The sequence below is a fragment of the Trifolium pratense genome, linkage group LG7, assembly GCF_020283565.1.
Source record: "Trifolium pratense cultivar HEN17-A07 linkage group LG7, ARS_RC_1.1, whole genome shotgun sequence".
Classification (NCBI taxonomy): Eukaryota; Viridiplantae; Streptophyta; class Magnoliopsida; order Fabales; family Fabaceae; genus Trifolium; species Trifolium pratense.
The window spans coordinates 25,671,097-25,815,275 of NC_060065.1; the positions used below are offsets into that span (position 1 = coordinate 25,671,097).

Here is a 144,179-nt window from a genome sequence, read left to right on the forward strand (position 1 = left end):
GCAGCCTTCCTACTTGACAGCCTAGCCAAATTCACCAAAGACCAAACTCGCCGCATAGGTACTGGTGGTTTTGTCACCATCATAGCTAGGGCCCTAGACCTGTATACCCCACTATCACAGATCACCCTCTCTGTAGGAGTAGAACTTATGGGTATTCAGTTCTGTTTTAACAATCACCTAATCGGAAACCTTGGCCCTGATACCTTCCAACTGTTGGTTAACCTTGAGCCTGTTCATGAGTTTACCTTGCCTTATTATGACAAAACTAGTGTCCACGATAAAAAGAACTGGCTCTACAACTTGGAAGGACAAGATGAAACAGACCCTGAGACACCACCATACTACCACATTATTAATGACCCAAAACCCCCCACCCCACTTTTCATTTATTCACCTGCCCCTCCATCACCTGCCCAAACAGCTGCTTCTACCTCAGTGCCACCACCTAACTACGGAGCGGCCATCACCGACATTCAGTATGAACTTGAAACTCTTCGTGCAGATCTCGCTACTCTAAAGGGAGACTTCCATAGATTCATGGACCTGGTCATAGGACAGTTCGATCAATGCTCGAACCAGATACGCGCCATTCAACTGCCTCCCGCTGCGCCACAACCAAGTGGCTGACGACAAGCATCTGTCTATTTTCTTCTTTCGCGCCGAAACACCTCTTTGAATAAATTTGCGCGAAAGAAAATATTTATTTCCCGCTTTCAGTATTTTATTTTTTATGCATCCAAACTATTTAATTTTCCTGCATAAATTTCTCAATTAGATACAATTATTTTATTCTGGTATTAATAAATTATGCAAGTATTTTCATGTTAGATTTCCTTTTTCTGCATGTTTCATCTATATATATATACTTTTCAACTTAGTTAAATTTTTTCTTACAATACTGCTTTGCTGCTACTACTATGGTCAACAAGCTACACTTAATTTTCTGCAAAAGTATCATCTCCTTTACACTGTTTTGGATAACTTGGTAAAAATAACCGGTATTTATTTATTCCTATATGTTTTAAAAAAATTTATCTTGATCAAAAATATAATTATTATGAACATGCAAACTCATGTGACCTGCAAGGCTATAAAGAGATTCCTTCATTGTTTCACTGCTACACGCCATGCATTCCCCTATATAATTTAATACTATTTGAGTCACATGCACAACAACACACTATAAGCCACCCAATATAAAGACAAAACCAAAAATTGTGTCAGGTAACACATATGGCCGGCGCCACACACAGATGCCAATAAGCATGTGGCGTGCGCCACACAACATATGGCTGGCGCCATGCCTTATGCCAAGCTTTCCTTAAATTTCATTTCATTCAGTACTTCTCCTAATTAATTCACCCGGCCCTCCAGTATCATCTCTTTTTGCAACACTTTTGTTCAATATAGTCCTCACAAGTACACACTTGCACGAAGCTTACAAAGAAAAATACAATTATAATGGCTCAACCAGACTATGAAGTCATCTTTAGGAAAGGCAGAAATGAAAAGCAAGCTAGTCTTTACCAAGAGTTAAGCACTAGAGAAATTGTATCAACCAGGTATTGTGATGAATCTTGTTTAAAAATGTTAGGTTTGTATGATAGTGTCAATTTTATGCTTGATTCTCTCCATCTCAATTATTTCCTATCACAAGCTAACCCAGTTTATGTTCAATTGACACTTGAATTCCTAAGTTCACTCAAAATTTCCACTGTCCCTGATTCAAACAGTACTAGTGGGACTATAAATTTTAGAATGTTTAATCACGATTATGCTTTTAGTTTCCACGATATGGCTGATCTTTTACACTTTCCTCACACACATGTGGTATGTGAAGTCACTGATGATGAGTTATGGTCAAAAACTTTTGTTTATATGTGGAAAGCTCTCACCGGTAAAAATACTACTAGCTTTGAGGGTAACCGCGCTTCGGCAATTCATAATCCGGCCGTTCGATATTTTCGCCAGTTACTAGCTGGCACTATTTTTGGTCGGGCAAATTCTAACAAAGTAAATTCAAAAGAGCTTTATTATTTGTTTGCTTTTGTTAAGAAAATAAAAATTAATTCTGTTCCCTTTATGTTTAATCATATGCGCTCAATCGTTACTTCTCAACGCGGAACTATCACTTTTGGTGGATTGATCACCACAATTGCTAAAGCCATAGGATTAGAACACCGACTCAGAAATCTTACTTCACTGCCTATAAGCTCAATTGACTTTGATATGGTAAAGAGCATGAAATTAGTAAAGGAAGCAAAGGATGGACATTTATATTTAATGATTAATAATAGTGTTTTCCGTGAATTTGTTTTTCCTAACCCAGAAAGGACTGACGTTCGTGGTTTCAATAATTTTTTGTATTTTCCACCTGAAGATGAAACCCCCACGAACAATTCTGATAATGTTGCTGCTGATGGGGGCCACACTTTTGTTCCACCTGCACACGACACACCTCTTTCTAACCCTTTTGCAGGTCCTTCTTCCTCATCTCGCCAGAGCACCATCGATGATGTACTTAATGAGTTGCGCGCCCAAAATGCTTTGAATGAAGAGCGTGATGGCCTCTTTTATGCAATTCACCAACAACAAGAGGGGATGTTGGAACAAATGAACTCAATGCAAACACAACAAACTCTTATTCTCCGCAATCAACACCAGTTGGAGGCTGCCAATGCACGACAACAGCAGCAACTCGATCGCGTCATTTATGACATAAGCGATTTGAGATTGCAATTTGACAACTATCAGAGATACCCGCAGCCTCCTCCATGATTCACCATTTTTCAGGTTACACGTTCCTTTCCTTTCTTTAAGTCACAACATTGGGGACAATGTTGGATTTAAGTTTAGGGGAGGACTTTACTGTTTTTATTTTCTACTTTTCAGTCTAATTTTATTTTAGTCTAATTTTCCTTTTTTGCAAATAAATTTTTTCGGGTTATTTTAAATTTTTTCCAAAATCTTGAGCCATAACAAAAATTTTGAGAAGTAATACAATTTTGATTTTCCAAAAGTCACTGACAAAATTAAGTTGTGAGCATATTTTCATACTAGCTATATCATTTCAACACCATAAATTTCTTAATTATGTAGATCAATTTTGATATTTGCCTTACCCGAGCTTAAATTTCTTGACTTTACTAATCCTTGAGTAAACCATTAGGTAGTCGGCACCATCTAAGATCACTATCTAAGTGGTAGAGTCGACGAATATAAGTGAATGATTTCGAAAAAAAAAAAAATGATGATAAATAATAACAAAGGTAGTATAAATCTGAAAAGGGGGACTACGCATTCTAAGTCAGGTGACCCTCACCCGGTCATTTAGCCCAACTGCGAATCACCTCTAAGATATAAAGCTATCCTATGTCAAAAAGGACAATAAATAATATGAAAAAGAATCGGATCATAATCACTAACAGACTCACTACCATGTGTGTGTGAATAGATAACGGGCTTAATGTGATTACCAAAGGTTTAAAAGGGATGAAGAAAGATGAGATTAAAGTTAAGTTCGGGAATGGCAAAATAGTTCGGAACGGTCTATATAAGGAAGAAATTCATGATCGTATGTGATTTGTGTTTTTATGATATCTTTAGTGTGATGAATGAACTTACTTGTTTTATTTGGTCAAGATTAAAATAGGTGACTAAAGGGACGTCTTATGTCATGTTTTCTCTATCACTAAACGATATATCTTTTTGCTTGAGGACAAGCAATGGTTCAAGTTTAGGGGAATTTGATAACACTGAAAAATATAGTATTTATTTTATAATATTAGTTTAATATTTTATTATTTTCTTTGCATTTTAGTAGTATTATTATCATTTTTTATTGTGTATTACAGGTATTTCCGGAACTTCTCGAAATAAAAAAAATCACAAAATTAATGTCAAAGTGGATCAAAAAGACATTGGATCAGATGGAAGAGAGGCCCAAAAGAAATTGGACGAACAAGGCTAGCCCACAAGCACTTGGCATGTGCCAGGCACATGTGGTCCACACAACAACACATGGCGTTGGCCATGCTTGTGGCACTCGCCACACCTATAAGCCATGGCGCCGGCCATGTGCCTTGTGGCACCCGCCACAGGCTTTGTACACATGGCGCCCGCCATGTGCTTATGGCACCCGCCACGTAGTGCTTCCTTCCTACTTTCACGGACACGTTTCACACGGCTTTATCCTCAACTCAACTGCTCCTCAGATTTCGGTGCTCCTCAGATTTCGGTGGAAGCAACTAAGATATGCACGTTTCTTATAACGGAACAACGATTTAGAAGGAGATATTTCTATTTCATGAAGGCTATAAATAGAGAACACTAGTCAGTGTTTTAGGGACATTATTCTACGCAGACTTAAGAGAAAAATTCAGTTTAAAATTTTAGTTGTTAAGTGTTTTAGTTTACGGAGCAAAAAGGTGTGGTGTTGCTGCTTACACTTCCAGTTCCAGTGTCAATCAGTCTTTGATTTCCTTTGTTCCGGTGTACCTGTACTAGTTTCACTAGTATTTGTAAGTTTTAATAACAGTACTTTTATTTTATTCAGTTTGAATATTCAGATTTATGCTTTGATATAATTACCAATTCAAGTTTAATTTTGTTATATTCCAGTTTGATATTCGTATGCTCTGTTTGATTTACTGTTACTCTGTTTAAATGTTTCGTTTAACTAAGAATTATTTAATCAGTATCTTGTCAAATAAAATCATGCGCAGCTAAATCTATTTAACTGGATGTGAATTAGGAAGCTAATCTGGATTTGGTAATTAATCTGTGACTTAAGTTTTTTTTTTTCAATCTAGTTTTCTGTTCAGTTTTTAATAATTAAATTAAAGATTTTGCACGAGAGTGAAAATTAACTAAGGTATAAATTAATAGCACGACAGTGTGAGATTTGTACCGGATAGTAAAAACTGAACATTAATTTTAAACACCGCGACAGCTCTTTAAAATTAATTAAACTATATTAGTTTTCAAAAAGTATTTTATAAATAGATGTGAGAACGAGAGTGAAGCATTCACTTATATTATATAGTATCAGTTCAATAGCGCGACCGCGTGAGACTATATTTTTAAACTAATGTTGTTTTGAGAAAACTAGATCTTTTTAATTAAATTGAATTGATTTTCAAAAAGTATTTTTATAAGTAAGTGCGAGAGCGAAAGTGAAACATTTATTTTATATCTATACGATATTACTCAATAGCGCGAGAGTGTGAGACGCGTATCTTTTAATCAATTTCAGTTTATTAAAAAGTATCATTATTTCAAAACGCAGTTTAATTACCGAATCCATTGAAGCAGTTTTATTCACATTCCAGTTAGTTTAATAATATTTTATTTAATACAGTTTAATTAATTATCTAAAACGCCTTCTTTAATTAATATCTAGCCTTAACCTTACGATATATTAAAAACATAAGCGAAATATTACAAATAGTCCCTGTGGGATCGATAATCTTTTATAACTACACGATATACCTGTGCACTTGCAGAGTTATCGCATCACATATCTTATTTAATCATTATATATCTTACAACTAATCAGACCCGTGCACCGCACGGGTCGATGTTCTAGTAATAATATAAGCTTGTATATACAAGCAAACCCTAAACCTATTTTTTTTCCTCCATTTTTATATTGGAGTTTTTTATTAAAAAAAAAAATACAATTTTGTCTTGACTAGGATTCAAACCCACATCTCTTTATTAGAATAAAACATTTCAACCACTATGGCAAGTAAACCAATTGTGATTAAAATTATGTCCACAATGTGTTAAATCTGATTCACGTTATGAATCAATTATATTTCTTGCGGAATTAATTTACATCCATATTGAGAAATCAATTATCATCAATCAAATAGGAAATATTTCATAGGATAATTAAGTACCATCAATTTTATTTTATTTTTTGCTAAAGAAGAGGGGACTAAGCCCAAAGAGAATTACAGAGCAACAATTCGGGGAGTAGTGACTCTCAATCTATCATCTAAACATAACTGGTCTATCCCTACCGGAGGGATATCAAACATAATGCATCCAACTGACTGACATCCTATCGAAGCCAACGCATCAGCCACTTTATTTGCCTCACGATATACATGTCGAACGCGAACATTCACGTTATGAAATCTGATTCTCATAACGTGAATGTTCGCAAAGTAAACCAATTGTGATTAAAATTATGTCCACAAAGTGTTAAATCTGATTCACGTTATGAATCAATTATATTTCTTGCGGAATTAATTTACATCCATATTGAGAAATCAATTATCATCAATCAAATAGGAAATATTTCATAGGATAATTAAGTACCATCAATTTATTTTATTTTTTGCTAAAGAAGAGGGGACTAAGCCCAAAGAGAATTACAGAGCAACAATTCGGGGAGTAGTGACTCTCAATCTATCATCTAAACATAACTGGTCTATCCCTACCGGAGGGATATCAAACATAATGCATCCAACTGACTGACATCCTATCGAAGCCAACGCATCAGCCACTTTATTTGCCTCACGATATACATGTCGAACGCGAACATTCCACCCTTGTAACAAGCATTGAATTCTTCTAATCAAACTTCTTCCTCCATTACTTCCTATGCTCTTTCCTTCAAGATTTTTCACAACCGCTAGAGAGTCGATTTGTAATTCAACATTCATCAATCCTCTTTGTCGAGCTAGACACAACCCTTCATATACCCCCCATAACTCAGTAATGAAGACATTCGTGGTACCGATATTTTTTGCATAACCTCCAATCCAAGCTCCTTGATGCTCGTAAAACTCCTCCGCACCCAGCGACACCATGTTACACTGCTCCATATGTATTAATGCAGTGCCAAGATGCTAATGGTGTTTCCCATCGGACATTAATAGTAATACGGGGATATTCCATTATCACTGCTATGATGCGCTGTGCTTTATAATAATTATTCACATAATTATGAATGTACCTATGTGAATAACATGGCCTTACAAACTCAGAATCAAATTTCTCTTTATTCCTCCATAGCCAAATATGAAAACACGTGGTAGCCCAAATAACCCTCCAACCAATACCCCATTCTAATGATTCATCAGATTCCATGTTCCTTTGAAACCAAACATGATAATTGCAAGTAAAGAATTCCAAGCGGTATTTAATGGGGACTAAATTCTTCCAAGTATTGTGTGCCAAAGGGCAATCTCGTATTGCATGAATGACAGTCTCCTCTTCACCAACACAATTATCACAATATGGTGTACCATATCCCCATCTATTACACACCTTGTTGGTGGGAATTCTACCATATCTCAACCTCCATATAAAACATCTTATTCTTTCTGGGACTTCTAGCCTCCATATATGTTTCCATATTGCATCACTTTCCAGCTCATGATAACCACATACAAGTTTATATGCACTTGAAATGGTAAATCTTCCCATACGGTCTCCCGGCCAACCTCGCTCATCCGCACCATCAGCCTCCATTGGATGAGGTAAAGCTGTTATCTTACTAATTATCTCAGGAGGTAACAGAGGAGATAATGTATGTGTTTTCCAATTACCTTCATCGTCCACCATATCCGCGACCTTCCACTGATCAATCTCTGCCGGTATATGATCCATATATTGAGCTAATGTGATGCCACCCTCTAACCACTTATCCCTCCAAGCTTATACGGATTTGCCGCTTCCAATCGACCATTCCTCAAACTTACTAAGGTTATTGCATGATTGCACTAATCCTTTCCAAATAAAGGAGTCAGATGTCTTAGCTATAAAATTCTCATTAACACCTCTATATCTACTATATTTTCCTTTCAAAACTTTGCACTATAAGTTGTTTCCCTCTCTCAAATTCCATCCAAATTTCATAAGGCAGGCCTGGTTCATAATAGGCAAGTTTCGAACCTCTAGCCCTCCACTCTCCTTAGGCAACAACATCGTGTCCCATTTGATCATATGGATCTTCCTTTGGCCTTCATCATGTCCCCAAATAAAATTTCTCTGTAAGCGTTGTATGTCCATCAAAATGCCTTCGGGATAGGAGTAGTCATCATAGAATAAATTGGAATGGCTTGAATGACATACTTTGCAAGTGTCACTCTCCCTGCAAAAGATAGATTGGTTGCCTTCCATCCTGAAAGCTTCAGTTTGACCTTGTTTACTAGATGCTCAAAATCACTCCGACGAGGAGCCCTGCCCACTAATGGAATACCCAAGTATTTGCCGAGAGATGAAGCTTCTCTAAATCCCGACTGATTTAAAAGTACACCACGAGTATCATGTGGCACATTTCTTGAAAAAAGAACAGATGTCTTCTCCACACTCACAAGTTGGCCTGACAATTCACAAAATCTATCCAGAGTGTCTGTAATAGCTTTCATGTTCATTTCTGTAGCTTTTCCAAACAAGAGCAAATCATCCGCAAACATTAAATGTGATATTGGAGGCCCTGACCTACTAGCTTTTAAGGGATGCCAATTTCCGTTATCCACTGATTCAGCAATAAGATGAGTAAGTTTATCCATGCAGAGAACAAAGATATAGGGCGACATAGGGTCCCCTTGTCGAATTCCTCGACCTGGAGTGAAGAAATCAGACCGACTCCCATGCCACATAACATTAGTTTTCACACTCGTGATGCAATTCATGATGATATTACGTAATCCTTGTGGAATGTTCACTTCTTCTAAAACAGTTGAAATGAAGGACCAACGAAGTCTATCATACGCTTTTGCCAAATCAACTTTTACAGCAACAAAACCAGTACGCCCACGTATTTTATACATAGTATGTACCATTTCCTGCGCTACTACAATATTTTCATGAATACTTCTTGTAGGAACAAATCCTGTTTGATAAGGAGAGATAATTGTTGGCATCAAAGGCTTAAGACGATTCACTATAATTTTGGTGAGTACCTTGTAACTGACATTGCATAACGAAATTGGACGAAATTGACTAACAAATTCAGGCTTGTCAATCTTGGGAATGAGACAAATATCGGTAGTATTAACAAGTGCAATAGCCTCTAGATTTTTCCAAAGATGTAATAAGCCTCCAATTTTTCCGGTAAAATCCGGCAGGATAACCATCAGGCCCCGGAGCCTTCCACGCCTCCATATTGAATAAAGCTTCTTTAACTTCTTCATTCTCAACCTCTCTATTAATGTTATAGGCCATCTCTTCCTCCAAAGGTTTAAAGCCATACTTCATATCTAATTCAGTCAATCCAACATTTGTTTTGGTGAACAACTCCTTGTAAAAGTTAGATACTAACTCTCTAAGTGAACCATCTTCTTCCACCCACTGTCCATCATTATTTCGAAGCATTATAATCCTATTCTTACGCTTTCTATTCACAGCCTTAAGATTATAATATTTAGTATTCCTATCTCCATCATAAAGCCATCTAGCCCGAGATCTCTGGTGCCACATTAGTTCTTCTTGTTTCAACACTTCTGCCAGCTCTATTTGTAGTGATCGCTCCAGCCAATCCATATGACAGTTCATGGCTCGAGCTTCACGTTTACGTTGGATGCCACCTAGACGAGCTAGCATCTCCCTTTTCTTTTTTTTTTCACGCTCCCAAACATATTAATTCTCCATTCCTTCAGAGCATCTTCAACCTTACTCAAATTATCAGTGAAGTTTAATTCTTGCCGCCACCATGAGCTAAGATCTGTTTGGAAAGAATCATGTGTCTGCCAGGCACTTTCAAATCTGAACGGTCTCTCGTTATTAATAGAGATCATGTCATCCAGAAGTACTAACAATGGGTGATGATCAGAGAAATCAACCCTTGGAAGAGTTCGAACTATGGCATTTGGAAATTGAACACGCCATCCATCGTTACAAAGGGCCCTGTCTAACCGTTCAAAAATGTGCACTCCATCTTCATAAATAGGTCCTCGCCAAGTGAATTTTGAACCGACAGCACCAAGGTCAAGGAGTTTACAGTCATTAACACGTTCCTGGAACAACCTGCATCTTCGAAAATTTACTAACGCCCCACCTTGCTTTTCGTCTTGACTCATTATGTCGTTGAAATCACCGGCTAATAGCCATGGTTCCTGTACAGCGACTGCTATATTTCTGATTTTGTCCCACATATCATGTCTATTGTCCTCCATTGGACTTGCATATATAGCTGTGAAAAGAAACTGATTCTTTCCATTAATCACCAATCTGGTGTGAATAAACTGGAAATCAATGTGAACGTAAGTAATATTCACTACATTTTTCTTCCAAGCAATTACAATTCCCCAGAGAAGCCTCTATTTTCGGAGAAAATATAGCCATCAAAACCCATCATCTCAATTGAATTCTTGATCTTAAGAGGGTGTGTGCGTAACTCCATAATAACAAAAATATCTGGATGGTGAATATCAATATATTGTTTGCAATTTTGGTAAAAACTGGTGTTCGCAGCGCCTCGCACATTCCACACAAAGAATTTAAATGGATGACAATTCATAACAAACTATTGATCCAGTGTCTTACTAACCTCTATAGCATCCTCACCTTGTGCAGAAATCGGAGTTTCATTCACTATTTCCATAGTTGCATCAATAAAATCTCTATTTACACCCAAAGCGTTGCTCCCGGGTGCATCAACTTCATCTATTCTTTGTAGTGCATGTCTGGACTCTAGTGAAGTAATGATATTTGGCGGCCTATTGTAATGTCTAGGGCCCATATTAGGTTGGCTTAATCTTCCTTCTATTCGTAGCACCTCTGCTTGATTATTAACATCCCTGTTTGTTACTCATCTGTTAGTGTCGCTTGTTATCATCTGGCTAGTATCTACCTCCATATATTCATTATTATTATCTCTCATGTTTTTGGAACCATTATTAATACTAGTGTTAGTCTTGTTCTTCACAAGTTCAACTTTGTAGTCCCCGCCTATATTGCTTTTCACAGATTCCATTCCTTTTTTAAGACCAGAATTTTTTGCATGATTTTGTGTATCTTTCGGTGTTACTATAACCATATTATCATTATGTAAGTCGCCAATAACCTCTTCCTCCGACTCCAGGGTATTTTCCTGTAAAATAGCATATCGAGATCCTGTGTTTTTGGGTATTTCGTTCATCATAGTTCCATCAAATTTGCCACCATCAACCTTTTTCCGGGGCGTCTAGTCTTCTGTACTACTTTCCAAGGCCCTTCTTGGACCGATGTTGTGTTCCCGGGACCTTCTTTCCTAGCATTCTCAGTAGCTTGTTCTCCATTCCATGCCGTGTTGTTGACTTTTGCCACACATCCCTCTTTGTAGTGACCCAAGGTACCACACGCCAGACACAACATGTGTAAACCTTCATATTCCACTTTATAGTGTCTATCCTTGATCTGGAACATTGCAAGCAAAGGTTTTGTGAGGTCAACTTCCACACATAGTCTAGCATATTTCCCTCGTGCTTGAGACTGCGTAGTTCGGTCTACCTTGACAGTTCTTCCAATTCTATTACCGATGAAATGCAGCATCTTGTTATCATAGTATTCAATCGGTAGTCCTGAGAACCTTACCCACACTGCCACCTTCTCTATGACTTCTCCAGAAGGATGAAAGTTTGGACTCCACTCTCTCACCACCAGATAGTTATCATAAATCATCCAGGGGCCATCAATCAACGCACGATAATGGTCTTCTCTACTAGTGAAAGTGACATCAACAATGTTAATGATGTCGTTCCGAACCCACATCTGCTTCAACCTTGTTTCCAAGGCCTTGTAACCAATCTTCCTTCCTAATAACTTCACTATCACTCCATTCCTCCATTGTTTTTGCAGCCTTGCCTCCTCTTCTTCTGTAAGAACAAAGTCAGGACATGCATGCTCCCCTCTCTGTCTCTCCACCACTCTCATCCCGGTAAATTTGTTCCCCTCATCTGGTCTCCACTCCCTATCCTCGTCCCCCTCAGAAAACTCCTTCTCCTCCTCTTCATCATATATCTCTTCCTCTTCCACTCCCAACACTGAGTTTTCATAGGACTTGACTCTTTGTGTATCTCTTACCTTTGGTGGGCCGTCAATATCTGCATAGGAAATTGGCTGCGATGAACCAGGTTCAAAGGGTTTCTCACCGCCTTTGATTTTTTTCAAGCTACGTTCCATGAGATCGTCTTCCTATGTGGTTGTTTCATGAGACTCTGAGTTAAACCCTAGCAGAGCGCTAGAATTCGCCATAATCAAATTTGATTTCTTCCAAACAATTCATAGTACCATCAATTTTCATTGCAAAGTTTATACAATTAAAAACCGAGAATTAGAAATATAACAAATTATCAAATCATACATTTTCTTTGTGTTTTTTATTTTACGAAAAAACTTACATTTTCTTATCCTGAATCATTTGGCTAGCTAAGATTAAAAAGGTCATAAATAGATGGAAAAAAAAGGCATGTCATTGACAAACAACATCTTTTATCTCTTCTCTTATATTCTAAGTTTGTTCCAAAAAGCTATCTTTACGCTAATTTCATTTTCGCTCTCTTTTTCTATGTGCCCCCCTTACTCTTCTTCTAATATCAACCGATTAATTTCATTCATTTTTTATGTGGTCCCCTTAATCTTCTTATAATCTCAACCATTTAACGAAACACATCATTCTGAAAAAATATATAATATAAATCTTTTATTATCTTTTTTTTTTACAACAAATACTAGCTCAAAAATATATAATAAAAATCTAAGTTTAATTTTTTTTTATTACCTCCACCATTATTTGATTTTTACAACACATCATTATTAAAAAATATATAATAAAAATCTAGAATGAACACTATTGTCACGTTAGCGAAAAATATAATAAAATAATTTGTAATGTTCACATTATTGTCGCATCATTGGAGAACGAGAACAACAACCTGAAGATGCAAATGTTCACATAATTCAAAATAACTAGTCCCACACCCGTGCGATGCACGGGTGTTATGCGGTATTTTATATTATAATGTTGAAAAATCATTCGTATAAATTGAAACAATAACTATTATGAAAATTATAATAATAACATCAATAAAAACAAAATAATAATAATAATAATAAAGTGATGTTCCTTAAAAAAAATATAATAAAGTGATGTAAATAAAAGATAGATATTAAAGATGTGTTTATACATTTCGAAAAGATTACAATGGATCCTATTGCATCTACCAAAATAAGTTGGTAATCCATAAATTGTCATGTCACTATGAAAACGGTTTATGGTCATACTCATACACTGTGGTTAGATTAGTGGTTGCACAACTATCTACGAATTATATATATCGATGCTTATACATTTAAAAAACTTATTTATACATCAGATTTGAAGTTACTTTGGTATCTTCTTCATTAACATTGATTAGCAATATCTTTAACTCATTCTTCAAAATAACTATGGAAATGACAACATATAATTGACCATGGAAAACAATCGATGTTGAAACATAAGTTTTTATTTATATTATAAATCTTATTGGAGGATTCTGAGTTGGATAAACTACTTTATTATCTCTTACAAAAAAACTACTGTATTATCGAATTTGACATTTATATTAATTTGAAACTTATTGGAGCAAAAATAAACCAACTTAACTCATACTCAAATATCGAATATGATAAAAATCATACAGGACATAACAACCATTAGTAAACTTTATTTTATCTATTTTTTTTACTAACATTAGAAAGTAGTCCTGACAATCGACCAACTCCTTATATTTACAAAGATTGGACAAAAGATTATTAGCAAAAACATTAACCTTTTTGAAAAAAAAAAACAATAAAATACAAAAAATAATAAAATGAACAAAAAAATGTAAATGAATAATAACCCAAAATAATATTAATAATAATAATAATAATAATAATAATAATAATAATTACAATTAGTACCCCACATTAAATGAATGTAAGTGGATGATATGGCTAAATGAAAAGTTTTCATTGGTTTGTGGATTAGGGTTTAGATAGACAATTCCACAACTATCTAGGATTTATATATATAGATTTAGAATTGTTCAAAATATTAGCAAAACATTTAGAATGAAAAATATGAAACGAATACGTTAAGGTATAATATAGAATGAATATTGTATTCAAAATAATTTAAACTATTCCAACTAATTTTTGAATTGTTCGCTACAAAAATGTTATTGTCATATTTCAATTAATATCTTTTTATTATTGACATATTTGTATTTCCTTATTTCTTACATTGGAAATTAATTAATATATTTAATGCCGTTTATTTTAAACGCCAATTATTGTCACGTTTCAATTAATATCTTTCTATTATTGACACATTTGCATTTTAAATTAATAACAAGTTGTCTTTTAATTTCAATTAGGATCTTTCTATTATTGACACATTTGTATTTTAAATTGATACGCCAGTTGTCTTTTAATATGTCAGACCCTAGACTTTTTTAACCAAACGAGTCAGGTAAAAAAAATCATAAAAAAATTAATTTAAACAAAATTTTCGTAAAAAAAATGTATTAATTTTAAAAAAAAATGATGGTTTTGTTTTTTCCCGTAAAATAATAATAATTATACTACTAGATATTGAAGCGAATAAGAGCATTGTCATACTATTATATTTGTCTTTATAAGTTATTCTTTCTCCTTCACCAATAGGTTTCAATTTAGTCATTTTCGTTAGTTTTGTCACTAACACCATTTGAACTATACATGTGTTAGTGTGTCCAAGTGTCTCTCCACATATGCAAATTAGCTGTCACGTGTGACAAAATTGACAGAAATGAATAACTAATTCAAACGGTAAAAACGTAAGAGATCAAATTGATACTTTTTAAACGTAATGGACCAAATTAAAACCTAAAATAAACGTAAGGGGTCAATTATGTAGTTAAGCCCAGATATTATTACATATTAGGCTAATTAGACCCGTACACCGTAGTCAAAGTTCTAGTTATAATGCAAATAAGAATCATGTATGTCAAAAAACAAACTTTATTATTGATAGATAGTGAGAATCATTGAAAGTTATATGGTTGTTATTATTATTATTTTGGTAAGTAATTTAAAATATAAAAATACAAATTTAATGAAAAAATTCGGAGAAAATACAAAACTTGGGATTTAACCCAGACCAAGAAGACAAGTTTACAGGACCATAAACACTAAGTTATTGCATGTCATGACAACATTTTTGAACTAGATGTATATATTATAAAATTTTGAGGCCTTTATAAAAGTCCTTGGGCCTAAAGCCCTAGCTACACTTGCTTTAGGTTTGGGTCAGACCTAACCGTAAACAAGATGTTTTCTCTCCCCACCCCCCGTGATTCTTTTATACCCCCCAATATTCTGATTTTGCCCTTGCAAAAAACTTCGGTTCGCAGAAACCGAATTTTTTCTAGTACAAATTCAAAGTAAATTTCGGTTTTCAAGGCAAAAAAAAACTTCGGTTTCTATAAACCGAAGTTTTTTGCAAGGGTAAAATTGGAAATTCAGGGGGTATAAAAGAATCACGGGGGGTGGGGAGAGAAAACATCCATAAACAAACCTAAGGGCACACTTTATATAAATATTTGGTCCTCCTTTGCTTATAGGTTAGATTCATGAGCAATTTACACATTACATTCATAAGGTTCAACCATTTTGAGGTTTTTGCTCATTTGATGCATTTGGTTGCCTTTTATTCATTCATTACACATTTTAAGTCGTCTAGGGATCAACCATCTTTTCGGATGAATAACCTACGGGCCGGGTTACCCCTTCTTAGTTCTAGTAGTTCCCATTTACCGATGTTTCATTCACATACATTAATATTTTTGCTCAAGAATCATCACCACACAAGTTTTGGATAGTAGGACTTATTGATGAAAGAGTGTCGATAACTTCAGTTTGTGCTTCATAAGTTAAAAGATTTTAAATAAGGTTCAAGAATTTTAAGTTTTTAGATTTTCCAACCATAGAAAAGAATTTTAAAGTTTTTAGTTTTTAGTACTTAACTAGTAATAGACCCGTGCGTTACACGATATTTTTAGAAGTTACACTTTGCTATTAAAATTGAAAAAAAAAATTATTTAATCATGAGTAGTATAATTTGTCTCATGTATGATTTATTTAATATATATTATAGCTATTCTTTTAAGAGAGCTATTTTGAAATTGTTATAAGTTCTATCAATCAGTAACATAATTTATCCCATATAAGATTTATTTAGTATATATCATAGTTATTTTGAGATTGTTATAAGTTTCATGAATCAGTAGCTTAATTTGTCCAATGTATGATTTATTTAATACATATGATTGTTATTTTGAGATTGTTATGAGTTCTATGAATGAGTAGTATAATTTGTCTCATGTATGATTTATTTAATATATATTATAACTATTTTGAAATTGTTATAAGTTCTATGAATGAGTAGTATAATTTGTCTCATGTATAATTTATTTAATATATATGATTGTTATTTTGAGATTGTTATGAGTTCTATGATTAAGTAGTATAATTTGTCTCATGTATGATTTATTTAATATATTATAGCTATTTTGAAATTGTTGTGAGTTCTATCAATCAGTAGCATAATTTGTCCAATGTATGATTTATTTAATATATATGATTGTTATTTTGAGATTGTTATGAGTTCTATGAATGAGTAGTATAATTTGTCTCATGTATGATTTATTTAATATATATATATATATATATATATATATATATATATATATATATATATATATATATATATATATATATATATATATATATATATATATATATATATATATATATATATAATTGTTATTTTGAGATTGTTATGAGTTCTATTAATGAGTAGTACAATTTGTCTCATGTATGATTTATCTAATATATTATTGCTATTTTGAAATTGTTATGAGTTCTATGAATCAGTAGTATAATTTGTCTCATGTATGATTTATTTAATATATATGATTGTTATTTTGAGATTGTTATTTAATCTTTGAAGTTAGATTTATTTAATCAGTATTATGAAACAATAGAATAATTTGCCCCATATAAGTTTTGAGCAATTTGTTCTCCGTAAATATTTTTTTTCTCTGTAAATATTTTATTAACATCAATTTCTTTTCTGGATTATTTAATTTTCTTATCAGCATCCCGCGTACAATTGTTAATTAAAGGTTTTGAGCAAAAACTTGTTCTTGGTGTATACTATTTTATTACAAAAAATTCATCAGCAATAATTGTTCTCCGTATAATTTAATTTATTTCGAACTTATTCGTGTATAAGAGTTAATTAAAAAATGTCATCAACAACAATTTGTTTTTCGTATATAATGGTTAATTTAATTTTTTTATGAACAACTTGTTCCTCGAATCATTTAAAATTTTCATGAGCAACAATTTATTCCCCATATATAATAGGTAATTAAAAAATTTCATCAACAATAACTTGTTCTTCACTTCTTTGTATATAATGGTTAATAATTTTTCACCAACAACAACTTGTTCCCCGTATATTATAGTTAATTTAAGTTTTTCATCGGCAAATACATTGTTCCCCATATAATAGTTGATTTAAATTTTTCATCACCAACAATTTGTTCCCGTATAAATTAGTGTAGTATATTTTATAAAAAGTTATATATTGCACGAGTCGTAACGTTACGTCTATATTTTTTAGAAATTATATTTTGCTAATTAAAAAAAAAATTAAATAAGATTCAAGAATTTTAAGTTTTTAGATTTTCCAACCATAAAAAAGAATTTTTAAGTTTTTAGTACTTAATAACTTTATTAGAGGACGTCCTCTATCTTTAGAACGAGATTCTGGAAAACTACTCATATTTCCCACATAAAGTACATAATTCCTTCAAGACTAATTCTAATATGGTGCTTCAATCATTGAAGGACTGAATTTTCGAAAAAAAATTAACAGTCCAAGCAAGGTGATTTAATCCGGACCGTTGAAATTTGAAAATGTGACGCGTCGCGCATCTGTTAAAGGAAAGAAAATAAGAAAAGCAAAAAGTCGTGTAACAAAAGAACAAAACCGAAAAAATGGTGTCAACGCGAGAGTGATCCTCATCATCATCATTTCGTATTGTATTCTTTCTTCGCCTCTTCACTTCGATTCCTCTACGTGGCTTTATAAATCAAATCTACATCTACATATATACCCTTCTTTCCACTTCCACAACTCAACCATGGCAGGCAGAGAAATCCTCCATAAGATGAAGGTATCTTTTAAATTTAATCACACTGTTGTTGCCTACCATTCTCTTATTTTCACGTCCTATTTTGTTTTTAATTACTTACAAAATGATGATGATGATCCTTGATACTTCTCAAATATTCTGTTGTGGATAAATACGCCCAATCATCGTGGTTTTCAATTGATTTTGTGATTGAGACAAAAACGCCAAGCATCGTTCCATGAACAATCATATTAGAAATATATTAAATTGTTTAACTAGTGGCATGAAAGAAAATTGGGAATTAAAAAATATCAACTTTTTTTTTTTTTTGAGTCTTAAGGAGCTTAAAATGGATGCTTTGTATTGGAAAAAACAAAATTTTCACTCACAACTTTTAGCCTTTAGGTCACTCTTGGTAATCTAAGGTTCGGCCACGAGATAACCTGATTAAGAATTATTTCCACCAGAAATTGAACTTGGTTCTCCACAACAATTTCTCCTAAGGAGAGCTCATTCTGGTTAGAAAATATCAATTGTTGTGTGGCCAGCAGCCTTCAGTATTAAATGCGTGATCACGAGAGACAGCATCATGGGCTCAATACCCATTTTCTTAACCGTGTCTTATGAAATACTATCTTACAAGTTAACAATGACAAATCTTGAGCAAATTCAACATGGATAGATAAATTGCGCAAGTTTCATTTGTTTGTCCAGCATGAGTTTTTTCTCATTTTTAAACTTAAGTATGTTGCTGCAGGAAAAAGTTATGGGACCATCTGATCCAGACTCAGGGAAAGGAAAGAGCAATATGTCAAAGCATGTAACTCATGGCTTTCACTTGGTAAAGGGAAGATCAAATCATGCCATGGAAGACTACGTGGTTGCTGAATTCAAGCATGTTGATGACAATGAGTTGGGTTTATTTGCAATATTTGATGGTCACGCAGGTCATAGTGTACCTGATTACTTGCGGTCTCATTTGTTTGATAGTATCTTAAAAGAGGTAATGAGGATTCCCATTACTTGGTGTCTGTTTGTTTTTGCGGTCCATCCGCATAACATGCACGTGAAATTCAAAGCTACAGTTTGCATTGGGATGCGGTGCATAACTATATCCTAACACATGCTTAATCTATGATTGACTTTCTGAAAAATTACCAGTGTCAATTTAAGTTGAATGAATTTGGCTTGTGGATATCATGTTTGTCTTTAACTCTACTCTTGCCTTTTAATGTAGCCTGATTTCTGGACTGAACCCGCGGAGAGTGTGAAGAGAGCTTATAGTGAAACTGATTCTACTATTTTAGAGAAATCAGGTGATTTGGGTAGAGGAGGTTCAACTGCAGTTACAGCAATACTCATTAATTGTCAAAAGTTAGTAGTGGCCAATATTGGAGATTCCCGTGCTGTCTTATCTGAGAATGGCGTTGCAATACCACTGTCAGTGGATCATGAACCAACAACAGAAAGCGATGATATAAAAAACAGAGGTGGTTTTGTATCTAATTTCCCAGGTATAATATACAACGTTTTTCAAGAATATATAGTTGGAATAACTGCTGCTTCATAGAATATGTTATTCTTTATTTATCAAGAATAGTTGTATTGATTTACCAGATACCTTTCATACCTATGCATCATTGAGTGTTTCACATGATAAAATCTAGTATGACTTTTCAGTATCTGATTGATATATAAATAAGGTATATTCGGTGTCCAACACCTATCAGAGTGGGATACATTTAATCACTTTCATGTTCTCAAGTGTCTGTGTAATTATCAAGTGTGTGTCCTATGTTTGTGTTTGTATCTATGTCTGTGTTTCATTGTTTGATATTATTCTTGATTATGGCTAAGGATACAATTTATTTCAAAGGATACTGATTTTGTTGTCAATTCAGGGGATGTTCCACGGGTTGATGGGCAATTAGCAGTGTCAAGGGCATTTGGCGACAAAAGCCTAAAGATACACATGACCTCAGAACCACATGTGACAGTGAAGGTGATAGATGATGGTGGAGAGTTTGTTATATTAGCCAGTGATGGGTTATGGAAGGTATAAGATTTGATAAAATGATGAAAGCATCACATGATTGATTCATTCAATTGTACAAATCTTGTGGATAGTTTTTCTTCACCCTTTCTGAAAAACATGTGTTTGATTTTATACTCATGTCTTTTATTACAGGTTGTGTCAAATCAAGAAGCAGTTGATACTATCAGAGATATTAAGGATGCTCGGGCAGCAGCAAAGCGTCTTACCGAAGAAGCGCTCAACAGGAAAAGCTCAGATGATATCTCTTGCATTGTTGTGAGGTTTCACTGATTGCAAAATTCACATTGTAGATTCTGATCTACAAACTTTAGTGTGTATATACTATATAGATAAACGTTGATATCCATTGAGGTGGTTATTCTGCTCAAACTTTAGTGATCTCTTTTATTACCTGCTTTCATCCAAACCAACTTGGATAGTGTGTTATTAGATGTAACAATGTAAGAAAGGTTTAGTGTTGGAATATTAATGGCCAACTAATTTCTATGAATGCAAGGATATTTGATAAAAAAAAAAATACATTAGCCAATTACTGTCTAGCTGTTTAAATTTTAGATACCTACTAAAGCACTTCAGCAATGAATGAAGCTGGGAATAACCCTTGCCATTTTATAAGTTATAATGTTTTCAATTATAATAAACATAAGTTCCTACTTTTGATTAAATTGTTGAGATTTATTCTGTTTGTTTGAAATAAAGTTTAGATGAGTTTTGTTACTTGTTAGGGTAAGAGAAAGTTTGTGACAGATTTAATGGTCTCTAAATGCAACTTTTCATGTTTATGTTTACTTGCTTTGTAGAAACCTTAGTACAGAAAGGCAAGCTGCCATAACAGTTGTCACTAGCACCCTTAGAATTATTGTAATCTCTGGATCCCTTATATAGTCATTGTGGCTGAATAAATGAGTAAGCAAAAACATTACAATCAATTTAACTCCATTTTAATGAATTCCATTCTTTCATTGGAGATTTTGAGTAGATTTAAGATTACCACGATTTTCTAATAATCCAAAGTGACAAATCTATGGTAATGTTTTCAAGTGTTTATCGACGCATTGAACAAACCTTTGGTGGCATAGTTTGGAGATATTTTTATGATAAAATGTAAATAAAAATGTATACATACGCCAAATGGAATATAGCAGCTACTGTGAAAGTTTATATATTATAGAGCCTAGATAAAGTGTTGAAATTATATATAAATAAATTACCCAAAAGAAGGAAAATCTTTTTATTCTATTGGAGTTGAAGAGTTATAGCATTGAAGGGTGCTTTAATATATAAGGATACTTACTTATTACGATAAAGACAAACAGAAGAAATAAAAGGCATTCACACATGACCTTTAGATGTTGGACATTTTAGGTTCTTGTTGTGGTGAACATACAAAGGATCTTTATTCTATGCCTTGGACTGTAAGAAACCAGAGAAGGTGACAGAAGAGAGGGAGCTTCCTGAACTCAACACTTTATCTTCACCTAATATTGAATGACTTGTAGCCAGAACTCCCTGGTAAGTTCATCTGAATTCTGCACTGTGTTTCCTTAGGTTGATGTTGTTGTCCTTTGCTGTGGCTGCTGCCCTCATTGGCAGTTTCAGGGTTGGTTTTCCTGCGCCTTTCATTGTGTCCAGCCAACCGCCTGCGACAGCTTCTTTTAGATTCATCGAACTCTGCTAGGTCATGGAACCTGCACAACATGACTCATTGTTTGATTTGCAAAACATTAGGGTCAGAGAATGATTCTCTGGTCCAAGGTGTTTAATGCTGCTAGTTTTACACTTACAAAAATATAACTGTTAGTTTCTAAGCAATGTTTTAAAAGTTGGATTGAACGGTTCAACTAATTGGAATTTGGAACTGACCAATTTGCTTGTTGATTATTCCAGTACTTTAGTTTGTTGAACTGGTTGAATGGTTGGTTCAACCAGTTTTTATTTTATTTATATCTCTTATTTACATCAATTCAATTAACCAGTTGGATCTTCGATCCGGTTTTTAAAAGTTGATTTTAAATGCAAACGAGCTAAAAAAAACAGATCATAGGAAAACAATACCATCTCTACCACCTATAGTAAAACATGTCAAATGAAAACACAAATTGATGAGTGTTAGAGAAAATGGTGTAGATAGAGGATTGAAGACCTGCTACATTGTTGGCAAAACCTCTGCCTCAGCCCAGAAACCACCACAACAGGTGCCTTAGAATGAAACTCACACACCTTATGGCGACGATGGTATCTCTTTGCATCGGTCAAATCAGCTCCACACCTCTCTGCTTGGCAGGAAGGTGGAGAAACACCACCGCCGCCAGAACCTCCTCTTCTTCCGCCACCGGCCCCTTTCTTCTTCTCTTCTTCAGTCAGACTGAAATCACCATCCTCTTCTTCTACTTCATTTTCCACTTCTTCTTCCACTGTGTTGTTCCTTCTCACCTTTTCCATCATCAATGTTCTCTTCCTCTCAATACTCCTAGCTTCCATTGTGTGGTGAGAGCTGAGCTTACAAAGGTTATAAGGGAGGAGCTAGCAAGTAATGTTGTAGAATAGAAGAAGCTAGAATTTTGGGAGCAATGAAGTGAAAGAGGGAGTATATATGAAGCAGAAAGGCAAAAAGAAGGTGCAAAGTGTGTGTGGACCACAACCTTCATTTCCTTTTAATTATGTTCTTTTATTTTTAGTAGTATACTGTAGCATCTAAGTTCAAGTCTCTTCTAACCTAATCAGAGGTCTTGAATTCATTTTGAGAATGAAGCAGCGTTAAAACTCTTGAGGGAGGAAATTTTTATCGTTCGTTGTGTTTCAAGGAATTAATATCCGGTTTTTTAGAAGAAAAAAAATACTACAGCGGTATGGCGGCTGAATGCAAATAGTGCATTAAGTAGGGTTTTGAAGATGGGTTTTGTCTTTAATAGTAAGCTAATAATTAATGGAAAGTTAAATCCTAATTGTTGTAGTAAAGTAAGGAGCGGGTAATACGTATACCATTGATCCATCCATGTTGAATGAAGCGCGTGACTCATAAACGCTTAACTATTGGTAATCAAGGAATTACTAATGAGGAGAAAAGGATTTTACATTTTTTTGTTGTTATTTTGTTCATGTTGTAGGTTTCTGTTGCCACTCAGATAAAGGACCAATATCACATGCATACCCAACAAACTCTTGCATTCAATCATCCTTTCGCATAAAAGTAAATAGTGAAGTTGCATCTATAACATGATTAACCATTTGAGGCATACAACTGGTTGTCTATATCTTAATTTTAGCTGACTTGTATTTAATTATTTTAGTGGTATGTATGTATGTATGTATGTTTGTAATTATGAATAATCTTCGATTTAGATATATATGGATATGGATGGTCCATTGCATTTTAATTCTCAACCCTGCAAAGTACTCATAGCACTGGACAAAGCTAGATTCTAGATTGTTGAGTTGAGAGAGACACATCAAAATTTTCATTTTGAAGCTTAATATATACTACTAGGTAACAGCAGGAACAAAGTTCATCACTTTAACATAAATCATAAATAAATGTATAGTAACAAAGTTCATCACATGTCACAGTCATTCATTTCAAATTGATAGACTCATTATATCTTAATAAAATCAATACAAAATAATTTCAATCATTAATTTCAGATTTGATGGTCCTGATTAAAAACCTTTGTGGATTTTTATGGCAGGAAATCAGTCTAATTGACCATCATGTATGTATGTATGTATGTGTACGCGTGTGATTAATTAACAAGTTAAATACTGTAGAATGATGGAATCTTTTATTTTATTTTTCTGGTATAAAAATGAAATGATGTCAATTAAGTTGCATAGTACTACTATGGCCACAACACGTGGTGCTGATGACATAACCTGGCATGCTAGTACTTACTACTGCCCATGATTTCACAAGATGCCATCGTACCCAGTACTTGATGCCAGTTTTCACCATGGATTGGATTGGACGGTATCCACAAAAAACAAACGATTCAACCTTGTCTATGTTTAATTTAATCATTGAGGATAATTTTGCTTTCTTAAACAACAATAAATATTCAAGCCATGACCAGCATATTTCGGCCGGAGAATGAAAAATTTTAGTGGTTTCAAATGGCCTCCCATCAGAATGAATCGTTTAAAAGAATATAAGTTCAGTTTCTGGTGGAAACAAATTTTACTTATATACGGCCGAATTTTAGATTATCGGCACTTTTTTCCCTTAAAAACTAATGGGATTAACACCAAAAATTTGTAAAATAGTCACACATATGCATTCGCCTATTTCGTATGCCACTTGTATCATAATCACTAGCACCGCTCATCTTTGAATTCACTTTTGTGAAAAACAAAAGTGATGTTTAAAGTATAAAAATGATTTTGACAAGTTTAAATATTTTTTTACTAATTGCTTTTATGTCAAGAATTGATTTTAATTTGAAATTGAGATGTGCAAATATAAATGAAGTTTTACTTATTGCTTTTCCTAATTGCTATTATTCAACATACTTTTACACGGATGTATTTAATTTAAATATGAATGAAGTTTGGAATCGCCTCTAAGACATTCTACCATGGAAGATAAGAGCTTTGTATATAGTTGTGAGTTAGATGCCTTCTTATCATGGTATCAATATCAAACGTACACTAAATTATTTAACATCCAACCAACCTATTGAATCAGATGATGGTCAAGGTGAGAAGTGGGAACAAACAAGTCATCATTGATGAAAACATGAATGATGCAAATCAATCCATTTTTATTGGCATCAATTAAATTTCAGTGTTTCACCATATATGCATATCCTACCTCCACCTAAATTTGGTATATATTTTTGTTTTTCCTTCTCTATTTCCTTTATGGCTATGAGCATAAGAATTTCACACCTCACACATACTTCACCAAAAAATCATGCATATCACTCTCATATTATTATTGACTTGTGTTTGGTCCCCCCCCCCCCCCCCCCCCCCTTCTGTTCTTCCATTTAATTATTCTTCCCTTGTTAATTTGTTATGAAAACCAATTAACACTAACAAATATATATGATGATATATATACCATTTCAAAAGGGCCTTTATTCAAAATGTGTAAGACAGTTGTGAAAGAATTTTGATATGAATAGACAAAAAGTTATATTGTAATGCTGGAAAATTCTTGTTGCTTGTCTTTGTAAACAAAGGATATTAATTAGTGCAAACAGCTGCACGGTGTATAAGATAAGAGGAATATATATTTATATATATATAATAAATCATCCTCTGATAATTCAATACAAGAGCATAGAAATTTTATGTTGGTCCCCAAAGATTTGGCAAACCATGAATAAATGCGTTAAATCATGGACTTGTTTTCACAGGCACACTTTTTTTTTTTTTTTTTAGCATAATGTTCAAGTTTCATCACTGGATGGCTCTTTTTCTGATCTGCTTTTCATTGAGTTATGGTTTGTCGTTTTTGTTACAACTTTATCAGATGATTTATACCAGTCAGAAACAGACGTAGGTATCTGATTCTGTTGTAATGTCAGATATAAGTTCACTAGCTACAAAAATCATAATTGTCCTGTTTTGGTTAGGATACCATTCTTTTATATCACGGTGGGTATGTCTATAGAATTATAATGATATATATATCACTATTGTGATTTTAATGTGATACTAAACATAAACATTGACTAATATCTATTCTCAAACTAACTATAACTTGTTTTTGAAAATCAATAATCTCATTTTATTTTATTTCCGAAAATCTCAACATCGCCATATATACATATAAAACATGAAATATGATAATTTTTTATTTTTAATCCAAATAACTTTTTTTCCCATATATCTATATATACTATATATATATATATAAAAAGGTACATTATTTTTGGTGTGAACTTTTCGTAATACTCATAATACCCTAAATTTTTTTTAGAAGCAACAAAAAAATTTTATTAACAAACACACTATAATAAGAATTTTTTTTTTGACATAAGTTAGATAAAGGCATGCGCGAAACGCGCTTGCCTGGCCCGCTAGTAGTCTATAATTTATTTTCCATCAAATGCTATCGGTCATCAGATTAAATGACCTTTGTCATTGCATGACACCATGGTTGGCAACCTCCCAAACCTTATCATAGGCCTATTATAGGTTATGCGGTGTCCACGTCATTCTCCACATGTATAATATTTTGGAATAATCTATCTTCTATACAATATAAAAACAAAAATATTATATTTGCTCCGAAGAAGCCGTTGATTCCGATAGTGAGACTTCAAGTACGTTGACGCGGATGGCTGGAAAATAATTAACTGGAGGCATGTAATCTAACTAAGGAATTATTCATAAATATTGTGCAACTTCCCCAGAATACAACCGGTTTTTCTCGACGATAAACATACCGAGGCTATCAAGACACAAAAATATCAACGAAGTAGGTAACTCAGGCATTACAAAAAAAATGGAAAAACTAAACAAAACTCAATAGCATACTCTGATACTTGGATGCACCTTCTCATATAATATCTATATAAAAACGGTTACTTAATAGTAATAATTAAGATTTTACACAGCAAAATTTTTTGTCTAAAACAAAACCGTAAGCGATTAACTAAAGGTGTATCTGAACTCCTCAAGTAAATAGCAAAATTAATTTGGAGTTTAATATAGGAAAGGAAAACGTGAGAGAAATAATAGGTACAAGTGGGTATCCTATATATGTATAGACTAATTCAAAGTTTTTTCATTTAGATAAATAAGACTAAATGAATATAACCACAAATAAAATAATTTCCTTGATAAAATATATTTCTACTTTTCTCATTTAAAAATTAGTAGACACAATATAATATAAACTTTTGAAATATACCCAAAATTTCCAACAATCCCCCACATATTTCAAAAGTTTTAAAATCAAAAGGTAAACAAAAATTGTTTCGAAAACATTGCCTGAGTCACTTTTGAGTACGATGCATCAAACTGGTATAGCAAGCTATATGAACTAGTGCTAGAATGATATACTTAACACACAATGAATTTGGTGTAACAAGCTATATGAACCAAAGGCATTTGGCGTATGTTAGCAGTATAACATCCACATCACTCCCCCACAATTCTCGTGTTACGCGGTGTTGCGCATTTAGGCCGTGCGCGTGTCTGGTTTTCATGAGTGCTCTAGAAACCCGCCACAGTCTCATGCAAGCGGCCCCACTTGACACTCATATAGGTGATTCCATCTAGTGTATGCTACAACCATACACCACCTACAAGGGCTTATGGTAATCATTAAAAGCCTTAAGCTTGCCCCTCAAATTAATTTTAATTTAGCACTTCTCATAGCCATTATCATAACAAATAGGAAATGGACAAAATTTTAGTGCTAACTTAACTAACAAGTAACTTGTTTTTACCCATACGAACCTTCTTCATGGGATCTCCAATCACAAAGGTTGGGTTCCTATTACTTGTCGTTTTTCAGTGGCATAGTCCATTCCTATCAATTTTCTTCCCATGGGTTAAGTCAACGGATCCGATCAATTCACTAATATTGACTAAGACGTCTCAAAGTCAATTCATCTCACAATTTCTTGAGTCTATAAAGTAAACTCGATTTTTACAATAAGTTTATACAAGTCTACTTAGATGGCCACTAAGCGACAACTTATTCATCAACAAAATAAATCTACTTATAGATTCTCATTGGCTAACATCCAATTATAAATTTGTTATACAAGTCTACTTAAAATATTTCCAAGCGACAAAACTTCACATCGAATAAATATAACTCTATGTAGAGATTTATCGCACAAGTCTACTTGGATAATATTCAAGTGACCACACTCTACATTGGGTAAATTAAATCAACTTAAATATTTAATTTCATATAACCAAATTTATAAAAACATCATTGTATTATTTTAATACAATGATTAATTCACAATATACCATATAATATTTTATGATATCTCTCAAATATCTTTAGTCAAGTATAGCATTATGATCATAAGGGATACTCAATATTTTAATTCCAAAATATTTAAACTTCCTAAAAAATTCTCAAGTATTATACTATATATCACACATCCTTATGATCTTATACCATAATTCACACTTGATTATCTCATTTCTTATACAAATTTTCTTTGAATAAGAATTGGTATCACAATGAACTCCATTATTTAGCTCAAAATGTATTACGTACATATTATAGACTTCTAGCTATAACATTATACTGCTAGCTCCTCTTAACAAATGAAGTTAATTTTACTTCAAAATTCATTCGCAAGATGTGCGGGAATCCAAATTTTTGGTATGATAACTTTGCATATGTGCAGATCAGGCCTGAGCTAAACTAACCACTAAGAAGACTCAAAGTTTAAGTGCAAGCTTATTAATTAATAACAAAGTAGAAATCAATAACCACTTCATCATATATTTGTAGCAACCACAATATCATACACCTCATATTTAACTCTCAAGTTATTGCACACTATCAATCTTTCAAAATTACAAGGAGCTAGAACATTTTACATTAAAGTAAAATTTATCAAATCATCAACTCATACATGTTAAAGTGGTCTCAAAATATTAATGAGTATGTGACTAGCAAACATATCAATCATTAAAGAAGAAGTCAACAATTACTCACAAATCTCAATCACCATACGTAATTTCATGCTTCCATTGCTAACACATCACTTGCATACAAATACAATCACTATTTAAATCACAAACTATAACACATATATGCATGACTAGAAATTCACTCGAGAGTATCATAGGAAGGATGAAACTTATCAAACAGATTCTCAAAACACTCAACTTTGGTGAATGACAATTATCCTAATAGTCATAACTTCTTAAGATAAAGACCAACATATATATTGCAAAAAACATTCTACTAATTATCAAATTAAACTGTTCACTTTTATGAGAAAATTCTTATTTGTTCAATTCAAACACCAGGTTTTTTATATTATGTTACAATCCTTCAATATATATATATGTCAACTCATTTGATAAACACCCTTTTAATTTTAAAATTAACAATAATAATTTTTCATAATCCATTAATTAAATTGAAGCAAGTAGAACACTCTTCAGAGATGCAGGAGCATGCAATACGGTAGCTCATATTTTCATCCAAAACAAATATTTCTCAAAACAATGAATACATGATAACTCATCTTAATAAAAAAATTAATCGCAAGGATGTACACAGTATTCTCATCATAACAAAAAATTAAGATTATCATTTTCATTAAACTATATTATATAATCACTAAATTTTTAGGTAAATTCAACACCGTCAATCAATCACAAATTCAACATAAAATTAAGAAGTTGTGAGATTATAATTAGAACTTAGAATATGTACCTGATTCCTTGTGGATGATTTTAAGAGGAGTAATAATATTACGCTTACAATTGTACATGCTCCGGTTCCTTTCGTTGACAAAGAGGGCAAACCCCCACATTTTGACGTTAACCAAAATAGAGTGAAAATAAAATCAACACCGTCGGAGTTTCGTTAAATGCAGACCCGGAGGCCATCAACCTCAATCTTGTTGCCATTGTCGTGACCATATCCAGCCATAATTCCTTAGATTATTGGCACTGAACTAAGAAATTATCCGCGAATATTGCGCAACTCCCCTAGAATACAACCGGTTCTTCTCGACGATAAACATGCCGAAGATATCAAGACACGAAAATATCAACGAGGTAGGTAACTCAAGCATTACAAAAAAAAAATGGAAAAACTAAACAAAACTCAATAGCATCCTCTGATACTTGGATGCACCTTCTCATATAATATCTATATAACTGTTACTTAATAGTAATAATTAAGATTTTACACGGCAAAACTTTTTGTCTAAAACAAAACCGTAGTCCCTATTCATTAGCAATTAACTAAAGGTGTATCTCAAGTAAATAGCAAAATTAATTTAGAGTTAATATAGGAAAGGAAAACGTGACAGAAATAATAGGAACAAGTGGGTATCCTATGTATAGACTAATTCAAAGTTTTTTCATTTAGATAAATAAGACTAAATGAATATAACCACAAATAAAATAATTTCCTTGATAAAATATATTTCTACTTTTCTCATTTAAAAATTATTAGACACAATATAATATAAACTTTTGAAATATACCCAAAATTTCCAACACTTATGGTGGTTAGAGTTTTTGGAGTAATGAATCACGGTGAGGAATCTACCTGCAAAATAAGTTAGCACTATGACGTTCAAATTAGTATGAGATCATCAAGGTGAGGTGAAAGTAGAAAGTGATTAAATCCTACTTTAGCTTGAACTGCATTTGTGCTTGAATAGAAAAGGCATTGTGATACGTTCGCAAATGCACGAGTATATCGTTGTAATAAAAAGAATATCGAATCCACATGGACTAATGAGCAATGGAGTAATCGTTTTCAAGGAAATTTCTATAAAAATATATGTGATAATAGTGATGATGATGATGATATTGGATTTTACGAATTGTGATCAAAGCAAGCATATTGTGATGTTTATTCTTTTTATATTTTAAAGACCATAAGATCATTGATTTCATAAATAGCATATATTCATAATGGGTTTTTTTTATGTTGGGTTCATTTTTTTTAATTTTTTTTAACAATGTTCTAGCAAGATGTTAGACTAGATGTCGTAACATGTGAGTACACCATCGCAGTGTGCTCTATTTCGCATTTTATTTACGCGTGAGATCTTTTGAAGATTTATTTTGAAAATAAACTCACGTATACTTGTGCGCCAAGACGCAGTTTTTCTAGAACCTAAAGAAAGGCGGCCAGTGTCGTGCTCACTTCTGAAGATGTTCAAACATTTAAGGAAACAATATATTTGGTTCTAATAATTGTGTCCTGGATATTTCATGGACCAGCAGTCTTTGAAGCCCAATATGTTCATCAACCTCGTGCTTACTCAAGGTATATAATGAAAGATGTAAAACCTAATTTGACTACTGAAGTCATCGTTGAGAAATAGAGTCTTTAGGGTTTGAGTCTTTGCATTGTTAATTGTGAGCCTCTCTTGTATCACCTTGATGCTAGAGTAGGATTGTGTTAGTTGAGTTATAACTTGTGAACCACTCATAAACTTTTTAGCACAGAGTTTGGCTTGTGTTTTTGGAGTTATCTCTTATCTGGTTGTTATTGATTGTATACACATGTTGTGTGATTGGGGCGAAGTGAGATGGGATCTCATATCTAAAAGTTCCTAGGTAGAAGTTAGCACGAGTAGTGATTAAGTGAGAAGTCGTGAACTGAGGGCTTGCTGAGGGCTTCAAACTAACACTATTATAATGGATTTCCTTCCTGGCTTGGTAGCCCCCAAAGTAGGTGACATTGCACAGAACTAGGTTAACAATATCACGTGTTTTTTACTTTCCTGTCATTTATATTTATCTTGTTCATTATGTTCTGTGTTGGTACGATGTTGCAATATAAGATTCAACATTCAATCATTATCCTGGTGTTGAAACATATACACAACATCTGTTACAAGCGTGCCAGAATTTCAATTGGTACCAGAGTAGACACCCTATTCTGTTTTTGGGTGAGCTCCAAGGAATATACTTTTTGGTACTGTGGACAAGGAAGGAGGATTTGTTAACAGACCACCTCTTTTGGATGGTTCCAACTGTGACTATTGTAAATGACACATGGTGGCTTTCCTAAAATCAATAGATAGTAAGACTTAGAAAGCAGTTGTAAAAGGTTTGGAACATCATGTGGTAACTGATATGGACTTGGAAAGCCTTGAATGCCTTGTTCAATAGGGTTGAAAAGAATATGTTCAGGTTAATCAAACAATGTATTATGGCCAAATATGCTTAGGAGATTCTTAAGACTACTCATGAAGGGACATCCAAGGTGAAAATGTCAAGACTTTAGTTACTCACCACCAAGTTTGAGAATATTGTGAAACCCAGCATTGATGAACCTAATGTTGTTGTTAACACCACCAAATATTTTTTTACATCTAAAAAGTATAAGGTGCGAGATCAGTTGATCGATTGGTGTCAGTCTAAGACTGCAAAAGCTGGGTTTACTATTGTGATTGAGAAATTGGATAACGGCTCTTACAGAAGGAAAAAATATTTTGTAATGTGTTATGAAAGAGGCGGTGTGTACAAAGAAATGACAAAGAAATTAAAGAAAGAAGACACAACTACGAGAAAATGTAAGTGACTTCCGAATTTGCGCGTTTTCTTGGTTTTTGCCAAATTCGAACCGATGTTGTAGCGATAAAACTCTACTTCGAAACTGATGTGATCCTAAAATTCTATCCCTTAACAAGAAGAATTATTTCGGTCATGGAATAAAAAGAACCAAAGTTGAAGACTATCATCCAAGCATGTGATAGTAGAAAATGAAGAGCTCCTCCACTAAGTATATGAAAGTGGTGCACCAAGCAATAAAAGAGCACCACTATCTCTTCTTTTTTATTTTGCATTTTCCTTGTAATAATTCAGGCCCACTATTATCATGATAATTAGTGGCTGAAATCCTTTTATTTTCTTAGGAGTTACTTTTTGCTTATTACATCATCATAAGCTATTCCTATATATAGGAGGCATGTAACTCTTGCTAAAAAAAGATATATTGGATTGAGTAAAAATATGAGATTTATTCTGTTTGGTTCTCTGAACCTCATTTTTAGCTTATCGGCTTGCCGTGACGCTAATCTTTCACTTATCAACCGGAGCCTCCATAGCCGGTTGTGGCGTCCTCACGACTTATCAATCGGATTTTTCCATCCCGATTGTGGCGTCTTTCCACCACCTCTATCTTCACAACTCTTGTTTTGTTTCAACCGCTCCGCGATTCTCATCAGAAACTTAAGAAACGAAAGACATTGTTTTTGGAACGTAGGATGCGAAACAAATTGAGTTTCGGATTGTGTGAACCAAACTAAACTAGGACAAAAATTATGGGTATTTTGGGATTTTTGGGAGCAAATAAGGGGGCCTAAAAAGCAAAATTCAAATGATATTTTCTTCATCCTCCTTCCTAGAAGCTTCCTTCTTCAATTTTCTTTCTTCTCTCCGACCTAAAATCTTATAATTTTTTTTTTACTAAAAAATAAACGATATTCATTCATTCAAATTTAAAGAGTTCGATGCAATACAAATTCAAATTCGCTAAAAACAAAAAGGATGAATCTGTGAACAAACTCGCAGCATCCATGTTAATAGCATAAAACGGCAAATTACATAAGCCTACGAATATGACTATATTGAAGTGTCTGGAATGTCCATGCCTCCAGATCTGTAGCGTTGATGACACAAAAGTCGACATTGAAATATGGATTTGCACTTGATCGAAACTAATCCTTCAACCTGGAACAAATGAACACCGCACAAAGACGGGATAACAAAATACACCGCACAAAGACAGGAAAACAAAATACACAAAAACAAACAAATATGTGAGAATCACACTTATTTATTTAATATAACGAGAAAGAAAAACAATTTGGATGGGTGATTTTAGGTCAAGATTTGACATGAAAAGAAAAAAGTGGTGACGGCTAAGGTTAGAAGAGGAGAGGAAAAAGGTAAAGAACATAAACTTATCTTATAAAACTTTTTAACCAACAAAAAATTGATTTTACTGATACACCATTTATTTTGATTTAATCAAAAGACCATATTAATTTACTAATCGCCATCTTCAAAATGACTTATGTTGAATCTAGTACTGTTGAAGAAGGAAAAAAATAAAGAAAGAGAAGCTATGAATATGGAGAAGAACACCTTTCATTTATATGTTGAAAGGGAATCCTATCGGTCTTAATATTAAAACAAGAAGAAAATAAGTTTTTGGGTTCAATTTCGTTTTTTTGGATTTAGTTCCTCTCTCAATTTCATTTTTAGATTTGGTCTCTCTAAGTGGATGACTGATCATCATCTTTGACGCATCATCCTCATTTGCCACGTTACGCAATGTCACGTCAGTCTCTGTTTGCCACATCATCATTTTTGAAACACACTTAACATTAAAGACGAAAACCAAAAGAATTTGCACATTCAAAGATTATTTTAAAACGGAAAAAAAAAAAAAAAAAAAAAAAAAAAGAAGGAAAACCAAAAACTTTCGAACTTACATGAACAGATCGATTATTTAAGCCAAATTTAAATTATATACGGGTTCAAAATATATGTAATCCGCCACTCTAATTACCTACTCTTTTATTTTATTTTTAAAAAAAAAAAACTAACAATAGACTGCACCTTCAAATCAACTAATCAAGAGAAATTGCAACTAACCTTCTAAATAAAGCACCAAGCATCAAACTTTGAGTGATTTTATATAAGCTTAAGTTGGAGATTTTTTTTTACAATATCACAATTTAATCCTTTCTTGCTTGTTTCAAATGGTCCATGATGGACAATGAATATTTACCAATAGATTGATCTTTACTCTACCATAATATCATGCGCTCTCTGTACATGACTTCTCCTCTATTCTCATCTCCCTCCTGTTTCACTGTCACTCATAGTTCTTTTTGTCGAGCTCTCTTAGTTTTTTATAAACTTTTTTTTTTGTCAAGCCTCTCTTATAGTTTTAATAATTTTTGTAAACACTTAACTGAAATAACTAAAAACACTATTAATTAAAAAGAAAATAAAATTTGCTTTCCCCTTCTGATCGCTGTCGTGCGCGGTCAAAAATAAGTATTATAATTATAAAACGTAGTAACAAGGTAGTTAAACCTTGGTCGTCTCACGAGGACCTCTGATATGATAATTAGTAAAAATAAGAATGATGAATAACACAATTAAATATGGGGTTTTGGGTTTGTTTAGATCGAAAGAGTATTAGATTAGAAATTCAATTGATAAAAAGACGATCAATCCATTGGTTTTAGGAAAACTTCGTTGTGATTCTATCCTCGGTTCACATAAAATATTGTTTATATATTCATGTCTTGGTTGGTTTATAAGACTGATTATACAAGCGATAAATAGTTTTATACGAATTCATTCGATTAAGCAAAGAATGTGTTCAACTAACCATGAGTAGTGAACAAGCGTCACTTAGAACACGGTTTGTATCATGACAGATTTCGACCAACCCTTTTTTGCTAAGCGCGAAAAAACCTATATCAATTCATATTTGAACTAGTCATACAAGCGATCGACCAACCCTTTTTTGCTAAGCGCGAAAAAACCTATATCAATTCCTATTCGAACTAGTCATACAAGCGATGAATCAATCCGAAAAGTCTCACAATATATAACTCGAAACAGAGATTAAGCATCACTATATTCGAGTTTCATAAATAAATAAAGAGCATGAATTGATAAGAGAAGGCAATAAATAAATAAACTGAATTACTATTAAGAATTGAACCTCAAGAAGTCATGAACGATGTTCCTATATACCAATGAATCAACCTAGGGTTGCTAGTTCTCCATGAGAATGTAGCAGCCTTTCTTTTCTATTTTGCGTGAATTCAGAATTGTCCCTGAAACCCTAGCTGTGTTTTTGCTTAAGTACTCAGAGAAAATTGGGCTTAAAAAGCTACGGGTCGAAAAACATAAGTTTGACCCGAAATTACATTATTTTCATAAAGTCTGGAACATAAACGTAAATATTTGACTGATTTGAGCTCCGAACTGAGTTCTGGCCTTAACATGAAAGTTGTAGCTCTTTCTCTTGTCTTTCCAACGCATATTCGCACACCTCAATCCGATACTCGTAGCTCAAGTTATGACCTGCGGACTGAGAAGGATCAACATGCAATTAAATCCGAAATTTAATCAAACAAATACATTATAGCTCAATTATGACCCAAAGTTTAGAAACATGATAAAAAGTTAATATTAGGCTAGAAAAGCATCCAATATGTCAAAGTACAAAGCCATAAAATATGTGTCAAAATGCACTGATCACCCTCCCTCCATGAACCTAGAACAACTTCAACAAATCTTGATCAAGAAAATCAAACCCAAAAATTATATTTATTTGTTCAAAGTCAATATTGAAGAAATGGAGTTCACCATGACCACCTCACCTCCATCTCTTCTTGTTCCGTTTATCTACAACTTCTATAAACATTAATTTGAACCCTGTAATCCAAATGAAGGTTGTTCCACCCTTTTTATTTTTTGAAGACAAAAACAAAAACCACAATTTTTTATTCCAAATCAATCCTAACACTCTTCTTCCTCCCCAATTCAAAAATTGCTCTGATTGGTTGTGTCGTTGTTTGGTCTTTGAAGAGGTAGAGAAACAAAAACAAAAAAGAAAAAAAAAAGTGCTCATCCATGTCATGTTTGAAGGAATTTTATTGAAATGTAAGTGTTGTGTTGGTGTATGTTGTGGTTGAAGGATGAAGAATCAAATTGGATTTGGGAATCAGGGATCCATGAAAATTGAAAAAATATTTTTTTAAATTGATTTAAAAATTATTATTAATGTTAATGTTTTGTTTTTTAAATAGATGTTAACTTTTTTTTTTGTCAAAAATTAAATAAGTTTTAAGTAAAAACTAAAAAAAAAAACAAATACATATGCGGTTTGATTCGATTTCGATCGGTTTATGAAAACTAATTCAATATTTGATCTGACCCAGATGTTTCAAAAAAAAAATCTAGAAATATTTGATTTTTTGCTATTTTGATTTTTTTTTTTTTATCGATTTGCAATTTTTATTTAGATTGATTTGAATTGAACACAACCCTAATAAATGTGACTTGTAATTGAGGAATTATAATTTCAATATGATAATTGTTCTATCTCAACTGCTTAGAGTAAATGTGACTTAAAAATCATAATTCCTATCAAAAGATCGTGAAGTCTCGGCTCATTTTACCGACTGCGACAAAAGAAATATAATTTTTTCAATTTGATTACTTATGATTGCTTGATGGCCATAATAAGAGACGTGATATGATAATTGTATCATATGATCTCACAACTTAGTGTTTGGTGAAACAACAAAATATGATAATTTAATCGTGAAATTTGTCATATCATGGCTCTATAATTAAAAAGAATTATCATGACTATGAGCTGGGTTAAAAACCAACATAATATGATAAGAAAATAAGTTACTAATTTTCACTTATAAAATATAAACTAGTTTAGAGACACGTGCATTAGAATGCACGGGTCGGCTAATTTTTATTTATTTTTATAAGAAGGTCGAAAAAAATTATTTAGAATTAGAATAAAATATTTAAATCTTTTTATAAAATATTATTAAAATATAACTAAAACTATTGTGTTCTTTCTTGTAAATCTAGTAAGTTTAATAATTTTTTTATTAAAGTTATTGCCCCGTATATATATATATATATATATATATATATATATATATTTGGTACATTATTTTTAAATAAGTTATAATTAATATGCCCTAATTTTATTTAGAAGATAAAATTTAATAAATTTAAATATTTATTGTTTTTTTTCTTCCTACTTGTATTCATCGATTTATATATAATATTTTTATTGTTTCTGTTTTTTTTTTCTATAATTGTTTTTATTAAACTTTCTAGAATCTCTTTATTGTTTTTTTTTCCTCCAATTTTTATGGATTCATATATTTTTCTCTATTTTTATGCATATATTCATATATTTTTAATAGAGTAAAATTACAATGAAGAATATAAATTTTGAAATATAATTAAAACTGATAAGGACAAATTCGTAAATTTGATAGTAATAATTTTATTATATTAGTTTCTCAAAAAAAATAACTATTAGAAGTAGTTAAAAAATAATTCTATACTATTAAATTAAAAATATTAATGCTTCATGGAATGGAAGCATCCGCCTATATTTTAATATTATTGCTTATGTGACATTCAATTAGCATTTTTATGGACACAAATATTTCTACTCATATATTAATATGTGAACCTATTTTTTTCTATGTAATTTATACTAAATCCTTTATTTTTACTCATATTTTATTTTAAACTAAAGTTTTTTTAAATTTTTTTTATATAACATATTAATTTTTTATTTATTTATATTAATATATTAAATATATTTTAAATAGAAAATGTATGCAAAAAATAAGAATTTATTGGTGGATTAAAATGAGTGTATAATAGAAAGATAAGATGCAAAATGCACTTCGTTAATTTGTTGTTAGTATTCTAAAAAGACTCTTAAAAACGAACGATGGGAATATTATAAAAGTCAAACTCATCGACAATAAATTATTTCAAGCGATAAAGATTTTGGACCCTTTAAATATGTGGTAAGAGTTTGACTCCTCATTCTGTGTCTCGAAAGAATTCGATTGAGAGGGAACGAACCCAACTTGTATGTTCCACAAACTTCTCGATGGAGATTAGTCAATAATGTTTATTAATGAACTAAGAGAAAAAAGAATATGCACTGACAGTATAAAATAATTTTACACTGTCAACCAATATCAACCATGTTTTCCGCCACATCACCCATTAAATCCCACTTTCTTAATATGATGTGGAAGAATGCTTCATTCTTATTGGTTGTCGATGTAAAATTAATTTACACTGACGGTGCATAGTCTTTAAACTCATGAACTAAATATAGTAAATAAGTCTTAGAATATAAATAATGTTTGTTTTAATTTTTTAATGGAATGTATTATGTATATATATATCCAAAATAATTACACATTAATGAAAGGTAAACGAGAACAAGCTGCGCCACTAGTCCAAAATAAATAATAATTGAACTAAATATTGTTTTAATATAAAAATTACTTCTTTTAAGGTTTTGTTTGGTAAAATTGAGCTATAAGGTAGCTGATGGCTGAAAGTTAGCATATAGTTGAAAATGTAGTAAAATAAAATTAAATTGTTTAACAATTTTAGTTGTTGTAAGTATAAAATTACATAAAAGTACATGATTAATAGGTAGTTATTATATTTTTAAAAAAAATAAAATAATAAGGTTAAAATTAAAATAAAACGTAAAAAACTATAAGCCATAAACTCAAATGCTATTTAAAATAACAATTCATAAAAAGCTATACGCACCATAAAAAAAAATTATTTCTTCTTTAGCATGACAACAAAAAAAAAGGAGACATGAGTTTAAAATTATTTAGATAATTAATTAGATGTGTTTTTTTTTTAGAAGCAATTAATTAGATGTGTTGGTAAGGAAAGAAAGAGAAAAGAATCTGGTGTGAGAGGTTGCATAATAACATTGGTGAACTTGTATAATTTAATCATTTTAATTCAGTTTCCATGATGGACCATTTGATGTCATGGTCCATGGAAGCACTCGCCCATATATCAATCATATGGCCAACATTTCTTTTTGAAAGTAAAAATAATTTGTAATATTCAAGCAAAAAGGTACAATGCACGTTTAGAAACTTGCGATTTTGAGAGGTTGATCATTGTGATCATCAGCATTCAGCAGGCAAATGAATGTGGTACTGTAAAACAAATCATGGGCAGCCTCTTCTTTCAGATTACTAAGTCAATCTAACATTTACACATATGCTTCTACACGCAGGTATAGTAAGATTCTGCCAATGTTGCATCCTTAAGATGGGTGTAATACCAAATAACTGAGGGTCTCACCTCATCCAATTAGTTGACACGAACTGCGTCATTGATTAACAAGCATAATGAATTCATCAAGCCATAGCAAAATTACGGCTCCTTGGAGATCTGGCAACTCTGATCAAAGGGACCGAGCAACATTTTTGAACTCATTCAAGCAAGAATGGAGTATCTTCTGACGCTTCATAAGAGACTCGCGTTCATTTTGTAACACATCTATGGCACCAGGAGCAACAAACATGTCCATAAATTTCTCATCATTCACAGCAAATAAATCCAACCCTAGAGCCACAACAAGCCGATCACGGCTGCACAAAAAAAAACACAACAGCGTGGTATTATTGTAAAAGAAGAATGATATAATTCCATATACTTACGTAGACACATGACATTATGCATTCTAGAAAAGTATGTAAATGAAATAAGTAGTATCATTATCATTAAGAGTGGATATAATAAATTTGAGAAAAAAAATAATTCAAATGAAGAAACTTGAAATACCAGCATATGAGGTAGTATTTAATTATTTTTAGGAAAATGTTACCAACATTATCTTGTCCAACAAATTAAATCAACCAAAACATTAAATTAAATTAAACAAAACGTTGAGGCTTCCAGTTAAATTGCAACTGCAAGGTGATGGACGAGAATCAGTATGACGCTGTTGTAAAGAAGTAACATATGACATCTTGAATCTGGACAGAGAAAGTTACTGGTTGCAATAGCAAGAACATTCAACATAAAGGGACTTGTTGTGTGTTTGTGAAGTGAGAAAAGTCAACCTAAAGCACCTATAACTTGAACTGAAAATTTTAAATGCCACATCCAAGATTACAGGAAATAAATAAATTGATTTTACATAAGATAGAAGCTTACCAAGGTGTCAGGAATCCGGAGTTTAATGTTGATGTAACGCCTCTTTCGACGAGAACTTCACGAATACGAGCAAAATGCTGGGCTGCTGATAAACAGATTTCTGAGTATGCTGATCCTGTTCTCTCTCCATTCCCAAATAAAATGGAATCATTTTGTAGTCTAATACACTCAGAATTTTTGCCATTTCCGTTCATTCTGGACGCTCTCTTTCTTGGTCCCATGTCATTGCAAATTCCAAGCTCCTTTCTATGCCCACCATATACAGGATCACCTGGCTGATCAGGAGATGGGGTCTCGGGGATAGTCATTTGGCTTTCTCGCAAACTCTCTCTAACTTTTGCTGCTTTACCTGGTGTTGTTTCCTCCGGTGCATTCATTTCTGGAGGTATATTTTCTTGGTCCCTCCTTACATCATGGGAAGCAGAATTTGTATCACTTAATTCAAGAAAAAACGAAGAGGCTGAAGCTTGGGGGAATTTATTGAAACTCGAAGCATTTAAGCCGGTACATGGTTGAAATTCATTGAAGTAGCAGACATGTGAGTATGGACTGGTAACTGAATCAAGGTGGTGCCTAACAAGCTGCTTGCACTGCCTAGCAAGATCCTTTAAGAACCGAGTGTAAGCACATCTTAAAGCAGCATGAAAGCCTACATAGCCATCCATGTTTCCCGTTTTTATCCCATCTTCAAGGAAATTAGCACCAGTCAGGTTTTTTTCTAACCAATTGCAAGAAATAAAATAAAATATAGGAGATACAGTTTCACATGATCACCATTAAGCTCTATCAGTATCTTACCAGGGACTGTATGCTTTAACTCAAACTAGACAAAATATAGTTAGAACCTGAAGCGAGAAATTCCAGAAAAAATTGACATTGCATGACATGAAATGAATTAACAGTACTCTCAAAATACAGAAAAGTTAATTTCTGGAAGAAAAATCAAATATTCAATTGCAAAGACGATAAATAAAATTAGAATTCAAATGGCACATTGAAATATCATTAAGCTGATGAAAGAGAATCAAATATTTCAATTACTTTCTATTTTCTCTTCTCACATTTCTCGAACCCCATTGTGAGGGTATGAATCTTTATCCAAGAAATAACTTGAGGAAAAAGATTTGAACATTCGAGTAGTGAAGACAAGAGAACATCATAAATAAGACAGAAGGGTACACCAACAAGTAAGAAGCTTCACTTACATGCTGATTCGTGCCCACGGTTTCTTTCTAAAGCCAAATCAAATAAGCTTCCTAAAACAAAAGCAAGGCGGTCACATGCAGTATCAAGAAGAGGAGCAAGCCATGATCTAGCAGCAGTGCGTGCAATCTCTGCAGCAGCCTCTGTTAGACCTCTTCCCCCACCTCGGCCAGCATGGGCAAGTAATATATTTGCAACCTATTAAAGTGATGATTGATACCAATGAATTCCTATTTGAAATGAAAGGAAAACAGAAGATAAAACATTCCTCACATCATATGAATTTGAGAGGTGTAATATATATATCACCTTTTCCCTTGAAACTGGGGGGCATTCAATGGAATATGCAGCACAGCGAAATTCATGCATCACCCTCTCAAATGCAGCCCCTCCATAAAGACGAAGACTGGCATTGGGGGGATTCACATCAGTGATGACACCAGGCCAAATTCCAATACCACTTTGAGATCGCTCTTCCACTGTTGTTTTCCCCCACTGCTCAGGGGAAGGATCTGCTGCACCATCAATCAAGGCACCCTGTTGGAACATTAATTTCCAAAGTAAAATAGTTAGTTATTAACTAGCATGTACATTATTATGTATATGCTAGTTTAAAACACATCTTTTTTTTGTCACGATTATAACTATGATTACCCACCACATGGTTGCTGATAGAAGCTGCACACAGCATTGCAAATTTCCTCAGATGAGAAATATCTGAAGTGGCCTCAATTTTTGAATCCAGTCCAGCGAGGTCACAAGTGACCTCACTACACCTTTGCTCAAGCAGTGCAAGAGTTGATGGAGCAGCTTCTTTGTATTTCTTCTGAAGCTCAGACTCCAAAAAATCCCTCAGACAGCCAAAACCAATATAGGACTTAAACTTTTCTTCATCAAAACCTCCCTTGACACCATCACGAAGATGATGCATAACCTCTGAGTCTACATGAGATATCTGCCTGCGGAACTCTTCATTTGAAATGTTCCCCCTATCCTTAGGCAGGGCCACAAAAAAAGGCCGAATGTTATCTCCAAGGTAACCACTTGCACTCAAATACCGATCCACTTCCCATCGGTCGCTGAATTCCTGCACGTATCACATAACTAACTCATCACTAAAACCATTATTAACCCCTGAAAAACAGTAGTATATATACAAGGTTAAAAATCACAATAACAGTCGCAGTCACATTGCAATCTTTGATATTACATAGAATCGCGGTCAAATGCAGCTACAATTGCAGTCGCGGTGTGGTCACATAACCATAAAAACTTTGACCGGTTTTAAATAGCGGTCGCGGTCGCGTCAAGGTTTTCACGATTTCGGCTGTAACGGATGTTGCGTTACAGATTGCGGTCGTCGCGGTGTGAATTAATCACAAAATTGCACAGATCTTATAAAAAATTGCACAAATCTTATTTAAACAAAGTGCATGCCAAATTTGCTACATTAAGTTATAAGTTACAACATAAGAAACTACTAATACATTTAAAAAAGTTTATTGAAAACTTATTGATTACATTATTAGTCACCACATGGTAGAACGACGTGCAGGATTCTTAACTAAATCAAAATCTGATTTAGTCTTATTATCTTCCGATTCTTAACTCTATTTATCTATTGTGTAAAAAAAAAACTCTATTTATCTATTCACTAATCACTATCACAATATCACTATTGTAACCAAAAAAATCACTATCACTATTCACTACTCTTAAGTCAGTGTCTCACAACTCAACTCTCAACATTTTCACCCCCACAAACACACGCAGGACGCAGCAAGAACAATGAACAAGTCAACAAGCATGAAAATCCCCAATTTGTTTTACAAACACCACCACAACACAATAGTTTACAAAAATACCAAGATAGAACTCATTAGTTACCTGTTGGTGGGAGTAATGGAGGAAGATGCAATTGCAATCTGGATATGCAGATGGAAAAACAAAAATTCTTTGAAACTTGAAGCAAGGACGGAGGAAAGAAAGAAGCAAGCAGCGGCAGATCTGACTTTGTGATAAGAAATGAAAGAGAAGAGAAGAACAAAGTAGAGACAAGACAAGAGAAATTAGAGGTACTGATTCATCTCCTGGTAAAAGTAAAAGCTAAAAGGTACTAAGATTCTGATTCTGCTTTTTCACGTCGGTAACGGGGTTTCGCGGCCGTAACGGCTTTTCGTATCGTTCTTAACGGCGTTTCGTATTGTTTGGCGTTTCGGTTGTGATTTTTTTTCTCACCTTTAAAACCTTAAAAAACGGTATAGGTCACTTGAGATAGCGTTTTGTAACCTAGATTGTGGTCGCATCATAAAATTTTGAAATTACAGAAAATCATGGCCCACAGTTGTTGTGGCACTGTGATCACATAGACATAAAAAAATCTTCAAGTCACACACCTACCTTTATTTAGAGCACTGAATATATTATATCTACTACCAAATGACAAGTTCAAAATTGATAATAGTACCTTGAGACGATTATCAAATTTGGAGACAACAATAATTGTCCGTCTAAATGAGGGATCAATTTCACGAATGGAGTCCAACCACAAGGACGAGCACCACTCTACGCTGCTTTGCTGAAGGAACAGGAGTATACGATGAGGAGGAGTAGCCAATGTCTTCACCATGGAAAGAATTTCTTCAGGCGTGTTCTCCGGTTCACCCTTCTTTGCCTACCACCATACATGCATACAATACAATACAAACAATCAGATCTGATATGAATTGACAATTAAAAAAAAAAGCATCATCACTTGAATCACTTAACAAATATCATTAATTCAAACATAACAACAAATACCTTGAGAACAAACCCCGGTGTATCAATAATGGTAAGGTTAGGACAATGTGCATATTCAGCTTTGAGTAGAATTGGCTTAGGAGAAACTGCTGTTTTGGTTATCTTCAAAAGTGACTCTGTTCGAGACTTTATAATATCAGCAATCGTAGACGCGGAAACCACGGGACTTCCATACTCTTCTGAATCTTCCTCCTGTATTAGTTTGCAAACACACAAAAATTAACACCCGAAAAATTGAACTAAGAAAACGAATGAATTTTACCTGGAAGCGACAGCGAGGTTCGAGAGCGGAGGGATCGTGAAGCATCTGAAGGATGAGAGGGCGGCGAGTACCCATCTCAACCTCACGAACATTGAAACGGAAGCCGAGGAGGGCTTCAAGGAGGGAGCTCTTTCCATCAGACTGACCTCCAACGGCAACAATTTCAGGGATGGGGAGAGTCTCGCCGAATGCAACAGCGGCGGCTTGGAGTCGGTTGTAGGCCTCGAAGCGAGATTTGGAATCAGAATGTTTTCTTGATCTGGTGGATGTGGATGGGGTCTTTGTGGGAGTGGTGGTGGATGACATGGTTGGTACTACTCGGTGGTCTTTGTGTTGGTAAGGATCGATGATGATGATGATGATGATGATGATGATGATGGCGGCTGAGAGAAGGAAGGGAGCGATTTTGAATTTGAATTTGAATTTCTGTCTAACGTTCATGTGCTCGTTCTTTTAAAATGACAATTTCCAGGTGGAGTAAATTTGAAAATTTGTTGAATGTATCGTTACCGTACATTAAATTAATGGCTGATGCTTCCATGGACCAGCTAAGCATATGGTCCATGATGGATCATGATGGATTAATAGTTTTAAGGGCTAGATGAGTTCATATCTAATAGTCTTATGCTATACCTTCAGCATGCAATTCTTTTTTCTTTCTCTCTCCGTTTTTCCTTTTGACAAGACTACTTTTCTCTCTCCATTATAATTTTTTTTTCTTTCCTAAATCCATTATAATTATATTATGGATATTATAATTGAATTATTAAAATGCAGTACTAAAAATGACCATGGACAAAGATTAACTAAATAAAAATCATAATATAATCTTGAAAGTAATGCATTTAATATCTTTGTAATTTTATTTTTTTAACTCTCTAGTTTTTAGAGTAAGGTGGTTCCGATAATTCAGAGTTAAACGGCGAGGTAAGTAAAGTCTAGGCAAAAATTTGTTCATATCAGAAATCGTACTCGGGTTTTCAACGCCTTGTAATTTTAAAAAAGAATGTTTTTCTATTTAAAACTTTTTTTTCATTTTTGTAACGGTTATTATGGAGCACTGTTTAGCATGACATTTTAATCATTTAAGGGTTTTGTTAACGAGTGTTCCCGATGCATATTTTAAAAATTTATTTATTTAAAAATTAAATATTTTAATTTTTAATGCACTGACTCTTCATATTTTAATAAAAATTTATTATTTAAGATTCGTAAAGAGTATTTTAGAGACACTCGTTAACATTTTTCATTATTTAAAATGTTATTTTATATAAAAAAATCTTATAGTGAAATCTAATTTAAGAAGTGGCTCTGTCATATTTATGCAACTCATACACATTTTGCTTTAATGGTAATTTTCTCAATCCAACTGTTCTGTCTCAATTGACTTTCAATCTCTATCGACGTTAAAATTCCTTAGTCATCAATAAAATCAATTGAGGCTTCTACCAAAAAAAATAAATCAATTGAGTCTTCGCAATTATTTAATAGGACCTAAATTAATTTCTTAAGTCACGATTACTCCAACTAGTTGATTTTTTAACAGTACTCCAACTAGTTGATATTGAACCGTTACATTGTTGAAATTTGAATTCATGATGATTGTTGGTCTAAATAGATCGGATTGAGAAAATTATAATTCTTTTGTCACAGTTAGTATAATTATTTGAGAGAGGGATTCAAAAACACTTAACTACCCCGCGTAGACACACACGCACCAACTTTTTTTTACAGTCATTTACTTTCCTGCAATTTACTTTTACCCGCACAACTATCTCTAAACAAAGCGAATGCAAAACTATCTAAATTCCTAAGTGAAACTAGTAATTTTGGCACAATTTCTGTGGAGAACGATAACTTATCACTTTATTACTTGGTTGCGATTTTGTGTACTTGCAGAGCCACCAACAATTGATCACATATTTTACTTATTTTAAATTATTAATTTGATTTTAAACACGTTTACAAATGATCACAAAAGAGCAATTTTAATAAAGTAATTATAAATATTTTAGCATATAGAATAAAAAAATTATGAAATATTAAACTAATGTTGGTATTTTTAAAATTAATGTTTCTATCTTTATTGTTTTTTTTTCTTATTTTTGCGCATAGATTTATATATAATTTTTTTTATTGTTTCTATTTTTCTATAATTTCTTTTACTAAACTTTCTATAATTCTGTTATTGTTTTTTTTTCTTCATATTTTTATGCATAGATTTATATTTATTCATATTTTTATAAACTTTATTATATTATTTTCAATGAACCTAAAAAATGATCTTTTTTCTTATAACTGTGAATGCAAAGAGTATATTTTTAACATTAAATGCATTTTGGTCCCCCGTTTTAATCTTTTTGAATTTTTGGTCATTCTTTTTTTAAAACCAGCTTTTTGGGTCTTATTTTAAAAGTCTACATTTTTTTAGAGGTTAATTATTCGGTACACATATTATGTGGATATGTACCGGTACATTAGCTGAGGTGGATGATTTTGATTAGTTTACAAATATTATTTATTGATTTTTGTATATCAAATACTATTTGTAGATCAATCACAATTAGAGCTGTCAAAAAGGGTCGGGCTATCGGGCCGGCTCATTAGCCCTATCCTTTTACACGGGGCGGGCTTCATAAAAAGGGGGTCGGGCCTTATCGGGCCGGACCTTATCGGGTCAGGCTTTTTCATGGGTCGTCATGGGCCGGCCCGGCGGCCCCTTAAAGAATTTAAAAAATTATTTTAAAAAAATTTATAATCTTTTTATTGTTATATTTTGGTCCTATTTTTATGCATAAATTCATATATAATTTTTTATTTTATTTTTGTTGTTTTATTGTTATTATTTGTGTTTTGTTCCTATCTATAATCTGTTTTATTCCTATTTTTAAGCATATCATCATTTTTTTTTTTTTGTGCAATTACAATGAAGGATATAAAACTTGGAATATGGTTATTTTAAGCCTATCACATTTTTATTGTATTTATTTTATATTCTTTCTATATTTTTGTTTTTTTTACTTAAATTACAATGGATGAATGAAAGATATAAAACTTGTAATTTTTTTTTGTAGTAATAATAATAATATGACAAAAAACTTATTGGATTAGAATGAGATTATTTGTTAGAGATTTGTTTGTTTGTTTGATGAGGATAAAGAGGAAGATATTGGATTTAGTAGAATATTTTTTTTTTCAAAAAAAAATATTATGAAAATTAGTGGGCCGGCCCATCGGGCCATGTATGCTTTTGCTTATCGGGTCGGGCTAAGCGGGCCGGACCATGAAGTTAACGGGCCGGGCTGGGCCGGCCCTTTATTTGACCGGGCCCCTCAAGGCTGGGCCGGCCCCTTTGACAGCTCTAATCACAATCATCCACATAAACCGTGTACGGTACATATCTACATAATATGTTTACCAGAGTGTTCTCCTTATTTAGATCCTCCTCTCATGTTATTGATATGGCGCTGCAATTGCTATGTGGCAATGATGAAAATGTTTTTTTTTTTTTTCATATCATTATTTTATTTTCTTATCATTTACTTAAAACTAATAAAAAAAACATAACTAAATAAAAACAAATAATTAGAAACATAATCCAACATTGAACATGTGAAATCATATGCCTAAAGCTTCGGTCACCTTGGTCTTTTTAATTTAAGGAAAATGTTAAACAGAGTCCTTGGGGCACTCTTTAAGCATTTTAAATAGTAAGTTTTTGTTTAAATTTTATGAAAATATGTGAAGTCAACGCATTGAAAATTGAAATACTTCACTTTTTGGATAAATTATTTCTTTAAAGGAAATGCTTAAAGAGTGCACTGGAGGCACTGTTTAGCAAGACCCTTAATTTAATTAGAATTTTTTAGAATCATTTTGAATTTAATCGGTTAACTTTTACGAAATAGAAATGGTTTTTTTTTTTTTTGTTTTGTGGTTAGGTAGTCTAACGGCTTGAAATTCCACATTTAATGATGAATAAGTGGAGTCCCCGAAGTTCAAACTCCGGCTCCTACATATAAAATGATGATGTCACTATCAACTGCATTAAGTTTACGGATACCTAGAAAATGGTTTTAATTAATATAAACTTGCACTAAAACAATTTTAAATAATAAAAAAACCTCTAAATTCCAAACTCTAACGTTGTTGCAGATCTGGTATATGGGAAGAACTAGAAGAAGCAGGATACTGAAATTAAGACTCTCGTTCCGAGTACAACATTTAGAGTCAGAGAAAGAAATTGGGAATATACATGAATTTTGAGTCTCTGTTCTTACAATCTTGAGAACCTTTTTGGGGATTTTGATTTTTTTGATTGAACTGTTTTTTTCTTCATTTTGAGAGAAAATTTTGCATGAATTTTTGTTGGAGTGGTAGAAAGTGGTAGACATTTGCTTATTGTTTAATTTGAAGGAGATTTGTGTTGTTGAAGAGAAGGAGGAAGGTGTGTTGTTAAGAGGAAGATGCTTTTGAGGAGGTTGTGGAAGCCAAGTTCCATGGTGGCATGAAATGCAGAGTACTGAAGCTCTCGGAGGAAGGAGATGAACAACTTCGCCGGAGAAGACTTTTGAAATTTTTTAAATTTAATTTGGTGTTAATTAATTACATATTATAGTAAAAAAAAATTAATAATTAATATTGATTGAAATATTAAAAGGTGAAATTATTAATTTTATTAAAGGTTAAACGTGATTAAATAAGATCATAAAAAAAAAAATCATAAAAAGACAAGCTTAAATAATTTGATGAATGAGAGGAGGGAGGAGAAATAATTTGATGGGTAGGGTTTACCATATGACAATAGAATCTAGATTCATCTAATGATCATAAATTATTGTTCATCATAGTCCATCATGGACCATATGAGTCCCTGGTTCATTTTAGAATTTGCATATAAGTGCCCCCTAAAACAATTTTTTTTACTTCGCCAAGGCCCTCCAGATAGTTTAGTCCAGCTCCGCCACATGGCAAAAGTAAATTTCTTTTTTGGAACCCTGGGCTGGGGCTTGGTTGCCCTGTCCCAAAACCGGCCTGCCAGCAACCATCTCACTTCCGAAGACCCATTTCTCTCCCCGGCGGCCGTTTCTCTCTCTCTCTCTCTATATCTCTACCTCTCTCTACGCGAGCTATTCATATTCTCCCTTTGTTCCTCTTTCAATTTCTCTATTAAAGATGTCTTCTTTCTTAACATCCATGATTTTAATATAGTTCTGGATTTGTCAAAAAACATTGAAAGTTCAATGGGTTGGAGAAGATGTACGGTGAGTTGAAAATTGATTTTGTGCCAATTTCTTCAACAACAAAAAACTGATTGTGGCAAAGAAAAAAAAATCCACGCCAATTAAAATCCACCTCCACAAATTGAAACATTTAAAACACACAAACATAATGAAATTGAACTAAGGAGGAGTGGGTAATGTTCAAATTGATGCAACAGCCATAGATAGAGAATCCATTGGCGGCAGCGTGGCGTGGCGTTGAGAGATAGAGAAATCTGACCAGGGAAGGAAGAGAAAGTGAGAGAAGCCGGTGTGGTTTGTGTTAGAAGAATGAAATAGCGTACGTGACACACTTAAAAGAGTATTTTAATCTCTCGAACATTTTGATTTTTTATCTTTTAAAATGTGCACAAATTTATCCATTACTCCATTTTTTATTTAAAAGCAGCTGACATATCAGCGATTTGGCAGCCATGTCACAATTTGTTTTGATTATTTTTTTCATATAATTATTTTAAAAGAAATTTTGAATTTTTAAAAATAAAAAATTAGAACCTAACAATATTTATCATCTTCTCTCTCCATCTTCATCTTTAACCCACAAAACTCAAACCTAAAATTCCAGAAACAAACAATTAGAGAAAAAAAAAAAAAAAAAACACAAAAACTCTTCCGAGTTTTTCATTTATGTTTCCAATTTCTATGTGTTTTTGTGTGTTGTGGTTGTTGGGGTGGCGCCAATTCAGGGATCTTCATTAACATGGGTTTGAGAGATCTTCAATTTGGGCAATTCTTTGCTTTATATGCTAAAACTGGTCATGGATGGTGCCAAAAGGGTTTTTGTTAAACTGCTCAATATTGTTTCTTGGAATATAATGATATATGCTTATGGGAACAAATGCAACATGAAAAAGTTGTCTAGTATTTTTAGTGGATTTAGTGTCTTGGATAGAAACTAGATTTCTGGGTTTAAATTTAGAATTTGTTTCAAGGTTGATTTTAATTTTATGAAAAATTTGGGGATTTTGAGAATTTTAGGGTTTAATGATTATTGGGGATTTCAATTTTGTAGTTTAGGATAAGTTTGATGTAAACAAAACACATAGATTTATTCAAATTTGAGTTTATTTGGGTATGATTTGTTATAGTGCAATGAATAAGATGATGAATAATATGAACATGATGAATGTTCATATGAATTTTGATTTTTTAAAATTTTCAATAAAAAATTATTAAAAAAATAAGATTTTTCTATGTGGCTTGCCAACTCATCATTTTTTAAATAAATAATTAAGAAAATGATTAACTTGTGCATATTTATAAAGATAAAAGACTAAAATGTTACAAATAAAAGATAAATGACCAAAGTGTTACAAATAAATAAGATAAATGACCTCCAGTGTAATTTTGTTTTTTTTTATGCTAATTCTGCAATTTATTATATTTACTGACTTTTAACTTCTATATTACATTCCGTACTGGTTACTTTTATTATGTATGTACATAGAACCCAATTGTATTTGTGTGGCAAACAACCATTTCACTCCTTGGTCCTTATTCCATTGTTCAAGGTTAGGCTTCCAAGAGATTTCTCAGGAACTGTGAAATGAGATCTTAGACCAATCCAACATTGGTAATAATCATGATCCAGGAATGGAGATTCAAGAGCCGATCGGCTGATACGGGGAATCAAACTTGACTCAAACATAAAAGCCAATGTGTCGGTGATCTTGTGAGGTCCTACATTGTTCCCACGAGAAATAGTGGCCTGTACAGCATATAAACATATTAGAAGATTGAATCCAACAGTTCATAATTTTGTTCTTTAGTGCATAAACCAAATCAGCCAAGGGCATAGAACAAGTTTTTTCATTTGTGAGAATGGAAAGACAGAACGTACAAGAATGATGGCAATGCCTTCGATTGATGGTTAAAAAATGCCATACCTCATATGACTTGGTATCAGGACCATGGGGAGTCATACAGTTATGAAGACTTGCACCACCCGGAAGAAACCCATCATCCTTTGCCTGTAAAAACAACTATGTGAACATGATTTTGCACTAACCTATCAAATTACTCCTCACATAAGGTGTTGTGGATTTTGATTGGCGAATTACACATTTAATTTTAAAGACTAAATTGAAAGGTAAAATGCCATTCGAAGATTCAAAGATCTATTACATAATTCCCATTATTCAAGGACTGAAATGAAAATATTATAATTTTAGGAACTAATTTTACTGATTAATCATATACAAACAATAAATATTGCTTACAAAAGGTGTATAAAGGTCAAATTTTGATATAACATACCTCATAGTTACCATGGATGAGACCCATAAATTCACTCATGCAATTGCGATGATAATACGGAGGTCGGAAGGTATGCTCAGCAACAAGCCACCTGGGTGGGAAAATGACAAAATCAAGCAATGCCACCCCAGGTTTATCAGTTGGTGCTGTCAAAACTGTACAAAAACAATAATTATAAATAAACAAACAAACAAACAAACAAACAAACAAACAAACAAAAGAATTTCTTGAAGCAAATGAAAAGAAAGGGGTTATGGGAAATTCTTTTAAAATTTGCATACCAGTATTAATTGATGGATCACTGTGATCGTACAGCACTGTATTATAAGGACAGAATTTGCTTAGGTCATACTGCAGATGAAAAGAACAATAACCATATCACATTGGATAAATTTTTCATAAGAATCAGCCGTAACAAATCCATAATAGATGATGATTGTAATGAACTGTACGTTTGATACATACTAAAGGATGATGATTGTAATGAGCTCTCTACATTCGTAACAAAACCGGCCTGCCAGCAAACATCTCACTTCCGAAGACCCATTTCTCTCCCCGGCGGCCGTTTCTCTCTCTATATATCTCTACCTCTCTCTACGCGAGCTATTCATATTCTCCCTTTGTTCCTCTTTCAATTTCTCTATTAAAGATGTCTTCTTTCTTAACATCCATGATTTTAATATAGTTCTGGATCTGTCAAAAAACATTGAAAGTTCAATGGGTTGGAGAAGATGTACGGTGAGTTGAAAATTGATTTTGTGCCAATTTCTTCAACAACAAAAAACTGATTGTGGCAAAGAAAAAAAAATCCACGCCAATTAAAATCCACCTCCACAAATTGAAACATTTAAAACACACAAACATAATGAAATTGAACTAAGGAGGAGTGGGTAATGTTCAAATTGATGCAACAACCATAGATAGAGAATCCATTGGCGGCAGCGTGGCGTGGCGTTGAGAGATAGAGAAATCTGACCAGGGAAGGAAGAGAAAGTGAGAGAAGCCGGTGTGGTTTGTGTTAGAAGAATGAAATAGCGTACGTGACACACTTAAAAGAGTATTTTAATCTCTCGAACATTTTGATTTTTTATCTTTTAAAATGTGCACAAATTTATCCATTACTCCATTTTTTATTTAAAAGCAGCTGGCATATCAGCGATTTGGCAGCCATGTCACAATTTGTTTTGATTATTTTTTTCATATAATTATTTTAAAAGAAATTTTGAATTTTTAAAAATAAAAAATTAGAACCTAACAATATTTATCATCTTCTCTCTCCATCTTCATCTTTAACCCACAAAACTCAAACCTAAAATTCCAGAAACAAACAATTAGAGAAAAAAAAAAAAAAACACAAAAACTCTTCCGAGTTTTTCATTTATGTTTCCAATTTCTATGTGTTTTTGTGTGTTGTGGTTGTTGGGGTGGCGCCAATTCAGGGATCTTCATTAACATGGGTTTGAGAGATCTTCAATTTGGGCAATTCTTTGCTTTATATGCTAAAACTGGTCATGGATGGTGCCAAAAGGGTTTTTGTTAAACTGCTCAATATTGTTTCTTGGAATATAATGATATATGCTTATGGGAACAGATGCAACATGAAAAAGTTGTCTAGTATTTTTAGTGGATTTAGTGTCTTGGATAGAAACTAGATTTCTGGGTTTAAATTTAGAATTTGTTTCAAGGTTGATTTTAATTTTATGAAAAATTTGGGGATTTTGAGAATTTTAGGGTTTAATGATTATTGGGGATTTCAATTTTGTAGTTTAGGATAAGTTTGATGTAAACAAAACACATAGATTTATTCAAATTTGAGTTTATTTGGGTATGATTTGTTATAGTGCAATGAATAAGATGATGAATAATATGAACATGATGAATGTTCATATGAATTTTGATTTTTTAAAATTTTCAATAAAAAATTATTAAAAAAATAAGATTTTTCTATGTGGCTTGCCAACTCATCATTTTTTAAATAAATAATTAAGAAAATGATTAACTTGTGCATATTTATAAAGATAAAAGACTAAAATGTTACAAATAAAAGATAAATGACCAAAGTGTTACAAATAAATAAGATAAATGACCTCCAGTGTAATTTTGTTTTTTTTTTATGCTAATTCTGCAATTTATTATATTTACTGACTTTTAACATCTATATTACATTCCGTACTGGTTACTTTTATTATGTATGTACATAGAACCCAATTGTATTTGTGTGGCAAACAACCATTTCACTCCTTGGTCCTTATTCCATTGTTCAAGGTTAGGCTTCCAAGAGATTTCTCAGGAACTGTGAAATGAGATCTTAGACCAATCCAACATTGGTAATAATCATGATCCAGGAATGGAGATTCAAGAGCCGATCGGCTGATACGGGGAATCAAACTTGACTCAAACATAAAAGCCAATGTGTCGGTGATCTTGTGAGGTCCTACATTGTTCCCACGAGAAATAGTGGCATGTACAGCATATAAACATATTAGAAGATTGAATCCAACAGTTCATAATTTTGTTCTTTAGTGCATAAACCAAATCAGCCAAGGGCATAGAACAAGTTTTTTCATTTGTGAGAATGGAAAGACAGAACGTACAAGAATGATGGCAATGCCTTCGATTGATGGTTAAAAAATGCCATACCTCATATGACTTGGTATCAGGACCATGGGGAGTCATACAGTTATGAAGACTTGCACCACCCGGAAGAAACCCATCATCCTTTGCCTGTAAAAACAACTATGTGAACATGATTTTGCACTAACCTATCAAATTACTCCTCACATAAGGTGTTGTGGATTTTGATTGGCGAATTACACATTTAATTTTAAAGACTAAATTGAAAGGTAAAATGCCATTCGAAGATTCAAAGATCTATTACATAATTCCCATTATTCAAGGACTGAAATGAAAATATTATAATTTTAGGAACTAATTTTACTGATTAATCATATACAAACAATAAATATTGCTTACAAAAGGTGTATAAAGGTCAAATTTTGATATAACATACCTCATAGTTACCATGGATGAGACCCATAAATTCACTCATGCAATTGCGATGATAATACGGAGGTCGGAAGGTATGCTCAGCAACAAGCCACCTGGGTGGGAAAATGACAAAATCAAGCAATGCCACCCCAGGTTTATCAGTTGGTGCTGTCAAAACTGTACAAAAACAATAATTATAAATAAACAAACAAACAAACAAACAAACAAACAAACAAAAGAATTTCTTGAAGCAAATGAAAAGAAAGGGGTTATGGGAAATTCTTTTAAAATTTGCATACCAGTATTAATTGATGGATCACTGTGATCGTACAGCACTGTATTATAAGGACAGAATTTGCTTAGGTCATACTGCAGATGAAAAGAACAATAACCATATCACATTGGATAAATTTTTCATAAGAATCAGCCGTAACAAATCCATAATAGATGATGATTGTAATGAACTGTACGTTTGATACATACTAAAGGATGATGATTGTAATGAGCTCTCTACATTCGTAACAAAACCGGCCTGCCAGCAAACATCTCACTTCCGAAGACCCATTTCTCTCCCCGGCGGCCGTTTCTCTCTCTATATATCTCTACCTCTCTCTACGCGAGCTATTCATATTCTCCCTTTGTTCCTCTTTCAATTTCTCTATTAAAGATGTCTTCTTTCTTAACATCCATGATTTTAATATAGTTCTGGATCTGTCAAAAAACATTGAAAGTTCAATGGGTTGGAGAAGATGTACGGTGAGTTGAAAATTGATTTTGTGCCAATTTCTTCAACAACAAAAAACTGATTGTGGCAAAGAAAAAAAAATCCACGCCAATTAAAATCCACCTCCACAAATTGAAACATTTAAAACACACAAACATAATGAAATTGAACTAAGGAGGAGTGGGTAATGTTCAAATTGATGCAACAACCATAGATAGAGAATCCATTGGCGGCAGCGTGGCGTGGCGTTGAGAGATAGAGAAATCTGACCAGGGAAGGAAGAGAAAGTGAGAGAAGCCGGTGTGGTTTGTGTTAGAAGAATGAAATAGCGTACGTGACACACTTAAAAGAGTATTTTAATCTCTCGAACATTTTGATTTTTTATCTTTTAAAATGTGCACAAATTTATCCATTACTCCATTTTTTATTTAAAAGCAGCTGGCATATCAGCGATTTGGCAGCCATGTCACAATTTGTTTTGATTATTTTTTTCATATAATTATTTTAAAAGAAATTTTGAATTTTTAAAAATAAAAAATTAGAACCTAACAATATTTATCATCTTCTCTCTCCATCTTCATCTTTAACCCACAAAACTCAAACCTAAAATTCCAGAAACAAACAATTAGAGAAAAAAAAAAAAAAACACAAAAACTCTTCCGAGTTTTTCATTTATGTTTCCAATTTCTATGTGTTTTTGTGTGTTGTGGTTGTTGGGGTGGCGCCAATTCAGGGATCTTCATTAACATGGGTTTGAGAGATCTTCAATTTGGGCAATTCTTTGCTTTATATGCTAAAACTGGTCATGGATGGTGCCAAAAGGGTTTTTGTTAAACTGCTCAATATTGTTTCTTGGAATATAATGATATATGCTTATGGGAACAGATGCAACATGAAAAAGTTGTCTAGTATTTTTAGTGGATTTAGTGTCTTGGATAGAAACTAGATTTCTGGGTTTAAATTTAGAATTTGTTTCAAGGTTGATTTTAATTTTATGAAAAATTTGGGGATTTTGAGAATTTTAGGGTTTAATGATTATTGGGGATTTCAATTTTGTAGTTTAGGATAAGTTTGATGTAAACAAAACACATAGATTTATTCAAATTTGAGTTTATTTGGGTATGATTTGTTATAGTGCAATGAATAAGATGATGAATAATATGAACATGATGAATGTTCATATGAATTTTGATTTTTTAAAATTTTCAATAAAAAATTATTAAAAAAATAAGATTTTTCTATGTGGCTTGCCAACTCATCATTTTTTAAATAAATAATTAAGAAAATGATTAACTTGTGCATATTTATAAAGATAAAAGACTAAAATGTTACAAATAAAAGATAAATGACCAAAGTGTTACAAATAAATAAGATAAATGACCTCCAGTGTAATTTTGTTTTTTTTTTATGCTAATTCTGCAATTTATTATATTTACTGACTTTTAACATCTATATTACATTCCGTACTGGTTACTTTTATTATGTATGTACATAGAACCCAATTGTATTTGTGTGGCAAACAACCATTTCACTCCTTGGTCCTTATTCCATTGTTCAAGGTTAGGCTTCCAAGAGATTTCTCAGGAACTGTGAAATGAGATCTTAGACCAATCCAACATTGGTAATAATCATGATCCAGGAATGGAGATTCAAGAGCCGATCGGCTGATACGGGGAATCAAACTTGACTCAAACATAAAAGCCAATGTGTCGGTGATCTTGTGAGGTCCTACATTGTTCCCACGAGAAATAGTGGCATGTACAGCATATAAACATATTAGAAGATTGAATCCAACAGTTCATAATTTTGTTCTTTAGTGCATAAACCAAATCAGCCAAGGGCATAGAACAAGTTTTTTCATTTGTGAGAATGGAAAGACAGAACGTACAAGAATGATGGCAATGCCTTCGATTGATGGTTAAAAAATGCCATACCTCATATGACTTGGTATCAGGACCATGGGGAGTCATACAGTTATGAAGACTTGCACCACCCGGAAGAAACCCATCATCCTTTGCCTGTAAAAACAACTATGTGAACATGATTTTGCACTAACCTATCAAATTACTCCTCACATAAGGTGTTGTGGATTTTGATTGGCGAATTACACATTTAATTTTAAAGACTAAATTGAAAGGTAAAATGCCATTCGAAGATTCAAAGATCTATTACATAATTCCCATTATTCAAGGACTGAAATGAAAATATTATAATTTTAGGAACTAATTTTACTGATTAATCATATACAAACAATAAATATTGCTTACAAAAGGTGTATAAAGGTCAAATTTTGATATAACATACCTCATAGTTACCATGGATGAGACCCATAAATTCACTCATGCAATTGCGATGATAATACGGAGGTCGGAAGGTATGCTCAGCAACAAGCCACCTGGGTGGGAAAATGACAAAATCAAGCAATGCCACCCCAGGTTTATCAGTTGGTGCTGTCAAAACTGTACAAAAACAATAATTATAAATAAACAAACAAACAAACAAACAAACAAACAAACAAAAGAATTTCTTGAAGCAAATGAAAAGAAAGGGGTTATGGGAAATTCTTTTAAAATTTGCATACCAGTATTAATTGATGGATCACTGTGATCGTACAGCACTGTATTATAAGGACAGAATTTGCTTAGGTCATACTGCAGATGAAAAGAACAATAACCATATCACATTGGATAAATTTTTCATAAGAATCAGCCGTAACAAATCCATAATAGATGATGATTGTAATGAACTGTACGTTTGATACATACTAAAGGATGATGATTGTAATGAGCTCTCTACATTCGTAACAAAACCGGCCTGCCAGCAAACATCTCACTTCCGAAGACCCATTTCTCTCCCCGGCGGCCGTTTCTCTCTCTATATATCTCTACCTCTCTCTACGCGAGCTATTCATATTCTCCCTTTGTTCCTCTTTCAATTTCTCTATTAAAGATGTCTTCTTTCTTAACATCCATGATTTTAATATAGTTCTGGATCTGTCAAAAAACATTGAAAGTTCAATGGGTTGGAGAAGATGTACGGTGAGTTGAAAATTGATTTTGTGCCAATTTCTTCAACAACAAAAAACTGATTGTGGCAAAGAAAAAAAAATCCACGCCAATTAAAATCCACCTCCACAAATTGAAACATTTAAAACACACAAACATAATGAAATTGAACTAAGGAGGAGTGGGTAATGTTCAAATTGATGCAACAACCATAGATAGAGAATCCATTGGCGGCAGCGTGGCGTGGCGTTGAGAGATAGAGAAATCTGACCAGGGAAGGAAGAGAAAGTGAGAGAAGCCGGTGTGGTTTGTGTTAGAAGAATGAAATAGCGTACGTGACACACTTAAAAGAGTATTTTAATCTCTCGAACATTTTGATTTTTTATCTTTTAAAATGTGCACAAATTTATCCATTACTCCATTTTTTATTTAAAAGCAGCTGGCATATCAGCGATTTGGCAGCCATGTCACAATTTGTTTTGATTATTTTTTTCATATAATTATTTTAAAAGAAATTTTGAATTTTTAAAAATAAAAAATTAGAACCTAACAATATTTATCATCTTCTCTCTCCATCTTCATCTTTAACCCACAAAACTCAAACCTAAAATTCCAGAAACAAACAATTAGAGAAAAAAAAAAAAAAACACAAAAACTCTTCCGAGTTTTTCATTTATGTTTCCAATTTCTATGTGTTTTTGTGTGTTGTGGTTGTTGGGGTGGCGCCAATTCAGGGATCTTCATTAACATGGGTTTGAGAGATCTTCAATTTGGGCAATTCTTTGCTTTATATGCTAAAACTGGTCATGGATGGTGCCAAAAGGGTTTTTGTTAAACTGCTCAATATTGTTTCTTGGAATATAATGATATATGCTTATGGGAACAGATGCAACATGAAAAAGTTGTCTAGTATTTTTAGTGGATTTAGTGTCTTGGATAGAAACTAGATTTCTGGGTTTAAATTTAGAATTTGTTTCAAGGTTGATTTTAATTTTATGAAAAATTTGGGGATTTTGAGAATTTTAGGGTTTAATGATTATTGGGGATTTCAATTTTGTAGTTTAGGATAAGTTTGATGTAAACAAAACACATAGATTTATTCAAATTTGAGTTTATTTGGGTATGATTTGTTATAGTGCAATGAATAAGATGATGAATAATATGAACATGATGAATGTTCATATGAATTTTGATTTTTTAAAATTTTCAATAAAAAATTATTAAAAAAATAAGATTTTTCTATGTGGCTTGCCAACTCATCATTTTTTAAATAAATAATTAAGAAAATGATTAACTTGTGCATATTTATAAAGATAAAAGACTAAAATGTTACAAATAAAAGATAAATGACCAAAGTGTTACAAATAAATAAGATAAATGACCTCCAGTGTAATTTTGTTTTTTTTTTTTATGCTAATTCTGCAATTTATTATATTTACTGACTTTTAACATCTATATTACATTCCGTACTGGTTACTTTTATTATGTATGTACATAGAACCCAATTGTATTTGTGTGGCAAACAACCATTTCACTCCTTGGTCCTTATTCCATTGTTCAAGGTTAGGCTTCCAAGAGATTTCTCAGGAACTGTGAAATGAGATCTTAGACCAATCCAACATTGGTAATAATCATGATCCAGGAATGGAGATTCAAGAGCCGATCGGCTGATACGGGGAATCAAACTTGACTCAAACATAAAAGCCAATGTGTCGGTGATCTTGTGAGGTCCTACATTGTTCCCACGAGAAATAGTGGCCTGTACAGCATATAAACATATTAGAAGATTGAATCCAACAGTTCATAATTTTGTTCTTTAGTGCATAAACCAAATCAGCCAAGGGCATAGAACAAGTTTTTTCATTTGTGAGAATGGAAAGACAGAACGTACAAGAATGATGGCAATGCCTTCGATTGATGGTTAAAAAATGCCATACCTCATATGACTTGGTATCAGGACCATGGGGAGTCATACAGTTATGAAGACTTGCACCACCCGGAAGAAACCCATCAGCCTTTGCCTGTAAAAACAACTATGTGAACATGATTTTGCACTAACCTATCAAATTAGTCCTCACATAAGGTGTTGTGGATTTTGATTGGCGAATTACACATTTAATTTTAAAGACTAAATTGAAAGGTAAAATGCCATTCGAAGATTCAAAGATCTATTACATAATTCCCATTATTCAAGGACTGAAATGAAAATATTATAATTTTATGAACTAATTTTACTGATTAATCATATACAAACAATAAATATTGCTTACAAAAGGTGTATAAAGGTCAAATTTTGATATAACATACCTCATAGTTACCATGGATGAGACCCATAAATTCACTCATGCAATTGCGATGATAATACGGAGGTCGGAAGGTATGCTCAGCAACAAGCCACCTGGGTGGGAAAATGACAAAATCAAGCAATGCCACCCCAGGTTTATCAGTTGGTGCTGTCAAAACTGTACAAAAACAATAATTATAAATAAACAAACAAACAAACAAACAAACAAACAAACAAAAGAATTTCTTGAAGCAAATGAAAAGAAAGGGGTTATGGGAAATTCTTTTAAAATTTGCATACCAGTATTAATTGATGGATCACTGTGATCGTACAGCACTGTATTATAAGGACAGAATTTGCTTAGGTCATACTGCAGATGAAAAGAACAATAACCATATCACATTGGATAAATTTTTCATAAGAATCAGCCGTAACAAATCCATAATAGATGATGATTGTAATGAACTGTACGTTTGATACATACTAAAGGATGATGATTGTAATGAGCTCTCTACATTTGTAAATTTTTCAAAGGAATCATAACGCTAACAAATCGACAATGTCACGGTGATGGTTGTAATTAAGGGTACGTTTGATACATATGAAACGATAGGATAGATGATGTGAGGGAGCTGTAGCGGCAATTTCCATAAACTTAGGAAGTTAGTGAGTTTGGAGGTTGTTATGGTGGCAAAAGGAGGCTCGTGGTGGTGGTGTTGAAGAAAAAAGCAGAATTGTCGTTGAAGAACGCAAGAGATTGATCTGAAGCGACGATGCAGAATGCGGAGTTGATGAAATGGAGAGAGTGACAGTAGTCAAGTATGCTGCTGCACGAGGGCGGCACACATAACGGCATCCCTCATGAGGCAGTGGTCCTTGCACAGTTGCATTGTTTCCTCATTCCCCAGATCAAACGGTACAAAAGAGTGAGGGAACGGGAAAAGGGGATAGTCTGAACTTGGGACAAAACGTTGTCCCTTACTTTCCTAAGTCACTTTATTTTTCATGTGCCTCACTCCTTATTTTGTCCAGTTTTATGAGCATTTTTGGAATCAGACATAAAACAAGTATTTTTGTGCCATCCAACCCTCAATTTTAGTATATATGAACCCTAAGAGTCAATAACACCACCCACCTTATATGGAACATAATTACCATGCCAAGCAACAACATTGAAGGGAGAGAAATCTTGTACTGCAGTAAATAGTTCACCGCCAAACTTTTGCACTATAGTGTATCCAGGATATGATTTATCTTCAAACCATGCTGTAGGAACAAGGAAGTCCCTTGGGGAAGCAAGACCATTAGCACCTACAATATAAACAAATCTCATTCTTAATTATACATATCAGGCATTATTAAGCAACATATGCTTCAATTTATCAACTGCAGAGGAGAATAGATACCTATTGGTCCCAGATCAGGAAGTTGAAAATGAGTACCGAAAATTTCAGCAACATAGCCACGGGAGGGACCATCAGGCAGATTCACATGAAAACGAAAACCTTGAGGTATTATAGCAATATCACCAGGTGAAACTTTCAATCTTCCACATTCAGTAGTGATGATGAGTCCTACAAATTCAGCATTAGGTATTCAAGAAGCTAATTAAGATTGAAAAGAATAGGTGTCACCAGCGTAGTCAGGTTCGGGATCCTACGTAGGTTCGCAAACCTGACTACAACAACGTCGAAAAATGAACCGGCATGGGTTCTACTCCCTCCGTTCCAAAATGTAAGTCGTTTTGACCATATTACACAAATTAAGAAATGTGATTAATGTTGTATGGAAAAGAGAAATTATGAGTTAGTTTACAAAATTGTCCTTCATTAATGGTGAGAAAAATAAATTGAAGAATTGAAAGAAGAAAGAGAAATAAATAGTTTTTTTTTTAAGAAGGTAAATTAGCCCGAGTTTGGGTATGCTCCATTTTGCTTGTATCCATTTAATCCGTTCCATCCATTGGATGACTGACACGTGTCAAAAAATAATCTAATGGGTGAAATCAAAAGAATTCTATCTGTTACGCACAACACAACTGTTCATCCCTGTGATTCATCTTCACCGTTGCACCTCCTCTTCCTCTCTCACCGGTGCCGGTTCTGCTGCGACTGCAATCGTTGGAGCCGCCGTCTCCCTGTATTTTTCCCCAACCTCTTCTCTGATTTTGTGCTTCATTTTTTTCATCTCATCATTCCCTCTCTGCAACCGTTTTACTTTTACCCTCTCGTTGTTTCGCCGTCTCGTCTACTATCTTCCCTTTGATATATCAAAAGCGACGATATACTTTTCCATCCTCTCCTCTGTCATTACTGTTTCTTTTTTTAGTTTGATTGCTTTGCTCCAAATTTTGATAAATTGACGGCGGCAACGTGGTGAGGTTCGCTCATGACGATGGCCGCGAGGCAAGAGTGAACGTGTGTGGAGAAGTTAGGGAAGACAGACAAGGAAAGGCGGCGGAACAGTTATGTTGTGCGTAACAGGGATAGAAGAAGAAAAGACATGGGTTCTTTTGATTTAATCCTTTTAATCTTTTAATTTCACCCATTAGATTATTTTTTTGACACATGTCATTCATCCAACGGATGGACTGGATAAAATGGATACAAGCTAAATGGAGTATACCTTGACTCAGTTAGCCCACCCAAATTGGCACCAGAGAGAATCGAACCTGAGACCTTAAGGAGGAGCACACTTCCAGATCCCAAACCAATACCACCAGACCAACCCAAGTTAAAGAGAAATAAATAGTTAAGAGTATAATAGGAAAATGAGCATTAATAATGTAAAGTGACTTATAATTTGGTACAATTATTTTTCTCAAAGTGACTACATTTTGGAACGGAGGGATTAAGATCGTTTGGCCTTCACGAGCTTGTAGGATCGTAGGAACCTACGATCCGGTGCGAGAACCTGACTACACTGGGTGTGACACATAGGAAGGATTGAAGCATATTCTAAGTGTCATGAAACTTGTATTTGCCATGACACCGAAGGAGATATCAATGAATGCAATAATCCAAAAACATGGTAACAAGACAACACTTTCTCCTTCTAATAATAAGATTCTATATAAAGAACCACAGACAACTCAAATGACAGAATTAATGGAAAATCCATTTGGAAGACCTTAGCACTAACTATCTGAAAAACAGTAATTTATAGGAAATTTGTCCTGCATTCAAATATCAAGAGTAAGTAATGTCTTAAAAGAAAAAGGAAGCATTATGTGTTCATTGAGTGAAGATCATTAGGAAAAATTAATGTGTGCAGAAACAATTTTAACATAAGAACTCAAGCACAGTGCAATTAGCCCCCAAAACCACAAAATACAGCTTTCTCGGTGAAAAATCGAAGAGCAAGCAATGTTGGGTTTACTTACTTCCTTGTTGGGGAACTATCAAGAAATCGCCATCAGCATTACAAAAGGCACAATTGTCCATTGATTTGTTGGCAGTGTACCTATAAGTGATACAATATTTCCTCATTTATTTAAGTGCTAATGTTACCTTCAAACTTATCATACTAAACATTAGTAGTGTTTTGCTTAGACAGCGGAAAAAATTGGATAATTAAAATATAGATTGATATATGTCTATTTAAAGCAGAAATCCATGGTACAATTGCTTATGGGAAAAATAAAGAAAAATGTTTATCATGTCAACAAATTTACAAATTGATAAGCACAGTACACAAATTGAACAACTAAACCGATTACTGTAAGTGATCCTTGTTTTGACCATGGTTATTGTTCAGGACCAAAAACTGGGATACTGTGAACCTAACCCATTGCAATTAGTGCGGGATGACCGAGGGATCCAGAGAATTAGGGCACACTTTCTGTTTCCTTTATAAGTTATAACTCAGTACCAACTTTAACTATCAATAAGGATAGTACTAACTAGTTTAGGGCACTGTTGAAGAAATCAAAAGTGAAAACTGCTTACACTTTTTAAGGAATCAATGTTATTGATGACAGAGAGCCAAAAATCTGACATATGGCACCGTGGCGCTGCCATCCTTGGTTTTCCAAAAATCTGCCACCAATATCCAGCATGGCTGATATTTGACAACACTGTAAGGAATCATTTCTATTATTTGAATCCTTAAGAGAACTTGTTAGCATCAAGGAAGAGCGGATTCAATGACCAGTCAATTCGACCCTTCAATATAAATAAATAAAAGATTGCAGTCACTAAGTTACTAATGTTGGTCCCCTTCAATATATTCCTAATGCAATCTCTATAGCACGAGAACAATCCAAACCTTAGACTCTTAAGACCAAACAAATCATAAAATGACCTATCTCCCCTAACTTAACATGTAATGACACATTTTCACCCAATAAACATGTTCCAAACGCGAATAGTTTTATACTAACGTCAAACAAAAATCAATTATTTTTGCAACATCACTTCACTTGATGACTTATGTAACTGCATTTTAAAAGTTAACCAAATGACATGAAAAAATAGAAGGCTCTCGTTAGATAGAAGCTAATTTACAAACAATTGATCTGCAAAATTGGTGTGAAATGCAGAACAAGGCTGAGATAGAAGTTAGTTAATTACATGTGAATAGCATATCCATGGCGCATGAAGGAGCTACCAGAACCACAGACAGTGGATAAGCCATCAATGAAATCCGTAGGTGAATCAGGTATATCTGTTGGTTTCCATCGAAGCTGTGTTGGATTTGTAGAACTGTTTGAATTGTTGAACTCACTCAAAATTTTCCTATTAGAAGGAACCCGAAGCTTGAACGGTTCGTGAGTCACCGAAGGTTTGATCCGATAAAGCCAGCTAAAAATAAAAATAATAATAATAATAATAATAATAATAATAATAATAATAATAATAATAATAATAATAATAATAATAATAATAATAATAATAATAATAATAATAATAATAATAATAATAATAATAATAATAATAATAATAATAATAATAAGTGTAACTAAAAATAGAAAGAAAGATAAAAATGTTGTGAAAGATGGAATTTAAGTATTTAATTTAACTAACCTGAAGAGGTTGAGGGAGCGAGGGGTGGTGAAGGAGGTGCCGGATATTTGTTCCGCGTAGAGGCCGAAAGGGCATATGAGGGGGCTGTTTTGTCCCACCGGGAGAGCTCCGGCGATGGCTTCCGAAGATAAGTGGTTGCCGAGGCCGGATTGGTAGTTGAAGTCATCACCGGCGACCGATTTCTCCATGTTTGACAGGAACAATACTGAGAGAGAGAGAGAGAGAGAGAGAGAGAGAGAGAGAGAGAGAGAGTTTGTGTTTTGTAGAAAACTTGAGAACGGGAAAGGACAATCTCAAGAATTAGTTACAGTACTATACTACTTTGTTAATTTAAACGCCGGTGAAATATCAAATCACCTTAAATTTTAAAATTAGTAAAATATTTCCTCTAAAATTTGAAAATAGACAAATATTAAAGTCCTTTGAAATTATAGAAAATCAATCAAATATTCACTCGTCCATTATCTCTGCCTATTTTGATAACGTGGACGCTAATTGGGTATGTGGCAACTACCGGTCAGACTCGTGAAAAAACATAAAACTGGTATGCTGTATTTTGCTTGAGTTGAGGTGGATTTTTTTGTTGATTAACATCAAAATAGACGAAATTAATGGACGAAAGAAGTATTTAATTGACGTTTTATAATTTTACGATGGTATTTATCTATTTTTAAATTTTAAAAAAGGTATTTAACTAATTTTAAATTTGAGAAGTATTTGACCTTTCACTCGTTCAAATACTCACGCTCAGTTCCATTTCAAACATGATAAGGACAATGCTTATTCACTGCGTGTTGGAAAATCAATTAAAAAATAGTGCCGTTTGCTTTTAGGACACTATTTTTGTCCTAACTCTTTTTGCCATGTTACCAAAAACACTCTTTACCGGAACTTGGAGTTGTGTAATAACAAGGAATGACTGAAACAATACTACTTTTTTTTTTTTAGATAAGCTGAAAAATAATACTACTCTGAAACAAATATGGCTGATGCTTCCATGGACTAGTGACACAAATGGTCCATGATGGACCATTAGTTTTCACAATTTCTTTTACAATTTCAACCATTGGATGAAAGAAGTATATAGAGATTATCATATACTTACACCATTGAATAAAATGTATTTCACTTACTTTCTCATTTGTCTCATCATTGTCAGCTCCCGTACCCTATCTTCAGACTCACTATCCCCATTAATCTTGCCTTCAGCTTTCCATTTCAACTATTCCATTTTTTTTAAAATAATAAACGGTGATGAGTGGTTAGAAAAATAAAAATAGTAATATAATTTTGAAAGTGATACATTTAATGCTTTAAATTTTAAGGAAAATGTTAAATAGTATTTTCGGAGTACTATTTAAACACTTTAAGGGCTCGTTTGGTGCGCATGATATGATAGTGACATGATAGGATATACAACAGGATAACGATAGGATATGATATCAGCAGGATAACAGTTATCCTCAGTTATCATATCTTGTGTTTGATGCACACAGGATAACAAACATTATAACTATTATATCATATTTTAAATACATACTTGCTCATAACAATATGATAAAATACATAATATATTTAAATGACAAAATTACCCTTGTAAAATAATTGTTATTTTTTAAAAATTATATTATGATACTTTGAATTTTATAAATAGAAATATATATAAGTAGTCAGATAACTTTATAAAATTTTAAATAAAAATCATGAGAAAATAAACAAATTAAATTTTTTATATGAATCGTGATCAAATAAATAACTCAATTATACATGTTAGATAAGCTAAATAAATATATGATATATCTCATACGTAAATAATAAAACTACCATTGCAAAAGAGTTATATCTAATTTGTTATAAAATTTAAATTAATATCTCTATTTTGCAATTTTTTAATAATTATTTTACTTTAAAATATTGTAATTTTAGTAGAATTTTGATTTTTTAGATTATATAAATTACAAAATTACCCTTGTGAGGAAATCACATATACATATATATATATATATATAATTATTAATTTACTATCAAATACAATGTTATCATTTGAATATATTAAAAAATTAATTATTTTATTATTGATTTAATATATTAAAAATGCCATCTAAACTTGGCAAGTTATCATTTGTGTCCGGTCAAATGCAATGAATTTTCACATTACTAGGGATAAATTACAACAAAAAAAAATATCACTAGAGTAAATCAAAACTAACTCACATTGTAGGGGTAAAGACCTAGTAACACGTGTATTTTTTTGGTCTATCTTTTTTTGTTGATAAATGAAATGGCAAAGTCATTGAAAACTCGCACACACAAAGTGGAGTGACCGGGGTCCTGACGTTCGACACTAGTAATTTTGGCATTTCTATCCATTGAACTAAGATTTGTGGACTATTTTTGGTCTATCGAAGGTATCGTTTGGCCTAACTTTTTTTTCCTCTTCTTTTTTCTTAGAAGTAAGAAGTTATGCCAAATAACAACTTTTAAAAACTCTATTAAGAAAAAAAAAAAATTTACTGTATATTTTAAAATAATTATAATAAATTATCAAACATATCTTTTAGCCATATAATAATAATAATAATAACAATAATAATAATAAAAACTTCTAACTTTTTTTTAAAAAAAATATAAGATTTACCAAAGAACTTTAATTTTAGTTTTAAAGCTATTATTTCTAATTTTATGATTAAAATAGTTTCTACACCTAAAAAAACAGGGTCAAACGGTACCTAAATATAGCGAATTTCGTTTTTAGTACTCTAAATTTTTCCTTCCTCTAAATTTTCTTTAGAAAGAATAAGATGAATATGCATAAAAAGAGAAACACATAAACATAAACAAAATGACTACCAGATTTTTATTTTATTTTTAACACCAGTATCCGACCTACTGGACCGTCTAATTTGGTTTGGGAATCAGTTATGACATCAAATGGTCTCAGCCCCTTCCCAATAGCAGTTGTGGGGGATGGAACTGTGGTCGTCCCTACCAAGTTCAACGTCAATCATCACTGAACCAACTAACGATTAATTTTTTTTGTAAGGAACTAACGATTAATTTACTACCAAATTTATTAATTATAAAAAGTTTAGTAAAAAAAAAATATGTTAAAGTAATGCTGCTAAGTTCATATTTTGTCCTCATCATTCTTAATAATAAATATTCCAAATATTCTATCTTTTATTGTAATTTTACTCAAATAATATTTTTCAGTTGTGGAAGAATATGCATAAAAAAGGAACATAAAACAATAAAAGATTAATGCAAAAAAAAAAAAATGGAACTAAAACAATTAAAGATTAAGTAGAATAATGGTCCCGTGTATATTTTTAATCAAAAATTAAAAAATTTATTAGAAATTAAAATTTAGGGTAAGTTAGTAAGTTTGATACTAATGAATTTTATTATATTATTATTAATAGTTATTAATACACTTTGTAGTAATATTGTTTATGTTACGTTTATAAAACAAATTGTTTATATTTCTTTTTTTTTCTTTTTTTTTATCAAAAATATTGTTTATGTTTTTTTATAGAGTTTTTTTTTTATTTCTATTTTTATGCAGTTTCTTATTATTTTTTCTATAATTTTTTTTAATGACTAAACCTTCTATAATTTTTTTTCCTATTTTTATGTATTGATTGTTCTGTTTTGCTCCTGTCTATAATATACTGTGTTCCTATTTTTAAGTATATCATCTTTTTATATTTTTTTTAGTGAAATTACAATGAAGGATATAAAACTTGCAACATGGTTAAAAGTAATAAGGATAAATTAATAACTTTGGTGGTAATCGCTCTTAATATATTAGTAGTAGACAAAAAGATCTCCCATAAAAATTTAGAATTTTTTAGCATAAGATGAATTATTTATGAATTTTTATATGCGAAAAACTCTGTATATTCATATTTAATTTATCTTTGTTAAAACAAATTACACTTTTGTACGAAAGATTCTTTTTTTGTAAGATTTGTTAGAGAGATTCATATAATATAATAAATGATGACCGCGAAAAAAAATTTAATGATATGCACGAGTTAAATGAAAAGTAAGGACCAAAAATCATGATAGGAAATATTTTATGGACCAAAAGTTGCTGAAAAATTTTATAGGGACTAAAAACAAAATTTGAGATTTTTATAGGGACAAAAAAAATATAAGATGTACACACGCAAATAAATGAGTTTGACTAAAACTACCGATTTTGACTGAAGATTTCGAATTTTATCAAAACCGAACATTCAATATCACATAAATTAACTGACAAACAAATGAGAAACATAAGTTTGATAATTGTACTCTAAATGTATAGACATATTGTAATAATAATCTTAGCGTCTGTTTGGTTGAGCGTTTTGGCTCTCCAAACGTGCGTTTCTGCTTCCAAAAGCGATTCTGTCACTTTTTGTGATGTTTGGGCACAGGCAAAATCAATTCTGGAAACGTACTTTTGCTGTCGAAACGTGCGTTCACTTGAAGCCACAAAACGTAGCTTCTACGTCAACTAAAAGCAATTTGGAAATTTGGCTTTTGTTATTTTACCTAATTACCCATGCTTCAACTCAAGCTTCAATTTTTTTAACTCTCTGGAATACTTTCTCCTTAGATTTGCAATTTGGTGAAAAACGTAAGTGGGGGAGGAAGAATGGTGAACACCCAATCCCCATGAAAGCTTCAACCGAAACAACAGTGAGAACACAATTGAAAAATTAGAAATTTTAGCAACCTAAAAACCGAGTTAAAGGAAGAAAAAGATGGATTTGATGAATAAAATTTGGAAATTGTGTTCTCAACAACACCGAGAATGTTGATGATGAGAGAAAAGAGACATTCGATGGGAGAAGAATATTGAGAGATGGGGAAGGAGAAATGAAAAAAAAAATGGTATTTTAAGATTGAGAGATGTGAAGGAGAAAAGGTAGAAGCTTATTGAAGATTCTGGAAAAATTCTAGAAAAATGGATAATGGTGGCATTTTAATTTTGACACAAAAGCGGTGGTGGAAGGAGAAAAATGGATAATGGTTTGATTTTTTTTAATTAAAAAATCATATTTATAATACAATATGCATTTTAATAAAGAACAGATAAATAATTAAATTTAATAATACAAAAATTAAATTAAACATGATTTTAAATACACATGTGTAAGTTTGTTTAAAAAAAAATACACATGTGTAAGTCCATTTTGGTAATTATACATTCAAAATCAATTTTAGTTCAAACTATTGAAACAACATAAAAAGTTGAGAATCACTTTTAAATTTCTGTATCCAAACATAAATCAATTCTGTTCAACTTACTTTTAACCAAACTCAATTCTCTCAAACTCAATTCTGGCAAACTCAATTCTCTTCGCCGCCAAACCAAACATATATTTATTGGAGACCTAATTTTAACGAAAGGGTCATGAAGTTAGATTAAAACTTCCGATTTTAACTGTAGATTTCGAATTTTATCAATCCAACCGTTCAATATCACCTAAATGGACTGACAAACAATTGAGAATCAAAATTTTGATTATCAAACTTCGAATGTATAGACATATTGTAATAACGGTCTTATCCGAGACTTATTTTTTATGAAAGGGCCATTAAGTTTGACTAAATCATCCGATTTTGACTGGGGATTTCAAATTTTATCAATCTGACCGTCTAATATCACATAATTGGACTGGCAAACAAATGAGAATCAGAATTTTGATATTCAGACTTTGAATGTATAGACAGATTGTAATAACGGTCTTATTGGAGACATAATTTTTATTTTTATTTTTTTGATAAGAGGAGACATAGTTTTTATTAAAAGGTCATGAAATTTAATTAAAACTAGTGATTGTGATTGGAGATTTCGAATTTTATCAATTTGATCGTTCAATACCACCTAAATGAACTGACAAACAAATAAGAATCAAAATTTTGATAATCGGACTCCGAATGTATAGACATATTGTAATAACGGTCTAATTGAAGATCTAGTTTTTACAAAAGAACCATGAAGTTTGACTAAAACTATCGATTTTGACTGGAGATTTCGAATTTTATCAATGTGGCAATTTAATATCACCTAAATCGACTGACAAACAAATGAGAATCAAATTTTTGATAATCGGACTCCGAATGTATAGACATTATAATGACGGTCATATCGGAGACCTATTTTATGTACATCTATCATATCAAGGACATATTTAAATTATTTTCATTAGAGATAAACGAATAAAATATAAAAAATTTAGAGGGACAAAATGTAACGCCCCAATATTTTATATATGCACTTTTTCAAATTATTATTTTATTTATTTATTTTACATATGAAGAATGTCTTTGTCTCCGGTGGAAGTTCATTTCCAATTGAGGCCTATTGATCCTTTCATGTTATTTCCACAGAATTATCCTATTTTTTTGACAAAAGGGAACTCAATGCATTTCATTATTCAAAGTACCATAAATACATGGAGGTATCGAATCATAAATATAACGACTAGACTTAGAATAGGCCGCCCTAGCTATGGTATGAGCAACACTATTCGCTTGCCGTTTGACAAACTTCACCTCAAAGTTGGGATATGATAGTAACATGGAACGAATACAAGAAATTATACACCAAAATTCAGACACACCAACATTTCTAGACAAGATTGCATCAACAACTATTTTTGAGTCACTTTCAAATATGACTTGGGTGAAGCCTCTTTGGATTGTTTCACATATTGCTTCTTTAACCGCCATTGTTTCCACAGAATTATCCTATTAATCTCCCTCTTATTTGCTAAAATGAAACACGTTTTAATTTCATAAAATGTCAGTAACATGGTAATGAATACCTTCCTTTTCTCCCATGACAACTCACCATTTATAGCCAATAATGACACATGATTTCCTTGTCTTGATACAATTAAGTCTATTGTTATGACAATTCAATTCTTAATTTCAAAAGAAAGTCAAACTCTCGATATATATTTACACCTTTTGTTCCTCTCGATATCAGTTGCAAAACACGGTCATCCCCATCTTAGGAAAGTTGATAAATCTTCTTCCATCTAAAAATATTCTCTAAGTCCTTAAAGAAATCAACTCTCGGTACCAACATCAATTTGTAGTATAACCTCTAGTCTCAAAGAAGCAATAAGCACTCGATCGTTCGGTTGACCGTAGGATATCGAGAGTCAGTATCATTGGAAGAAAACGCTTGAGGTAAGGGCTTTTTCCCCATACATTCATGCTACATAGGGATTATGTTATGGAATGATAGTAGAATTTTTGTCTATTAAGAGAAAACTAATTAAAAGAAACTAGTAAAAAGAAATTTAGCTATTATTTACTTGAATATTTGTTCTTAATTTAATTAATATGTATTCTGCCAAAATTGTCAATTGATATCTCTTGTTTTGTGAAACAATTTATTGTGTATACTGATTCCAATTTGATCATGTTATATGTGCATGTATTGTGAGGCTGCTCCAATCCATATAAAGCTTTGTTGGGAATTTTATTTAATAAACTTGTGTTTAGTAAAAAGCAGGGGATACATATATGAGTTTAATTGTGGTGGACAGACAGTGCAAACCACTTTGCACACTCATCCAATAGTATTATGTCACATCATTTACTCTTAAAATATATTTTTGATTTAAAAAAATCTAAAATCACAATAATAGTTTCCACGTTCATTTTTTCCAGGCTTGACGATGTGCATCTCTCTCTTTTGCATCCTTCATCATCTATTCATTCATTCAAGAGTTTCTATAATTTTGATTTAAAAATTAATAACAAGTGTCGGAATTTGAGATTAGATTAGATTAGTATTGAAGGGAAAGTACTTTACTGTTACTGTCGACGAAGTTCGAACGCGATTTTGTCGGAATTTGAGATTGAGATTGATAACTGCCGTGAAAGAAGATTCTGGAAGTTTGGCCAAGACCACAAATGCTTACCAGGTCAATCAATCACGCCTTCAATTACTTGGTTTCTTTAATTTTATATTTTTTTTTATTTGGATTTATTCAATTCAAATACAATTCCTCTGGCCCATTGTTATCCTGCGATTAAGTTCTTTTGTAAGACATGACCAAATCCTTGAATTTTTATTTAACATCTATGGGAAAAGGATCCTTGAATCAAATATAGTGTTAAAAATTGGTTCGAGTTTGATTCTTTTTCTTTTCTACCATTTCATAGTATTTCAACTTCAACACTATATTTGATACACAAAATTGATTGATTACAACAATGGCTCAAGCATGCCTTTTATAGGCTTGGAAAATAATCAGACTTCTAATTCTTACTTGTTAACCAAAATTAATAGCTAAGCTTGTATTGGAGGTTAAAATAATGTCATGGAGAATTCTTAGAGCCCGGTCCAAAGGCTTTGTTTGCGACTTAAATTTGTGGCGTACAAAACCACGAGAATGTATTGGAGTAGCCTGATAGTGGCCTAAATATCATGTTAGTGCATGCTGTGCTTTATTCCATATTTTGAGAATTTGTTATCTGTCTGCTGGTATTGCTTCTATTCATAATGCAGGTGTTGAGACTGTTCTAGATGGGTCTGTTGTGTGTTCTTTCTTGTATATATTCGCTGTTCTTAGTCGTATCCCATAATGTCTCTGTCCAGCAGTCTCGGAACGGAAGAAATTTTGTTTCTGAAGTCCGAGAGTTATTTTGTGAAAAGACACCGAGATTCTAAGGCGCTATATATTATAGGAATGCTGCTGCAAGTGCAATATTGCAGGGTTGAGTTTTGGACCATTCCTTCATCATAGTTCTCCATGTGTTTTTTGGATTGCATTCCATGGACTGGTGTGACTTAGTTCCAAAGCCTCTTTGAATATCTATGTGTTGTTGAGTTGTTTCTTTACATTAATAAACTTTTATGGTCTGATTGTTAGAGGCATTAGGCATAACTTCAAATGTCGAATTAACACACTCTTCAGTTGATTCTTCAACATCCAATAGATCAAGTTCCGTGATTGCCTTTCGCAAAGTTTGAATTGCAATATCATGATGTTTTTTTTATCGCGAACCTCTTTCAGATACTTGAAGAGACTCAACCATGATACTATTAAACAATGAAGTACTTGAAGTTTTGTTGCTGCCTTCCTGAAGGTCTTCAATTGCAGTTCCTTTAAAGTTTTCTTTCTTAGCATTTATGGTCCATCGATGCAGAACATATTGAGATGGGAGAGAATAAACGTTTTCCTTTATGAATACATTTAACACATGTCTACATAGAATACCCACAAATTCAAACATGTGACAATTACATTTTGCTTCTTTTGAAATGACATAAAAAGTCACATAATAGTTAGGTTTTTCTTTGAAAATTTCATGAATCTTGTATTTGGAAACTTCAACAGAAGATTCAACTTTCTCCGCAATAAATACTTGGGATCCAACCAACTCATCCTGAAATTTCCTAAACACTTTTCTTGTATAAATTTTTGAAGCATCTTCTTCCATGGGATATAAAGTACGCAGCTGTGGTTTTGAATTCCTTGTCTTGACGTTCTTCTCTCTTTCCTTGTTATAACGTGCATCAAGAGCCTTATCATACTGTTTCACAAACTTGTTTAATTGAGTGCTTGAATTCAAAAAGTCCTTAAAAAATTTATTCATACTTTCACTCCTTTGGGTGGTGGACATTCCAGCACAAAAGTTGTGACGTACATAGGAAGGAATCCATTTTGCACGAATGGAGTATATCTTCTTTAGCCATTGATTATCTTGCAACTCATATTTATCTATCATTGCTTCCCAATCAGATTCAAAGTCTTCGATGGTGGTAGATTGATGAATGCACTTGTAAAATTGATTTTTAAACTCACTATGTTCATGATAGATATGGTTCAAGTACTGTGGAACTTTCTTCTCAATATGCCACATACAATAATGATGATTAACATGCGGAAAAACCTTTGCAACCGCATTAGAAATAGCAGCGTCTTGATCTGTGATAATAATTTTAGGACTAACTCCATCCATTGCTTCTAACCAAGTACTTAACAACCAAACAAAACTCTCTTCAGTTTCGTCCCATAACAGAGCACAACCAAATAAAATAGATTGTTGGTGATGATTCACTCCAGTGAATGGAACAAATGGCATTTTGTATTTATTTGTTAAGTATGTTGGATCAAAAGTCACCACATCACCAAAATATTTGTAAGCCATTCTAGACCTAGAATCAACCCAGAAGCAATTTGCTAATTTACCATCTGCGTCCATTTGAAATGCGTAGAAAAACCCAGGATTCTTCAATTGACAATTCTTAAAGTATGATAACATCAACTGAGCATCTCCAGCTTCCATTTGTTTTTGTCTCTTTCCACTTAAATAATTAATAACATCTTGTTGGCTAATTCCAACATTATCAACACCACCACTCTCAGTATACAACACTGATGCTATTTGACTAGGGCCTAAACCAGAATCATCTAGCACATCAATAAGTTTTTTTTGCACCTTGGTCTTCTTTCTATGTACTCGAAGAAACTGCGAACTTCTTGGAGAAAATAGTTCATGATTATGGTCTTTTATAAATCTAGAAATAACCCACCTTTCTTCCTTTTTCTTGATATACAACATAGCCTTGCATCCTACCCTTGTTTCATCATGAACTATCAGACTACCATTTTCTTTTTTCAAAATTTTTTTGGACCTGAGCCCTTCCTTTGAACAAAGAATCTGTTGACCAATTACCACACCGTCTGTTCTTGATTTGGTAACGCGGCCCATGCGAAAGCTAAAACCTTTCTTCTTGGCGTAGCTTACGTAGTAATTCTTTACATCTTCAATTGATCAAACTCCATTCCTTCAAAGGGCTCTAAAGCGAGCTCTGATGTTATTCTATCATTTAGGGGATCTGCATCAGTAGCACTTTCATGTATTTCATCGGAGCTAATCATGGTGGTATGTTCATGCATATCTACCATCTCATGATCTGTCATTGTAGCACACGCAATCCTGTTATATATGTAAATGTGTGATCAAATCAGCATGCATGCTTACCTATCAATATTTATAATTATAAAAAGTGGTTTCACTTGAAAAACAACAAAATAAAATTCTGTCATATTATACTTCCACACAAGAAATATTCACGCCTCAAGTAATGATCCTCACAACAGCCAACAACCCAAAGATTACAAGTCATAAATATCATCATAAAAATATTCTACCTATGTAACCATATAAGTTATAACTAAAACAACTAGTAGAATAGAGGTGTAGAGAAGAGAGGTGAGAATTGTCAAGTTTGCACAAAAACAAAAATATAAATATTATCCTTTCACATATCAAAAGCTTACCAATTTGGAATGCAGAGGTGGTGACGTTACAACAGATTGTAGCAGAGATGAAGATTAGTGTTGTTACAAAACCACAAACAATGGAATAGAGTTTATTTCTTTCTTTTTTTTTTTTAAGGAGGAACAATGGAAGAGAGTTGCTTGCAGAATCGGTTGTCGTGAAACTACTAGAATGAAGGGGATGTGATTATGTTGGCCAGTTACATGATGACTTGTAACAAAATCATAATTAATTTTAGATTTTTTTAAATCAAAAATATATTTTAAGAGTAAATGATGTGGCATAATACTATTGGATGAGTGTGCAAAGTGGTTTGCACCGTCTGTCCACCACAATTAAATTCTACATATATATATATATATAAAAGTATAGGGAGATCAGTGTTTCTAATTATTTTTGGTTACTAGCCGTGATTTATTTTTATAGAGATATATGGAAGACTAGTTCTTGCAGTTTTGGTTTGATGTGCGTGTTTAAAAATAATATTTTCTCATGGTTTTATTATAGCCTTTGTGACATTATTATCTTTGTGGCTTAGTGGCTGAGTGGCTTAGTGGAAGACCTTAATGGCAAATACTCAATCGCCTTTGTGGCATTATTATCTTTATGGCTTAGTGGCTTAGTGGATGGCCATGATGGCAATTATTATGATGGTCTTTATGACATCATTATTATCTTTGTGGCTTAGTGGCTGAGTGGCTTAGTGGAAGGCCTTAACGGCAATTATTATTATAGTCTTTGTGGCCAATCTTCTCATTGGAATGAATTCTTTTATTTGCACTATTCGAATCTATTTATTTTACAATTTGACCAGTGGTATTGCGAATCATTTGACCAAAAATTTTGAACTATAAATTAATTATATAGATTTTTCTAAAATCTTTTGATTGGTGAAGAATTTTATTATTGTTTTATAACATGTTTCTTGTGGTGAGTATGATTCAAAATGGATAAGGAAATTGACCCTTACAACCAACATTTTAGGTACTCAAGGAGAAAGCTTTGATTGAATGTTATGACTGAAGCGCGCACGAACGGAAAAAAAAAATGGGTTTTTGTAAATTGAGAATTTTATGTAATAAATAGTTCTTGGTTGTATTTTCTTCCGCCGGAAATTTCCAAACAATAATTCATTTTTAATTAAGTTTATTTTACTCGTCCAATCATCTTTGTAACCATTTTATTTTAAAAAGAAGAAAAAAATAGCGGCACATTTTCTAACTAAATAAGATTTTTAAGAAATATCTTGGATGTAAATCCAGGATGTTACACAAAACTTTGATTAAGGTCATCTTCTTCATAAGAAGATTCTTCAGAGCTAATAGATGAGGTATCATTTAACATAATATCTTTTAATACATTAATAAGATTTTCTTTTAACTGATCACTGATATCTAATTTATGAATCTCGTTAATTTTTTGTTTAACACGGCAAATTTTTGCATATTTTCATATTTTAATTATACACTCAATCTATTATCATTCGATCCATTACTTTTTTGGTATCAGAGCCTCGAAAGAGGTCTCTTAGAGATTAAAGTTTATTTAAGGTTTTTCGTAAACTAAGATTTACTCCTTATTTTCTTATTTGTTTTTTCTATTTCCTAGCGTTGGTAAGCCCGGATAGTTGTGTTGGTAAGCCCGTTAAAATCCCAGGAGAGGAGTTAGGTGGTGTTCCTGCAACCTTTTGAGTCCGTTGGTGTTCCCGTTAAGAAAAGAAACTAAAAATAAAGAAAACAAGAAGTATGTCTAGAATACTTAGAACCACTACAACATTTTCATTCTACAAGAACGCCAAAAAAGTGTTCTGTAATGTTAAAAAACCGTTGCCATAGGCTACGAGAACGGTTTTCCTGCATTCTACACTGAGGGGTTCTCTTAGCCTTTCGAAACGGTTTTTTTTCCCAACGGCAACCCCTTCAAGGCAACCGTTTTCTTAGAGTCCCTAACAGAACGGTTTTTAAAGTTCCCAACCACAACGGTTTCTCTCTGTTCTCAACTAAAACCGTTGCCAATGGTCTAATATAGAGAACGGTTTTCTTTCATCTACCGTTTTCAACCGTTGTTCATCGTAAAACCGTTCTGGATTGTTTTGATACAGCAACGCTTTGTTGCCGTGACCAAATCAAAAACCGTTCTTGTTTTTCTGATACAGCAACGCTTTCTCTACGTTGCCAAATCGTTAACCGTTCTGGTTGTTTGGATACAGCAACGCTTTCTGGCCGTTGCCAAATCAAAAAGTGTTCTTGTTTTTCTAACACCACAACGGTTTCTTAGCTACAAGAACGCTTTCGCACGTTGCAAAAACTAACATTTTATTTTAATGAAGTAATATTTTCAATTTAAAGAACAATAATTTCAATATAATCCAATAATAAAAGACATACAAATTAAACTAAAATGATTATCATTCATATATATCAAAATAATAACATCGATCAACGTAATGTTGTCCTAATATTGTCAATCATTCACAATCAAACTAATCAGACCACTGTCCTAACTTGGGCAACCTCATCAGCATGCTCTCTTTTAAGTTTTTTAATTTCTTCATTTCTTTTCAAGAGCGTGAGGGTTGTGGTTCTTCCGTGGCAACGCATTCTCCCAGGTTTTTCTTTGCCAACTATACTTTGAAAGGCTTCTGAAGAAGGCTGCCCATTGTTTTCAATCATGTCTTTGCCAACTATACTTTGAAAGGCTTCTGAAGAAGGCTGCCCATTGTTTTCAATCATGTCTTGAAGCTTTATCTAGCATACATAATATAGTAGTAGTTAGGACTGTTTATGGTTCAAAATGCAATCATAAAAGGCTAAGCAAGTATAGCAAAATGAGCATAGCTTTGGTAATTTTCATTACATACAACATTTCAAATAACAATATCGAGAGACAAAGATTCCAAAACATTGTATTGCATTCTAATTTTGAAGATAACAGTTTAAAAGATAACACTATGATTGGAACAATGATTCCAGCAGCCCCAACATATGGCTAACCTAGCACCATAAGATTATGGAGTTAAATTCAAAATTGATAAGTGAAGAACACTAAAGTCAACTAAATTTTTCACCAAAATAATATATTTAGAGTCAAATGTGATTATGTTGAATAGTGTACATAAAGAAATAACACTGGGAACTGCAGTAAACAATCAAAATGAATAAATTTTGAATAAATTTTAAATATAAAGTCAACCATATGATTTTTCAAGCTTTAAGCATGGAAATTACCACTAATGTACAAAAACAATCAAGGCTTTAATTAAGCCATATATATGGCTGGAGGACAAATAACAAACCTGAAGGTTGTTTCCTTTTATATAATCCCACTTTCTTTTAATGACATCAGATGTTGCGCTTTCTCCAAGGAACTTCGCAAGGGCATCGGATAACTGAAGTGGAGCATGAAAACCTTTTCCTAATCCTCCCTTCTGCCGCTTTTCCTTTCCTTTCGGCTCATCTGAATCTGTCATATAGTAGGGTAGAGACACAGAAAATATGGTATAAATAATTGGCTATTTTCATTTGTAAATATGTAGGCAGGTGCAGAAAAATTACAACCATGTACCATTAAGTTTCACTAAAAAAATAGTTTATTCATTAATAGTGTGTGAAATGAATTCTAATAATATAGAACTTATAATATGCATGAAGAGGCTGTGATCAGGTAGAAAAATAATATATTACATTAACCAAATTAATTAACCATACCATCATCTTCTCTCTCTTGCTTTTTCTTTTCCTTTAGTACTAAACAACTATATCAAGAGATGAAGTTAAAACAATAATTTTTTTTCAGAGAATTGACTACAAGAATAAAACAGGGAAGCAATTATTTGCAGTGTCCTCGTATAAAAGTTAACATGTACAATTGAAAAATGTACATTAATTCTACATACATAGATCTATATATACTAATGTTATTGTTTTACAGAGATCTACAAATACTACATACATACTGACAAATTGCTTAAATTTTTAGCATAATGCCTCTTCTCTTCCTTAAATTTGAACTAAAATTACTACAAATCTACAATAGTAGCCTAGACCACAAGCTTATTTTGTAGTCCTCAACTAAACAGCAAGATCTTAGAACATACCAAATATTAATAAAAATTATGACTATCAAAATATTACAGAATGATAAAGCTACCCAAATAGTTTCATTTTTAGCTTCCAATTAGAGTGTGATGATCTTGCTTGCGAATAAATGCGAGAGCAGTGCCTAATCTCAGTTGCTTCTTATTTATATATTGAGCTCTTAAAGCCAATGACTTTTGCCTACTTAAGCTTATGGACATGGATATGTCATTTGAAGCAATCTCGATGAAGAAAAAACCAATCCTAAGTGCACTTAAGGTTCTTTTTCCTCTATTATATATTCTCACAAACATAATTCCTCCATAACCTGCACTTCTAAATAAGGCTTGCTCAATATCTTAAGAACTTGTTACATAACAAATAATAAAATATAAGTGATTACCAAATAAAATCATGGGATAATCTCAAGGCCTAATGTGAACTTGGTTCTATAAGGGAAACTAAGATTGGGATAACCAAATAAAATACTTAAAAGACTTAAAATAAAAAGGTAAATAAACAGAGATAAGAAACAATGCCAATGCCTAGTTGCACTTAACCTTTAATAATGATAATGAACAATAAATTGAAGCACCATATATTTAGAAGTATTCAGTAATAAAAACTGAAAATTGATTAAAATTACAAAAGAATATGAAAAATACAATTTCAAAGTTATTACCAGGGTAGGAAGGCTAGAAGGTTTTCCAAATTCCTCATCCGGAAGATACTCAGCTACTCCTCTACTGTCCAACATCTATTTCATCAAATCGCTTTTTCTCACATAATCAGGAATATAATAAATAAATAAATAAATAAATAAATAAATCAAAACATATACAATTATATAAATCAAATCTGAAAAGTAGAGAATGAATCGCGTTTTTAGAGTGAGGCTAGGGTTCGTCGCTTTCTTTGAATGAATTATGTTTTTTCATCTTTCTCAGGTAAACAACTGAATGGATAAGGGTTCATGGGTTTAGGGAGAAAATCGATTTTTGAGCTTGTGAGAAGAATTAACAGAACCGAAAAGATAGGGTTCTACGTCGGAAGAGGCAACAGAACGGAATGGAATGAATCGATTATGAGCAGAAGCAGAAGAAGAATAGATGAATCGCGTTTTCTGAATCATGGAACGGTTGAATCACGCTTGATTTCTGAACTTTGGGACTGAATCACGTTTCGTGTTTTCTGAAATTTGGGAACCAACGCGTGTTTATTTTCTATATGTCTTTGACGTTATATATGATGATATTATTTACATATTATTATTATTATTATTATTATTGTTGAAAAAAAATTATAAACTAATACAGAACGGTTTTTAACGGTTGCTACAGAAGACGGAGAGAAAACCGTTCTCCGTGGTATCTACGAGATCGGTTTAGCGCAGTTGCATATAATTGACGAAAATATATATACTACCGCAACAGTTTACAAGAAGTGTTGCCTTTGGCGCTCTATCAGAACGGTTTTTTTACATCCCAAAATTTAGGCGTTGCGGTAGGCCTAAAATGTTGTAGTGAACTTTAAGTGAACTAGGATCTTCTAGGAGAGATCGTGCCATAGTTACTTCGGGATTATCACCCCAAGAATTAGAAGTTAGAAGTGACCAAGATAGATATCAAAACCATGAATTAGAAATAGCTGAAATTGAAAACAAATTACAGAATTGGAAATTACCTGAAATCAGTTATAAAGAGATTTATAAATCAAGTATGTTTGATAACTTTAGAGCACATAGTATTACTCAAACTATAGAATCATCAAAATCTATAACCCATCAACGGGAAACTATTAATTTATTAAATGAAAAATTAATAGAAGAACACGTAAAACAAGGCTTTCGTTATATTCATTTAGGATTAATTCAAGTAGCGGTAAAACCTCTACATAAATTAGAATTAAATACTCCAATATTACTGGTATTAAGAGATAGCAGAATTAAAACATTTCCTGAATCTATAATAGCTATTCTTGAATCAAATTTAAATGATGGACCAGTTTATTTTAACTGTTATCCTAATTACTCTATGAATTTAACAGATAGTTTCACACCTAAGTCATTAGTAATTAATATTCAATGTATGGATGACTTATTTAATGAAGGAGTTGCCAACATAGATGTATGTCATAGAATTAAATATAAAGTTTCAAATATTAATTACAATTTTAAAGCAATTAGAAGTTCGCCGAAGAACGAAACTATTATTGTTGAAGCTAATTTAAGACGATCAAATATTACTACACCAAAAAGATTAAAAGCTTCTGACTTAAGACAAAAGTTACCAGAAGAATGGATATTACAGGATATAATGCCTCCCCCAAAATTAGAGTCTAGACAACCTAGACAATTTATATTAGAAAATGATGGTAGCATTAGGATAAGAATGAATAGAAGTCAATCCATGAGGATTGAAGAACCTATTAGTAGTAGAGCTAGTACAAGCTCTAGAAGATCTATAGATTCTACCATTAATATTAATTTAGCAAGAGTTGATTTTACTCCTAATATTCCCCAACCTATTTATGAGACTGAAGGAAGAAATGATTCTCCTCCTATGTCTCCTACTGCCTCACAAATTCTTAATGTCATAGAATTAGAAGAAGAGTTTGAAATAGATAAAGCTTGGATTAGAGAAGATTTTGAAGCGGATTATAATAAAGAAAAAAGAGACTGGTACTTTAATACATTTGAGAAAATACAAACTACTTATTATCTTAATAGATTTTATGAGTATATTAGAAATAAAAGAATTAATGTTTATTTTTTCACTTGGTTTGAAGAATATTGTATAGAACAAAAAATAATTAATCCTTTCGTACAAACAAATTATTTGAATGTTACTACAAAAACTGCTAAAAAATGGACAACATTAACCAATAAAACTGTTGAATCTGTTCATCCTCCATTAGAAGCCATTAAGATAGAAAGTCATAATGTACCCTTAGAAGCTTATTCTTTTAAATCCCCAGAAAATGCTGATATAGGAAAAGTTCAGTCTCAGCTAAATTTTTCAAATACCATATTAAGCACCATAGCAGATCAGTTAGATAGAGTAGAGAATCAGATGTCTCATACTCCTCATACAAATAATAAAATAGAGTCTTACAAGGATTTTCCTTTAGATCCGCAAAGACCTATATACAAATTGATTAATGTCCCTGAGAAGGATTTAAGCGAAGTTAAATTAGGACCTAGCAAAGATGAAATAGTGGATAACCTTATGAAGAAATTATCTGATTTATCCATTAATGGGAAAGCAAAAGCTCAAGTAAATATATTAGAAAAGAGTGAGGATAACTTTGAGATTAATAGAATTAGAAAACACATGGGTTATCAAGGAAGAACTAGAAACTATTATCCTAGACCTAGTTTTCCAGATCTTTAATTTGAAGAAGCTAGAGACATGGTGGCCAGCTCTTACAGCGGTAATTCAATTATAGAATGGAATATAGATGGACATAGTGAACAAAATATATTAAATACCATTCAGGAGATGACCATGGCAGCTACAGCTTTTAAATCAATAGGAGAAAATTCAGATAAAAAAGCTGCTATATTAATAATTACTGGTTTTACTGGACAATTAAAAGGATGGTGGGATAATATAATTAGTCCTGAAGAAAAACTTGCTATCTTAGAAGCTAAAAAATTAGATCCATCAACAGGCATCATAGGAGATGAAGATGCTGTAAATACTTTATTATATACAATTACCAAACACTTTGTAGGAGATCCAGCTCAAATACAGGATAGAGCTGCAGATCAATTAGCAAACCTTTATTGTCCTACAATGAGTGATTATCGTTGGTATAAAGATATGTTTTTATCAAAATTATGCAATAGACCTGATGGTGGTGCTGATTATTGGAAAGAACGATTTATAGCAGGATTACCTAGGTTATTAGCAGAAAAGGTCAGGATGGCTATTAAAGCTAAGAGTAATGGAGTAATTCCTTACTCTATATTAACTTTTGGACAAATATCCAGCCAAATTATAGAAACTGGAATAGGAATTTGTACAGATTTTAAAATACAAAATAAAATTAAATCTGAGGTAACTCAAAGTAAAAGAGAATTAGGTTCCTTCTGTGAACAATTTGGAATAGAGCCCATTAGAGCCCCTAGTAAAAAGAGTAGAAAAAATTACACAAAAACCTCTAATAATTATAAGCCTTATAAAAAACGAAGAAATCATTACAAGAAAAATAAAGAACCCTCTGAAGATAAATCTTATAAAAAATCTAAAGGAAAGAAGAAAACATTTAAAAATGATAAATCTGATATTAAATGTTTTAAGTGTGGACGTTTTGGTCATTATGCAAAAACTTGCCGTGTTAAACAAAAAATTAACGAGATTCATAAATTAGATATCAGTGATCAGTTAAAAGAAAATCTTATTAATGTATTAAAAGATATTATTTTAAATGATACCTCATCTATTAGCTCTGAAGAATCTTCTTATGAAGAAGATGACCTTAATCAAATATTAACTAGTTCCGAATCAGAAATTAGTTCTGAAGAAGACTGTTGTTTAGGAGCTGAATTATGTACTTGCGATAAATGTATTAAAAGTATAAATGTAATTACTAGTGATCAAGCTACTACCTTAATAGGTATATTAAAGGATATGCCTGAATCTTCACAAAAGGAAGAATTCATGTTACAGATTAAAAACATGATAGATCGTGAAGAAAAGAACAAAAATACAGTTCAAAAAATAGAGTTTAAAGAAATCATGAATAGATTTAAACCTATTATTACTCCCCCAATAACTATTAAAGATTTACAAAATGAAATCTCGCTCATGAAACAAGAAATAGATTTATTAAAGGTAAAAGATTTAGAGCTAGAAGTTAAATACTTAGAATTAAAAGGAAAACAAATTATAAATAATGAAGTTGGAACTTCGAATATTAGGCAAGATATAGATGATCCCCCCTATATTGCCACTCTAAATAGAATGATTACCCATAAATGGCTTTGTCCAATTACTTTGCTTGTTAAAGATCAGCGATTTGATCTAGTAGCGTTAATAGATTCTGGTGCAGACATGAACTGTATCCAAGAAGGATTAATACCTACAAAATTTTATGAGAAAACTTTGCAAGGATTAAGTGGTGCAGGAGGTCATAAATTACAAGTTCAGTATAAATTAACAGATGCTAAGATCTGTAAAGATCATGTTTGTTATAAAACTCATTTTTTATTAGTAAAAAATATACATCAACATATTATCTTAGGTACACATTTTCTTTCATTATTATACCCTTTTACAGTTTCTCATGAGGCTATCACTTCAAATGCCCTGGGAAGGGAAGTTATATTTAAATTTTTCGAAACACCCAGAATTAAAGATTTAAATACTGCGCAAAACCTTTCTACATCTACAATTAATTTAATTTCTCAAAAGAAAAAACATATTAATATGCTAAATAAAGAAATTCAATATAAAAGGATAGAAAGCCAATTAGAATCCAAAAATATAAAAGACAAAATTATTCTATTACAGCAACGCTTTGAAAAGGAAATATGTTCCGAACATCCCAATGCCTTTTGGGATAGGAAGAAGCATATTGTATCATTACCTTATGAACCTAATTTTAATGAAAGGTCTATTCCCACAAAGGCAAGACCAATTCAAATGAATCAACAATATCTAGAGTATTGTAAAAAAGAAATTAAAGATTATTTAGATAAAAAATTAATTAGGCCAAGTAAATCGTCGTGGAGTTGTACAGGATTTTATGTTAATAATCCAGGAGAATTAGAGAGAGGTGCTCCCAGATTAGTTATTAATTATAAACCCTTAAATAAAGTGCTTCAATGGATTAGATATCCTATTCCTAATAAAAAGGATTTAATAGGACGATTATCTAATTCAATTATATTTTCTAAATTTGATTTAAAGTCAGGATATTATCAAATTCAATTAGAAGAAAAAGATAAATATAAGACTGCCTTTGTAGTCCCCTTCGGTCATTATGAATGGAATGTAATGCCCTTAGGATTAAAAAATGCTCCCAGTGAATTCCAACATATTATGAATGATATATTAAATGATTATCAAGAATTTTCTATTGTCTATTTAGATGACATATTAGTATTTTCCAAATCTCTAAATGAGCATTTTGACCACTTAGAGAAATTCTTTGAAATCATTAAAAACAATTGATTAGTTTTATCAGCTAGAAAAATGAAATTATTCTAAGTTAATGTGAGATTTTTAGGCTTTAACATATATCAAGGAACCATTACTCCCATTAGTAGAGCCATAGAATTTGGAGATAAATTCCCAGATGAATTAAAAGATAAAACCTAATTACAAAGATTTTTAGGATGTGTAAATTATGTGGCTGACTTTATTCCCAACATTAGCATCATTTGTTTACCTTTGTTCAAAAGACTTAAGAAGAATCCTCCCCCATGGGATGATACCATGAGTCAAAGTATTAGACAAATTAAGCAACTAGTTAAAAGATTACCCTGCTTAGGAATCCCAGATCCCCAAGCCTTTCTTATAGTAGAAACTGATTCCTCTGATTTAGGATTTGGAGGAATATTAAAACAAAAATTACCTGAGTCATCCTTAGAACAAGTGGTTAGGTATTATTCTGGAACCTGGAATCCGGCACAACTAAATTACAGTACTATTAAAAAAGAAGTTTTAGCTATTGTTTTATGTATTACTAAATTTCAAGATGATTTATTTTCAAAGAAATTTTTATTAAGATCTGATTGTAAGGCTGCAAAAGAAGTTTTACAAAAGGATGTTAAAAATCTAGTTTCCAAACATATTTTTGCCAGATGGCAAGCTTTATTATCATGTTTTGATTTTGATATAGAACATATTAAAGGAGAAAAGAATTCATTACCAGATTATCTTAACAGAGAATTTTTACAGGGAAAATGAGTAAAAAAGACAGTTATGGCCCTCCTCTTGAGGAGTCCAAAAAGGTTATTACAGCAAAACAAGCATTACAGAATTCATCTGCTTCATTATCAACCCAAAATAAATTCACCCCATTAACCCCTTTGGCCTTACCAGCTTTTTATCCCTCTTCATCACCTAGAGGTATTAGGCCATCATTAAATTCAAAATTAGTTTCGCCATTAACCTTTGCTTTAAATACTCCTTCCTCATTAACTACCCCTTCAAGGACCCCAGATAAATTACCTTTCTACACCCCTCCAGATTCATTATCTTGTCCTTTCATGGAAAAAGATTATAAGAAAATTCTTTTTCTATTAGAGCCAGAATTTAATTCCAATGGATCATTACTACAAATTACTTCCAAATTTTTCCCTCAAGGTTTTCATTACTTACCCTCTCACCCAGAAAAGTCCAGATTATTTTATGAGTTTATTTTAGTGGATACTGAGTCCATTGATATAACTCATACTTTTGATAAGAATGATAAAAATAAAATTATTTTTTCAAAATTTAAAATTTTAAAAATATTATCACCTTCTGATTGGAAGGCTCATCCTTCTCATACCAGGAGCTTCACTAGACGCTTTACTCCCCAGAATTACTCATATTATGATTACATGGAAGCCTGGTCCAATATGTTATATTATCAACCATTTGATCATTCTTGGTTCATCTGGTTTAAGAAAGACTTCCCCCTTAAATTCCCATTTTGGTTTATTAAATGGTTCCATGAATGGGGCCCAGAAAACAATATTTATCCAGATTATGCAGCTATAGCTTTTGAATCATTTAGCTCAAGAATTAATGTACCAGATCATTTAAAGGTATTAGCTTTTCATGCTACTTTTGGAATTTTGTGGATTACTTCATGGACTTTCAAAAAAGAATTATCAGTTCCAAATTCCAACATCTTCTGGATCGTTCGGAGCATAAGAATTAAATGGTGGAACAAGTTTAACCCCGATTTAATTAAATCTCAAGTATTACAAGATTGGTTCAATAAAAATCCTAAGTGCCTCGTTCCCAAAGAGGCCACAGAAAAAGAAGAAGAATTCTTAGCTGAGAAATCAAAATTTTTGGCCGATTTATCTTCTTCAACCAACAAAAAAGAATTTTTAAAGAAATTACAAGTAGCAATTTCGGAGTCAGACATCAACAACGATGAAGACTCGGGAGATTCGTCTCAAAGCCTAACCAGGGATAATAGAGACGATTGTTATGGAATTATAGATCTACAGGATTAAAGAATTATTGGTTCAAGCAGCATTATTATTTTTGTGGCCGACAAGATTATTTGGGAATCTTTTCTTTTCAAAAAGATAGATTCGTGGCAGTCATCATTATTATTACTTTTGACTTTTTTGTAAAGGTTATTTGTTTGTATTAAAAATAATTGTCATGTAATTATTTAGTTTTAGCTGACAGCTGTCAGTATAGGCTCTTCCTTCCTCTCTATAAAAGGAAGTTTAAGTTTTCATTATGGATCATTGAAAAATTCTCGAAGAGGAACAATCTGAGGAATTCTAGAGATCCAATATCTTGTAAGCATCTTATATTTGAATAAAAAATGTTTTGTTATAATTTCTTCTTTCTTATATTAACTTTTCAAATCGTATATTATTTTATAGCACAGCTGCGACGCACTGTAGCATTTTCGTCTTATTCTAATTCTGCATATTTTCATATTTTAATTATACACTCAATCTATTATCATTCGATCCATTACTTTTTTGGTATCAGAGCCCATTAGAGCCCCTAGTAAAAAGAGTAGAAAAAATTACACAAAAACCTCTAATAATTATAAGCCTTATATAAAGAACCCTCTGAAGATAAATCTTATAAAAAATCTAAAGGAAAGAAGAAAACATTTAAAAATGATAAATCTGATATTAAATGTTTTAAGTGTGGACATTTTGGTCATTATGCAAAAACTTGCCGTGTTAAACAAAAAATTAACGAGATTCATAAATTAGATATCAGTGATCAGTTAAAAGAAAATCTTATTAATGTATTAAAAGATATTATGTTAAATGATACCTCATCTATATGCTACAGTGAGATTTTATTAGACCATGTACAATGGTCACTTAAATTCAACACCTCTTTTTCACTTCCCAACACTCCACATCATTTTCTTTTTCTTCCACTTACTCATTCAACACTCATTCAACTTTTACCCTCTTCAATAGTTTTTCCATTCAACACTCTACCCCACCACTTTATCTACCCCACAACTTTTTATTTCATATTCTTATTTAAATTTATATTTTTGTTTTTATGATTACATAAAATTATAATTATCGATTAAAATTAAATTAAAATAATTAACACTTAACGATTTATTTTTTAGTTTTTTGTAATAAAAACAAAATTTATTTAATGAAATTATACGATACAAATAATCTTAACTTAATTTAAAATACAACATACAAGTAATGTAATTAGTACGATACAAATAATGTGAAATGCAATACAACACACAAGCAACATAATTAGTACGATACAAATAATTTAAAATGCGATACACACACGAGCAACGTAATAATTAGTACGATACAAATCATCTTCAATCACGTCTCATTCCAAACTTTGTCCATATGTGCTTCACTAAATCTGCTTGCAATTCTTGATGACCTTTTGGATCACGGAACTCAGATCTAGCACGCACATGATTTACAAAAGCGGGTAACACCTCGGTCGAGTATGGTTGCGGTGCACTAGATCAACTTTCCTCAGATTGCTCAAAATCGGTCCAACGTTGAGCATACGAGTCTCGTTCATCCCCAACAATCATATTATGTAATATGATGCATGATCTCATTATGACACCCAAATCGGCTATGTCCCACAAGCGAGCTGGTTCACGGATGATTTTAAATCGAGCTTGAAGAACTCCAAATGCACGTTCGATGTCCTTCCGATATCCCTCCTGATATTTTGCAAATAACTTATCGGGTTCACTTTGAGGAAGTCTAATCGATTTGACGAAAGTTGGATAAGAAGGGTAGATACCATCAACTAGATAGTATGTCATATTATAGGGACGCTGATTCACAAAGAAATTAACAGTACACTACTAGAAAACTTGCTTTTAGAGACCGATTTAGCGACCGAAATAAGTTGGTCTCTATAGAGACCGAATCAGAGACCGAAATTTCGAAATTCAAAGCCAAAAATAAATCGGTCGCTAAATCGGTCGCTACGTAATTATATAGACCGAATTAGGTACCGATAATTAGCGACTATTATTTCGGTCACTATTAGAGACCAAATTAGAGACCAAAATTTTGAGCTCAAAGTCAAAAATTAAATCGGTCGCTAATTCGGTCGCTAAGAGACTATAGAGACCGATTTGGAGACTGATTATTAGGTGCGGCAGCAGATCCGACGCAAATGTGTTATTTTCTTTACAAATCATAAAAAATAAAATTAATCAAATATAAGACCATAAGAACATAAGAATATTCCTTTCCTTTTATTAATATTCCTTTCCTTTCATATCTAATCTATCAATTAATCTTGTTGATCATGCAAAGACCAATCCCATACGAACATTCGATTCAAAGTGGTAGAGATGGATGAGGAAGTTGATTCGGAATTTGCACAAAACTCATTTACCCCACGTTGCAATATAAGCCAAAACATGGAAGCTACTTTACACAATATAAGTCAATAACTACACCTAATTCAAAAAACTGAAAAATATGTAAAGCAATGTCAAGGATTTTCATAATGCGTTTTATGACATGTTCTTGTTGCCTAGTACTTCCGTGATCTTCTTCGATATCAATCAAAGGCTAAACAAAATATGTAATTTATGTAAAATTAATGAAGTTCTAGACACAAGTATTAATTCAAAATAAAAAGTAACAAAATTTTCAATAAAGGAATGAATTACTTTAATTGAATTATTTATAATTTGTTAACGGATGCAAAATGGAAAAAAGAAGATAACATTAGGTAACATGAAATAAAACTAACAAAACTTAGTTGAGATATTTAAGCCAAATTAAATTATCTTTTAAAAAAAGATAAAGATTAATCATATATATATATATATATATATATATATATATATATATATATATATATATATATATATATATATTGGTTTACAATGAGTTGGGGATCAAACCTAGAACCTATATCATATACTACCCAAACCCCTCACCACTGGACCAAACCTAATTGCTTAAATTAATCGTATATAATACTAAACACTGTTTTCTATTCCCAAATTCCCTTTCTTCACTTCACTGAACGTATTTCTTCACTTCCCAAATTCGTCGCGCGTCAATTGAATGAATTCCTAAGTTGCTGATAATTGTTGTCGTATTTCGTTGATCGATTAGTTGATTAATCGTCCTGGGACGTTGAACTTGTTTTCGCTTTCGATAATGCGATGTTGTTTACAGTTTCTTTTTATCGTGATTAGATTTTCTCATTAAACCCTAAGTCAAGTGTTTCAGCCTCTTCTTTTCCACCGCTTCACCTCTCTCGTGTGACCTTATATTCTTCTCCACTGCACAACGATTCTCTTTATCTCTCTCGGTTCCAAAGCATTATTTCTGTGTCAGCCTCCTCTCTCGTCAGGATTATGCGCCAGCCTATTAAAGGTAATGCTATTTCTCATTGCTATTGTTTCTGAACAGTTATAACAGTTAGGTAAAACTGAATTGATACGGTTATCCCAAACTGAACTAATATAAAGGTTTGGTTTTTGTGGTTCCAAACCAAAACTACCTTTATAGAAAACCTAATTGTATTTTTTTCAAATTGAACTGCTTCTTTGTGAACTGATTGAATTGAACCACACAAAAAAAGAATTGAATTGCACGGATAGTTCACAAACTTAACCAAACCAAATCGTTTCAGTTGGCTTTAATTTGTGAACTGTCACTCACAATTCAGTTTATATGTTTTTAAACAGTACTGACCTACTAGGTAATGAAGTATGTAAAGATAAATGTAGGTATTTTAAATTTTAATACCAAGCTATACCTGGGTTATAGTCTCCGAATATTACTTGCTATTGCATTTCCACCATATTGACCATGATAGTTTTAATTAATAATAGTGTTATCTATATCATGATTTGTAGGTGTTGATTTCAAGATCAAAACGCTAACCGTAGGTGGAAAAAGATCAAAACGCTCCACAAGTATGTATATGTGAATGAAATTAATTTGTTATATTGTAAATTAATTTTATCAGAATTTTATCATGTGCTTAAAATTAATTTTATCTGAATTACATCAGAATCTTAAAACTTGTTCATTTTTTTTCTTTCTCTGTTGGTTTATGGTTAATTTGATATTTTGATTTGTTGATACCAAGATACTAATATTGAAAATCCTTTAATTTTCATGTAGATATTGCTCTCATATAGAAATTCTTTAACCTTGTATTATAGTAACCTGCTGTTAATAGAAATCTTTTAACCTTGTGTTATAATAACCTGCTGTTAATTCTGGAACTTGTGTTGCCAATGAATTGCTTCTCATTCGTTTTGCATGTGATCTTGTAGTGTAATGCCAATGAATTCAAGCTATTTTTGCTGATAGTTTCACTCAACTTGTTTGGAATATGCTTCTTATATTGTAGTTGAATTTATTTTTTTTTGTACAAGTAGTTGAATTTGTTTTATTTTTGTACATGACCTGTATGCCTTAATTATATTACAGAATATATAAATGAACATCCAACTACATCGTCGAAGATGTTAAACTTCAGTCCAACGGGTTGACTGGTAGATTACCTTTTACTGGCATTATGATTTCCAGCATATTCAGTAGTCTTTTAATATACAATAAGATTTTAAGCTCAATATTGAGTATAAAATGTTAAGTTATTACTCTAATCAAAGTTTGGGTCCTGTTAATCTATCTCTCATAGTTTTTATAATTTCTCCAGGTATGCATCAACTGAAAATGCAACTGGCTTCTGTCAACCGCCTCAGTTAAAAATAGCTGACTTTTCATAGAATTTTTTAGTTGGTAGTATACCAAAATGCTTGGAGTTTCTTCCAAGGTGATTTTTCCGATTCACATGTGATGTTGGCATTCTTTTCCTCGACTGTAATTAGAAAACATATGTACATATTCTGTCAAACAGGTCGAGCTTTCAAGGGAACTGCCTCCAGAGCAATGATCTGAACCAGCGGCCTTCCATAAAATGCGGCAGTGCTTCACCCGCCAAGAGTCAACCAGTAAGGGACCACCAAATTAATTTTTGGTTTATAAGTTTGCCTACTTTGAAGATTCGCAGATTTACCTAAGCTGTAATTTGTATTCTGTTTTGTTTTTCAGCTGGATGATGTGATTGATCCGGTGATTCCAAGAGGCAGTTTGAGAGATTCTCTAGAAATTGAAGCATCTTTCTTGCAGGTAGTTTTATAAGATTTATACTGGGTTAAATTCTTGTACTTATCTTGATTTGAATCATGGCTTTGGTGACCTTTAGATAGTGAGATTCTTTGTTTGTGTTTATTCACAGAGAGAGGAAGAATTGCTTTCTAGTTGGTGGAGAGAATATGCAGAGTGTAGTGACAAACTTCTGGTACCAAGTTAGATAGACATCAAGAGAGAGTTGGTGTTCCTGTGAAGGGAGGACTCTATGAGGTACTTGTTTTATATTTTGTCATCTTTCTGCATTACCAATGATAGTAATTATTAACTTTCTGCTTTTGGCTGATTTGTGTATGAAATTTTTGTGTGTAGTTTGGACACAGTTTTCTACGTTTCTTCTCTAAGCCTCAAATTTTCATACAATCTCTCTTTCTTTTAAATGGAGAAATGAACAAGAGAGAAACATGTTGGACTAAAGAGAAATGAACAAGAGAGAAACAATCTCGCTTTCTTGTAAAGTGGCATTTATATACGAATAATGTTTGTTATGTTGATAGTGTTGTTGTGTTTCACAATGCCAGTACAAGATTCAGCGATGGTGCACGATTTGGACTAGGTGTGGAGGTATGATATTAAAAAATATTTGCTGTTTTATTATATATTAGTAGCTTGTGCTAAAGTTGTTAATTTATTTGTAACACTATTATGAGCTTTAATAGGTTGGAATAAGTACAAGCAGGATTCATGCTCGGGGGTCCAGTAGGAGTTGATAGATTGTTAACAACCAAATGGTATGAGCTGATGATATAAGCTATTTTTATAATAAACGATAAAATAAAGTCAAATTTTTATCATATAAGTTGTTAACCATTTTCATAAGCTATCCTGCAGAGTTTTATGGAAATAAGCTAAAAACAACTTATAGACATCAGAATTGTTTTCGTAAGTTCTCACAAGTGCTTATGTCCATAGATAACTTCCAATAAGTCAATCCATAGGCACACGATCAATTTGAACTATAATAACTAATCACCATAATAATATGTGGCAGAGAAGATTGATGTGAAATAAATATAACATTTTTGACAATGACCAACAACTATTAGGCTTATGAAAAGGATTGTAACTGATACATGAACTATTCATTTGTCAATGCAGGATTCTCAAAGGAAGTGGACAAGTAGTAGATGGTGATAAAGCAATTAGCTACACTCAGAGACCTAACTACTTGATTTGTAATTTTTGCTAGTCAGAGAGAATCCACATGAAGGGAGGGAGGGTAGGCAGAGAAGGTCCCCTGGCCTGGTTGTAATTTATTTTCGTTAGACTTTTTCTTCTGTGTTGGGAGAGGTTCAAATTGTACAATATTCAATTTAGAGAAGTGATGATAATTTGTGTATGTTGCTGCTTTTGTATTCATTGTGTTTGTACAATAAAATTGGTGATCATTGTGTAGGAATTGTTTTTCAAATTATTGCAGTATTACTGTTATGCAAATAAAAAGCTCCACTTTTAAGCTCCTAATATTCTATTGATTACCCAATGTAATTGCTTATGCCATGAAAGATTATGTGAACTTGAAGTCTCTTGGTTGATATATAGCTTGCATGAACAAACATTGTTCTAATATATAACAATTAAATATTTCGTCAAAATTTTTTTTTTAAAAAAAAAACTTATTAGAGACCGAAATAGAGACTGAATTTGCCACACAGCGTCTTAAAATCGGTCGCAACATTGGTCGCAATGAACAGAAAAATTAATTCAAATCGGTCACTACATCAGTCGCTAAAATCAGTCTCTCAATTAGTCGATATAGTGTCGCAAAATCAGTCACTAAAACAGTCTCTGAAATCGGTTGCTATTTTAGTCTCTAAAATCGGTCGCTACATCTGTCACAACGAACCAATAAATTATTAAGCAATCGGTCACTAAATCAGTCGCTATAGCGTCGTACAATGCGTCGCAACCAGCGACACAAATTCAGTCTCTAAGCCAGTCTCTGATTTCGGTCACTGTTTCGGTCGCTAATTTCGGTCTCTAATTCAGTCACTACAAAATCGGTCGCTGGGGTGGTCACAACTGATCAGCGACCAGGGTCTTTGATGCTGATTTTTTTTGGTCGCTATTTCGGTCGCTAATGGATTTAGAGACCGATTTTCATCAAAATCGGTCTCTAAATCGGTCGCTAAAGCCGAGTTTTCTAGTAGTGGTAGGAGCATTTCCCTGTTTCACGTCATCAAACACCGGTGACCGGTATAGAACGTTAATATCGTTCAACGTTCCCGGACATCCAAAAAATGCATGTCAGATCCATAGATCATGAGATGCAACTGCTTCAAGAATAACTGTGGTGGTTCCCTTATTCCCCCTAGTAAATTGACCTTCCCATGTTTTAGGACAATTTTCCCACTCCCGGTGCATGCAGTCAATACTCCCAATCATCCCTGGGAACCCCCGCATTTCATTAACATGTAGTATTTTTTGCAGGTCATCTTGGGTTGGTGCTCTCAGATACACTTGCTCATACAATCGTATGATTCCTTTACAGAATCTACGTAAGCACTTCAATGCTGTAGTACCTCCTATTTTGATGTACTCATCGACCGCATCTGCTGTCATACCATATGCTAACATACGCATTGTTGTGGTACAATTTACTAAAGGTGATATACCTTCTTTATTGGCTGTATCAACTCGCTGGGTGAAGTAGTTATCACTACTTGAAAGGTCCCCAACAATTCGAAGGAAAACATGTTTTTGCATCCGGTAGCGACGACGAAACATTGCATCGTCATATGTAGGTTCATCGGCAAAGTAGTCGTCAATTAGTTTTTGGTTTGCCGCTGCATGATCTCTATTGAGATATTTTCTAGTACGAGGTGCATTATCTTCCAATATTTTTTGTCGACGCTCTTTAAATCGATTGAGTATATAAGTCTCATCAATTTCACGTCTTTGTTTGTAGGCTGCGATATCAAAATGAAATTTTGATGGATCCATTTTTTGTGATATTGGAAGTAGATTGGATGAGATTTGGGATATTGGAAGTAGTTGGATGAGATTTGGGATATTGGAGGTAGATTGATACATAAATGGTTGCATGAGTCCCTATATATAAATGATAGACCACTGACGGATTTGAAATAAATATTGTATAGAGTTAATTATCGGATAAAGATTAGATTCGATTGGGGTGGTAGACCACTGACGGATTTGAAATAAATATTGTATAAAGTTAATTATCGGATAAAGATAGCAGACAATAATGTGGGATTGGTACTATACTGCCAAAATGATAGCATACAATAATGATAACATACAATAATTTAAATGTCACAAACACTACACTGACATAAATCAATGCAATAAAATTAAAGCAAACACTACACTGACATATTCAAACACAATAAAACTGACATATTCAAATGCAATAAAATTAAAGGAAACACTACAGACAAATACTTGCTTGAAATTAATCATCAAACAGTTCTTGGGCCAACTTTTCCAACATTTTTTTCTTCCAGTCATTGGGATGGTCGTCGGAACTTAACTATAGACACAATTTCATTTTCTCCACTTGGTTAGCCTCTTGTTGCATCAATGTCATTTTCTCCATTTGTTCAAGCTCTTTCTCCCTTAATTGTTTGAATTCAGTCCATTCTTTTTCCATCACCTCCGAGGTTTCCTTGCTTTTTTTTTACCCTTTTTTTTAGCTGTCTCCCTACCCATAAGACGAGCACTAGATCCTACAGAGTTTGAGCCACATGCATCACTCTTGTGAGATCTCCTAGATCCACTACTTCCTGAGTCAGTATTTCCTCCTAATTGACTATTATAACGTGGCTGATCACTGAGAGCTTGCCATTCTGCCATTAAAGTGAATTGAACATTCTTCCCACATGCGTATATTTCTTGCGCTTTTGCCAAAACGTCATTCTCCGACCAACCGCTTGCTTGCAAACGCCTAGCAGCCTCATAAGCGCCAATCCATTTACCCAGTATTTTGTTCATATAATTAAAACGATTTCGGCATGCAGCTCCATCACGCGGAGAATCGAATGAGCAATGCTCATTACAATAGTCATCAATTTTACCCCAATATGTATCACCTTTCTGGTTTCTCCCGACAACACTGTTTGTTCCAAATTTAATCCACCCACTAATTAGCACCAAAATTTTGATCAGTGTTCCACCCACTTTGATGGTTTTTCTTGCTCTTAGGAGTTGAATCATCTGAATTTGGAGTGACTTCATTAGCAATAGTTATTTGTGTTGAAATTTCGGGAAAGTTAGGTGTACCACCACTCAAAAATATTTCATTAACCATCGGCATGTAACTATTAAACGGGGGTGTTTGAGATGGATTTCTCAGCATAGATCCATAATATGGATGAAAGTTTGGAACAAAGGATGATTGATTGAAATTTGGTGTTAAACCAAAATTAGGTATGTTTTGAGGATGTTGGTTGAAAAATTGATTTGGATTTTGATAATTGTTGGGATGATTAGAAGAATTTTGGGTGTTGTTGAAGTGATTATTGAGATCCATTTCACTTAAAAAAAGACTAATACTTCAAGATTAACACTAATAGTGTTATGAATAATTTGGTGGATGTCCATTAAGCATTGGCCCATTATATTGTCCTATAAATAGGACTTGTATTGTCATGTAAAGATACACCTTGATGAGAATAATACAATCTCTATTCTTTCTCTCTTCTCTTCTTCTCTCCTCTATACTTATATATTATTACTCTTGTTTATATTTCATAACACGTTATCAGCACGAGCTTACCAACTGAGGTACGTAATTCTTATTCTATTTTTATGAAATCACAAGTAGTTTTTATTTTTGATTATTATATGATTATGAATCGTTTGAACCTTGTATACTTATAAAGATCAAATAATAATAATTAAAATTAAATAAATAAGCATCATTTCTTTATGTATTTAATTGATTCAATGTTGTTTACGCTTCGTGATATCCGACATTTGTATGGTGAAGCATAACACTTTGATCATTAATATTACATAAAATGTTGATCAATTATTTATTTATTTATAATATGTATCTTGGATGTTTGATATTGTTTGAGTTTCGTGACCGACAATAGTCTGGTGAAGCATCATTATGCTTCGTGACCGACATCTGTATGGTGAAACATCGACACTTCGATCATCCAAAAGAACATAAACATATTTAAGAATTCATAATCTTGGTTCCTGAAGAACCTAGAAAGTTAATACTACTCTGTCCCAAAATATAAGGGAAAATTGGTCAAAGAAAGTTGATGTATTTGGTTAAAAATTTGGACTAGATACATCAACTTTGGTTGACCAATTTTCCCTTATATTTTGGGACGGAGGGAGTACATGAATTCCCGAAGAATTCATAATCTTGGTTCCTAAAGAACCTATTGTTAGTTCCTGAAGAACTTTGACATTTAATACATGAATTCTCGAAGAATTCATAATCTTAGTTCCCGAAGAACTTAGAAAAAAAATAATTTTGTTCCTGAAGAACTTACGAAATATCACCATTTATCACCATGCATCCCTAATGGATTGCACATCAAAATACTTTTATGTGTTATATAGTTCCTGAAGAACTAATAAAACAACTTCTTTTTCTCTTCAATGAATTCTAGATGAATTTAATATTCCTACATCCTTGAAGGATTGTAAATTGATAGTGATTTATTACATAGTTCCTGAAGAACTCATATTATTCTCTATGAATTTCTGAAGAATTCAAAAGAGTGGTTCATGAAGAACTCAAGATTATTCCTTGCGAATTCTAGAAGAATTCAATAATTTAGTACAATATTAATACATTCATATGTCATTCATATGTACCGTCAAAAAAAAAATGTCATATGTTAATTTGGTCAATCAATCTCATTGAAAACAATTGAATGCCTTTTATTTCTTTCTTTTATTGTTTTCAATTTATTACATTATCGGTTAAGGAAGTATTATGATTGATTCATTTGAAATTAAATGATTTGTTTTGAAAATAAAATTAGTTGATTTGACAAATTTTCAAATATCAATTGAAATATCATATTGTTTAATTTCTTTTGTGATTTCTATTAGCCAAATTTTTGTAATTGTGATACTACCTATTACTTTTGGAATTTTTGCAAGATGAAATCAACTTGACCTTTTAAATCATTAATTAAGGGATTATTTATTTACATTATTTTTGACAATTGTGATGTTTCCTGTTACTTTCATATACTAAGTTTGAATGTTACTAAAATAAAAGGTGTGCATGACTTAATACTTTATTCATTTTATTTTATACGATAACTTTGTACTATGTGTTATTATGAATTAATTCAGCTACTACAATGCTTAAGGTATGAATTGGGTCTTATTAAGAAAATATTTTTCTTCCATAATAAATCAATTTAATTGATATTTTTTTCTTTTGAAAATAAAATTATAATTCACACCTTAAGCATATCTTTTTTCTTTTGGAAATAAATTTAATTATAATTTATACCCAGAATATTTTTTTTTATATATTCAATTCAAGAATTCAAGAATATTTGTTTAATATTAATATCATATCCTTGGTTTATGGGATTTGAATTTATTTTGTGAAATTTTTAAATATTTGGTGTTGATTGAATGTGAGAACTGAGAATCATATATAATTTTAAACTATATAATCTCACGATTTGAGCCTAAAATATTATATGAGAAACTCTCTTTTACTTTAAAAGTTGTACCACTAATGTTAATTATTTTGTTAAAGTGTTCTATTTGGAAATTTATTTTAGGCTCAATTTTGTTAATTATTACACCAAATGTTTTTATTACGACAATTATTACACCAAATGTTATTTATATGAATATTTGTAAATATTTTGTAAATTTTATATTGTCTTGTTGTTATTTGAATGCTCACTTGCAAACTGTTATTGAAATTATTATTTTGAGGAACTATTAAGACAATTGACTATTAAGTTATCCTTACATTGATTTATTATTAGAGTTTTTTTATTATTATATATTGATTTGCCGTTGATTTGTGGCTATTTGAGATGATTTATAAAGTCATCAAAATTTATTGGCTCCATTTGCAAGGAAGAATTCGAGTGGCAACCTTTGCTTGGAGCTCATTTATATAAATGTACCAATGATTGGTAAGGGCACTCATTCGCTAATATGATGAAACGTTTTTAAACGGACATAAATGACAATAGTCACAATTCAGCCCAATAATAAGGGAGATGTTGATTTGCAGACTAATTAATTGCATAAGTATAATCTTCTTGTCATTCATACATGAATATCAATATGGAAACAAGAAACGAGGATATGGTAAATGAAACTACACATATTTTGGATAAATTAAGTGTAATGAAAAAGTTATAAACCAGAAGTTTATACTACACTTTTATATATAATAGTGCAATTGAAGCACAAATTATTGTAAACCAGAAGTTTACAAATCATATTAAATTTATTGTTGGCAATACCGGTTGGGTCATCCCGGATTTATTATGATGCGAAAAAAAAACTATAAATATATAGTGAAGGGCCTGAAGTTCCTTCATTCTAATCATTTTTATCGGTTACTAATTCCCAAAAGAAATTGATAATTTGAGATTTTTGACCATTTAGAGAATTGATGCATCAACTAAATTGGTCACATGCATGTTTACTCACAACCAGAAGTTTGTGAGTTTGTTTTCTCAAATAGTTTTGCTAAGATCTCATTTTCTAAATTCTTAGAAAATATTTGATAAGTATCGTATGTCAATTGAAATCGATATCAAATAGAATATGATCATACAAAAAATGGACTAGAAGATCCATTCTTTAGACGTCTAAAGTAATTACATGACTGATACTTATGAGATCATAACTTCTAATTTATATTTTGGGAACATTCAAACATGTATATTGAGATACTAATTCGCATCAAGCCAACTAGTTATTATAAGTTCTCCCCTAATTTACAATTTGAACTTTGTTTATAAACATGATTCCCATATAAGCATTTTTGGATGTGTTGTGTATGTGCAATTGCTCCAATAGAATGCATTTAAACGGTTCTTAAAGAATATTGGGAAAATGTATTTGATATGAATCTCCATCTATTATAAATCATCTTGAGCCAAAAATTGGAGAATTATTTACAGCCCTGTAGGCTGATTTTCAAGTGATGAATTAATTTTCCCAATATTAGGGGGGAGAATAAGCAGCTGAAAAATATGAACCAGAAGTTCAAATGAATCACTTGAAATAAATTAATGTTATTATCTCACATTGATCCTCATAGTTTGAATCAAATGTTCAAAATATAAATCATTTGCAAAATTTATGAAATCAACTATTAGCTGCTAATGCTCCAAACAAAATGGATGTCCCTGTTGGACAATCTTATTTTGCAAATCAGTATTAACCACCCTGAAGTGTGGTAGATCAGTCGGTTCCAACAATAAAAATCCTCAAATAAGAAAAGGAGCTAAAAAGAAAGATGACCCAAGTGAGGATATGAAAACATCAAAAGAGTATTTGACATAATTGAGTTTTAAGTTCCAGAAGAACTTCTCAGGTACCTGAAATTTATGATAATAAAGAGATCTTGACGAATTATGTCATGAATGAAAATTATGTCATGAATGGAATATGATGGAACCGAAAGGAAGTCAACGTTGATGATATTTTTATATATAATATAGCGCTATTTGTGAAAATAGTTAATGAGGATCATGAACTAAATTCTATTGAGAATTATAGACAATGATTGTCTAAATGAAAATGCAATTGCTACGTAATTAAAGTCACTTTGCAAAGTGAAGATTTTTGGACCAGCAGTCCATACACCTGAAGATGTAAAACATGATGAGATACGAATTAATTTTCTTGTGAATAGAAAATGTTGCAATACAAACATTAAAAGCTTGATTTTTTTTATTCAAGCATATTGGTAAAAGTTTGCTATTGATTGTGAAGAGAAATATTCACCTGAACTGAAATCAAAATTCTTCTCTTACTTTGATTAAGGTTGTTAACACATGGAAGATTCAATTTATTTGAAAAATGTGTTACGCTATGTTTATATGTCACTTGTTAGCGTGGATTATATAAAACTCCATGAAGAATTTAATTTCCACGAGACATACATTTCAAACTATCGAAGAGATGACTTAATGAAATGAATAAGTCACTTTGGAAATGAATTTGTTATATGATGACATAAACTCTCGAAGAGTTCTTGAAATCTATTGATTAAAGAAAAGTTTGAAATGAAATATATTTGATATTAACAAATATAATTTATTGTCACTTGATGTGAACAAAGATCATTTCATGTCTCAAGAAAATGATCACTTACTTGAATTGGTCTTGAAGGACCATATTTTAGTTCAATTGAGAACACTATTGCATTTTGCTAATTATGTATGTGATGGTATCAATAAACTCAAAGATATTGGAGCAAAGTCAAGTATATAATTTGTATATTAGAGATACAACAATATCATCCGATTATGTGGAAGTTTTAACACTACATTCAGAAAGTTCAGAGTGTGGTTTTGTTGAAGTTTGTGATTCTACACATACAAGAAATTTGAAGAAGATAATACTGCATCAACAGCTAATTCAGAGAAGATTATATTAAAGAAGAAGAATCAAGTCTTTCTACAAAGTCATCATCAAGTAAAGCTTCTGATCAACTATATTGAAGATTAATTGCTCTTATTCGTCTCATATATAATTGTCTTCATGAGGGGGAGATATAATTGTGTTCTGCACTCTTTTTCCCTTAACCATGGTTTTGTCCCATTGGGTTTTCCTGGTAAGGTTTTTAATGAGGCAGTTCAAACACAAAGGATGTTGTACTCTTTTTCCTTCACTAGAATTTTTTCCCACCAGGTTTTTTCTAGTAAAGGTTTTAATGAGGCATATCCTCGATGGACATCCAAGGGGGAGTGTTATGAATAATTTGGTGGATGTCCATTAAGCATTGGCCCATTATATTGTCCTATAAATAGGACTTGTATTGTCATGTAAAGATACACCTTAATGAGAATAATACAATCTCTATTCTTTCTCTCTTCTCTTCTTCTCTCCTCTATACTTATATATTATTACTCTTGTTTATATTTCATAACAAATAGGAAGATAAAATAAGATTATTATAGTGAAAAAATTCGTTTTTTTTTTTTTTTTTTCTGTGTCCAAATCAAATGAACCAAGTCTCTATTTATAGACAAAAAAAAAATCATGAATTTTGGTAAAAAAATAAAAAATTAATTTGCTATGAAATAATTGAGTTCAAAGTATTATTGTGATAAAAATCCAGCCGGCCAATCAAATAGCAACACGTGTCAGGATAAGTTTTTCTCTCTCCGTCCCTCTTCCAATCACGCGCCTTGTCTGCGCGTGTGTTGCACGCGCCAAGCTTGAACGAACAAGAACGCGCCACGTAACCCCCCTAGTTCAGATTCAACACAGTTGAATTTTTTCAACTCCTCACTCCTCCACATCATTCAACACCAAATTTCAACATACCTCATCCAATCATTTTCAACTATCAACCCCTGTTAAACATACCCATTGTAAATGGTCTTATGAAAATAAAAGCTCAACCCAATAATTTATCCCCTCATATGAGAGAATAGCGGACGTCCACTACAATTTAAGGTATAGTTAGGTGTTTTAGCATCCTAACTAAGCGTATGTTTGATTTCGCGTTGAACAACACCAAACGTGAGTTTCTTGACTCTAATTACGATTCCGTCAATTTCTACGTTGTTTGACTAAAAGCAAACATGAATCTATGAGACATGATTTTCTAATCAAACATGAGTATTCTTGAAGCTACAAATTGGAGTTTCTCCAATAAGTCAAAGTGATTTGTGGATTTCACTTTTTATTGGGGAAATTTTTTCCCTAATTACCCGTGGCTTTTTTACATTTTTCTAAAATTGTATCAAAATCAATTCTCTCCCCATCAACAATATATTATGTTCATTTTTTTGAAAAATATATGTTATGTTTATGAAAACACCTCAGACTCAAACCAAAGTACATTTGTTCACTAAAGAAAAATATAAACAATTTTACTTTGTAAAGAATAGGACAAACCATGCAAAAACTTAGGCAGACAGTGTTACTTTCAGAAAAGGAAGAGAAGGTATACAGTAATTTCACAAACCAGATATTTTATCAGTAAAGTAGTTTCGAGGAAGAAAGTAACTGTGTGTAGTTTCTTTTAAGTGAAAAAGAAAAAAGATAAAAGAGAGAAAAAGAAAAGAAGCCAAAAAAGCTGTGATGGTGTCCCTTTCAAAAGGTTTGGTGGTATAGCATATAAAGATCTATCTCTCCAGCAAAGGCATCCATCCACCTTACCTTTTTGAAATAAATAATGAAAACCAACAGTTTTATTTAACTTGAATTAGTACTAACAAGCAAGTAAACTCTCAATTACCAATTAATAATAATAATAATAATAATAATAATATTATAGAAAAAGGTACTACGTCTACTATTACTACTACTCCTACTAATAAGAAAGAAGTACTCTAGTACAGACAGTAAATTGGTTAAAGGTGAATGAATGAATGAATATTGGATAGGTTGTTGTTATTATGTAAGTAGTACAAAGAAGAGCAGCAGAGGAGCAGTGATGAAATAAAACGTCCATTCTGACCAAACACTGCCACCCGTTGTCACTGCCATCATCATCAAAACCCTCTTTCTTATAGGGCCAGAATGAATTCCTCTTCCCTATACTCTTAATTTACTGTTATCTCTCTCTCTCTCTCTTCTTTTCTTCTCTTGTCTTCCTGTGTGTTGAGATATGGAAATTTTGCTGGATTTTTCACAACAGGACACCTCTTTCTTGTTCTCTCCAACTGGAGGATATTAACCAACGCCCACACTCAAACCCTATTCATTCCAATCTTCTACCTACTTTCATTCATTCAATTATTATTATTATTATTGCAACAAAACAATAGTAAATAATACTAGTACTACTAGCTAGTGCCACAACAAACCAACCAAACTCTTCAACTTTAAAAAAAAAAAAAAGAAGCAAAAAGTGGTGCAGTAGAGTTTGAGATAGAGAAATGGGTTAGGCTCAAAACTGAAAAAGCATTATTGGGTTTTGGGGGGTGATGATGGAAATGGTAAAATTGAATGGCAGCAAGTTTTGATTTTCAGAGTGGTGGCAGTTGCAACACAAGAAGCAAATATTGGAAAGCAAAGAATAAAAAAAAAAAAAACATTAGTCTAGTAGTGTTGTTCTGTTAAAAAGCTGGAAGAAGATAAACACAATAAGGGTCTGAGTCTGGATCCTCCCAGAACAAGTCACCAAGGCCCTCACCACCATAATAATAATAATAATAATAATGATGATGATGATGAAGAAGAAGAAGATGATGAACACAACTCTTCTCCCTCATCTGGAAACCCCCATCCTCACTATCATCAACAAAACTCTACCTTTCATTTTCATCGCTACCCATACTTCCAACAGCATCTAGATTTAGAGCCGGAACAAGAGCCACTTCAACAACCAAAGAAATGGTCTTCTTTCCTTCCACCACCACACCCTAATCAACCACCAACAACATCATCATCATCATCATCGTTTTATTCCATCGAATATGCAAGAAAGATGGGAGAAACAACACACGACCACCAAACAGGAGAAGCAGAAACAACAGCAGCAACAACAATAAAACCAACAGCAACCTCGTCTAAGAGAATTGCAGGAGAAATCGTGGAAGTGCAAGGAGGTCACATTGTACGGTCAACAGGACGGAAAGACCGTCACAGCAAAGTATGCACGGCGAAAGGTCCACGTGACCGCCGTGTTCGACTCTCGGCCCACACCGCGATTCAATTCTACGACGTGCAAGACCGTTTGGGCTACGACCGGCCCAGTAAGGCAGTTGATTGGCTTATCAAAAAAGCCAAATCTTCCATTGACGAACTCGCTCAGCTTCCGGCATGGAATCCCACCGCCACATGTTCAACAACACCACAGCAGCAGCAGCAGCAGCAACAAACAAACGAAATGTTCAACCGGCAATCTCCGGTGGACAACCATCAAGTAACCGCTTCCACCATTCACCGCTCAGCGGCTGCATTAGAGCGAAGAATGCCACAACAACAACAAGAACAATTTCCTTCGCAGCAACTAGAGTTAGACTATAGCAATAGCAGCAGCGGGAAACATGGTTTTCTTCAAGGCTCATTGGATACTGACATTGCGGATACTATTAAGTCGTTTTTTCCAGTCGAAACGCCGACGACGTCGTTTCACAGTTACCCACAACCGCCTGATTTGCTTTCTCGAACTGCGGCTACCGCCCAGCAGCAAGATCTCCGCCTCTCATTGCAATCTTTTCAAGATCCTATTCTGCTTCAGAGCCACCATCACCACAACCAAGTGCTTTTCGCCGGAAACTCCTCACTCGGCGGCTACGACGTTGGTGGAAGTGGAAGCACCTTGTGGTCTGAGCAGCAGCAACAGGAGGAAAATGACAATGGTAGATTCCATAGAATGATGGCTTGGAATGCTAATAATGCTAATGTTAATGATCCAGATGGTGGTAACAGTGGCCATGGTGGTGGATTTGTGTTCAGCACACCTGCCGCTCCCGTTTTTGGCGGTTATGGCCAGTTTTTTACTCAGAGGGGACCCCTTCAGTCCAGTTACAATCCTTCAGTTCGTGCTTGGATAGATCCTTCAATGGCGGCGACGGCCAACATAGCCGATCACCATCATCACTATCTTTCGCCGATGATCCATCAGGCTTCTGTCTCTGGTGGTGGATTTTCCGGCTTTCGTATACCGGCACGAATTCAGGGTGAAGAGGAACATGACGGCCTATCTGATAAACCGTCCTCTGCTTCCTCTGATTCTCGCCATTGATTGAAACATTTAATTAATTAATAAATAAATAAATTCAAACTTTCAGGTTTTGCCTTCAACACCCACATCATGAAATTTCAATTGAGTTTCCCTCTGTTTTATTCTTACTTGCAATTTTTCTTTTGTTTTCAGGTTCGTGGTTTGTGTTGAAGATGGTTTGTTTATTGGAGAGAGCTTAGGATTAATTGGAATTCAAGAGCAACTTGGGTTTGGATTTTCGGATGTTTCAACTTCAATTCAATGGCGCTTGTAAACCGTGTGGGAATGAAGAAAATCTGGTTTGAATTATTCATTCGGGTTTTCAATTTTAGTCCCCCGGTTTTGTTCTGCATTTTATTTTATTTTTATGTACTGTGTGTTTAATTTGCTTCATGTGTTTTGTTCGATTACATACAATCTGTACCGGTTATTTTGTTGTGTCATCTTAATTTCTACTTGTTCCATTTCTAGTTTTGACTAGTAATCTGGAAGAATTAAAACATGCAGATTAAATAACTGAGCTAGTTTGCTCAAGAGTTTTATTTCCAACTTAGTGCAAAAAAAACTGAGCATTTTATCCTTGTTATAAAAATAGTAGTAAACCCAAATAAATAACCCGACATATAAACTTTGCATATTCAAATTTTGCGCATCACTTTGGTTTTGGGTTGTTGGTAGGTATCGATTAATGTTGTCTTTGTTTCAAATGAGGATAAACCCTTCTTTCTTTCTTTTTTTTTTAACTGCTTTCTAGTCAAACTAGTTTTTAGCTTCCTTCCTTATCATGGAAAAACAATAGGAAGTAAAATGTATATCAATATCAATCTTTTTCGTGCTTGAATTTTTGGTTGCATTTGACTGAGAAGTCATTGTCCATGAACAATAGAAGAACCTGTTGATGAAAGAAACAGGGCTTAATTACTAAATTGGTCCCTTAAAGACATTTTTGGTTTTAAATTGGTCCCTTAAAGACTTTGCCGTTAAACATTTTGGTCCTTTCCGTCCAGAAATTGTTAATTTGTACATGTGGCAAACTGAGTGCTGCTTACATGGTTGCTTACATGAATGCTTACTAGGTAAATCATTTAAGTTAAAAAAAAGACTTAAAATTAAAATTTAAAATAAAAAAAAATTATACAAACAAAAGAAACAGCTCCACCTTTCTTCCCCAATTTAGATATAGCAGAAACAACTCTTTCAAAAGCTTGAGTATTGAGAGTAACCCTATCACCCACACCACCAAAATCCGTCAAATTGAAAACCACAGGTCTCATCTTGGGAATCAGTCTAACCGAAACTCGTCCGAAAAACAAAAACCCACCAACCACCATGTTTCTTTGCCAAATAAAAACCGATGAAAAAGCTGCGATACATAGAACCAAAAAGAGGGTCTTGTGTGAGGTTATGAATGCTGGAACGCAACGTTTAAAGTCGAGTCTTTGGTGGTGGAACCGACCTAATGTTGAGGTTTCCACCATTATTCGGTGAAGTAGTTGTGAAATGGAGTTGGATTTAGCAGGTTACAAATTTGGAAAACATGGATTGGATTGGTTTGGTGTGAAATTGTGAGTTGGTGAGAAAGGTGTGGGTGAGTGAGAGAGAGTTAGTGTGAGAATGAAGGATCTGTGTTGTGTTGAAAGAGTGAATTGAAAGAGAAGGTTTGAGAGATGAGAACTGGAAGAAGTTGGTTGTTGTGACAATGATGGAGCAACCGTGGAAGAAGGATCTGTGTTGTATAATTTTTTTTTTATTTTAAATTTTAATTTTAAGTTTTTTTTAACTTAAATGATTTACCTAGTAAGCATCCATGTAAGCAGCCATGTAAGCACTCAGTTTGCCACATGTACAAATTAACAGTTTCTGGACGGAAAGGACCAAAATGTTTAACGGCAAAGTCTTTAAGGGACCAATTTGGGCCTTTTTTTCTTTAAGGGACCAATTTGAAACTAAAAATATCTTTAAGAGACCAATTTAGTAATTAAGCCAAAGAAACAGATTGTGAATTGTATGAGAGTTGATTCCGACCTTGTTAAAAGGGCAGTATCCTAAATTCATTATTGTTTGTTATTTGCTCCTTTGCCTTATCACATGTCATATTTTTAGTTCTTCCTCAGCTAGTTTAGTAAGCTATGATGATTGTGACCCAAAGGTTTATTATTATGTAGTACAGTATAAATAAAGTTGACACTTACCTACACACACATACTTATTAGTTTTGTTTAAGGGAAGGTTTAGATTCCAATAGAATGTTTTCATTATATGTGGTAGTTTTTAACTACACACACACACCTTTCTTCCCTTTTGGAACTAATGTTAAGGTCCTTAATATTTTTAAAAACCAGCCATAGATTGAACGAGACATTCAGGTTATGGTTTAATTAATTTAATCGTTCAACCACAGGGTCACATGAGTAACTCAACTAGGATTAAGGAATTTGAGGTTCAAGATTCAAGTCTTTAACAAGGATAAAAACTAACATAATTTTATAATATACTAACAACTTGTCATTTAAAAAATTAAAAAAAAATAAAATCTTCAACCACATTTAGTAAAGAAGTGTGTGTTAAAAAAATTAAAATACTATTGGTTGAACCGACCACGGTTCAATCATGGTTCAACCAAAATGTAATGTAAAGAGGATCAAAATCAACTGACTTTATCGGATGTACCGAGTTTAATTCAATCCTATAAAATCGAATTTATAAATAAAATTTTCACTCACTTATAAACACATGTCGTTTTTTTTGTTTAATGTGAGACTATTAACAAAAGAGATGCGTGCATAGGTAAATCTAGGTAAGAACAAGTTGGATTGGAAAAGTGTAACGCATATGAAGATGGGGAACCATGAAAAGGATGGGGATGGATGAACACAACGATACTCAATTATGAAAAGAGTACACACTCATGGATGCCACCAGAGTTTGATGCTTGTACACCTGTTTGTGGTCCCCTACCTTGTAGTATGTATAAGAGCCTCATAAAAACCTTTTGTAATGTCCTCTTGAGTTGAGGGAAATATTCTTCTTTAAAGAGATAATAATAATAATAATAATAATAATAATAATAATAATAATAATAATAATAATAATAATAATAATAATAATAATAATAATAATAATAATGTAGAAAAGCCATTGCCCTTTATTGATATCGTGGCAATTATTTTATTTTTTTGGTCGATGGATCTGGATGGTGGTGGTGCTTCAAGGAAATAAATAGGATTACGCCGAAAATATTAGTTTACATATTTGTGCATTCGTTCGGATGAGTTCATTAACTTTTATTCGATATTTAAGTTTGTCATTATATTAGGGTATAAGATTTACTTGGAATTGAATATTTAAAAAATTGTTATATGATACTGTTAAAATATAAATGAAATTATTGTGTTTTTTCTTGTAAACTTATTTATTCAATTTTTTATGTTTCAGTGATAAATAATGGTTCCGTGTATATCTATTACTAATATATTAAAATCGATTACCACCAAAGTTACTATTTTATCCTTATTACTTTTAACCACGTTACAAGTTTTATATACTTCATTGTGATTTCACTAAAAAAATATAAAACAATTACTAATATATTAAAATCGATTACCACCAAAGTTACTATTTTATCCTTATTACTTTTAACCACGTTACAACTTTTATATACTTCATTGTGATTTCACTAAAAAAAATGATATGCTTAAATATATGAAGAAAACAGATTATAGATAGGAATAAAACAGAAGAATCTATACATAAAAATAGGAAGAAAAAAAGAACAATAAAAAACTTATAGAAAATTTAGTCAATTAAAAAATTATAGAAAAAATAAGAAGAAACCGCATAAAAATAGGAATATAGAAATTATAAAAAAAAAGTACTATATAAAAAAACAAACAATATTACTACAAAGTTTGCTATTAACATTTAATAATAATAATAATAATAATAATAATAATAATAATATAATAAAGTTAATTAGTATCAAACTTATTAAATTATCCTAAATATTCCTAATAAAATTTCGAATTTTTGATTAAAAATATACACTGGACCATTATTTATTACTTAAACATAAAAATTGAATAAATAATTAACACAATAATTATACTTGAGGAGGGATCCGTTGACTCTAGAAGTAAGTCTCTATTGACTTACTCCGCTTAATAACTCGATATCGGCATTATATTTCTTCAATCCAACCGTTGAATTCAAAGATCTCATTGAGTAGATCAACTCCACAAATTTTTATAAAAATTCAAAACCGTTTGATACTTTTTCTGATAACTTCAATTGAACGTACGACAAACTTTTAAAAAAATCGTTGAATTTCAATAGTCTGAATACATAACTACATTTTTTGAATTTTTATAAAAATTTGTGGAGTTGATCTACTCAATGAGATCTTCGAATTCAACGGTTGGATTGAAAAAATATAATGCCGATATCGAGTTATTAAGCGGAGTAAGTCAATAGAGACTTACTCCTGGAGTCAACGGATCCCTCCTCATTATACTTATATTTTAATAATATTATATAACAAATTTTAAAATATTTAATTTTAAATAAATTTTCTACATATTCCCTCATTATTTGTTTTTTTAAAGTCCAAATTCCCTCGTTATTTATGTTCGCCATTCTTCATGTGTTTATCATTCACCACCCAAATCCTCCATTTTCATTGAACAACACAACCTTAACATTAAATTTTCTGGAAACTACTACCTCTATTCTACATTTGCGCTTTTGCCCCAAACGCGAGTTTGATGCTCAAATGCGATTTAAACTCATTCTTTTGATGTGTGGATAATTGCAAAAGCAAACCCCGGATCTGTAGCCCCAAACGCGAGTGAACTTAAATCTATTTTGTTTCAAGTTTGACGGTCTCAAACATATTTTCCTTCTATGTTTCGATTTGTCACCCAAGTGTAACAAAAAAAAAGATTTTTCATCCAAATCGATTATGAGATTTAAAATCTAATTGAAGTTATAATTTGGAGCTTATGTGTTTACTGGAATCGAGGCTGGTATCGCGGGTCTAAAATCGGGTCGGAGTGACTCGACTGAAGGTTGAAGATGATGATTAATTTAATATGTTTATGCTAATTGTATAAATATTATATGACGCAAATACATGTCACAACATGTTCATTTGTCGTAGCGGTCAATGCGTTAGTCGCCTGCCAAAACGTCGTGGGTTTGATTTTAAACAGCTACGATAAAAAAATAAATATACAGCAAAAAAAATTATAGCAAATGTGGCACGAGGAAGATTCGAACAGGGAACCAATTCTCAGGTATCAACAACACTTACCGGCTTGGCTGTAAATATTTCTTTTCAAGTACACTCCATACATACATATTTCTGTTTAGTTGTGTTGTACGGTTTTACATTTTTTGTTTTTTTGGTAAAGGTACGGTTTTACATTTTAATCATGTCTATATGGATTAAAATTTAAAACTAATTGATTATGAAATAGTTGTAGCATCTTTAATTAAATAAAATTATAATACTTCCCTCTCTAAAAATAAGACTTCTTTACAAAAATTGCAAAGATTAAAAAAAAAAGGATTGTAGTATTAAATTTGTTGACAGTTAATATTGTTTTTATAATTTAACCTTCAAAAGAGATAACGAATTAATATATTTTTAGAGTTTTTATTATATATTGTAGAAAAACATGCACTATAATTAAGGGTTTGTTTGGAAAAAAATAATTAATGCTCTTAAATTTTTAAAAAATATCTTATAAAAAAGGCTTAACTACACATTTAATCCCTTGTGTTTATTTTAGATTTCAATTTGGTCTCTTACGTTTAAAAATTATCAATTTGGTCTCTTACGTTTATTTTAGGTTTCAAGTTAGTCATTTCCGTCAATTTTGTCACATGTGGCAGCCAATTTGCATATGTGGACTGACATGTGGCACTTGGACACAATGACACGTGTACTGTTGAAACGGTGTTAGTGACAAAACTAAAGGAAAGGACTAACCTGAAACCTAAAATAAACGTAAGGGACCAAATTGATACTTTTTAAACGTAAGGGACCAAATTGAAACCTAAAATAAACGTAAGAGACCAAATATGTAGTTAAGCCTATAAAAAATGACAAAAAAAAAATCTTAAGAAGATCATATATTTAGGGACACATGTAATTTGTAAAAAGTTTAAAATCATGTTTGTGATATTATTTGTAATTTATTATAGGGTAAATAGGGTTTTACCCCCTGCAAAATAGGAGAATTTTGCATTACCCCCTGTAAAATAAAAAGTTATGATTCCCCCCTCGTAATAAACATCAACAATCTTCACCACTCTCATGGGAAGAATAAACAACAACAACAAACTTCATCTTCAATCTTAAATTTCATCTCATCAATTCAATCTCAAACCCATAAATCCAAAACCATAAAAAACTCATAAGTTTCTCAAAACATAAAATCTCACAGTTCATTCTCCACCACCAGCCACCACCACCGTCGTCGTCCATCTCTCTTTCCCACCAATTGCATCTCTCTTCCTTGCAGCATCACTCTCAATTTTGTTGTTTGTTGATTTTCCAAAAAATTAAAATTAAATCAGAATTAATGATGTTTGGAGAACATGTGTTGTTGTTATTTTTCTTGAACTTGTAATTGCTAATCCAACCCATATCCTTCACCAAGATCAAAGGAATGAACACGTGAGAGGTAGAGACCAGGAAGGAGAGGGATGAAGGAGTTGATTATGTTAGGGTTGTTGTTGGTGGTGGTGGTTATGGAGGAGGTGGAGGAAGAGTTTGAATTGGAGGAATTGTGGAGATGATGAATTTTTTATTTTATTTTTTTTCGATTTAGGGATTTGAGATGAAAATTGCTCCCTGAGATTTGATATGAAGGTTGTTTTTTGGAAAAAAAATTTGTGGGATTTGAGATGAAGATTTTTTTATTTTTTTAATTTTAAATAACAATGATTTGGAATAATTATAATAATAAAAATAAATAAAAATTCTAAGAAAATCCACATATGCATGCCACATCATAAAAAAAAAGATTCCATGTCTAGTTGGCGAATTAGGGGGGTAATTGAATGAATCTTTATATTACAGGGGGGTAATTACAAAAAAAAAATTTGCAGGGGGTAATGCAAAATTCACCCATTTTGCAGGGGGTAAAACCCTATTTACCCTTTATTATATTGAGCAAAGTAATTTTACTCCAGTTCAACTGAAACACTATAAACTTTAGTCTCTAACCGATGTTTAAACGTAGACTGAAGTTAATAAATTTAAAATTATATAAATAAAGTAAAATTTTAATATAAAGTACAATCATACTCTGGTTCAATTGAAGCACTATTAACCCTATAAATTGATGAAATATTATACTCCGGTTCAAATTGAAGCAATGTTAACCCTTGGTATTTGACCGAGGGTTATAATTCGGTCGGAGTTAATGACTTAAAATTTATATAACTAAAGTACAATTTTACTAAATAAAATATTAAATGACTTAAGATTATATTGTGGCTCAACTGACTATTAACCCTAGTCATTATTTGAGAATTACACTCCGATTCAACTGAAACACTATTAACTCTAGTCTTTGACTGAGGGTTATATTCCAATTGAAGTTAATGACTTAAAAACTAAATAAATAAAGTATAATTTAAAAATAAAATATATTTTTACTTAAATTGTTCTCCGATTCAACTGAAACACCATTAACCTTAGACTTTGACTGAAGATTATACTCCAGTTCAACTGTTAACCATAATTTTTGACTAATGATTATACTTTAGTACATCTGAAGCACTATTAACCCTAATCTTTGACTGAGGATTATACTTGGGTTCAACTGAAGAATCATTAATCATTGTCTTTGATTTAGGGTAAAATTAAATAATTTAAATTATATTTTGACTTGAACTTATAATCTAATTCACTTACTAGTAACTTCACAGTATTAATTTGATTAACAAAAATTAAAACTAATTTTGTTAATAAAAATCATTTCATCCAAAAACCGGACTCGAATTCTCCCAAAATATCTATTTTAAGCGGAGCTCGTTAACTAATTAATTGAGCTCAATGTCTTAGTTTTGTGCATCTTTTATTAAATCAATAAATAAAAAATGATGTTTAAATTGTAAAATGAAAAATAAATTAGAGATTAAATTAACTACCCAAAAACATAGATTGGAAGAGATGAAATTAACATACATAAATTAAGACATAAAATTAACTGATTTCAAAGTCAAAAGATAAAACGTAAAAAAAAAAGAAAAGGTTAAGAGATAGTAAAACTTAACTTTTAAATTAAATTTAAAGACCAAACAAATTAGTTGGTAATTAGAAGCAAAAAGAAATAAGAGCTTAAATGGAAATATCAACCGGAGCAAAGATTGCAAAGGATTTATTTTGCTCGAAGGATGCAAAGATTTTAATTGGGATGACTGGTTGTCAATTGTATTGGAATTTTTTTAATTGCATTGGAATTATATAAAGGAATGTGAAGAGTAGTAGTATACTCCCTCCGATCTTTAATATAAGAAAAAATTTACTTTTTAGATTATATGATAATCTAATGTATATAGCATATAATATGGACTACATACACTAGATTCTCAATGAATCTAAAAATTAAAATTTCTCTTATATTAAGAATCGGAGGGACTATAGAGTACTATCTTTAAATGAGTTTTTTTTTTTTTTTGACTACATCTTTAAATGACGTTATTTGCTTTTTTTTTTAATGTTTTGCAAAAGTGGAAATTGAAGGGTCGGAGGGATTAGAAAGTGCTAGGTGGGATAAATAAATTTTAGGTGGGTTAGCGGGATAAATGAAATTTAAGTGCTAGGTGAATCGATTAAGCGGGTTAAAAGAAATTTTAGGTTGAAGTTGACCAAATACATTACTTTTTGAATGAATCTAAAAAATAATTTTTTTACTTATAATAGTGACCGGAGAGAGTAAAAGATAAAGAATTATTTTATTATTAGTTTAAAGACTCATGCATTCGCACGAGTCATTGACTTTTATTCGATATTTAAGTTTTTCATTATATCAGGGTAGACAATTTATTTAGAATAAAATATTTAAAAATTGGTCATATAATATTGTAAAAATATAAGTGAATATTGTAGTTTTTTTTAAACTTATTAAATGAATAAATTTGATTATAATTATCTCTTTTTTTGTAAGGCTTTGATTATAATTATTAATGATAAATTCTCCAATTTTTTATTTATCCATCACAAATAATAATCTCGTGTATATTTTTTAATAAAAAATTAGAAATTTGATTAGAAATATTTAGGATAATTTAGTATATTTGATAGTAATTAACTTTATTTTATTATTATTATTATTACTAGCGGGCCAGGCAGGCGCGTTCCGCGCCAGCCTATGTCTAACTTATGTCCATAAAAAAGCCTTATGTTATAGTCAATTTGTTAATAAAATATTTTTGCAGCTAAAAAAAAGACGTCTTATATTTTGGTGAGTTTGTTAATAATTTTTTTTGTTGCTACTAAAAAAATCAAGGGTATTGTTGATATTATGAAAAATATACATAAGATTTGATGTAGTTAATAGTATTTTTTTTTATGACAAATATTGTTTAAGTTTCTATTTCTATATTCCTAATTTTTATTTTTTTTTTATGGAAAAAGAATTATATTAGAGGACAGAGTCCAAAATCAAAGAAGGTACAATAATAGGAGGGGCTTCTTCTAGCCAACCCTATTGGGTTCAGTATGGGCCAGAGAAGCTAATACATGGGCTACTCTGTTTGCTTAATTTTATCATGTGTCAAAGAAAATATTCATAACTTTATGCATGTTCATCTTATTTTTCTATAATTTTTTTATTGATTTTTTTTAATAGATTATTGAGTTGATCGTATTAATCTGTTTTGTTGATATTTTTATTAGTATATATTGTTCTATTTTGTTTCAATCTATAATATGTTTTGTTTTTATTTTTAAGCATATCATTTTTTTTGTATTTATCTTATATTATTTCCAATATATTTTATTTTTTTAGTGTAATTACAATGAAGTATATAAAACTTGCAACGTGATTAAAAGTAATAAGGATAAATTAGTAATTTTGATGGTAATCGATTTTAATATGTTAGTAATAATGTAATAGATTATTATATACTTTTTTCACTTTAATAATTAACAGAATTTAACATATCTCTATCTCTACTATTACATAGATAGCGAGATTCCTAGAGAGCTCTCTCGTGCATTTTCATAGAAATTGTTTTTGCGTCATTTAATTAGAGAGTTTGCTTATGTGACATTCAATTGAATCTTCTTTAACCCATTATTTAAAGAAAAAAGAAAATCTTCTAAAAAAAATTTTAAAAAAAGGGAATAAAAAAAAATCTTCTAAAAAAAATATTTTAAAAAAAGAATATTCTGTCAAAAAAAGGAAAAAAAAACCTTGGTATCCCAATTTTTTTTTTCTCGTATTTCCCTTATTTGTTGGATATACACAAATTAATAAGTAAAAAAAAAAAAACTAAATTAATCCGACCATTGAATTCAAAGATTTTATTGGTAGATCAACTCCACAAATCTTTATAAAAATTCAAAATTGTTTGATACATTTTCTAATAACTTGAATTTCAATAGTCTGAATACATAACTACATTTTTTAAATGGGGACTTCTACGGTACAATAGAAAAATTTAGATGTATCGGTACATAAATTTTTTTTAACCAATGGTTACTTGACATGCTGTAATATTATTTGAAAGCTGTAACAATTAAGTTTGACCAACATTTATATATAATTAACACCACAAAACATTTATATTTTACACTTTTCACCGCCCAATTTTTTTTCTTCTTGATTTTCTTCTTCATCACGACCAATAGATTTATAAACTTGATTTTCTTCTCCTTGATCGAAATCAGCACCTTCATCAATGAAAGACTTATATGCTAATGACAAACAATACAATCACAAACGATTTAATTTATAACTCCATTCATCCTTATTTTTTATAACTCCATTCATCCTTATTTTCACCGACACCGATGCAATCACAAACATTTTAATTTGTTAATAACAAAGAGAGTATAAAATGATGGCAGACAAACTGATTAGGCTAGGCAGAGCAAAATTGGAGGTGTGGATAAACAGGAAATATCCTATTGGCTTATACAATTTCACCATGAAATTTTAGAGTTTGAATACCGATTGATTATTAGGGTTGATGTATTAGAGAGATGGAGATTAATTGGTTTTCAATTTACTTATATGAAGATGAAGATGGAATGATGGGTTTGAAGCAGTTTCAAATAAGATTTATGATTTTTAATTAAAATCATTAAATATTGAAATATAATTTGTATGATTTATGGGGTTAAATTGTGTAGAGAATTTTTTTTTTTTGTAAGAAATTGTGTAGAGAAATGCACTGGTACTATTAATTTGATTGATTTTTAAAATATAATGTATAAATGATGATGTGGACAAAATTCACTTTCCTATTGGTTGAATCTTTTATAGTACCGGTACATTAAGTTTTGACATGAGTACCATAGAATTTTCCTTTTTAAATTTTTATAAAAAATTGTGGAGTTGATCTACTTAAGATCTTTAAATTCAACGATCGGATTGAAGAGATATAATGCTAATATCGAGTTATTAACCGGAATAAGTCAATGGAGACTTACTCCTGGAGTCAACGGATCTCAATAACATATCAAACGATTTTAGATTTTTATAAATTTTAACATAGATGATCTATATGATATAAACTTTCAATCAAATGGTGGATTTTGTAAAATTTGTATTCGTTAAAGCGTTATTGAGCGGTGTAACATTACTCAAATGTTACACCAGTGTAATTTGATCCCTCCCATACATATATATGAGATTTGCTAATTTAGACCCACCTAAAAGCATGAAGGTCTAAATTAGCAAGGTATGCCTTTTCACTTTGGACAAAAAATTGAAGTCAGTTCAATACAAGTAATTTTTTACTTTTCGTTGTTTTAGTCAAACCGATATCAAATAAGTTATTATTTTAGTCATAAAAATATGGATGATCCAAGAAAATTCTATGGATCCATATGTAAAAAGATGAAGAGAATCAGTTTCGAGCTTTAAAAAGACTAGCAAAATTATTTCGCATATTTAGAAACTAGAAAAAAATATATAAATGAGGGGGAAAAAAAAGTGTACCACCCTTCAATTGCATTATATGAAACCATACAACAGTGAAGGGCCATTATGAATGGAAAGGCCAACCTAAAACTGGTTTTAATTTCAGTCCCTGCAGCAATAAACTGCTCTCGCAGATTTACTTATTAACTCTAGGGGGTATACCTGCTCTAAATAAAACAACAAAGCCACCACACCTCTGCCGGCCACATTACAAACATTTGTCCTGAATTTGCAAAATTTAATCTGGTTCTAAATGGAAAAATCCAGTAACCTGCCAGAAATGTATGACATGTTCGATTATTGGGAGGCAAATTTGATTCCCTTTTCAATAGATGATTTGAGCTCAGCCTTGAGGTTTTCAAGGCCTTGTTGCTCGAAATCTGAGAGAGAACCTAGGCCCAGAATTTCTTCCACACCATTCTTCCCAATCCTCACCTGTAAAATATTTCAATATTGTCAACGCAAAAGAAGAAACCAGTCGGTCAACAAATAGGCTGTATGCATCGGCAAAAACGAGAATGAACCTTAAAACATTGGGAGAAGTAAATTAGAAACATAAAAGAATACAATTTGTTGCAGTTTTGATGATCACCTTGGAAGCAAAGAAAGGAAGTTCAGAGATGAGATTGGATTGCACATATGAGCACTCAATAACATCTGGAACTCCATTCAGACCTTTGAGGCAAGCATCAGCAAATATGGCTCCAGCATAACTGCAAGAAACATGCTAATGCTTTATATCAACTATATGAAAAACTTACCAATGAATCATAATCCTTGTATTACTATGAAGAGTTATTATTAAAGAAACTGTTTCTAGAGATTAACTATATTGTCTAATGTCTACATAGACTAAACCAAGACTTACGCCATTGACAAAGTTGCAGAACCCTTTCCAGCCTTGGCAGTCACAACTTCCGTTCCTCCATCTTGTGTTCTTGTCGTTAGAGCCTTAATGACATCATCATCCAGATTGGCTTGAGGTGTTGCCTATAAAAGGAGCAAACAGTTAAGAAGATTACCACTTGCATATCAAGCATGCCACCCTTGGAAGCCAAAATACTTGTTAGAAGTATGAAAATGCCAAGTTAATGAGCAGAAAATTACCTGAGAAAATAGTGGGAGAATAGTAACTCCTGCATGGCCTCCTACAACAGGTACATTGACCTCTGCAGAAAAATCAAATGTTATGTACAACTAAGATACAATTGTTCTGCAGTAGAAAGAAACCCTAAGCAATTTCAATCCTTCACCCCACTCTTGGTCGAGAAAAAACACTTTGATTATGTTGGACTTTCTTTGCAAAAGCTAGACACTTAAATATGAACCAATTCGCTAAATCCTTATTTGTTCATCATTACACATATTGAACAAAAACACCGAGTAAGATATTAGTTGATTTGAAGACAGTTACACTTTACATACCAGCAACTGGAACTTTAGCTTTCCCAGCATAGAAAGTTTTTGCCCTAACTACATCAAGGGTTGTAACCCCAAACAATCTCTTCTCGTCATATGTCCCTGCCTTCTTGAAAACCTCTGCAGCAATGGGAACGGTGGAGTTCACAGGGTTGCTTATCATGTTAACAAGGGCCTGATTCCACATGTTAAAGTACTCGGTATCAAATAAAATTATATTGTATATGATTATAAAAACTAAAACCCCATCATGCTTAATATAGAACAGGTCGTGCATGTATTTACTCATTTCAATTTATTAAATTCACTTAATTGGTTTCTAATTTTCCATCTTATAAATCTCGTATCCTATACTTATGATGAATGTAAGAAACAAATAATATGCCAATCAATTATTACTACTATTAGTCATCAAATCACATTTTGAAATCAACCCAATACCCATAGAAATAAATCAATTGATTATTGCACAAAACCAATTGTAATGAAATTCTCTCATTTGCTTCATGGCCCAAGCTATTACACATGTTTTTACTTTTCGCAGAGAAACCCAAAGAAATGTCACTGAATTGCAAGCAACATCAACAGTCGCAAAAGAACAATAAAAACCAACTCAAGGAAAACAGACACTCACATGGGGGCAGTACTTAGAAATAGCAGTGGCAAGTGACTTGACAATGCCGGCATTAATATTGAAAAGATCATCACGAGTCATTCCAGGCTTTCTGGGCACACCGGCAGGAATTATAACAACATCAGCACCCTCCAAAGCTTTTCCAAGCTCTTCTTCACCTGCATACCCAGTTACCTGCAATTAAAACAAAAAATGGAAACAAAAAACCATCAATCAATAGCACAACTACTTTAAACTAGAGTAAAATTTGCATGCCACTGCAGAAGGGTCAAAGTTAAAATAGTAGAATGTACAATGAGATAAAAAAACAATAGCGGTTGCATCATAGCAATGCCCACAACATCAAACAACAATGAAGTTTGCATCTATGGACAATCCCACAAAAGGGTACATTGCTGCATGTCCAGATTTGCTGAATTCAATATTTCTATGTGTGAAACTGTGAAACAGTGTTGCATTTTGCAAAATCGCAGTAAAAAACCACAAAAACTTGCTCAATTCACAAATCAAATGAAACCATGTAAATTCAGCATTTTTGCTATCCCTTCCCCCCCAGCCCCAACAAAGTTTATGAAATTACAACAAAATTTCACATTTGCTGAATAACAACACACCACAGGAAAAAGTGGACCAGTATGCCTCAGAACAGAATTGCGATCGTCAACAGTTTTAAAACAAATGTTTAATTTATTTATCTATAGAAAAAAAAAGGTGAGATGCAAAATTGTAAATTATTTAGTCTCTTCTTAATACACTGAATGATTCCGATCTCTCAGTAAAATGTCTATACAATCAAACATCAGTAAATTTATCACCTTTGCAAAATCAAGCAAAAGGGTAGATTCACAACAAAAATCAGACACCATCAAAATCAATAAAAAGGGTATATTAGTAAACAAAACAAAAAAAATTGAACATTGCATATTTATTTACGGAATGGAGTATGTAGGGGTACCTCAGATCTGGAGTTGATGTGGCTGACATCGGCGGCGACACCAGGGGTTCCAGCAATATCATAAAGAGATAGGGTTGAAACGAGAGGGTTGAGCTTCATCAGAAGAGAGAGAGGCTGACCGATCCCGCCGGCAGCGCCGAGAATGGCCACCTTGCGTTCTGGAACTGGTTCGGTAGCATAGCCACGGCGGGTTAGGTGAGAGGAGGTGCGGGACACGGCTGATTGGACGGATCTGAGCATCGACGGCCTCATCATTCTCTCCGTTGGCTGAGAAAGCTTTTCGATCGAGAATAACGAAAGAAAGTGAGGAAAATGAAATCAAAGTTTGGAGTGACGATGATTCCAATTCGACTTCTAATTTATTTATTTATTGCGATTGCGATGCCAGTATGAGAGGCACCTACAACTTGCAACGGGGTCCTCACAAAATTATACTTCCTCAAAGTCTTTTTTTTTTTTTTTCTTTATTTAAGCGCAACTGTTAGCGGAAGTTATTAAATTTGGAGGGTAAATGATTTACACTTACTTATTCATTAAAATGCTTTGGGTAATGACACAAATGCACTTATCACTTAAGTAACACAAATATTTTTTTAAAACAAGAAATAAGAAATGTACCCAAAAAAAATAAAAATAAGAAGGAATTTGTAATGATCTAATAGTAAGTCCAACAGAACAACCCAAGTAGTTTAATTGGCCAAAAACCATAAAAACCACTACAAACATTAAAATTGGCCAAAAATCATAAAAATCAATACAAACATTAAAATAGGCCAAAAACCACTACAAACACTAAAATTGGTCAAAAACCATAAAAATCACTACAAACACTAAAATAGCCCAAAAACCATTAAAACGACCCTAGAATTGGCCAAAAACCATAAAAACCACTAGAAACAGTAAATAGGCCAAAAACCATAAAAACGATTACAAACATTAAAATTTGCCAAAAATCATAAAAACAACTACAAACACTAAAATAAGCCAAAAACCATAAAAACCACTACAAACACTAAAATTGGCCAAAAACCATAAAAACCACTACAAACAATAAAATAGACCAAAAACCATAAAAACGATTACAAACACTAAAATTGGCCAAAAACCATAAAAACCACCACAAACACTAAAATAGGCCAAAAACCATAAAAACGATTACAAACACTAAAATTGGCTAAAAACCACTACAAACACTAAAATAGGCCAAAAACCATAAAAACGATTACAAACACTAAAATTGGCCAAAAACCATTAAAACGACCCTAAAATTGGCCAAAAACCATAAAAACGACTACAAATACTAAAATTGGCCAAAAACCACTACAAACACTAAAATTGGCCAAAAACCATAAAAACCACTACAAACATTAAAATAGGCCAAAAACCACTACAAACACTAAAATAGGCCAAAAACTATAAAAACGATTACAAACACTAAAATTGGCCAAAAACCATAAAAACCACTACAAACACTAAAATTGGCCAAAAACCATTAAAGCGACCCTAAAATTGGCCAAAAACGATAAAAACCACTACAAACACTAAAATAAGCCAAAAACCATAAAAACCACTACAAACACTAAAATAAGCCATAAACCATAAAAACGATTACAAACACTAAAATTGGCCAAAAACCATAAAAACGACTACAAACACTTAAAATTGGCCAAAAACCATAAAAACCACTAGAAACACTAAATAGGCCAAAAACCATAAAAACGATTACAGGTTTTTGGCATATTTTAGTGTTTGTAGTGGTTTTTATGGTTTTTGGCCAATTTTTAGTGTTTATATTCGTTTTTATGGTTTCTGGGCTATTTAGTGTTTGTAGTGGTTTTTATGGTTTTTGGCCTATTTTAGGGTCGTTTTTATGGTTTTTTTTTTGCTATTTTAGTGTTTGTAGTGGTTTTTATGGGTTTTTGCCTATTTTAGTGTTTGTAGTGGTTTTTATAGTTTTTGACGAATTTTAGTGTTTGTAATCGTTTTTATGGTTTTTGGCCTATTTTAGTGTTTGTGTTGGTTTTTATGGTTTTTGGCCAATTTTAGTGTTTGTAATCGTTTTTATGGTTTTTGGCCAATTTTAGTGTTTGTTGTGGTATTTATGGTTTGTGGCCTATTTTAGTGTTTGTAATCGTTTTTATGGTTTTTGGCCTATTTTAGTGTGTTGTAGTGGTTTTTATGGTTTTTGGCCAATTTTAGTGTTTGTAATCGTTTTTATGGTTTTTGGTCTATTTTAGTGTTTGTAGTGGTTTTTGGCCTATTTTAATGTTTATAGTGGTTTTTATGGTTTTTGACCAATTTTAGGGTCGTTTTAGTGGTTTTTGGCCAATTTTAGTGTTTGTAATCGTTTTTTTATGGTTTTTGGCATATTTTAGTGTTTGTAGTGGTTTTTATGGTTTTTGGCCAATTTTAGGGTCGTTTTTATGGTTTTTGGGCTATTTTAGTGTTTGTAGTGGTTTTTATAGTTTTTGGCCAATTTTAGCGTTTGTAGTCGTTTTTATTGTTTTTAACCAATTTTAGTGTTTGCAGTCGTTTTTATGGGTTTTCGCCAAAAACTATAAAAACCACTCCAAACACTAAAATAGGCAAAAAAAATCATAAAAACTACTACAAACACTAAAATAGCCCAAAAACCATAAAAACGACCCTAAAATTGGCCAAAAACCATAAAAACCACTACAAACACTAAAATAGGCCAAAAATCATAAAAACGATTACAAACATTAAAATTGGCCAAAAATCATAAAAACCACTACAAACACTAAAATAAGCCAAAAACCATAAAAACCACTACAAACAATAAAATTGGCCAAAAACCATAAAAACCACTACAAACAATAAAATAGACCAAAAACCATAAAAACGATTACAAACACTAAAATTGGCCAAAAACCATAAAAACCACCACAAACACTAAAATAGGCCAAAAACCATAAAAATGATTACAAACACTAAAATTGGCTAAAAACCACTACAAACACTAAAATAGGCCAAAAACCATAAAAACGATTACAAACACTAAAATTGGCCAAAAACCATTAAAACGACCCTAAAATTGGCCAAAAACCATAAAAACGACTACAAATACTAAAATTGGCCAAAAACCACTACAAACACTAAAATTGGCCAAAAACCATAAAAACCACTACAAACATTAAAATAGGCCAAAAACCACTACAAACACTAAAATAGGCCAAAAACTATAAAAACGATTACAAACACTAAAATTGGCCAAAAACCATAAAAACCACTACAAACACTAAAATTGGCCAAAAACCATTAAAGCGACCCTAAAATTGGCCAAAAACGATAAAAACCACTACAAACACTAAAATAAGCCAAAAACCATAAAAACCACTACAAACACTAAAATAAGCCATAAACCATAAAAACGATTACAAACACTAAAATTGGCCAAAAACCATAAAAACGACTACAAACACTTAAAATTGGCCAAAAACCATAAAAACCACTAGAAACACTAAATAGGCCAAAAACCATAAAAACGATTACAGGTTTTTGGCATATTTTAGTGTTTGTAGTGGTTTTTATGGTTTTTGGCCAATTTTTAGTGTTTATATTCGTTTTTATGGTTTCTGGGCTATTTAGTGTTTGTAGTGGTTTTTATGGTTTTTGGCCTATTTTAGGGTCGTTTTTATGGTTTTTTTTTTTGCTATTTTAGTGTTTGTAGTGGTTTTTATGGGTTTTTGCCTATTTTAGTGTTTGTAGTGGTTTTTATAGTTTTTGACGAATTTTAGTGTTTGTAATCGTTTTTATGGTTTTTGGCCTATTTTAGTGTTTGTGTTGGTTTTTATGGTTTTTGGCCAATTTTAGTGTTTGTAATCGTTTTTATGGTTTTTGGCCAATTTTAGTGTTTGTTGTGGTATTTATGGTTTGTGGCCTATTTTAGTGTTTGTAATCGTTTTTATGGTTTTTGGCCTATTTTAGTGTGTTGTAGTGGTTTTTATGGTTTTTGGCCAATTTTAGTGTTTGTAATCGTTTTTATGGTTTTTGGTCTATTTTAGTGTTTGTAGTGGTTTTTGGCCTATTTTAATGTTTATAGTGGTTTTTATGGTTTTTGACCAATTTTAGGGTCGTTTTAGTGGTTTTTGGCCAATTTTAGTGTTTGTAATCGTTTTTTTTATGGTTTTTGGCATATTTTAGTGTTTGTAGTGGTTTTTATGATTTTTGGCCAATTTTAGGGTCGTTTTTATGGTTTTTGGGCTATTTTAGTGTTTGTAGTGGTTTTTATAGTTTTTGGCCAATTTTAGCGTTTGTAGTCGTTTTTATTGTTTTTAACCAATTTTAGTGTTTGCAGTCGTTTTTATGGGTTTTCGCCAAAAACTATAAAAACCACTCCAAACACTAAAATAGGCAAAAAAAATCATAAAAACCACTACAAACACTAAAATAGCCCAAAAACCATAAAAACGACCCTAAAATTGGCCAAAAACCATAAAAACCACTACAAACACTAAAATAGGCCAAAAATCATAAAAACGATTACAAACATTAAAATTGGCCAAAAATCATAAAAACCACTACAAACACTAAAATAAGCCAAAAACCATAAAAACCACTACAAACACTAAAATTGGCCAAAAACCATAAAAACCACTACAAACAATAAAATAGACCAAAAACCATAAAAACGATTACAAACACTAAAATTGGCCAAAAACCATAAAAACCACCACAAACACTAAAATAGGCCAAAAACCATAAAAATGATTACAAACACTAAAATTGGCTAAAAACCACTACAAACACTAAAATGGGCCAAAAACCATAAAAACGATTACAAACACTAAAATTGGCCAAAAACCATTAAAACGACCCTAAAATAGGCCAAAAACCATAAAAACGACTACAAATACTAAAATTGGCCAAAAACCACTACAAACACAAAAATTGGCCAAAAACCATAAAAACCACTACAAACATTAAAATAGGCCAAAAACCACTACAAACACTAAAATAGGTCAAAAACCATAAATACGATTACAAACACTAAAATACGCCAAAAACCATAAAAACGATTACAAACACTAAAATAGGCCAAAAACCATAAAAACCACCCTAAAATTGGCCAAAAACCATAAAAACCACTACAAACACTAAAATAGGCCAAAAACCATAAAAACGATTACAAACACTAAAATTCGCCAAAAACTATAAAAACCACTACAAACACTAAAATAGGCCAAAAACCATAAAAACCACTACAAACACTAAAATTGGCCAAAAACAATAAAAACCACTACAAACACTAAAATAAGCCAAAAACCATAAAAACGACTACAAACACTAAAATAGCCAAAAACCATAAAAACCATTATAAACACTAAAATTGGCCAAAAACCATAAAAACCACTACAAACACTAAAATAGGCCAGAAACCATAATAAACACTACAAACACTAAAATAGGCCAAAAACCATAAAAACGATTACAAACACTAAAATTGGCCAAAAACCATAAAAATGATTACAAACTTGATAGAACCTTCTGCTCCCACTGCATTGATGTGGGGACAAAATCGTGATAGTTCTTCAAACTTTCTAGCATATTCAGCTACAGTCATACTGCCCTGCTCCAATTTCAGGAACTCAATCTCCTTCTTGGTCATTACGTTAGTTGGGAAATATTTTGCCAAGAATTCATTCCTAAAGTTGTTCCAAGTCATAAGAGTACCAGCAGCTATCATCCTCTGACGTGCATTGCCCCACCAGAAGTCAGCTTCATCAGTTAATCGGTGAGTAGCCATCATCACTTTTTGCGCATCGATCGCCTCCATGACCCGAAAGATCCTTTCAATCTCTTGTAACCACTTGTAAGCATCATCAGGATTGTGACCTCCATCAAATTTTGGAGGCACTTGCTTCATAAACTGATTTAGTTTGCGCTCATCATTACCTCCCTGCTGATTCTGACTTCTCTGAATAGCTTGAGCTACGGCAGTCAAAGCGTTTGCGATTGCGTGGTCATTACGTCCTGCCATTTCTGAAAAATTTCTGAAAATTAATAACAACGCGACTTGGTCCGACTAGACCGACTTGCTCTGATACCAATTGTAACACCCTCAAACTCCCATTGGTTTTATTAAATGATTTATTTACCGAAGGAGTGTTACTTCACTTCAAATTAATTTCTAAACGACGTAAAATTTCAGCAAAAATTAAAAGTTAAATAAAAACATAAATCCTGAAGCTTGGATTAAAATTCACTACAACGAATAACATGGTTCAATAGTCTTAGGTGGAAAACAACTGAAATTCCAATAGTTTTGAATGTAAAAATAACTGAAAAATGTAAATAAGAGTTCCCCTCCCAATTGACTTCCTATCAGAGCGACTCAATTTATTGAAAGCAGGAAAAGAAGATAGCGCCCTAAAGCCATCCTCGACACGCGGCAGCTAAGACTCATCTGTTACCTGAAAAATCTACGATTGCACATCGTAGGGTTAAACCATAGGGGGACAAAGGGGTTAGTAACGAAATCACATAAGAAACCGAAAATAATAGCAACACCAATTATAATAAGACCTAGAAGTCAACGAAAATAAAATGTCATCATCTTTGAACAATCAAACACAACGTTGTCAACTTATTAATTAACAAAAATAAAACAACTCATAAATATAATGACGGCAACACGATGAATGGCGGCGCAACGAATACCATGGCAACACGACAAACGGCAGCACAGTGGCCACCATAGCAACACGACAAACGGCAGCTCAACGGCCACCATAGCAACACGACAAACGGCTTATTTAATGATAATTTCAATTATGATTTTCAACATCTTACAACCACATATTAGCACAAGAACAATTACTCAACAACAATTTATCAACACAATCAGAAATCGGTACCGAAACTAGACTACTAAATGCCTTAACTTATATTCTTAAGTGAGTAGTGCAAATTAGCAACGTAAATCATGCATTTATTGATCAATTCATAGCATATTTAAGCACACGTATAATGGTCAAACAATTGTCTTACTGTAACTCTTTTTCTTCTTCTTTTTTTTTTTTATTTAATTAAAACTCCTTTGAATTATTAATTTTCAAAAATAATATATTTCTATCTTAAAAAAAAGAACCAAAGCAACACTTTAAATTAAGAGAATAGATTCATGACAATTCATATGGCTAATCAATTTTCATCAATGGGCAAAATTAAATTAATTATGAAATCCACCTCTCTATCTCGACATAAAAAAAATCAAATGAATTCAAACAACAAATTGGTAAAGTGTTATATATATCTAGTCCTATGCTTTGTTTGGGCCTTGTTTAGTTTCTTTTGGTCATGTATCTTGACGCTTTGTAACCTTACTTAGTCTTTCCTGGCACATCTTGTGCTGGGAGGATGATTGGTTCATTTTATATATATATATATATATATATATATATATATATATATATATATATATAGGGGAGGGATCAAATTACACCGGTGTAACATTTGAGTAATGTTACACCGCTCAATAATGCTTCAATGAATACAAATTTTACAAAATCCACCGTTGGATTGAAAGTTTATATCATATAGATCATTCATGTTCAATTCTATAAAAATCTAAAATCATTTGATATGTTATTGATATTGATCAAGCTTAACGGTATTCAATAAAAACACATAAAGCGTTAATCTTGATCGGTCTCAATAACATATCAAACGATTTTAGATTTTTGTAAAATTGAACATGGATGATCTAAATGATATAAACTTTCAATCCAACGGTGGATTTTGTAAAATTTGTTTTCGTTGAAGCGTTATTGAGCGGTGTAACATTGCTCAAATGTTACACCGGTGTAATTTGATCCCTCCCCATATATATATATCTCATTTTGGTTTGTTCAAAAAAATATATATATACTTTGAATTTAAAATCAAGACCATGTATCACATGAAGCAGGAAACTCATGAAACTCTTTTCTCAAAACTGAATACATATGTACAGAATGCCATAAACTCCACATTTGAATTTCAACATATTCATGAGTTATCGTATCTCCGAATATAAGTCCAAATCAAAAGCAAACATGGGATTAAACACAATTTAGTCAAAGCCTATACATATAGCTATGAGTATATCATCATGAACCCAGCATCAAAATTATTATTCTCAGAACAAGACCATCATTGAAACTTCAGAAAAACAATAGAATATTCTATATGGACCTTGCAGCATAACAATTATGAAATTTCATATTGAAAAGCAACGATCAAAACAAGAATTGTAGATAACTCAAGCATATGAAAAGAAGAGAAAACTATACTTATAATCACTAAAGAAAATTCAGCTTAAAGTAAAATCGTTAAACGCCCTTACTTGAATTTGTAGTGATTTTCCCTAAGCTTGAGGTATGAGACTTCTCTTCTTTCCCTTCCTCTTCTCCTCCCACGTATTCTTTCTCTCTATTATCACACCGTATAATTTTTGTTTCTTTGTTGATTGTGTAGAGTCTTGCCTTGCCTTTTTTTTTAAAATAAGGCCAAGGGACAAGTTCTATTATTATTATTAAAACCTAATAAGGAAATTAAAACTATGTTTATTCCTTTTAATGGAAATTAAAACATTGTTTATTTCTTTCTTATCCCTGCCTCTATCAATATCTTAACTGCACCTCCTTAATATGCTCTCACACCTCGGTATATAATTTTCTACTCCTTTTTCTTTTAATTTTTATTTTCTAATTAACAACATCGTTATTTTTATTTATCAATTATTTAATAATTCGTCACACAAAATAATTAAACAAACATCATCAATCAACACTACACCTAAATAATTAAAATACGAGGAAATATTAATTTTTGGGGTGTTACATAGGCCACAAACCACTACAAACACTAAAATAGGCCAAAAACCATAAAAACGACTTCAAACACTAAAATTGTCCAAAAACCATTAAAACGACCCTAAAATTGGCCAAAAACCATAAAAATACTAAAATAAGCTGAAAAACATAAAAACCACTACAAACACTAAAATAGGCCAAAAACCATAAAAACGATTACAAACACTAAAATTGGCCAAAAACCATTAAAACGACTACAAATACTAAAATTGGCCAAAAACGATAAAAACCACTACAAACACTAAAATAGGCCAAAAACCATAAAAACCACTACAAACACTAAAATAGGCCATAAACCATAAAAACGATTACAAACACTAAAATTGACCAAAAATCATAAAAACCACTACAAACACTAAAATAAGCCAAAAACCATAAAACCACTACAAACACTAAAATTGGCCAAAAACAAAAAAAAACCACCACAAACACTAAAATAGGCCAAAATAAAAACGATTACAAACACTAAAATTCGCCAAAAACTATAAAAACCACTACAAACACTAAAATAGGCAAAAAACCATAAAAACCACTACAAACACTAAAATAGCCAAAAAACCATAAAAACGACCCTAAAATAGGCCAAAAACCATAAAAACCACTACAAACACTAAAATTGGCAAAAAAACCATAAAAACCTGATGCGAAAATTGATCAAGAAGAGCTGGAAATCAACACATGTGACAATCACCAAGGAGTTAATGGCGTGGGGTCCTTTGCTAGCCATCATCAAGGGCTGAGTTTAATTACTTGGCTATTTTAGTCATTTTAAAATCACCAAGTTAAAACAAATAATATCAGCCATTTGAATCCTATTCTGATCAGTTACAAAGGAGCAAAATAAGGAGCACTAAAGACAATTCAAGGCCTTAAATTCCTCCCAGCTAGTCATTGGAAAAGGAGTTACATAGCTGATAGAATAATGTCATTTTATTACTAGTGTAATTGTCTTTTATGCTGTACTTTATTATCAGTTTTAAATAAGCTAATCTTAGCACTATATTTCGGCTATATATGCCATGTATGCTGGTCATTTTAAAAAGACAGAAAAAAAAGAACAGTTCAAGTTAACATAGAATTTGTGTCTACATTTTCGAAAGATTATTTGCAAGTGTCGTCTTGAGAATAACCCGATTAGCTCAATTGGTGTTGAGTGCTAATCTCTTTGTTAAACTATTGGTGTAGTCTAACATTGCCTATCCCTTGCTGTTTCATTAAAACACAAAAACTATCCAAAAACACTTAGCAGAATTCGACTAATAAGGGTGGTACCTATTAACTTCGATATTGGTTGTTTGCTTCCGCTACCCTTACGAATTAAAACACTCTAATTAGTACCATTGGTGGTATCAGAGCTTCGGCTCTGAATCCTTGTTACGTGACAATGGTGGATTTCAACAGCGATGATTTCATGGACAGATTGCGTGAAGCCTTAAGGAGCGTCAATTTGGAAGATGAACGACGAAGGCCTAGAAGGGGTGAACCACGTCCAAACGTGGATGAATTCAAAATCACCGAGCTACCTGAATTCAATGGCAGTGCAGACCCGGAGGTTTATTTGGAATGGGAGCGCAAGATCGATAGAATGTTTGACTTCAAGGATCTTCACGATGAGAAGCGTTGTAAGTATGCTATTCTGAAACTTAGCAAAAGTGCATCGTTGTGGTATGAGGGCTTGAAGGCTCGAAGAATACGAGATAGGAAGGAGAAAATCAGTTCTTGGGAGTCCTTGAAAAGAAAGTTGCGCAAAAGATATGTGCCATCGAACCACAGATTGAACTTGTATAAGAAGATTTCAGATTTAGTACAAGGCAAAATGAGTGTTGCTGAGTACATTGATGAATTCGAAAACCTATGCCTAATGGGTGAGTTGGAGGAAAATGAAGAGCAAAGAATGAGCCGTTTTCTTCGTGGTCTGAATAAGAATATAGCATTTGCTGTTGAGCTATGTAATTATACTGACTTCAACACTTTGAGCACCTTGTGCTTAAAAATTGAAAATCAAAATAAGAGCAGATATAATGCTGGGAGTTCAAGTGGTTGGTCCAAGGGAGGTGTGTCGGGTAGTGCAAATGCAGCCCCTAGCACTAAACCAAATGTGACTCAACCAAAACAGGGTGAGCCTACTCCTAAACAGTCTAGTACTGCACCCAAAGAGACTAGCCTGTCGAAGGTTAGGTGTTTCAAGTGTCAAGGCTTTGGACACTTTGCTAGAGCTTGTCCTAATCAACGAGTTGTGACCCTTAGAGAAGCGGTTAGCATGCGTGATGAGTTGGTTAAGGAAGAGGAAGAATCTGGTGGCAATGTTGACATGGATGGACCTGAAATTGTCGAAGATGTCGACGATGAGGTAGAAGAATATGGACCTCCCATCTATGATACTTTGATGCTTAGAACTTTACAAGCTAAAACTGTACCCTTGGATGGGGATCAAAGGAATCAAATCTTCTACACTAAGTGCCAAGTGAAGGATAAATGGTGTAGTGTCATTGTGGATGAAGGTAGTTGTACCAATGCAGCTTCAACTGAAATGGTGTCTAAATTAGGATTACTCACAACAAAACATCCTAGACCTTATGCACTACATTGGTTGGACAATGGGAGTAGTATAAAAGTTACAAGACAGACTTGTGTGGGGTTAACCATGGGGTCTTATGTTGATTAGATCTTGTGTGATGTTGTGCCTATGGATGCAAGTCATATACTTTTGGGACGTCCTTGGCAATCTGATAGAGATGTGACGCATAGAGGAAGATCAAATGAGCATGAATTGAACTACAAAGGCAAGAGGATTGTGCTGAAACCTATGACATCAAGCGAAGTCCGTTCCATGACTACAAAAAGAGGTAAAAGGCCTAGCCTCACTATGTTTGCTACTGAAAATGAAGTGAAAAATGCTATTGATAATGGTGAATTAGTTTACATGTTGGTTGCAAAGAATGCTAAACAGGATGATATCGAAACTCCTCTTAAACAACAATTGGAGGCTGTCTTGGGTGAGTATGAAGATGTGTTTCCAATTGAACTACCAACTGGTTTGCCACCTATTCGTGGAATTGAGCATCAAATTGATCTAATTCCGGGAGCTCCATTACCAAACAAGGCTGCCTATAGGTGTAATCCGGAGGAGACAAAAGAGTTGCAACGGCAAATTGAAGAATTGATCAGCATGGGTTATGTGCGTGAATCAATGAGTCCTTGTGCTGTCCCGACGTTGCTGGTTCCTAAGAAGGATGGTTCATGGAGAATGTGTATCGATAGTAGAGCGGTGAACAACATAACCATCAAATATCGCTTTCCCATTCCAAGGTTAGATGATATGCTTGATGAGTTACACGGGTCGGTTATATTCTCAAAAATCGATCTAAGGAGTGGGTATCACCAAATCAGAATGCGTGAAGGTGATGAATGGAAGACGGCGTTCAAGACCAAGCATGGTCTATATGAATGGCTGGTTATGCCGTTTGGACTCACGAATGCACCTAGCACCTTCATGAGGCTCATGAACGAAGTACTCAAGCCCTTTTTGGGTAAGTTTGTTGTTGTTTATCTTGACGATATCTTGGTGTATAGCAGGTCTAATGAGGAGCATTTCACTCATTTAAAACAAATCTTTGAAACCCTAAGAGCACAAAAACTCTATGGGAAGAAGGAGAAGTGTGATTTCTTGGTTGAAAGTGTGGTGTTCCTTGGATATGTTGTGTCTAAAGATGGAGTATCGGTTGATCAAATAAAGGTGGATGCTATCAAAACATGGTCAAGTCCTACAACAGTTTCGGAGGTGAGATCTTTCCATGGTCTTGCATCATTTTATCGACGCTTTATCCAGAATTTCAGCACTATAACAAGTCCTATTACTGAATGTTTGAAGAAGGGTGCGTTTGTGTGGAATGAGCAAGCACAAAAGGCTTTTGAATTGATTAAGTTAAAGCTTTGTGAAGCTCCTGTTTTAGCTTTGCCCGACTTCACTCAACCATTTGAGGTTGAATGTGATGCTAGTGGGGTTGGCATTGGAGCTGTTTTGATACAAAACAAAAGGCCTATAGCTTATTTCTCATAGAAACCCTGGGGAGCTCGATTGAACTATTGCACCTATGACAAGGATTTCTATGCCATTGTAAGAGCTCTTGATCATTGGAGTCATTATTTGCGTTCTAACCACTTTGTATTGCATTCAGATCACGAGTCTTTAAAGTATATCAACGGATAACAAAAGTTGAGTCCAAGGCATGCTAAATGGGTTGAATTTCTTCAATCTTTTAATTTCTCTTCAAAATACAAAGATGGTAAGAGTAACGTGGTGGCTGATGCACTTTCAAGGAGGTATGCTTTGATTTCAATTCTCGAAACTCGCTTACTTGGTTTTGAGACTTTGAAAGACTATTATAAAGAGGATGTAGATTTTGGTGAGATATACTCTAACTGTGAAAATAGAGCATTTGGGAAGTACATAATGCAGGGTGGATTTTTGTTCAAAGAGAATCGGCTTTGCATCCCAAGGCATTCCATTCGTGAGTTGCTAGTTCGTGAGGCTCATGGTGGGGGTTTGGCTGGTCACTTTGGCATTACAAAATCCCTGGAGATTTTAAAAGAACACTTTCATTGGCCAAAGATGTTAGGAGATGTGCAAAAGGTCATTAGCAAGTGTGTTACTTGTCATATGGCAAAGAGTTCTTTCAAACCAGGAGCATATACTCCATTACCAACACCTAGTGGTCCTTGGATGGACGTAAGCATGGATTTCATTGTGGCTTTGCCCCGCACACAGCGAGGTAAGGATGCTATTATGGTTGTTGTTGATAGGTTTTCAAAGATGGCACACTTTGTAGCTTGTCACAAAACAGATGATGCCAGTAACGTTGCTGATTTGTACTTTCGTGAGATTGTACGCTTACATGGAGTTCCTAAAACTATTGTTTCCGATCGTGATTCAAAGTTTTTGAGTTATTTTTGGAATACATTATGGAGGAAATTGGGTACTAAGTTGCTGTTTAGTACTTCCCATCACCCTCAAAACGATGGGCAAACAGAGGTGACTAATAGAACTCTTGGTACTTTGCTGCGTGGCTTGGTTAATAAAACTCAAAAGGATTGGGACTTGAAGTTAGCTCATGCCGAGTTTGCCTACAATCGATCCACTACATATGCTACTAACCATTCTCCTTTTGAAGTTGTTTATGGTGTGAATCCTTACTTGCCATTGGATCTGATGGCTATGCCAAAGGAGGAATTAGTTCATCCAGATGCCGAGGCCAAACTCAATTCAATGATGAAACTACATGAGCAAGTGCGAGAAAGAATCAAGGCTGTAAATGAAGCCTACAAGCAAAAGTCTAAGAATAAGAAGCCTAAGTTGTTCAACGAAGGTGATCTTGTATGGGTCCATTTGAGAAAAGAGAGATTCCTGATCACCGTCGTTTCATGATCAAAATAATTTTAAAATAAGTAGTACAAGGTAGTAACCTTGGTCGTTTCGCAAGAACTCACAATCGGTTTAACAATGTTAGAATCAATTTAAAGATTACAAATTGGGGGTTTTCGGTTTTGAAAACAGTAACAACAATAACGAATTTAATCAATGTGAAAGTAATCAATCCATTGGTTTTAGGAAATCTTGTTTATCATCTATCCTAGGTTCTCATAAGATTGTTCGTTAGTTTATGCTGGGCTGATTATAGAACTAATTTAACAAGCGAAAATCAATTCTATAAAGAATCGTTGATTAAGCACCAACATGTTCAATTGACTATGGGGATGATCAAGCGTCACCGATAACATAGATAAAATCATAACAATAATTCATTCAGCCCCTTTTTACAAGCGAAAAAGCATATATCAATTTCTATTCAAATTAATTTATACAAGCGATGAATGAATTCGAATGGTCTCGATAGTATGAATATGAAATAGAATAATTAAGCATCAATTGTATCAAACTCATACATAAAGAAGGAGACACGAAAATTGATATATGATAAGCATAAACATATGAATTGATAATAAAACCGAACCTCAAGAATCAAGAACAAAATTCCTTACACCAATGGATTGAAAATAAGTTTAGTTCTCCATGAAGGTAGTGGCTGCTCTGGGGATTGGTTTCTCGTGAAATCAGAATGAATAAATATGCCCTAGCTGTCTTTTTTTCCGGTTTAAATAATACATGGAAACGGGCCTTAAAACAATTGGGCCGAAAACATAAAGTTGTGCTGAAAGTTAATAATTTAATTCGTCTGGAACATAAACGTAATTATTCGACTCATTTGCGCTCCGAATTGACTTGAGGCTTCAACACAAAAGTTGTAGCTCTCTTTCTCAGCTTTCCAACTCATCTTCCCGCGCCTCAATCCGGTATACGTAGCTCCAGTTATGACCTACAGACTGCGAAGGTGTCATGTTATTATTAATTCAGAAAATAAGTGACGAAAATAAAATAAAGCTAGAAATAAACTTAAATATAAAAACACATTAAAATGGTGAAAATAATGAAATAAACCATAGGAATACTTGAGTACAATAGTAGAAGAATGTGCATTAAAATGCACTGATCAAATTCCCCCACACTTGAACTTTTGCACTACGAGCAAAACTCAAATGAAAAAAAACTTAAAAACAAATCACAAGCAGTCAACATATTCCAGGTTTCAAGCTTCAAACCTTGGGTCAAAATTCAAAGATTGGCACAATTCTTATCTATCAACTTTCAATAATAATCTTGCGTGTGTGTGTATTGTCTCCCACTGTCAACCAAAGTAATGTCAAGATCTCTCTCTGGAACTACCATTCTAGATGCTAAGCTGTCTTTCTTTTCCTATAATTTTGGGTTTAACCAGAATTTCAGACTAGGGGGGGCTATTTCTTTTCAAGAGATCCAAAGCTTTTCAACATCAACTCAGGGGAAACTACTCTCAAGCTTTATTATTGTTTATTGTTATTTATTACTAGGGATAAACCTGTGCGTTGCACGGGAAAATTAAAATATTTTTATAAATAAAAAATAATAATTGCGATAACTATAATCACATATAGTTAAATAATAGATATTATTTTAAAATATGATTATATTTAATATTAGTATATGAGTAAAAAAAAAGTTGTTTAGAAATATTAGATTTTTTATTAATTTATATCGTAGTTTGTTTACATTTTAATGTAATAGATCTCTTATAATATTTCATAAGTTTGAAAGGATGTATCATTTTTTATTTTATTAGTGTAATAATATAAGATTTTAGTTTTCTTTATATGAGTTGCAATTTTATAGTCAAATGTCACTTTGTTTTTTATTTTTGATGTATCCCTTATTTTATTATTTTCAATAAGAGTTGGAGGCATACCTAATTATACTTGTAGACAATATTGCTCATGAGAAATGTTAAAAAAAGTTTTGATTATAGAATATGATTCATATATGGTGGCGTTGACTATTTGTTCCACGTGTTCTCATTTTTTGAAAATTATGTATCAAATAGCATATTTTGCTTACTACGTTCTATGCAATTTAAGGTTCCAAATAGCTTATCTACTTACTCATCTCTCGTTTTCTTGGAGTTTATTCTCACTTATTCACTTGGTGAAATTTTATTCCAACTTTATTAGTCCCAATTTTTTAGTCTATTGTTTGGTTCACTTTTTTTTTTTTGCTTGGTCCTTTTGTTTTTGGTTTGTTTTTCTTTTTCTTGGTGAGGTTTGTGTCTCTTCAAAATTATTGTTAGTTTTTGTCCCTCTTATTTAATATTTTCTTGAACATTTATTTTCTTATTATATTATATAAACTTGAATATTTATTGTTGTCAGTATATAAGTTTGGACGAAGATTTTATATATTTGAATTTTGGTTAAGGTAAAGAAAGTCTTATAGATGAATTTAAGATTTAACATGTGTCATCTTCTTATTTGCTTAAAAAAATGTCATCTTATTCTTATAAATATTCCACTATTTTATTTTCAGCCGTAACGTAAACATTCTTTTAGAATATGTACTTAATTTATCCAAAAAGTTATATTATTATGTAAATTAAATTAATAATTTTTGAATTGTTGGTGAATTTTAGTTGTGTGTAAATATGTTTAAATATATGTGTGATTATATTTTCTAAATATATGTAAATATATTTTAACATCTACGGTTTTAATAATTTCTAAAATTTATTTTGACAAATGAGCATCAACAATTTTTATTTAATAATTTTTGTCTTTTTTTAATTTAATTTAGAAAGTTTTTAGTACAATTCTAAGTGGGAGGAAAAAGTATTGAGCACAATTTCTAAACTAACATGTTTTTAGCACAATTCTTTTCATCGATTCATTTTATGGTTGTAAGAATAAGATGGCATGCGTAGATTAAAATAGGACCGTCCATTAAAATTCATATATACTCATATTGAACCATCCAGATTTAGGCAAGTGTTATACGATAAATGCATGAAGATTATATATTTGGACAACCTCTAAGTCAATTTGAATCAATATAACTTCTTGCATGTATTACAATTATAAAAACCGCAAGACTTGAGTGTCAACTACAAAAAAAAAAACTTATTTTAATTTCTACTTTGTTTTTGTTTCTATATTTCTCTTGATCGAGATCAAGTAGATCACATACACATTGTAGACAATATAATATTTAAAAATGAGACACATATTTATATTTCTAAATTATTTGGATTGTCATCTTTTAATTGAATTCCTCCAACATCAATATACCCTCGATCTATATAAATTTTAAGGCACTTCAAAATCAATAAATAGAAGTCTCTTTTATCCTCTTCAACTTATTCACATGAAAATAATTAATTATATTTCCATTAATCAACAATTTTTTATACAAATCTTTTACCTTATATAAAATAATAAATGAAAAAGAAAATAAGAAACAAATAAGCTAAAACATTAGACTAATAAAATAATAAATGAAAAAGAAAAGTTGTCTAATTACAAACATTATATCAATAAAAAAAATGATGGTTTACAAACTGCCATTAGAGTTACATACACATCCTTACATGATGTGTCATTTCATAGGCTTTATAAGGAGCAAAGATGCAACGTAAGCAAAAATATAAGTATGTTTTATCCTGTTCTCCTCATTCACATGAAAAAATAGTCATATTCATATTAATCGATTCAACTCAAAGTTTAATTAATCATCGAACAAAACACCAGTTGATATTTAAAAAAATATCCAACCTAAAAAAGAAATAAAAAAATGATTAGAGATGTTCTAAACTCAGAGTAATAGAAAAATTTCAATTTACAAACATATTAATAGGCAACTATCACATATATGTATATCAATTTCTTAATCAATCACATGTAGAAATACCTGATATTCTAAGAGGTTAGACACCATCACATACCAAAGACAAAAACCAATATACTTATGATGTAACTATATATATGCACACAATAGCTTTTAAATCAATTCAAGACACTATAATGTGTAACTTTAAGATATGGAAGGTGAAGATGCATAACTTTTTCTCATGGAGATGTTAGACAAAGAAACCATAGAGTTTTTGCCATGAGATAGATAAATTAAAATTTTGTTAAAACATAGAAGGTAGACTTCCTGGTATGGTGGTGGTGATAATTAGCTTTTGGGTTAACTTTATATAGAGCTTGTGTTTGATAATTAGCTAAATTTACATATTCAATATTAGTGTCTCCAAGAATTCTTTGTTTTCAATTGCATTAATAAGAAATTGTAACATACAATATATATTTTAATAAGATATTGCAATGCAATTAAAACAATAACATGATGCATCATTCCACCTTTCATTACTTGCAATTCATTTTTGTTTCAATTCAACAACAATAAATTGTGTTAGTTTTTTTTTAATTTATTATTATTGTTTATTATTTATTATTAGAGTAACTCTATTATATGAAATATGAAAATGTTTTAATAAAGATTGTAGACTTTTCTTATAGAGTGTCACATCATCACAATAACTTATATGTCTAAGTAGAGTCATAAAATTAGAAGTATGATCCCTTTTAATTCATTAGGCTAAGTAGAAGTATGGTCCCTTTGGTTTCAAGCAATCCCTTCTAAACAATATAAGTAATGAAGAATGATCCCTTTTTAATTCATTTAGTATTGAAAGAATATATTTCAAGCAAGAGAGACACACATTTTTTTTATTATTAAATTCAGTTCTTTAAGGGATTGATCAAAGAGGTTTGGAATATCAAAGTGAGTCACTTGCTTGAAATATAATGATTCCTTTTTTTATTAGTATTGAAAGAATTCCAATAGTCATGAATATTTTGTGGTTATATAAATCTTATATATTAGTTGGTCCATTTTAATTTAATAATTTTTCATTTTAGTTAGTTGGTCCCTTGTAAGAAGTTATATAGTGATAATTTGATATATTGATAATTAAAATAAAAAAGATTTAATTAAAGATAATTAAAATTAAAATGATTTAATTAAAGGAGATGATGAAAAGGTTATATAGTGATAATTTGATAATTAAAATTAAAATGATTTAATTAAAGATAATTAAAATTAAAATGATTTAATTAAAGGAAATGATGAAAATGTTTTTTAATAGAGATTGTAAACTTTTCTTATAGAGTGCCACATCATCAAAATACTTGATTGTGAGCAACTCAACATTCCTTTTACTTGTAAAAGAATTAAAATAAAAATGATTTAATTAAAGATAATTAAAATTAAAATGATTTAATTAAAGGAGATGATGAAAAGGTTATATAGTGATAATTTGATAATTAAAATTAAAATGATTTAATTAAAGATAATTAAAATTAAAATGATTTAATTAAAGGAAATGATGAAAATGTTTTTTAATAGAGATTGTAAACTTTTCTTATAGAGTGCCACATCATCAAAATACTTGATTGTGAGCAACTCAACATTCCTTTTACTTGTAAAAGATTATTTATTGTTTTTAAGCTTTAGGTACTACTCCACCTTTTCACCTGACGGGATCTTACATGTAATAAGTCCAACCTGTTACTCAGAGTAGAGCATCCTACACAGCACTTGTTCCTCCAGTTTCGGGCACAGGAACTTGTTCCTCCAGTTTCGGGCACAGGAACTTATTATATTCATTATTTTTAGCTCTTAAGCAGTTTCCTTTTTTCTCAA

General features: G+C 32.3%; 8 protein-coding genes, 2 long non-coding RNA genes and 2 pseudogenes across 15 annotated transcripts; 4 read left to right on the forward strand and 8 right to left on the reverse strand.

The window, feature by feature from the left end:
• The first annotated feature begins 17,843 nt into the window (after window positions 1-17,843).
• Window positions 17,844-20,817, forward strand: LOC123895304 (probable protein phosphatase 2C 39). The gene is made up of 5 exons (XM_045945559.1): window positions 17,844-18,188; window positions 18,904-19,149; window positions 19,384-19,660; window positions 20,048-20,202; window positions 20,335-20,817. Exons 1-5 carry the CDS (start codon window positions 18,156-18,158, stop codon window positions 20,470-20,472), a joined length of 849 nt encoding a protein of 282 aa, XP_045801515.1. The 5' UTR covers window positions 17,844-18,155; the 3' UTR covers window positions 20,473-20,817.
• Window positions 20,818-21,420: 603 nt separating this feature from the next.
• Window positions 21,421-22,886, reverse strand: LOC123895305 (squamosa promoter-binding-like protein 3). The gene is made up of 2 exons (XM_045945560.1): window positions 22,346-22,886; window positions 21,421-21,890 (listed from the first exon to the last, which is right to left on the reverse strand). The coding sequence occupies exons 1-2, from the start codon at window positions 22,681-22,683 to the stop codon at window positions 21,677-21,679; spliced, it is 552 nt and encodes a 183-aa protein (XP_045801516.1). The 5' UTR covers window positions 22,684-22,886; the 3' UTR covers window positions 21,421-21,676.
• Window positions 22,887-39,376: 16,490 nt separating this feature from the next.
• On the reverse strand, window positions 39,377-45,357 carry LOC123895307 (dynamin-related protein 5A). The gene is made up of 8 exons (XM_045945561.1): window positions 44,885-45,357; window positions 44,623-44,814; window positions 44,288-44,494; window positions 42,479-42,907; window positions 42,130-42,357; window positions 41,823-42,018; window positions 40,618-41,302; window positions 39,377-40,049 (listed from the first exon to the last, which is right to left on the reverse strand). Exons 1-8 carry the CDS (start codon window positions 45,323-45,325, stop codon window positions 39,863-39,865), a joined length of 2,565 nt encoding a protein of 854 aa, XP_045801517.1. The 5' UTR covers window positions 45,326-45,357; the 3' UTR covers window positions 39,377-39,862.
• Window positions 45,358-51,516: 6,159 nt separating this feature from the next.
• Window positions 51,517-53,355, reverse strand: LOC123896131 (homogentisate 1,2-dioxygenase-like). Its single transcript, XM_045946561.1, has 5 exons — window positions 53,338-53,355; window positions 52,704-52,773; window positions 52,423-52,577; window positions 52,053-52,148; window positions 51,517-51,874 (listed from the first exon to the last, which is right to left on the reverse strand). Exons 1-5 carry the CDS (start codon window positions 53,353-53,355, stop codon window positions 51,647-51,649), a joined length of 567 nt encoding a protein of 188 aa, XP_045802517.1. The 3' UTR covers window positions 51,517-51,646.
• A 7,182-nt stretch (window positions 53,356-60,537) lies between these two features.
• LOC123895308 (homogentisate 1,2-dioxygenase-like) lies at window positions 60,538-66,863 on the reverse strand. Its single transcript, XM_045945562.1, has 9 exons — window positions 66,448-66,863; window positions 65,995-66,225; window positions 64,806-64,885; window positions 62,830-62,997; window positions 62,559-62,734; window positions 61,724-61,793; window positions 61,447-61,601; window positions 61,077-61,160; window positions 60,538-60,898 (listed from the first exon to the last, which is right to left on the reverse strand). The coding sequence occupies exons 1-9, from the start codon at window positions 66,633-66,635 to the stop codon at window positions 60,671-60,673; spliced, it is 1,380 nt and encodes a 459-aa protein (XP_045801518.1). The 5' UTR covers window positions 66,636-66,863; the 3' UTR covers window positions 60,538-60,670.
• A 6,442-nt stretch (window positions 66,864-73,305) lies between these two features.
• Window positions 73,306-74,990, forward strand: LOC123895309. Its single transcript, XR_006804187.1, has 2 exons — window positions 73,306-73,641; window positions 74,128-74,990. It is a non-coding gene; the product is annotated as an uncharacterized LOC123895309 (long non-coding RNA).
• Window positions 74,991-75,459: 469 nt separating this feature from the next.
• Window positions 75,460-78,271, reverse strand: LOC123896132 (annotated as a pseudogene).
• Window positions 78,272-91,334: 13,063 nt separating this feature from the next.
• Window positions 91,335-99,493, reverse strand: LOC123895310 (annotated as a pseudogene).
• LOC123895311 lies at window positions 92,916-96,553 on the forward strand. 6 transcript variants are annotated; one of them, XR_006804192.1, is made up of 11 exons: window positions 92,916-93,384; window positions 93,870-93,929; window positions 94,453-94,517; window positions 94,682-94,798; window positions 94,883-94,976; window positions 95,077-95,154; window positions 95,264-95,388; window positions 95,488-95,739; window positions 95,835-95,906; window positions 96,007-96,057; window positions 96,274-96,553. It is a non-coding gene; the product is annotated as an uncharacterized LOC123895311 (long non-coding RNA). The 6 variants fall into 6 exon arrangements; XR_006804191.1 differs by lacking the exon at window positions 96,007-96,057 and having other exon boundaries at window positions 92,918-93,384; window positions 94,453-94,509; XR_006804189.1 differs by lacking the exon at window positions 96,007-96,057 and having other exon boundaries at window positions 92,919-93,384; window positions 93,870-93,933.
• Window positions 99,494-106,613: 7,120 nt separating the features above from the next.
• LOC123895312 (transcription factor TCP4-like) lies at window positions 106,614-109,452 on the forward strand. Its single transcript, XM_045945564.1, has 2 exons — window positions 106,614-109,076; window positions 109,163-109,452. The coding sequence occupies exon 1, from the start codon at window positions 107,768-107,770 to the stop codon at window positions 109,028-109,030; it is 1,263 nt and encodes a 420-aa protein (XP_045801520.1). The 5' UTR covers window positions 106,614-107,767; the 3' UTR covers window positions 109,031-109,076; window positions 109,163-109,452.
• An 11,709-nt stretch (window positions 109,453-121,161) lies between these two features.
• LOC123895313 (malate dehydrogenase, mitochondrial-like) lies at window positions 121,162-124,746 on the reverse strand. The gene is made up of 7 exons (XM_045945565.1): window positions 124,182-124,746; window positions 123,227-123,400; window positions 122,599-122,767; window positions 122,281-122,342; window positions 122,042-122,163; window positions 121,766-121,886; window positions 121,162-121,608 (listed from the first exon to the last, which is right to left on the reverse strand). The coding sequence occupies exons 1-7, from the start codon at window positions 124,434-124,436 to the stop codon at window positions 121,471-121,473; spliced, it is 1,041 nt and encodes a 346-aa protein (XP_045801521.1). The 5' UTR covers window positions 124,437-124,746; the 3' UTR covers window positions 121,162-121,470.
• A 4,811-nt stretch (window positions 124,747-129,557) lies between these two features.
• On the reverse strand, window positions 129,558-132,675 carry LOC123895314. Its single transcript, XM_045945566.1, has 2 exons — window positions 132,529-132,675; window positions 129,558-130,184 (listed from the first exon to the last, which is right to left on the reverse strand). The coding sequence occupies exon 2, from the start codon at window positions 130,180-130,182 to the stop codon at window positions 129,640-129,642; it is 543 nt and encodes a 180-aa protein (XP_045801522.1). The 5' UTR covers window positions 130,183-130,184; window positions 132,529-132,675; the 3' UTR covers window positions 129,558-129,639.
• Window positions 132,676-144,179: the final 11,504 nt, after the last annotated feature.

Bases quoted from the DNA above. Each gene is read 5' to 3' on its own strand.
- LOC123895313 (XM_045945565.1), bottom strand. From the start codon at position 124,436: ATGATGAGGCCGTCGATGCTCAGATCCGTCCAATCAGCCGTGTCCCGC. The intron at 122,343-122,598 runs GTATGTAAAGTG...ATTTTTCTGCAG, and splicing joins AGCTAAAGTTCCAGTTGCTG to AGGTCAATGTACCTGTTGTA. The intron at 121,887-122,041 runs GTAAGTCTTGGT...TGTTTCTTGCAG, and splicing joins TCTGCAACTTTGTCAATGGC to TTATGCTGGAGCCATATTTG.
- LOC123895308 (XM_045945562.1), bottom strand. From the start codon at position 66,635: ATGGAGAAATCGGTCGCCGGTGATGACTTCAACTACCAATCCGGCCTC. The intron at 66,226-66,447 runs GTTAGTTAAATT...TTTTATTTTTAG, and splicing joins CGCTCCCTCAACCTCTTCAG to CTGGCTTTATCGGATCAAAC. The intron at 61,161-61,446 runs GTATGTTATATC...TTGTTTTTACAG, and splicing joins TCATCCATGGTAACTATGAG to GCAAAGGCTGATGGGTTTCT.
- LOC123895307 (XM_045945561.1), bottom strand. From the start codon at position 45,325: ATGAACGTTAGACAGAAATTCAAATTCAAATTCAAAATCGCTCCCTTC. The intron at 44,815-44,884 runs GTAAAATTCATT...AAACTAATACAG, and splicing joins AACCTCGCTGTCGCTTCCAG to GAGGAAGATTCAGAAGAGTA. The intron at 42,358-42,478 runs GTGGGTAATCAT...ATGTTCCAACAG, and splicing joins CTTCTATCAGCAACCATGTG to GGTGCCTTGATTGATGGTGC.
- LOC123895305 (XM_045945560.1), bottom strand. From the start codon at position 22,683: ATGGAAGCTAGGAGTATTGAGAGGAAGAGAACATTGATGATGGAAAAG. The intron at 21,891-22,345 runs GTCTTCAATCCT...CATGTTGTGCAG, and splicing joins TTTTGCCAACAATGTAGCAG to GTTCCATGACCTAGCAGAGT.
- LOC123895312 (XM_045945564.1), top strand. From the start codon at position 107,768: ATGGGAGAAACAACACACGACCACCAAACAGGAGAAGCAGAAACAACA.
- LOC123895304 (XM_045945559.1), top strand. From the start codon at position 18,156: ATGGCAGGCAGAGAAATCCTCCATAAGATGAAG. The intron at 19,150-19,383 runs GTAATGAGGATT...CTTTTAATGTAG, and splicing joins TTGATAGTATCTTAAAAGAG to CCTGATTTCTGGACTGAACC. The intron at 19,661-20,047 runs GTATAATATACA...TTGTCAATTCAG, and splicing joins TTTTGTATCTAATTTCCCAG to GGGATGTTCCACGGGTTGAT.
- LOC123895314 (XM_045945566.1), bottom strand. From the start codon at position 130,182: ATGGCAGGACGTAATGACCACGCAATCGCAAACGCTTTGACTGCCGTA.
- LOC123896131 (XM_045946561.1), bottom strand. The intron at 52,149-52,422 runs GTATGTTATATC...ATGTTCACATAG, and splicing joins TCATCCATGGTAACTATGAG to TTGTTTTTACAGGCAAAGGA. The intron at 51,875-52,052 runs GTATGGCATTTT...TATGCTGTACAG, and splicing joins CTGATACCAAGTCATATGAG to GCCACTATTTCTCGTGGGAA.